Source organism: Salarias fasciatus, chromosome 23 (assembly GCF_902148845.1).
Source record: "Salarias fasciatus chromosome 23, fSalaFa1.1, whole genome shotgun sequence".
Lineage (NCBI taxonomy): Eukaryota > Metazoa > Chordata > Actinopteri > Blenniiformes > Blenniidae > Salarias > Salarias fasciatus.
In genome coordinates, this window is record NC_043766.1 from 10,081,789 (window position 1) to 10,224,369 (window position 142,581).

The window sequence follows — 142,581 nt, forward strand, 5'->3', positions numbered from 1 at the left end:
GACGACGTGTATGAATTCATTGATGAGTAAGTATAAACTCTGAGCCACCGCTATCAGGCCGCTACAGTGCACTTGTTTAAGAAGCTGTGTGTGGCTGCATGAAGTAGACTGACTACTATAGCGCTGCAGAAGATAAAACCACTGCAACAATCTCTACTATAAATCCTGTAAAAAAGCAAAAGGACAGGGACTCGAGAGGTAGCCGTGCTTATGCTACAGTGTTTGTTATGTTGAGGCAAAAAATATTTAACTTACGTTAATATCAAACACAATGAAACAGCGTTTATGTTTTTGTCATTTCTTTTGATGCGTTCCATCAAAGTGACCTGTGGAAGTGAACCATGTTGCAGTTTAAGAAGCAAACAAGCAAGAAGGGAAGCGACTACTGGAGCAGGAAAAGAATGAGAAGTTGGAGCTTAAAAAACGACAGAATGAACTTCGAAAGAATTTTCAGGTAGAGTAGAACTGATGGGAACAAAGTCTTTATTCCTTCAGCTTCAAGTTAGTCTATCTATCTATCTATCTATCTATCTATCTATCATCTATCTTCTATCTATCTACCTATCCGTCCATCATGAATTTCCTTTTTTCCTGTATCATATGGGTGATTTTTATGCAGATTTGCACAGCTTCATTTCCGTCTGTAGTGCAGGGCGAAGTTCAGGTCCTTCACACAGCCAGAGTTCGGCATGACTGGCACGGTGGAGGAAACTGGACCTGAGTGTGAAACAAGGAGAAATGTGGAGATCATCCGGGTGGAGTAACACCCCGGGAGGCAAATGGCTGGCTCGCTCTCTGACTGGGAACTGTGAGTTTCCTTTAGAAGAACTTGGAAATCTGAGCGCGTCTTTCTAATCTCTCTTCTAGATTTGTTACCTGCTTCAAGTGGTAAGGGAAAGAAAAAGCAAGAAACTAGCTTATGGGATGTTTTGGTAGCGGTTTGCAGTCTTTCAGAAATGCTGTTTTGCTTGATTGCAGACGAAGATGACGTAATCCAATATGCAGCAGCAGCACCACGTGCATGCATGCGGTGCTGCAAAGAGTTTCTGGCTGTCTTCTGCTTCCTTAGTTTCAAATGGCTGTGAGTGTTGAAAAAAATGAACGGCCTGGATTTGGTATAATGGCTGGCTCCTCAAAACATATAAATGAACCTATTTTCAGGTATACCTGAATAATTCTTGATGTGCTTTGCTTTTTTTTTTTTGTTATAGTTGCTACATAACTGTAAAGAACATATTCTGGATTTGTTTGAAATAAGTCTGTAAGAAAAAGGATTCATTATGTTTGCACAGGAGATGCCTACGACTACTTCTTCATCTTCAATAATGTTTGATGAACAGCTCTCAAACACATATATAGAATCACAAAGAAAGAAAGAAATACTTTTTTAAAAAACAAAAATGCATACTGTGTGTGTTTATTTAGTGGCCCTGGAATCATATGTAAAATTAATCTCTTGTTGACAGATAGTACATGTACTTGATGTAACAGTTGTGTTTTAATAGTCTGATTAGAGAACTGATCAAACGTTTGATTAATGAGATTATGAAAAAGTTGTGATTGAAAGAAACGGCAACTCAGTGTTATATCTGTGAATGAAACTCCAGTCTTTTGAACAGTGCATCACTTCTGCCATGTGTGTCTTCGTTTCTACATGTCATTAATGAAGGCTGCCATCCATCAAGAATTAATCTATGCAAACTGAATGTACTGCCGGACACACCGGGGACTGGTCTCCACCACATCACTAACCAAGAGATAATAACTCACACACTGATTCAGAGATACAGGCCATTTAAAGTCAGTAATCGACTGAGCATCGTGTCTTTAGCGTGTCTTTGGATTGTCAGAGGAGTAAATTCACTGAAAGTCACAAAATATTCAATCTCTGTATTCTTTTATTTTCATTACTTGATTGTATACATATTATAAATGTAAAGGTTCTCGGTGAAGTTAAACAACAAGTGCACACAATATATAACAAGTAAATCTCTGTAAATGTAAATATGTAAAGCAAGTGCTACATCTGTGACTGGTAAACTCAGAAATGTACAAAATCATTTGCTGGGAAAGTGTTAAAATACAATTATGTGGTTTTATTAATCTTTGTGTACAGCATGATGATGTGTTGACACTGTAAAAACCCAGTGACTGATGTCCTCGTTGTGCTTTTGTTGCAGATGGATACATCAGCAACACGTGTGTGGATGTTGACTATGAGGCCATTAAGCGTAATTTGCTGAAGCCAAAAAGAGTCGATACATATCCTTTACCTCCGCCACCTCCAGATCCCCCGAAACAGTTTAAGCTGGAGTCTAACAGAGACAGGTACAGACCAGAAGATTATATTATTCTGTGCTGGGCATAAAGACTGAGTTATCTTTCTTCTGACGGTGTTTAAATCTATTAGTTTAATCTGGTGCTGTGTGCATCGTTTTGATGAACCTACCTTTTCTGTTGCATCTACCTCTGTTACAGCTGACAAAACTTCTGTGTCTCTCTTTTTTTTTTTTTTAGCAGCTCAATTGTAGATGATGGTAAGTCGCTCCTTATGCACAAGTATTAGAGGCAGAATCGTTGAAAATAAATCAGTTTTGATAAGACTTTGTGATAAAGGTCAAAATAGAAGATATTACTGTAATATAATGGCAACATAAAGAGGTCCGACTCCTGAGACACAGGAACTGAAGAAAATTCAGTTACAATAAAGTAAAAAGTGTGTGTGCATATGTCCATGCTTGTGTGTGTGTGTGTGTGTGTGTGTGTGGTGTGTTAAAGTATACATTCTCCACACCACTTGTCAATTTTTTGACAGCCATCAAAAAGCAGCTTACCGTAATGACAAGTTGTGAATTGTTACTCCAAACATTGGTGAATGTGAAGACTTTTTGATGTTATTCATATTTAATTTTCTTAAACACTTCAATGAAATGTTGGTTTTAAATTCGCAGTATTTTGAATTTGTATGCACTTCCCTCCGAACCCTGAATGATGACTGCTTTAAACCTTTTGTCTCGATGGATGTTTAGGACTTGATATACCAGATTGACTCAGTATCAATGAAAGTTGTATTTGTTCTTAGACAACTATGATGACGTTCAGCCGACACCTGATGAGTTACCTCTACCGCAACCACCACCAAAATCAGGTAACTTTTCCTCTTCTGATTCTGTGAAATACATTGAGAAACTGTGTTGGTGTGAGAACAGCGATGCTGGCTCCAAGAGTATCAAAGGTGTTGGATCTCTCATGGTTCTATGAACTCCGTGAAACAGCGTAAAAAAAAATACAAAGGTATATATTTATATCTCATTGAGTAACAACCCCCCCAAAATATTTTCCAGCATAGATCCCAAAGTGGAAAAAGGGCTTAAAAAGAAGTTTAAGGTAAACCGTCTTCACGTTTCACACCGACATTTATTTGTCAATAAGTAGTAGTGTGATCTAGAAAATTGATTAGAGAGTGTTTTTTTTTTTCAATCCCTTTGAATACAAACGATAAAGACGCATCGTCTCTTTATGGGAACATCTCTGACAACACTGAATACTATGATGATTGTTATATTCCGCTGGAAGGGGCCGCTCACGGTGCTAGCACACCATGATGGTCGACCCAACCTGTGTCATTAAGAAACCAGGAGGGAAGGACTTGCATGTCACTCGGGGGGAAATAGTGGAAATCATCCAGCTCACCGACGACAAGAAGGTTTTTAGTCGCAACGCCCTCAGGAAAATGTACGGAAGCACTTTTCTTTAATGGCATAATAAATTGCACATAATGACAGTGTGTGTGTGCGTGTGTCTATCCCTAGTGTACAGGTATAGACACAACATACAAAATGAATATGATATATAAATAAAGCTGTGGGTGGTTTTAAGTTAATGTATTAGAAATTAATGAAGTTGTGAGTTATAATTTAGTGCTTGTCTCTGTTTTGCCTCCCCTCTCACAGATGGTTATGTGCTCCGATCCTATCTCCTTTCAATGTGAGTGAATCCTCCTAAATTAATATGAGACTTGCAAATAGTTAGATTCACACTGCAGTTACATGATTTTCTTTGTGAATGATATATTATTTCTCAGGGTACACTGCTGTTATTATTTTGGGGTTTATTTGTTAGGATACAGTTAGCAGATATTTAATTATTCAATGTTCATATCCTCTGCCATTTTGGGTCCCTGACCTCCACTGACACTCCTAGCGTCACTTTGGGATAGATTAAATGTAGAAATGTAATTTACCCAAGAGAATCGTTGAAGTAAACTTTCTTTCTTTGCAGGGAAGGAGACATTTATGATGATGTTGATGCACTTGGTGAGTTTTAAAGTGCTCTTTATTGAAATCCACACAAAATGTAATTTAATCCAAAACCATCATGTTTTTCTTTTCCCAAAGTTCATTTTGTTTGACTTTAATGTTTTGGTTTTTGTGTTTCAGATGTTTACGACAATGATCCTACATACTGATGTTGAGATAATTCACATGCTTACAGAGAAAGAAGAAACGCTGTACAAAGAAACCTAACTGAAGCTATGTAGGACCACAGCTAAACTGAAAAACGATTCACAAAAATTTTACGAAATCAAGAAATGATAGAGGTTCTATACATTTGAATGCTGTTCAAACTGGATATTCACTCCCAGCTGTCAAACTAAGTTGCAGAAAAACTCAAACTAAATGCAGTCAAACTGACATTGATAGAAGGTATCACACCTTACATGTCACTTCATTCCACTTCAGACACTCACTCACACACACACACACACACACACACACACACACACACACACACACACACCACACACACACACAGCAGAGATAAAGTAAGATCCTGTGCTAGAAATAACAGACATATCATCACTGCTATTAATACTGAACTGCTTGTATAGGAATAAATAAATACACTATTGCAATTGCATTTTATATTTCACAGGCCCTGAGATAATTTGGCATAAAGTAAATATTTTTCTGTCCTGAGTCATCTTCCCATTTTTTTTTTAATGAAAGCCTTTGTCAGATTTGTTTAAGTTTGTGAAATGTTTTAAAACTGATTAAATGTTGTATGAAAATAAACTGGACCACATAAGCTGTGTTGAATCTCCTTCTCAGTTGATGTATGCTGATGACTGCAGGGATAAAGCAACGGTGCTGGAGGTGGATGTTTTGGTTGTTGTTCTGATATGAACACAATAAACTGGGAAGTGAAACTTTATGAGCGCTGTAAATACAAGTCATAGTATTGGCTAAAAAAAAGAAACAACTTCAAAAGAGCTGTAAAACAAGAATAATCATTGTTTTAAAGCACTTAATCAGTTATATGAGATATTTTGACTTCAGTATTGTGTTTAGACTTTACGTTCATTTAAACAAACAGGAAAGGTCATACTGCTCGGCATTGGAGGAGGATAAGGCAAGTCACAAACTCTGACCTGAAAACAACAGGTATTATTTTTCTGGTGGCTGTTGTCTTTGGGAAAAATTAGAGAAGGTTTGAGCTCTGATTGCCTTATTCTCAGTCAGCTGACACTTGTTGTATCCTTTGCAATCTCAAATAGACCTTCAAAGCCTAATTCCTCATCTTTGGCTCTGCCCCACAATAATACGTAAACATCTTGTTAATGAGGTTTCTCCAAAATGCTGGACTATGCTCACAAAGAGTTGTTTGTTGATAATAAAATGTCCAACAAATGAATGCTGGTGCAGCATTCTATCTAATCTGCATGCAAAGTTCAAATACTGCTCAGAAAATCCATTAAAAAAAAACCCGTTTTCTTCATTGTCAAAATATGGTCAAACAGTAAAGGCAGCAGCACAGCGCAGCAGCAGCAGTGTTCCTGCACCAGGGCAGCGGTAATAACAGTACCAGCCTGTAGGGGGCAGCAGGGCTCTATTTCTGCATCAGGGCAGCGGCATTGGTCGAGCAGAGGAAGGTCTTCTTCCTGTTTTAAAGTCCAGCTGGGTGCTGAACATTTTCAGCCTGGGAATGTTTCTCTCACGTTATTGAGGTTTATCCAGTCCGGATCAGACATGCAGCAGTCTGTGGAGGCTCTGTCCGCCTGCTGGAGTCCTACAGAGGCAGAGACAAAGTTGTGAGTATTAATGAGCTGCAGCAGTAGTCATCAATGCTGCAAACCAGACTGGGTATGTTGTAGTTCAGCTCAAGTTTTACCACCAGCTGCTTTTGAAGGTTCACTGCTGGACAAGAAAACAAACCGCGACCATCTCAATTTGTTCATCATAATCACCACTTATTTAAATAAATCCATTCGACACAGTGACAGGATGGCCTTTTCTGTGTCTTTGTTTGCTTTTTGTGATTATTGGACGCTTTTTTTTCCCCCACTCTGCAGTTCTTACATAAATACAGTACCTTGATAACCACGTTATACGCTTGATAATTGTCTCTGTGAAAAATGATGGTGACCAGCTTTTTCTTTGCACATAATTATGTGGAATAATGAAATTATTAAAACCTTTTGTAGAAACTCTATGGCATATTTTGGTAATATTTTTCAAAAAGATTTTTAATGTGAATTGATAGCCTTTACCTTTATGCAAACTCTGTTACCACCTCTAGCCTTATTATTTGGTTTTAAAAACAATAAATATGGAGATTTCTTTAAAAACAAAAACTCATATTTTCAGGTAGTATTAGACAATCGTCCTTTTTTATTTATTTTATTTTATTTTTTTTTAAGATATTTGACCTCACCTTGAATATCATTTGGTGTGGCATAATTCTGGAATCAGTTCAATACATGCTGCTACAACACTGCATGTGCAGACTAGGATTTTGTGTCAAAAGATACAAGGAACAATGCTGTTTCAAATGATGTGATTACACTTAAAAACACATCAACTATGTTGAGTCCCTAAAACCACTCCAGTTTGAGGAGTTCATTGTTTATTTCGATGTAATTTTCTTTGCAGATCAGGACGATCTGTTATGGCTCTCAGCTGGTTGGAGGAGCTCTCTCCAGGGGGGCAGAATTGAACAGTTCGTCATCCCAGCAGTTTGGAAAAAGTCTGCTGCTGTTTTCTGCTCAGCTCAGCCACTGCCGGACGGTGCTAAGACTGTTTGACGATCTCTCCATGCTGGCCTACTCTCACAGCTACGGGCTTGGATCTGGGGTGATATACAAAGAAACAATTCACTTCTCAAATCTGATCATTCTTAATAAATCAGCAAGAGGAGGATGGATGAACTCCCATCTCACTGGGAAAGTGAAACTTGAGAGATAATTAAGAACCATGATTAAACAGCACCAGATTACACATGAGCTCGGATTACCATTGACACTGGTGCAATGATTGATCTTTATTCAAGATCACTTTTCATTCAGACTGATACAATGTAAAGTGCTGCACAGAAGACTAACAAGGGATGATTAGAGAAAACTGATTTGGACACACAAAAACAAGAATGAAAAAAATGCTTTACACAGTGATTATTGTAGTTCCTGTAACTTATCAGATGTTATGCACCCATAAGAGCAAAGTGTATATAATTAAATCAATATAGAAAACATAATCACATGACTGATTTTCTAACAAGTTACGTATAAACAAAGCCATGAATTCAAGTAACTTCAGTCAGGTATGATAACTGATAGAAAAATTATTCTTTTTCATAGTGTTATGATGTTATGTGAACTACAGTGATTAATTCTGTTATTATTGCTGCTAATTTTCAAAAGGAGGAGGATGCAGGTGTTCGCTGGATATCAGTACTGAGCAATGTGGCGGACCAGCTCTACTACCCCTGTGAACACATTGCCTGGGCTGCAGACGCGGAGCTCATCCGTGTGAAGTCTGATAAATGGTGGCTGTTCAGCACCGTACTGTGGGGAACTTCGCTGATGCTGGGTATCCTCAGGTATCTGTCCTTATTTTGCCAAAATAAATCTAATTAATGGACCACTTGCAGTTACTTGCAGTTATGAATAAGGAGCATTTAAGTTCTTGCCTGAATTCTGTACATACTCACTGTGGTTGATATAAATATATCGTTGGAAACCTAACAATGAATGTATATCTACAATTTGTTACTTTCATGTGTCAAAGCCTGTTGTTCCAAAAAGTTCTATTTATGGCCAGATGCTTGCTGATGAGTGAATCTGTAATGATTTAATTTTCATGCAACAGTAAAGAAGAAGGTTTTGTTGGTCACATGTACAACTGATAAACAGTGAAAATACTCACTAGCAGCTTTTGTCAAGCACATGCAAAAGTCATCAGCTTTATTTTCAGCATTATTTCCCCCTAAAAACTACAGAATCAACATGTTTCAGAACTGCATTTTATCAGACTTTGGTCTCAGTTACAATTTCTTGATCTGTTCTCAAAGATATTAGCCTCTATTCAGAGATATTGACCCTTACTAGTTTTCTTTAAATATACAAGCAGAAAACAACCTCCAAGACCTTAAGCATTTTTGCCTTCATTTGTAAAGTGCTAAGTTTTACATCTTTAATTACAACAGTGGCTTGTAATACATTACGTGATTTTTTTGCTTCAGATCACTCAGAGTTCTGCTGCTGCTGAAGAAGAAGTTGAGGAAAAGCAAGAGGGACGGACAGTATAGCAGGTATTTTGTTTCCTTCAGTTTTTGGGTCCAGGGGAGTTGATGTAGGACAATTACAGTAAATTGTCAAAAATGCCACTTCCTCATTGTGCCTTGTGCTTTTTTTCTGCAGCCGCTCTCAGCTCCACAGACAGATGCAGTTGGAGATCCTCTCTATCTTCAGTGGGATGGCTGACCTTAGCAATGCGATCCACTGGATGCCGCCTGGCTTTCTGTGGGCTGGACGTTTTCCCAGCTGGCTGGTGGGACTGCTGGGTACCATCTCCTCTCTGATTGGTTTGATCCAGATGAATGTCACTAGCACTGGAGGGGATTCATCACAGTGAGGATGAAAAGTGATTCTTTGATGAGTGCTGAATGAATGAGGGATACTAGAAAAGATTCAGAGTAGATCTTTGATTCCATCAGGTAGACTTTAGACACTAATTACAATTATGACGCATCTTGGACATTAAAACTATTTGGCCCTTTTGCTGCATTGTAAATGATTTAGTTAATATGTTTGCAGTAATTTGCATCTGAAAATGTATTTTTTTTTTTTTTTTGTATATTTCAATATTTTAGTGATCAGACGGTGGGAGTTAAAAAAAATACTGCAACATTCATTGGTCAAGTTTTCTGCTGTTCAGTTTTCTCTATGTGTTTGTATATGCTGATCAACATGTTTATACAATAAAGAAGTATCCAAAATCTAAAGTTCATATCCCCTTGACCAATAAAAGCCCTGATAACTCAGTAAGATGATGGGTTTGCAGGAAAGGGAGGCATAAAAGTCAGAAAGAAGCATTTAAACACACAGATTGAAGTAACATGGTGCACAAAGTAACATTTAAGAGGTTTTTTTTAACCCTTTTGGGAGGGTTTGGAATCTAATATTTTGAAAAGAAACAATGTCACATCAGGAATTGACAATTATATGCTAGAATTACAGAAAAATTGTGTTATGAAAAACACTTCTTTCAGAGTCCATGATGAATTCATTCAGTTCAAAAAGCTGTGAATTTACTGTCATTCCTTATTATGATTGTTCAGACTGCCTAAAGTATGTAACATCTGTACTCAGTAGCAGTCAGTTTATTTATCCTCAAGTCACTGAATTTTAAGCAGGTTAAATTGGTTGCGGTTTGATTTTTTTTTCATTTAATTTGTAAAAATCTGTTCTAATGGTCAAACTACACAGAAACTGGCTGATGTTTTTTTCAATTGTGAAATCATTTTAAAATTCAAATATTGTCATTAAAGGTTTTGATTTGCAGCTCTCTTGTGGAATATCTTGCAAAACGTAATTGCTATTAAACCGGATATAAACCGATTTTAGTCTAGGCATTAAATTATCTACATCATATTGTAATCTCACATTATTGATAAGTCTTGTTGGAAAAGGTTTAGGACTGCAGTTACCAAATGTTTTCAATTGTTGATTAATCTGAGTTGTTACCTGAAGCTCAGGATACAGTCTGATTCAATATGTCCACAAAGTCCCAAATAAAGAAAAAATAAATTTTAAATAAAAGAAAAAACATCTAAACAAATGTGTGTAAAATTTTAACCTTTATAAAACTACTCCTCTTCTTCATCAAACGGTCGATGTTTGATTGAGGGGGACTAGACAATGTACAGCTCAATCAAATAACGATGTTGGATTGATCGGACTAGAACGCGGTATCACGGTAGCGTCGACGTATGCAAGTGTTGCTTTCAGGTTTAAAGAGCAGGTCGTAATTTTTTTTTTCCCTGAGCACAAAAACGTCAAAAGCACAATTATAAGAATGTATATCTGTTGAAATGTCCTGTTTCTGCAAAGAAATCTATTGTTTCTCCATCTTGATTATTAATAACTTATTGGAAATAACTTGCTTTGAACCTTTGTTAGTTTCAGTGTGTTTAAAGTTAGAACGTACGTGGTCCCGTGAACGCAGCACAGACAGAGTCAACCGATAAATAAAATCTGTCAGTCGACCTCAGCCGGAGCTGCAACAACAATGAGAGACAAACTGCGAACGACAGCATTTATCTTAGGATGGCGTGAAAGTATCACATCCAGTAGTTTTGGTGTCGTTAGTATGACAGAAAAAACAAGACCAAACTCCTGGAATAGGTTCAGATTCCGCACCACGTCGACTCTTGAGTCGTGGCAGCCGCTGAAGTCTCAGTCCCGGACACAAAGACTCCCAGAAACATCTGAAACATCAGGTGAGAGCTCCTCTCCTCTCTCTTTAAACACGAGTTTTACACCCCACATTCATTGTACACTTTCCAGTGTGTAAGTTTCACCTGACTAGCTGTGACTATTAGTAGCTTTAAGCTACAGGACTGCTAACTCAACACTGTGCTCATTTTAGTTCGCTGTGTAATAAATGTTCCATTTTATTTCTTTTCTCTGACGCATTTCCCTGCTTTTCCTCTGCCGTGAGCTCTGTGGCTGAAAATACAACATGCAAAGTTCATCGACATGCATGTTGTGTATGTTTACACTGCCTTCTGTGTGTGTTTCTTGAATAGCGAGCAGTGCACTGTGTTTATACATCGAAATATAACGTTAAAAACAAAAAAAAGATTAGGTGAAACTTAAAAGTTTAGAGAAAGATATATATTCTTAGGAGAAAAAAACCCTTCAAAAAACAGCAAATTTTAATCAGTAGTAGTCATCAGTTATAAAGGAGCATCCAAAAATAATTGAAATTAATAAACAATCTGGTCTTCCTCTGGATCAAAAATTGCACAACTGGTTTCGGTTTGATGCTCAGGCAACACTTGGCATGTAGTGCCTGTTGACCAGGCCACACTGAGGTGATGGATAAGACGTCAATCAACCTTCAAAACTGCATTATGGACGCTGTGTGTCTCGATGACGAAGATGTTAATAGACTTTTGAAGCTTGTTACACTCTGAATATTGTAAATGCCGTTCATGTACTTTGAGCTTTAGTCCTTTTTTTGTTATCTTGACTGTAATTAGGCAACAGGGTCAAGAGGCTTGCAGATCCATCCTCAGATAGTACTGTTATATATACAGTATGTTCCCGACATGTTCTGCTAACAGTAAATGCAGTAATGTCATTTTCTTCTGATGGGCTTTCTTGCAGAATGGACTCAGACTGCCGCTCTATTGATCAGTCGGCCACTGCTCGCACAGACTCTGTTCTGACTGACTCAATCTCTGTGAATGGAGCCTCAGCGGCAGAAATAACCACTCTGACGGCAGCTGCTCCGCCAGGTTCAGAAGGAGAGGATCTGGATTCCTACAACCTGATTGAACCTCCCCCATTAGAATGGAGATCAGACTCCTCCAGTGAGGCAACAGATGAGCTGGATGAGTCCACCCTGCCCATCTCAGCTGACAGTTTGGACAAGACTAATATAGATGAGTCCATTTTACTGCCTTTGGATGTGACAAACAGTTTAGCTCCACTTGACATGAGCCAGCAGTCGCTTGCTGAAAATATTACAAATCCAGTTGACAGTATTCTGGTGGAGCTGGAAGATGAATGTGGAGAACTTAAGGAAGAGGAGGAAGTGAGAGGTGAAGGCTTGGAGGGCACAGCAGGGGAAGAGCCAACTTTTAGGGGCACTGAGAGCAGGGTCAGTGAAGAGGTGGAGCGCATCAATAGAATTTCAAGTGATGAAGACCACAGCCGCATTCAGAGCCTCCTCACCCAGCTCCAGCTCATGGGAGAAGAGCCTCATCCCAGTCATTACACACCTCATCACCACTCTGACCAGACTGAGGAGGGTGCACAAGCACCGTTCCTGTCAACCAACAATAGTAATGAAACCACAGGACTGCTATTCTCTGAAGCCCACCAGAGGGATATGCTGGGCATGCTGCAGTGCACAGAGATTGGCGCAACACCCCTTCCCAGCTCTCTGCCCAATTCAGGAGCAGTGGATGCAGTGGTGTCTGTTTCTTACAGTCAGGAGGACGCTCAGAGGTTTTGGGGGCATTATGGGAATGGTCAACACCAGCGCCGCAGGGACGACTCTCTCACTTCACTGCCTGATGATGAGTATCCTGAACCAGTGTGGATGAAAATGGGGGAGGAGCCTCCAGATGAAGAGGCTGCTGCAGAGAGCGAGCAGGTTGGTACTTTTATTTGGAAAAAAAAACTTGAAATGTTTTGTTGTGTCTTCTACGTTTGTTTCTATTCCTGATGTAACAGATTGCTTTTTTTATTTCCCTCCTATGATGTATGTTTAAAATGTCCCACTATGTCACTTTATTACCAGCTTATTTAATTCTTGAATCTACATAAAGTCAAATGGTAAAAATCACTTGTATTCATGTATTGAAAGTAGTTACTTAATAATGCTAGATATTTTTTGTTTTTGTGAGGCTACAACCAGCAAGGATCTATCATGAAAATATCACCACATTGGCTGAATATCTATTTTTCCATTACCAACTTGTTTAATCAATCACTTTGATTTTCATGTTGTCATTGTAGAGTGCTGATGACTGTCCTTCATATAAAAATGGTGAGTCATTTCAAGGCCCTTCTGCTAATACGTGATCTGTCAAATATGCTGATCCCTAGTTTTTTTAATACATGTTCATGTGATGCATTTTAGTGCCTGGCCCTTGTGACCCCGAAGACCTGCTGGATGGAGTGATATTTGGTGCAAAGTACCTGGGCTCCACTCAGATCAAATCAGATAGAAATCCATCAACAAATGCACGTATGGCTCAGGCTCAGGAAGCTGTGGATCGGATAAAGGTGAAATATAATCAGAAATCTACTAAATATACTCATAAACACACATTTTGCAAGTAAATCTTTTTTATGTATCGCAATTGACGTGAACAAGCACTTTCTTTGGCAAGTATCAGTGTGAAATCAAGATTATCAGGACAATGTCAGCTGGTGCGGATTTCAGTATTGAATTAAAGATACAGATTGTATAACATATCTTTCTCTAACAGTTTCTCTAAGAATTTTTTTCTTTCAATCATTGTTGACTTGAAGATATATGTTGAAGTGCTGAATCTGACTACACAGTGTTTCATTTAGGCTCCAGAGGGAGAGTCCCAGCCAATGACAGAGGTGGATTTATTCATCTCTACTCAGCGAATCAAAGTGCTCACTGCTGACACACAGGTACGTTAAGTTCATAAATCAACATCCCGCTGCATGTGTAAGACACACTTTTATTTACACTGTAATCCTTCAGCATTATGTTCTCCTAAAAGTTAAATGACCTAAATGTTCATTTAAAAATTCTACAGCATTGTGCATTTAATAGAAGCCATGTAAATACAAAAATACAGGCCCAGACATCATCATTTTTAAACCACACAGGTGCATGCCAAAATATGTTAATATCTTTTGGAAATTTCATTGTTTTGTCTGTATTGAAAAAAAAATCATAGCATGAAAACTAAAAGATTAGTTATTTCTAAATTATATTTCTGAAAATTCTGACCCTTGAAAAACATTATACAGTACATATATGTATAAGTATATTTATATATATAATTGCACTTGTCCCTGTCTTGTTGCTTCTTGCTTTGAGGATGCCCCATTGCCTTTCTAAAGCCTTTTGTGTCTCAAGCATTTCAACATCCAGATTTTTCTTCTTTTGACAATATCTGGGATGTGAGAGGAGCAGTTTCTGGAGATCTGGGGAGAGGAATGATGTCTGATTCTTATGTGATGCTGGATTTCAAGTGCTTCACAATCCCAGGTTTTCTGTGTCACAGTGCTCCAAATGTTTTCTGTTGGTTTAAGGGTTGGATGGAGACAAAGTTTTTGCTGTTGTGAAGGATGCTGTCTGTGGTTCAGCACTGACTTGATGATTTAAGCCTTAACTTCCCTCAAGGGATGGTATCCTTATTTTTAGAAGCGGTTTTTCACAAACTGGAGGATGTCTGCTCGTCTTCAAATCTGTGAGGTTGTGCTTCTCTAAGAGGTTCCTTTTGTACTCAGTCATGTACCTGTTTCCAATCAACCAGACTACTCTCACATCAAATGCTCCTCCTGTGTTTACCTTTCCAGCCTTTTGTTGCCCCTGTCCAAACATGTCTGAAAGGTGTTGCTGTTATAAAATTCAGAATCATTCAAAATTACTCCTCTATGTGTTCACAATTAATTCCTCAACCTGCACAGCTTCATGAATTAAAAAGGTCGGAGAGTAAACTTTAGAAAAGGGTGGGGCATGGCTTGTTGTGTTCTTTTAGATTACCCCATCTTACTCCAGCATGTTTCAAGTCTCTGCAGGGTTCACACCATTCCGTCAAATGTTAACCCCCTTCGTGTCCTGTTGTCTCTCAGGAAGCCATGATGGATCATGCTCTGCAGATGATCTCTTACATCGCTGACATTGATGACATTGTGGTTCTGATGGCTCGAAGAAAACGCAAAGGGCAAGATGGTGACCCGGCATCGAATTCCTCTCAGAAGAAGTGTGTAATGATCTGCCATGTCTTCTCCTCAGAGGATGTAAGTCAGTCAGTCACTTTTATGTAGCTTCAACTGTTTACACAAGAAATTGCATTTATTAATGAAAAATATTGGCATTGTCTGTACTTTTGCTTTTTGTGGAGTTTTCTTTTCATGACTACAAAGAAAAATCTTAAAGTATAGTCACGATCGAATTAAATGTCAGTGTATTTGACAGCTGACTCAACAGAAGGTCAGCATAGATATTCATTCTGGACTGCTCCAGCCAGTCTTCTTGCTGCATTGGTTGATCCTGATAATCAGTTGTGTTATGTGTTTTATTAATTTGATTCTTATTTGCAATGCACTAATTACGTTTCATCATCATCCATGATTTAGAGTCACAGTCTGAAAAGTAACATTATGTTGTGAATGACTGAGTGCAATAGAAACACACAATGGGTGCTGCACGTAAAGATGCACCATCAAACGAAAAAGTTCACATAAGGTAGAAATGCTTAGTTGCTTTATACCTCTGCAATTTTGCAGGTTTGTGAAAACCTGTGAAAGAAATGTCAGAGCTGCAGATATCTATAAGATGAGTGATCTTAAAATAAACCATGCTTGATGGATGAAAGAGTCTCTCCTTATCATTGACATTAGGAAGTCATGAGGCTGTGCAACTTTCAGTCGTCATCTTTGTGCAATGACACATCAGTAATTTCCCCTAAAATGACAAGAAACAGAGGAAGTGCAACATTCTCTAAATAATTTAGATGTGAGTATGCATTTCCTTTTTGATTAAAGCTATTCTGTCTGGTGGTCATTTTAAACCATCAGCTGTAACTGTAGTCACACAAAGATTTAATCAGTGTGTGCGACCTTGTTTAGTTTTATTATTATTATGATTGTTATTGAAATCATTTATGAACAACAGTGTACACAAGTTCATTGTTCAGTATTATTGGGTTCATTGCTCTGCGCGGTGTTCTAACCAATGTGCTCCTTTCTACTGGGCAACAGTTTCAGCCTCAGCTTGGCCTGGTTTTATTCTCTGAGACAGCCAGTGAGTTCTCCTGAATGTAAAAGTGGTCTGGCTGTTGTCCCAGTTTCGCTGAATAGGAGGAAGAAGAGTTTCTTTTAGCAACTAATTAGCTGTGGGAGGCAGAAGGCCATGAAGCCCGTGGTTCCCTAGATGAAGACATCTAATATAAGAGTTTTGTTCTTGATAAGTCAGTGAAATTTTGTTTGTTTTTAAGTGACTAGTGAGAGTGAATATGCCTAATATTCAATACAATGGCAGTGTTTAAAAAGAAAAGAAACTTGGAGAGTGAAAGACATTTTTCAGTGTCTGGAGTGACACATTTATATGCCGTACTGTTGTCATTTTTGCAAATAAGCCCATTTGCTTCTATTTGTTCGTAAGAAAATTAAGTTTACAAAAGTGTAGGAGGAGCATTTATTTAACAAATGGCTTCACCATTCAAATTTAAAATCTTCTTGTAGGGATTATTCTGGAATTCTAGTGGCAGAACCCGAGTGACATTTGTTTCTCCAACCAGGCTCAGGTCATAGCTCAAGCTATCGGGCAGGCTTTCGGGGTGGCGTACCAGCAGTTTCTTCCAGCCAACGCATCAAGGCCAGTGATCTGAGGCCGGGCGAGTACAGTGACTACCTGGAAAACCAAGAGCTGTACAACGGAGACCTGGCCCACTTCTCTGACTCTCAGAACATTCGGGATGTAAGTGATTGTGTCTATGGTGATAGGTTTTCTTAAGCCTATGAAATACAGATGACAGACAAGTGTAAAAGAAAAAGCATATCGAGAAAATGATTTTAATAATCTTGAAATATTCTTAATATCAGAAGTCAGGTCCATAAATATATGTTAAAAACATTGTGTCCAGTGTCTGGTATCAGGCATGAGATGAACTTTGGCACCAGTATCTAGGACAGGGGGTCGAACGTAGAGCCTGTGGGCCAAAACCTGCCCACAAGAGGACACTTCCAGCTGTTCCTCGTGTATCCACAGGGGGGTCGCACTATTTCATTAGGAACATATCATGGCATGGTTGCATAATCCTGTAGTGGTCAACATGTAGTATCCCTGGTTACTGGTTAACATTCCAAAAACATGTATTTGAATTTTATGGATGTCCTAAATTGCATCTGTCTGCCTTTATTCTCTTTACCTGTTGGTTCTACCATGAATTGATATAGTATAGACAAAAGATAAGCAGAACTGGACAATGTGATACAATTTACAAATGCCCCTAGACACATCGCAAAAGAGGCATTAAAGTGCCTTGAGTTACAGATGTCGGCCCCACCTCACATGCAGAGTAGCTGAGTGATGCAGCAGTGAACGCTGGTTGCCCTACTACTATAGGTGAATGACCTTCGCTGCTGGAGGCGTTGTTCATTGGCATTGCAAAGCAGCGTCAATATTAACCAAATACCATGATGATGAGTTTATGAAAACATGCAAACTAAAGGCTGCAGGAGTTTTGTTTTTCATGACACAGCGCTAGGCCATTGCCTGCAGTCTGAAAAGAAACTGTATATCTGGTATGATTCACTGCAATTTATTTCCCTTATGTTTTTTTTTTTTTGTTTTTTTTTTTGCATTGTTTTGGTTGTGGATTAGTATGCTATAATTTCACAATTTCAGTCATAGTGAGATTAAATCGAGTCCCAGGATTAATGTGCCAACGCACTTAATTTTTGACACCCCTAAGAAAAAAATGTAAATATCAACTGTTTGTTTTAGTAATAACTTACGAAACACACCAAACTGAAAATTTACATTTAATAGTGTGAGGATTTATCACTGCAGTTGGTGATGTTTGTAGTGAAAGTAATGGGAGACTGCCTGCTGGTGTTCTTGATTCAGATTGCCCTCACCAAGGCTTCTGGAGAGATCCTGGGACTCGCGGTGGTGGAGTCGGGCTGGGGCCCATTCTGCCCACAGTTGTTGTGGCCAACCTGCTTCACGGAGGTCCGGCCGAGCGCTGTGGAGAGCTCAGCATCGGCGACCGCATTATGTCCATCAATGGAACCAGTCTGGTGGGTCTGCCCATCACCGCCTGCCAGAACATCATCAGAGTAGTTTGAGACAAGAGAAAATGGGCACTAACTTTGTGTTGGGGTAGTAATAATCATAACATTAACAGTTCGAAAATAGCATAACAGTCATTAAGCTTTCAGAAACAGAATTACATTCATGTGAAGTTCTTAGACTCTTCATTGTGAACTCACTCACCTTTTCACGGCCGCTCCATGCTTGAAGTAATTCACTAGGTGGCGCTGTGGCTCCATGCAATACTTTTTTCAGAGTGGATCAGGATGCTTACATTCAGGGACACTAATAATTCTGTCCGTTTACAATACTGCTCATCAGTATTTCACTTATTTTTTTCTCTTTTACACTTGAGGAATATATTTGTGTTTAGTGGCTGACAGCCAGTTTGGTTTTATATGAATTGAGAACAAATGTAGAACTTTTACCTTTCCTTTTTCTTAATCATTTAATTTGTTTTTGTTTGAATAGTTAATGTGTGATGTAAGAAACGAGGAATAATTTATTGATCCTTTGGGGAAATTACTTTAAGACTCATTTCCCCTGTTTGTGTCATATGAGCCAGGATGGAAATGGCTGCCAGGGCGGAGCCCCTGTCTTACCTTTTGGTGTCAGCTTGGTGTACTATTTATTCACACACACACACCACACACACACACACACACACACACACACACACACACACACACACACACACACACACACACAGACCCATTCTTGCCCATAAGTAAGAAATCAAATTATTTGGGAAGTAATAAAGAATTCTGAAAATTGATATACTTGGGGATTGTTAATTTAAAACAAAACAAAAACCAAACACTAACCGATGCTTGATAAATCATGTTTTTACTTTTTCACTCAGGATCTGAAAAACCAAAAGTATGTGAAGCTCAGCATTGTCCACTGTCCTCCTGTCACCATGGCAATCATTAGGAGGCCTGATCCCAAGTTTCAGCTCGGCTTCAGTGTGGAGGATGGAATTGTAGTCTTCATTCTCTACTTGTCCCTCTAAGTTCAGTATTCCGATTCTTTCAGTATGATCAAAACCTGTATTGTGTTGAGATAAGAGAGTCCAGTGAACTCAGTCAGCTTTCCATTTTTTCATGAGAAAGAAAATGCAAGTTTTTGATTGGAGTCAAACGGAATGAACCTTTAGCAACATATTGGGGTTTTTTGTTTTTAAATCAAAATGTTGAATCGAGTTTCTTCTGTTTCAGATCTGCAGTCTAATGCGAGGAGGACTAGCAGAGAGAGGAGGTATTCGTGTTGGGGCACCGAATCATTGAGATTAACGGGCAAAGTGTTTGTTGCTAACGCCACATGACAAGATCATCCAGAGCTTGACAAACGCTATCGGGGAGGTGAGAAGTGATGAAAGATTAATATTTAAGTATATTAACAAAAATTGAGCTTTTGTTTTTTCAATCTTGTGAATATAGTATTTTACTGTAGATTAAAACTATATTTCTCTCCTTCTCAACAGATTCACTTGAAGACAATGCCAGCATCAACATATCGACTCCTAACAGGGCAAGAGCAGCCAGTGTTTCTTTGACCACTGTCGTCTTCAAAACGTCAAAAATACTGCAGTGTTCAAGCCACCTGAGCGGAAAATATTATGCAAATGATCTTACAGCACAGAACAAGCTGTTTGTCACAACACTGAATACCACAAGCTACACTAGTTATATATTTACAAGATTGAATGAATTTTATTATGAAAGATTTAAAATGACAGGGATGAAAGATAGCTCTTCATTTATATTTATAAGATATTGGATATTCATGTAATAGTTGAGATGCTATACATGCAAGTGCTTCATGTTTTCCACTTCACTAACTCAGTGATGAACAGCATCATTATATTCTCTTCATGGCTCTGCTAGCCTGTTGCGTGATGCCAGTATGCCAGAGGTAAATATACTTGAGGGGGTTTGTTATTAACTCAGGACAAAGGGTCTGTGTGTTTCATTGTGACGTACTTTCAGTTTGTCACGCACTCATCAACAAGTGTCTGCTAAAAACTTCAGAGAGGGCTCGGCAATGTAGTGTTCTGGTTCCTTCATTACAACGCTTCACTCACTGTGCCTGACATGAAGCTGATATCATGCACAATTTTTAAGCCTTATTTGATAGAGAGATGCTTATATTTTTATGGATTTGCTGTTTTTCATCTACATTAAAATTTCAGAAGATGTCTTGATGTTATTTATTGAGACTCAGTGGTTGCTGTGTGTTTCAAAACATGCTTTTGTACCATTGATTTTGAAAAATGACATGCTGTTATTCTGCTGATTTAGAAATAAGATTTGATAAGTTCCCTCATGAGAATTATGAACTTCTTATGTAATGTATATGATATTCCAGTGTTATCTTAAGTTACAGGTTGAATTGCAAAGTTTGTACTAATAAATATTTTTTTCGACGTGAATTTAAGATTATAGTCATTATTATCTATGCTGTGACTTATTACTTCCTTATCATTGGCTGGCAAATCAGCTGTTCTGAACTTACTAAACAGAACACGACAACCATAAGCGTCTTGACCGGCTTCTATAGCTCCGCCTCCAGTTCATTTCTCAGCCAATCGACTTGGTGAGTGGGCGGGACTTACTCTGCTTACACTTGCCGACTGAAGCCTGGTGAGTCAATGTCAAAGCTATCTGCCGCGGGTCCTGTCTGAAGAGCCCGGAGGGAGTTTTTAATCAACTTTGTCACAGAAAGGTAATCATTAACAGCGACTTCACACTAAGGAGCTCATTACTAATGCCTTTGTTGTGTTTGGAGTCAGCCCGTTTCGGGTCGATAACAGTCTGTCTGTGTAGGATGCTAATTTAAGGAAGCTAGCGTAAACTCCCTTTTCAGTTATGTTTACCTTCGTTTATTTTCTACCTGGTCAATGATGGTCGTTTATCAATAGCCACGCTGCAAGGACACCAATATTATTCTCATTGTTATCGCTTGTTTGTTCCTTAGTGAGTTGTTAAGTTTGCTTTCTTGTGAAGCGTCGTACGTTTAAGTGAATGCGCTATTCTTATATCATGTATCAGAGCATCTATGGGCTGTATTAGTCAATAGAAGATGGAACAGTTTGCTCCTTTGATTGGCAAGGATGGGGCAATGCAACAGGAACCTGCTAATGTGTTGTTGTAGCGGCCAAACAGGAAATGGAGCCACATCACGGTATTTATTGGTCAAAATAGAGACTGAAGCTGCACTGCATCAGCAGAGCCTTTGTAGTGTCAGCATGTAAATGCAGAACTCTGGCAGATTTGCAAAAGAATTAGCCTGAGCAATAAATTCGTGGCTTACACTATCTCCTTCAGCTTCACATTATTTACTACATGAAGCACGGCCAGAGCAAAAGTGAATGTCTCGGAGAGAACAGGTAAGCTGTTTGGATCAGGAGGATTTCAGGATAATGCAGGGGATTGTCAGAGTTGAGCAGATCACAATGGTCACAACAGACCAGCCTATTCTGACAACTCTGCGGTCAAAGCCTGCTGGGAATATCACAGAGCAAGAGGTGACTTTTGTTACACAGTTTACCATAAAAAGAATAGAAACAGAAACAATATGTTGTATGAAAGAATTTGCACACAATAGTAATGTCACAGCTTAATTCACTCCTTATATTGTGCACTGTATTTGAATGGTGCACAGCCCTCAGTCATAAGAAAAAATGGTTTTTACTAATTTTGGCAAACTTTTGCTTGCTGTATATGTGTATACATTTACTATGTGACATAACAACAAAGGGGCAGACAAGAAACAATTACTGTGAAAATAACATAACCCCAGCTGTGTTATGAGTAAGAATTTCCTACTTTGTGGTTATGTTGTTGCATTGCTAAGTTGTTGCTGTTGGTTTTTGTTTGTTTCTTTTTTAATGTCACCACATTTGTTTTGCAAGATTCCGTCATGGTCAGGTAGCTGCTGGAAGCAATGGGGTTTATCAGACAGCTCATCCTCCTGCTCTGGAAAAACATCACATACCGCAGGAGGAACAAGGTAGAACACTTCTCTCCCTCTTAAACAAAAAACACCTTATATCTGAATTTTCTGAACAGAAATCGACATATGCACTATAAGAAACTCAGTTTGATTAATCTTTTGATAAATCTAAAAACTTTGACCTACTCCTCCCATTAAAAACTTTGTTCCTCAAGAAACTATGGTAGCGCTAAGCTGAGAGCATAAATACTTACAAATGCAAACAACTATGACATGAGGCACAGCTTTCATATAAGATCATGTTTTATTGGATGTAGCAGTGTGCACCCACATGAAGTTTTCATGCAGCAATAGTTGTGTGATCTGCTCACAGATCACTGAAGCTTTCACATCAGTGTTGGGTTTTGGTTTTTCCCATGCAGATCCAGCTTATCATCGACTCCTCTGGCCACTCTTCCTCTTTGTCATCCTCATCTCTGTTCGTCATTCACACCCACCATATAAACAGAGCCAATGTGAGTGATCTTTTATTTGTACTCTGCAGTTACACACACACACAGTGTCTTTCAGGTCTGAAAAATGGGTCTTTGCCAGCCACCTAAAGAGGATTAACTCTTTCTCAGTGTCTCTTTTCCACGCATGCACATTGGTTTTTCTGAACTGCTGCTGACCTTGTCTAATAAGTCTTGCTCCGGCTAAAGGTGATATAACATGTCTGCATAAGAAAACATAACATGGAAAGATGTAACACAACATCAGAAAGTTGTCATTCATGTTTTTACTGCAGTAATAGCTGAGATTTCCGATAATACGGTGTTTCATGTTGTTGTTTTGTCTTTTTTTTTAATTAATCTTTGTGGTAACTTCCACAAAGTACAAACTGTTTTTAAAACACATTGTTATTATATAATAACTGCTCGGACATTGTTTTTCAGGTCACTCAAACAGTATTTTCTTTGTTTCATATCTCAGGCTAATCCCTTCTTACTTGAACTTTTTTTGTTTTCTCCTCTTCTACTTGTAGGTCATTTTCCAAACAAAGCCTTGCCATCTGCAGGTACGTTGCCCTGGATTCAAGGCATTATCTGCAACATCAACAACCCTGCTTCCACAACCCGACTCCAGGGAGACACCCGGCCAAGCTGGCAACTTGACAACTCCATGTAAGTGGATTATAAGCAGATTAAGAGTCAACTATAGAAGTGGTGGAGTAGATGCAGGGGTCCTACCCTAACCCTCCTTAAAAGCACAAAAAATCTGTGTTCAGAGTAGATTTTTAATGTGAAAAATGCATACTTAATTTTCAGCACGCTTCCATTTGCCTTTGGTTTGATTACAGTTCTGTTGATTTAATCAAGAAAGCTGCAGTTTTGCACCATGTATTGAAGTGCAGCCATAAAATGTGGTGTATCTTATAATGTAGAACTCCATTAACTGATGCAGCCACTTTTGGTATCTTCACATGTTTGCTGACCAACAGATGAAGCCAGTTTATGCAGTGTTTCATCAAGATGTTATAATACCGTAAGACTCACTGCACCATAATGAGCTGAGGAATTTATAGGCTATAGAATGGAATCTTACACTTTTAAGATTTTTGTGAGGCAAGCAACACTGTTGTGAGGACTGTGCTTTTGTTTTGATCTTTTTCCGCTGAGATGTATATGTTAACCATATATTCAACGCTGTTTTTTTATTCGAAGATGTTTCTGTACAGCTGCTCGCCTTCATGCATGAGTTATCACATAAGTTGTTGCAATTGTACTGTAGGCTTGACCAGATTTATATTTTTAGGTTGAATGCCTAAAAAGCAATTCATTTTTTGCACAAATTGAATATATTTAAAAATCACATTCAATGTGGTAAACAATGTCATGATTTTTAAAAGAATCAAATTCATGTGCGTTCGTTATTTGTAAATTGTGATAATGTTAAGTTCAAGACGGAGAGGAGCTAAATAGTAAAGCTCTCTGATAACCAGTTGATCAACAAACCCATTCTCACCATCCACAAGCAGCGGAAAGAGTTTTGTCTGCTTGGTATTGGGCCTCACTGTTTGTGGTAGAGTGATGAGCTGATCCATCCAGGAGAGACTCGGTGTAGAGCTGCTGTTCGTCCACACTGCGGGGAGCTCATTTAAATGCTTTTTCATCGCAGTATGATGCCTCCCCGTTCATGAAGTGGGAAAGCAGGTTGATATATTAACCTTGCAAACAGGAATGTTGTGTTTGTGTCTTGACCCCTCTCTTTCCTCCTTTCTTAGACTGTCGCGTCTGTTTGTGGATGCTCAGACCATCTTGTCCTACAGTGGAAACCGGAGTTTCTCTGGCTTTCAGGAGCTGATGGAAAGTGTTCAGAAACTGGGAGAAAGAAGTGGAGGCTGGCCAAGTACTGAAGCTTATTTAATTTTTTTTCTTTTTTTTTTTTGGGGGGGGGGGGGTGTCAGTCTATATACTGTTATAAAATGACAATTAAATATTGCTAAAGAAATGTGTTTGAATGCCACATCATCCAATTGCGGATCAGTCAATACTATTAGTAAAAAAAGCTATTAGTTTTCATTGAATAGTTTGTAATGAATGAGTCTAATAGGTGGGGCAAGTGAAACACAGAATGAACATAAGTCAAAGATGTCTTCAAGCTTGCTTCCCAAGATAAAAGGTGAATAATTCATAGGAAGAAATTCGATCCATGGCTCGTGTGGTTTAGATGAGGTCGATTGTGTGATGGAGGACAGAAAGTCAACAGTATTTGATTCAAATGATAAAACATAAGGAAGAAGGGTTCAGTTTGTTCTGTGAATGGACTTTTCTCAGAAAGTTAGATTTACGCCAAAATATTTTATAAATGCTGATTCTCAAACAACTGAAAATGTTTTTATTCTTCAACTTTTTTTTTCCTTTAAATAATAATTTGCTCAGATGTACAAACAAAGAAATGCCCAGTAAATCAACATGAACTCCTTGTGGGCTTTTAACAAAAGAAGAACATAAAAAAATCATGCGAATTTGACTCATTTGGGCAGAATTACCCAAAAACGGTAACAAACAGAAGGCGATCTTTACAAATATGCTATAAAAAGCTGCTGGTTGATGAGATGAACATGCATTTAAGCTGCTGTGTACACTGGACGCAGTGTTTGAGTTTCCTCTTGCTCCTGTGCAGATAGAGTTACACCACTGCTCCAGCAAACAATACAGTGAATGGAAGCTGGTTTTCACTCTTTATTTTGTTTGATGAATTCCACATGATCATGTACTGCCTATAAATATCCCAGTTCTTTTTATGCTGAAGAAAACATTAAAGTGTGCTCGATGATTTAGAAGATATTGTTTTGGAGGGAAATAAATAACAGTATTATTCTCACAGGAGTTTTGTGAAATAAAATGCAGTCTTAAGGTGCTTAGAAACATGTAAATAAATATTTATTTATGATTTGTTTGTTACTCTGGTGTGAATAGATAAGATTATGAAGTGGTGTCATAAATCCTATAACTTTTGCTCATGTCACATTTTACAAGTTTATTACCGTTCTATTGTTTGTCAAATGCATCATAACTAAATTCAGGTGCATCATAACTAAATTCATGAATTCAGGGCTTTTAACAAAAGAGAATGTAAAAATCATGCGAATTTGACAAAAAAAAAAAAAAAAACAGCTTCCATTCACTGTATTTGACATGGTAGAAACTGTCCAATCTCCATATCACTTAGAACCAGCATGAAATATAAAAGATCTCCTTTATTTATCCCAGAATAAAGACATTAAAGTGTAAACAGCCGCATGGTGAGAGATGATAATGAGCAGTTTTAAGAGGAGAGCATGCCCGTTAGAAAGGCACAAAATTCAAGCAATAGAGGAAATAATAAAAACTGTCAAAATTGTTACACACACTCATACAATAATGGTGTGTGTGTGTGTGTGTGTGGTGTGTGTGTGTGTGGTGTGTGTGTGTGTGTGTGTGTGTGTGTGTGTGTGTGTGTGTGTGTGTGTGTGTGTGTGTGTGTGTGTGACGTCATCATTGTTTCCCTAAATTATTCTCCATTTTCAGTTAACCCAAATAAAGCAGCACTTTAGAGAAGCTAGAGTGCCACCGACCAGACAGAAGTCAGACTCACTGGTTTTGAATAATGATTTTATAAATCAAAGTAACCATCTGGCTCTGAGTTGAGTGCAGTTTAATTTGATCAGTTTTGAATTGTTGCAGATTATTTGCAACAGAAGAAAGAACTGTTACAATAGTGTGGTGACCCCTGGCATCCAAATATCACAAAGCCTGATATTTGTATATTTGGTAACAAGATAATATATATATTTTCTTCAAACTTCAAAAGTATCGACTTTTGACTTTGGTGTGTTTTTCTTTGCACTGAAGTTAATATTTGAGTGTCTGCTTCAGATCTGCCGGTGAGAGAGTGTCTGAGAGCCAACGAGACGTTCTCCACCTTCCTCCTGACGAACAGCAGCTTGTCACCTGAGACTGTGGACCAGCTGTTGAGGGCACGGCTTAGTTTTCAGGTGCGTTCACCAGCTTTTTTCCTCACTTATGAAATTGATTTATTTGTGTAGAGCAAAAGTTGTAAAAGCCTTGTAGACAAGTGTTTTTTGATTACATGTCAACCTGAGATGCAAAACTATTCAGCTTTGAAATAAGGTTAAGATGATGGAATTTATGTAGTATGGAAATTATAACATAGTATTTCTACTGTACTGATTGAATAGTTGGAAATTTCAATAAGATTTTTCTGTAATGATTTAATTAATTCTATGAAATACGGTTGGAAATCATAAAAGGGAAAACACTTTTTAAATATGAAGTAAATGACAGTATATAGAAACCTAATCTTCCTGATGTCCTCATGGCATCGCTCTGGAGGTGAAATATTATTCTTCTGATCTCCTGTTTCTGTTATGTATTATTGTCTCACAGGCTGCCTTAATTTTGTGTTGTCCAGCTTTCTCTGACTGACTTCAGAGCAGCTGAAGGACTTGGTGGTAATGCGAGTCTGCTGAGACAGTGGCGGACGGTGGAGGAAGGAGAAGCTGCCATGAACAACCTCCAGACTCAGCTGTGCGACCAGCCTGCTGATATTTTGCAAGAGGCAGATGCGCCTCTTTCTGTCTCAACTCGACTGTCTAATTCCTCACGGTAGACTCCACTTTACAGAAAATCTGTGTTTTGCAAAGAAACATTATCACTATGTTGACTATTGCTAAATTAATTGAATTCACTAATGATTATTTTTTTTATTTTTTTTTTTTTTTAGCTTTTAGTTGTTTACAAATATTTACTTGACGTTGTACTTCAATGATAGTACTATGTGTTGTGGAGTGCCTTTTATGCTTGTTCAAACTCTATGTGTTGTTTTACACAGTACATTGCATTTATCCCTCACAGCAGAAATAACACGGCCTCGTAATTTCTGCATGTATCCCGCAGAGAGAAGCGTCTGATGGTCAACGCTGCGAGACCTCAGGTCCATCAGTCTGGCCGTCACGTCCGTTTCTCAGTGAGCTCGCTGTCCTCATGGATGATGTGAGAACACAATTTATCTGTTACCTTTCCATGTCTCTGCATTTCAGAAATAACAGACAAACACCTGTGAAAAAAAAAAAAAAATCTATATTAGCTGCTTTGTGGACTTCAGATCTTTAACATTATTTTAAAACCTTGTGGGTTTTGTATTATTTAAAGCTTTGTGTGATTTAATGATTTTCACCAGCCTTTTTCCTCATTCTGTCTTCCTCCAGTTCTCCTCCCTCTCCAGTTTTTCCGAGATGAGTGCAGCTCTTCGACTTCTGTCTCCAGAGAATCGCACAGCATTCCCCAGAGAGAGTTTCAGAGCTTTCTCACGAATCATGTGTGGTCACCCAGAGATTGGAGGCGAACGCATCCCCTCCCTAAACTGGTATGAAGGACAATGACATCAAGTCTTTCTTGGGCAAAAAAACGGCACTGAGGACCTGGACCTGAACGGCGACAACAACACAAGTAAGAGGCTCTGTGAAATGGAGTTCATCTTTGGTTTTGTCACAGGATCTAAATAAATGCAGACCATATTTAGTTGTTTAGGCCTTTTTTGACACCTTAGTTTCACATTTTCCTCAAATAATATCTCAGAGTAAAAGTAGCAAAAGTTTGAGAAATTAAGACATAGACAAAGATAAGGGACAGAGAGATAAAACTACACGAGTGTTACAGAAGACGGATTAGTGTGGCGAGGATACACAAGATAAAACATTACAGTTTGAATGGTGGCCTGCAGCCACTCATCCACACACCAACGAGTAAACAGGAGCAGGGGGTACATACCAGATAAATGAAGTAGCTCTACAGCTGAGTGGCTCGTCTCCCTCTGGTGGTCTCCACCAGTTCGTGTAGAAGCAGCCACCACCACACATGTAGGAAACCAGCACAGCAGAACCAGTCGGTCCAGGAGCCAGCCTGAGCCACACTGGCCCTGATCCACAAAGTACAGCAGGCCCAGTAGGCCTGGTTGAAACGTGCCTGCCACTTCTTAATCGCTGTTTTTTATTTGTTTTTTCCTTCCCTTCTCTGTGTTAACAAGGGAAACAGAGCTGATTTATTAGGAAGTGTTGTTTTGGTTAAGGTTACCTACTGTATCTCACCTGATAAGAAAGAGCCATGGGGATTGAAACATCTGGAAGCTCCCAGCAAGTGAGAGGGTGTTATGTTTAACCAGTTTGACTCCCTGTGTGACATGTATATATTAGTCTGAGGTGTTTTTTTTTTGTGTGTGTATTTAAGGCAAATTGTAGATAGTAAAGAATAAGCACAATAAGTAAAGAAACTTGTCTCTTGAAGGCTGAAACCAAAGCTGCTTTGTATTTCCCAGCTGTTGGCATTGATAGGAAGGATTGGCAGATTTTTTAAAGAAGAAAAATCCACATACTCATGTTTCTTGCATATGTTTCACCATTACAAAGGTAAACAAATTGTGTTACTACTGTATTTATTTATTCCTTTTTTAATGCAAGGATCTCCATTAGTCTCACAAAGCAGAGACGAATATTGAAAAAGATTTATTGCAGGTTAAAAAGCCAACATTGTCAGTTTAAGGACAATAAATCGGTCACCTCAGTGTCTCAAAGAATGGAACATTGCTGTGCACACTGGTAGCAACTCATCTGCTTGGCTGCTTCTTTTCTCTTTGCAGCTCCATTCTGTAAAAACTTGATCCAGGGTCTGGAATCCAACCCTCTGTCTCGCATTGTGTGGCGAGGAATCAAACCGCTATTCATCGGAAAACTGCTCTACACACCAGACACTCCTGCAGTGCAGCAAGTCATGAAAGAGGTACAGTAAACAACAGTCAGACCCTCAGGATTTGACCTGTTATATGAAGTGAAGGTTTTGTATTTCAGGATTTCTTTAAATCCACAATTGAAAGCAGGGGGGATTTATTCAACCTCTGTTAGGTGGTGATATGTAACACGTGTAATATTATATCTTTCCCTGGGAAGCTTGCGTGTGAGATTTTTCTCAATAAACAGAAAAATTAATTGTGTGTCACCTCTTGTAGCATTTCCTGCAGACATCAGTGACTATGCAGGCATTTAAATACTCTATCCATTTCAAGTACAACAGCCTCATCTTATATTTTAACTTTATTTACCTTTACCTTAGCGTCATGTACCGTATTTTTATGTGAACACGCAGCTAAGCTAAACCCTCTTTGATGAGCTCCAGCTAATTCTGATGATTATTAGTTTAGTGAAGGCAGAACATAACACTGGATCAAATTTGGGTTTACACATATAAGTGCACATACACTTGTAAGTGGATTTATACATTGCACCCATGGTTGGGCCTTGATACCTTTCAGAGGAATCGGTGGAGAATTTTGGAGCGTGACAAGTTTTAGACTTTGCTCTTGCACTTGTTGAATAACCCATCAGTTTGTGCTGATGTTAAGTCATTTCTTTTGAAGGTGAACAAGACTTTTGAAGACCTGCAGATTATCCTGGAACTGAATAATGCCTGGGTTGAAGTTGGGCCACGTATCAAGAGCTTCATGGAAACCAGCGTGGAGATTCAGCTGCTGCAGGTGTGACCCAGTGAGCGCGCTCAGTGAGCCGTGATGCTGGCAATCCATCTCTTTATTTACAGTATTTTTTGTGTGAACCAGGATTTGCTGAAGCGTCCAGAGATTGCAGTGTTGGTCAACTTGCGTTTGGAAAATACCCCTTGGACAGCCTCACGCATTGCTCGTTTCCTGTCAACACCCTCTCCTGACACTCCGAGGAAGCCTGGAGCCCCTCCGACCTGGCTGGACATCTACAATGACCTCAATCACACAATCACCACTTTGGCACAAATCACTGAGGTTATCGTCTTCTGATGTTCTTTTTTAATCCAGGCGCTTCTCTTAATATTCAAGAAAGTTCATTCCTGTAGTTTGAATACATGCGGCAGCATCGGTATTTTACTTTGAAATTCCCCCCAAATACTTTTGAAGTTGTGCATCGAAAAAAAATGTTACAAGTAGATTTATTGTTTTTACTGCTGACAAACTTACTGATTTTTGCTGTGTAGTTTTCTGACTGTGCGGCGTTTTCCTTGCCTTTAACTGTTTTTACCATTTCTCGCCTGTAGTGCTTTTCCCTGAATAAACTAGAAGGACTGGAGTCTGAGGGTCATCTGGTGAACAGAGCCCTGGAGCTGTTGGAGGACCGGCAGTTCTGGGCTGGTGTGGTTTTCCTGCTGCCCAACACAACCATGCCTCAGCTGCCTCCCCACGTCATTTACAAGATCCGAATGGACATTGACGACGTGACCAGAACCAACAAGATCAAGGACAGGTACTGACGATTATCCAAATGTCTTCTGATGTCTTTTGATCTTTGAACAAAACCTTTAATGTAACATGATGATAATAATAATTTAACCTTATCGTATCAATATTCTGAATCAGTTTTGAAGATCTGTCTTGCTGCTGTGGAGAGATTCAGTTTTCAGCTCCTACATTTTTTTCTTCTTCAGGTTTTGGGACCCCGGTCCAGCTGCTGACCCATTCAATGATATGCGCTACATTTGGGGGGGCTTCGTCTATGTTCAGGACCTTGTGGAGAAAGCTGTGACCCGCATGTTAACTGGAGTTCAGCAGACTACTGGCATCTACATCCAACAAATTCCCTACCCATGTTATGTGGACGATGTGTGAGTAACGCATAACCTGCAGTAAACTAAATCCTCAAGAGTATCAGAATGATCAGACTGTGTTACACACATAAATTAATGAGTACACTTCATGAAGGTGAACATTGAGATTTCCACTATCTTAACTGTATCAAGTGAAATTACCACAATTAACCAGTGAAGATGGTGAAATTGAACCTCTGTCGGCCAGATAACTGTTAATGACAGTTACAGTTTACTAGAACTCATCAGTGAGAATTAAAAAACATTTGATGAACAATTGCAAAAGAAAAGTATTTTTCTCGATTTCAACAACTGTCTTGTTTGATTCAAGCCATCCGCTGCATCTTCATTCTGCCTAAATGCCACTTACCTCTCTGACAGTTTTCTTCGAGTGCTGAACCGCTCCCTGCCGCTCTTCATGACGCTGGCCTGGATCTATTCGGTGGCCATGATCATCAAGGGTGTGGTGTACGAGAAGGAGGCGAGGTTGAAGGAAACCATGAGGATCATGGGTCTGGGAACGGGAACACTTTGGTTCAGCTGGTTCATCAGCAGCATCGTTCCTTTTCTGATCTCTGCAGCACTTCTGATTGCTCTGCTCAAGGCAAGACAGCAAGCCTCTGATACCACGATGGCAGGAATACTCAAAACATAATAGAACAATTTCATAGTAACAAATGTTATGTATTTGATAGGTTTATTTTGTCCTGTGATCCTCTGCTTGATGTTGTCTCCTTTCCACTGACGCTCTGCCCCTGTTTTGTCCAGTGGGGAGACATCTTGCCGTACAGCGACCCAGCTGTTGTCTTCTTCTTTCTCACTGCCTTCGCCACTGCCACAATCATGCAGTGTTTCCTCATCAGCACCTTCTTCTCAAAGGCAAATTTGGCGGCCGCCTGTGGCGGGCTCATCTACTTCAGCCTCTACTTGCCCTATGTCCTGTGTGTGGCCTGGAGAGACCACCTCAACAGCACACACCGGGTCTTTGCTGTAAGTCAATCAATCAGAAACCAATCAAAATGTTACAAAGTGCATACTGCTATGTGTCCAGTCCTAGAAAAAGGCTGTAATCTGTTGGTACCAGTAATCACTTAACACTTTCAACTGTTCACCTTGCTGATTTGGTTGAGGTTCGAGCTCCAGAAATATTGTTTTTGTTGACAAACTCTCACACTGATCTAAAAATAACAAAAACAGCTGCTGAAGGCTGAGCACAGGAGAGAATAGACGAGCAGCACCTGATTTAATGCTGTAGCTCCATGATGGCCATTCATTTCAGGAAGATGCTGCACTTGGAAAATATTGAATCATCCATCTTCTTTACTGCCTTGTCAAACTTAGCATTAGAGGAACCTTGAGGCAGTCTGACTGTTATTGAAGGCAGGATACACCCTGAACAGGTCAACCAGTCCATCACATGGCAAATTCTGAGAGAAAGCCCATCGAACACCCTTTGTGACTGAAAAAAATACAAAAACAGAAAGAAAGCCCACAGACAAACACTTCCATTACACACCAAAGAACCCTAAACACAACCAGGACTCAGACTGGAGATGTTTTCATGACACAAGAGAAGTTATCACTAAAATCTAAGCTACCAGGAAACAACATTTCAACACAGAGTCAGAATGTTTGAGAAATGCTCAGAGAATATGCAGCCGCTGTGAAATGTCTTTTTCAAGTTTGTTCCACTAAGTGATTATTCAAACACCAATTCAGAACCGCAACCTGCTCCCAGTGGATGAATGGGTGAACGTGACTAACAGTGTTCAGCTCTTTGGAGGGTTTTAATCAGTGGAAAAGTGCAATGTAAGTGAAATCCGTTTATAATGTCCTTGTCGGCTTCTTCCAGAGTTTCCTCTCTCCTGTGGCCTTTGGCTTCGGCTGTGAGTATTTCTCTCAGTATGAGGAGCAAGGTGTGGGCATCCAGTGGTACAACCTGCGATCCAGCCCCATGGAAGGAGACACGTACAACTTCACTACCTCCATAGTCATGCTTTACGCAGACGCCTGCATCTATGCCATCGCAGCCTGGTACATCGAAGCAGTGTTCCCAGGTATGAAGACAGTCGCTTTGTCTCAGCTGGACACAGCAAAGGTAGAAAGAGCAAATCGATTCAAGAGCTAAAAAATAATAGCTTTATCATTTTCATTTTGTGTCAGAACATTTTATGAACTGTCAGGGAGGACAAGACAAATTAATAAAACAGTTACAGTTTAAAATCTGTGTCTACAACATGTGTCTTAGGTTATTATAAAGGTTGAAATGTCTTTGACTGCAGATGTGATATTGTTAGTTTTTTTTCTGTTTTTGTTTTGTTGTTGCTGATCAACCTCTGCACATTCTAAAGTGATTTGCGAAGCACTGTAGTCACTCTGTCAGATCAGTGAAAACAGGCTTAGCACATTTCTCAACCATCTTAAAAACAGAATATAGAGAAACGGGAAAAAAAATATTGAATCAAAATTCTGTTGTGTTCTTTAGATGCTCTAAGTTTACATCCGCTGATTATGTGAGATTGTTTTTAGGTTATTGGGTTTTTGTTTTGTTTTCTTTTTTTTTCCTTGTAGGTGAGTATGGGATCCCCAGGCCCTGGTACTTCATCTTTCAGGTCAACTACTGGGGTGGAGTTCCTCTTGAAGCAGGCATGCCAATCCCACCCGCACCTACAGAGCAGGATGACGGTTTGTGACGCTGCTGTTTTCTCTCTGAGTTACACTATTTTTTTGTTGCATTCCCTTAAAAGCAGTTAGTTAGGTCTTGTTTGAAAAAGAAAGCTGCGTGGGTGATATGTAGTTGTTTTATTGGACAGAGTTAATCTGCCAGGCGGTAAATTTGGCGGCTTGCGGGTTTACGCAGCCGTCTGCCTCTTCTGCTGTACTGTTCATTCGAGCTGAAAGACAGCACTGTTTTGTAAACTTAAAACCATTAAGTGCCAATTAGGCTAATGAGCTGAGGCTATAAACTCATTAATTTAAAGGTTTGAGAAAGCAAGGAGACTGAAGTTCAACTGGAGCAACAGTCCAGACTTCACATGGTGCTTTTAGCTGTGATGGGCTCATCAAGCCAGAGGCCCGATACACACAATCTATGTTTTTTTTTTTTTTTCCCTGTTGTTTTTCACAATTTCTGATTTCTGTTCATTTATCACTCTTTGTACCACATAGTTTCTGAGAAGTGTTTTCCAAACGCATTTGAGTCTAATGAGTGTGCCGTGGTCAACCTCTACTGAAGTCTGTTAAGAGCATTTAACTAACTGATCTCTAAGGTAACATAAAAATAGATATCTGTCAGATTGTTTTCTTACTTTGTGCAGTTCCAGCAATTCCTGGAAGCATCTTCACTTTTACATTTCTCACTAGCCGGCCAATCGTCTTTTTTTTTCTTCTTTTTTACTGCCAATAGGTGGAAAAATATCAATTTATTTTAAAATTTGAATTTAAATAAAAACATTTTTTAATATTTAAAAGTGACATCAAGTTCTTAGCTGTTGTCATTTTTTCATGAACCATTCTGTATTTTAATAATTAACTTACTTTTGATTTTTTTCAGATTAGATAATTGACCGTGTCAATTGTGTGTTGATGCCTCTAAATAGATCACATCGAACCAGAGCCCAGCAATTTGATCCTGGGCGTGAGCATCCGAAATCTGGTGAAAATCTACAAGAAGGGGGCAAAGCTGGCCGTCAACCATCTCAACCTGAAGTTCTACGAGGGACAGATCACGTCTTTTCTTGGACACAACGGAGCTGGAAAAACTACCACCATGTAAGAGCCTGGAGAGTATCTCTAATGGCAACTGGTGTTTCATTTCCTTTTATGTGCCAGTTCAGTTTTATGTTTACAGTTAAAGATTTTTTTTTTCACTGTAATATGGTTGAATAGTAAATTTAAAATTACGTCAGCACTCTTGAAATTGCAGACACACTTTTGTGAGGCTCAAACCCTGACTTTGAGTGTGTCCGATGTGTGTCAGATCTGTCCTGACAGGCCTCTTCCCACCCACCTCCGGTACTGTGTACATCAAGGGGATGGACATCCGTCATGACATGGACATCATCCGAAGGACGCTGGGAGTGTGTCCCCAGCACAATGTCCTGTTTGACATGTAATTCTCATCTAAATCCAGCAACAATGTTTCTTGTCTTCACTTACTCGTTTCACCCGTTTTTTGTTTTGTTTTTTCTATAATCAAATTTGGTACACAAATCAAATGCACACAAAATCAAATAAAGACAGATAAATTATGTCATTATCTGCTAACTAGCCTGAAGTTTGGCATGTCTATTCAAAATGTGAATACTTTAAATTGAGTGAAGAGCGTTACGTTGCAGATATTCAAAATGGAATCTACAAAATATAGAATAACACTGGAAAATGCAATGAAACAAAAATATTGACATTTTGTCTTTATTCTCCTCAGTCTGACTGTGGAGGAGCATGTGTGGTTCTATGGATGTCTGAAGGGTCTGTCTGAGGAAGAGGTTAATGAAGAACTGGACACTCTGCTGGAGGATGTTGGCCTCCTGCACAAGCGTCATGAACAGACCAAAAACCTCTCTGGTAAAGACAATAGTTTGACTTCAGTGCATGAAAAGGTTGAAAAAAAAATGAAAGTTTGATGTGACACATGTGTTGAAACTCCATCTGTGTTTGACTGTTAGGAGGGATGCAGAGGAAGCTGTCTGTGGCAATAGCATTTGTTGGAGGTTCAAAGGTGGTTGTCCTGGATGAACCCACCGCTGGCGTTGACCCCTATTCACGCAGAGGAATCTGGGACCTACTGCTTAAATACCGCAAAGGTATAGTACAAGGGAAACAGCATCTTACTGTAGCTTCTGAGCCAGAGGGATAGGAGATAAACACATTTTTTAAAGCTTGTAAAGTCATTATTCCATGTGACAAGACGCAAGAGGATTGCTTTATGTTATTAAAAAAAAAAGAAAAAGAACGAAAACAAATTGTGACCTTTCTTAACTTTCCTTGCACTGAAATGTACAGGAGTGGACTGAAGCAAGTGCAGACAAAACACGTAATTATTCCCAACTGGTGCAAAAGTTAGTTGTTCTTTACTTCTTGGAGATGCTCTTTTAAAACTGGCTGGGTCACTGTTTTTACTCTTGGCTGTAGTTATAACTAAAGCGTGTCCTGCTCCAAACGCTCAACATGTGGACAGGGAGCGATGTGGAGATTGAGCTTTTCAGCTGAGAACGATCTACACTACCAGCTGAGCCGCAGCCTGTTGATTTCATTCTCCACTTATTTATTTTCTCCAAGATTTTGTCTCACAAATCAAGATGAAAAATTCAAGCATGCAAAAAGCCCAGATTTTGAACACAGGCTTGTTGCTGCTGCTGAGAATGAATGTAACTCTCTAGTGACCCCGTCAGAGGCCTGTCCCACATTTAGAACCCCCACCACTGAACTGAAAATGAAGTAACGACAGAGGAAACTAATAATTTAATAGGTTGTCCATATTGTGTTGTACTTGTGGGGCGTTCCTCCTTCAGACCGGACCATCATCCTCTCCACCCACTACATGGATGAAGCAGAGCTGTTGGGTGACCGCATCGCGATCATCTCTCAGGGAAAGCTCTGCTGCTGCGGTTCTCCGCTCTTCCTGAAGTCCAAGCTGGGCTCTGGCTACTACCTCACTGTGGTGAAGAGGGAAGGTCTGGAGACTGGCACTCCCAGCAATTCCAGTATCTGCACCAGTACCAGCGTCAGCACCAACAAGCTTCCTCCTCTCGTCAAGGTCTGCTCTTTTCACGTTCTTAACAATTTAGCACCCTTTCATTGCATTGGTTTGTTGAAATACTTTATGAGAATGGACAAGATCAAGCTTAACAGATTTGTGCTTTTATTTTTTAAGAGCTTTCCTTGTCTTGATATGTACTGAAGGTTAATAAAATAAGATGTGTGTTTCAGGACAGTGAGTCATCCTTGAGTGAAGACACTGGGCTGGGCAGTGAGGAAAGCAGCTCGAGTGAGTATTTAACTGCAGTCTTACCTCCCCACTGACGAGGTCAATGAAGTTTGGGATGCTTTTGCTCTTTTAGCCAGACCCACTCAGACTCATCTCTGTCTTCTTGACAGACCTGGCAGCTTTGATGTCCATGGCTCAGCACTACATGCCAGGAGCAAAGCTAGTGGAAGAGTCCAGACGTGAGGCGATGATCAACCTTCCCCAGACAGCCGCCAAGGACAGCAGCCTCGCTGTCTTCCTGTCAGAATTGGATCAGAAGCTGGGCGAGCTGGGCGTCAGTAGCTATGGCCTTTCAGATAGTACACTGGAGGAGGTGAGATACACTTTCATTTAGCGATGATTCTCTATACAGCCAAAAAGTATAATCAGTGTTTATATGTGACTGATACAGCACAAAGTCCCTCTCAAAAATAGTCAAAGACAGTTGACACACCCACGTCAGGTCTGTTAAAATGTTTAAAAACCAATCACCTTCATTGAGTGACAGAGCTACTTCGCCAGTGAAGTGTACAAAACTCATCAAATGAAAAGAAAGGCAGGGATCATACCTGTCAGTGTGAAGATCTACCCAGAACATGTATCACCTCTGGATGAGAACTTTAGCTTTCTCTGGCTGTTTAAAATCATAAAGTATTTACACAGAGCCTTGGTATTGAATTCATAGTGAGAAAAAACAATGTGTTATCAGTGAAAGAGCAACACTGATTTGCTTTATGAAGCATTACGCAGTTAACTTCAATACACCAGAATAGAAGTAACAGTAAAAACTGTTTGTGCTCTGAGAATTTTTTTTCTTTTTTTTTTTTTCAAATGAGTATCTTGTTGCACTGGCAAAAAAAATTCAATCATTTATCACAGCTCTCCTGTTTGACTACAGATCTTTCTGCGAGTGGCAGAGGAAAAGCCTGCGGACGCTGAACCAGAGCTGCAGGCCGAATCCAACCACAGTCAGCCGTCAGAAGGGCAGACAGCTGAGAATCCTGCTGAAGAGGAAGGTGAGGCAGGTGAGTACTCTCACTCTGCATTCTGTGTATTCATCACACTTTATGCACATGGTTGGCCTTCTGCTTCATGTTCCTTTTTGACGATTTGTTTCTATAATGCTGCCAGGAAAGAAAAGGCTTCGTAAACAAGGTACCTCCAGCTCACCTCTTCCTGGAACTCATCTTTAGAAACAAAGTGAAATTGTTATTTTCCCCCAATAGAAACATGTTTACATAATTTTATAGATTTAAAGTGGTTTAACTTAAACTTTGTTAAACTGACATAAATTGAAATAAATATCAGAAGGTATAGAGCAGAGTCTTCATCATGCTGTGGTGTTGATATCTTTCTGTCTCTGTCTCTGTCTCTGTCGGTCCATTAATCCTCAACCTCATGTAAAAAAATCACACAGTATATCTTTCTGCTTACAGAGCCTCTGGAGACAGACCTGCTGAGCGGAGATGGCCGAGGTGGAGTTCCTCTGACCGGCTGGTGGTTGACGTGGCAGCAGCTCAGAGCTCTCTTCATCAAACGTTGGCTTTATGCTCGGAGGAGCCGCAGAGGACTCTTCGCCCAGGTTAGATTTCTCTGTTCGAAAGCTGTCTGTCTGCAGAGCTTCATGGACTCTTCAATGCTCATTGACTTATTACCAACGTAACATTAGGATGAAGCATTTTATTCATGCTGATGCTTGGTTTGTGCTTCAGATTGTTCTGCCTGCTATGTTCGTGCTTATCGCGCTGCTCTTCAGCCTCATCGTTCCTCCCTTTGGGAAGTATCCTGCCTTGGAGCTGCAGCCTTGGATGTATGGAGAGCAGTACACCTTCTTCAGGTCAGTCTGCGTACTATTTTTTTTTTTCCACAAGTGCTTTTTTTTATCTGTTTCAGCCCGGTATGCTCTAATTTTCTGTGGTCTGGTACTAAAAGTACAGGCTCTCATCTCGGGTTTTCACATTCATAGCAATGATGCTCCTGGGAACCCAGCCATGGAGAACCTGCTGGAGGCTCTGCTGGATCAGCCAGGTTTTGGGACCAAGTGCATGGAAAGAGAGGAGGACAACAGCACGTATGAGATCCTTCAAACACACTTTGCCTCAGAAAATGCTAAAAACACTGAAAAACAACACTTCAGGAATTAAACCCTTACATTCCTTTCATGATTTGGTGTGCACACTTATCATAGCCATAACTCCTCAATCTTTTGTCACAAGTCCTGTCAGCAGTGTTATGGTTTTTGGTTGAATTTCAATGTCTTTGGCATGTTGACATGCTGGCTGTGTACATCAGACCCTGAGGCAATGTGTTTCCTGTGTGCAGGGGTTCTCAGTGTGAAGCTGAGCGTGGTGGGCTCTTCATGAGGCCTCAGGTCCCCTACTCCACCTGGCAGATGTTCAGCAGAGGAAACTGGAGCAGAAGCAGCCCTTCACCTGACTGTGAGTGCAGCACCGAGGATGTCCGCCGGATGCTCCCTGAGTGTCCGGTGGGAGCTGGTGGGCTTCCTCCGCCACAGGTGGGTGTGACGAGAGACCAGGACTGATTTACTGCGTGTGCAATATTAAGTATTCGGTATTAATAGTCACTGCTGCACTATATGCAGCTTAAAAATTTATCTGAATGCAATGAATGTCTGAAATGAAATGAAGAATTTTTAACAGTTACATGAGTTGTTGTTTTTTCCAGCAGATTTTTGCACTCAGTCAGAACCATGATTTATTATAAGATTTTTTTTCCATATATTTGATTTTGTTATCTTTCAGATGAAAAGAGCAACTGGAGACATCCTCCAGAATTTGACAAATTATAATATCTCTGACTATCTGGTGAAGACCTACTCTCAAATCCTCAAGAAAAGGTACCTCATTAAGTCCGCCAAATCACGAATGCCCTGTTTGTGATTTTGTTCTCTCGTCTTTTTGTCTTAAATTAATTTATTTTCTTGCAATTTTTTTACAAAATAGGTTTAATGCATTATGTTACTGTCAATAATTATTCTCTGTCTGTTTCTCACTTTTCCGATTAGCTCTTGTCATCATTACTTGAAGCCTAACTTTATTTTTTCATTGTTTTTATTTTCCCAGCCTGAAAACCAAGAAATGGGTGAATGAATTCAGGTGAGGAGCTCATTTTCTATTTGAAAGGAAAATATCAGCTATCGCTCATTGTTGTCTGGATTTGTTAAAGTCATTCATTTATGTGACGCAGATATGGAGGCTTCTCCATCGGTGGCAGCGCCACTCAGACCGTATCCCAAGTCCACCACATGCAGGACTCAGTTATGGCAATCAGGACTCGATACCAGGTCCCACAGGTACAATTAATTCTTTCGATTTTTTTTATAAATTAATGCTTTATTAAGTCCTTCTGTACTTAACAGTTTTCTCCCCATCTCAGAACTCGTCAGTGGACCATCTGCTGAACCGACTTCCACAGTTTCTCAGTGGATTGAACAGTCAAAACAATGTTAAGGTGAATATTTGAATGATTGTTTGTCTTCTCCTTGTTAAAGCCTCCTGTGATACATCTTTTCTGAGGTACATTTTTTTCCCACAGGTTTGACTTGTTCACAGCTTTTACATGATGCATTTTCATTGGCTACTTATTTGAGTTTCTTTCATTAAGACCAGATTTTAAGTCCAGATTTTTCCAGCTGTGTAAGCGTAGTTTCTCACTCTGCTGTTCTCAGGTTTGGTACAACAATAAAGGGTGGCACGCCATGGTGTCGTTTGTTAATGTGATGAACAACGGCCTCCTGAGAGCGAGTCTGCCTCCAGGACCAGAGAGGAGAAGATATGGCATCACTGCCTACAATCATCCGCTCAACCTCACCAAGGAGCAGCTCACCGAAATGGCCATGTTAGTGTACTGCTGTGAACAGTCCAACCTCAACCTGTTGATTTTCATTTTCCACAAAACTCTGAATTTTCCAGTTTGGCTCACAGTGAAATATATATTTTTACCGTACATGGTTTGTATAAATGTATATGTTCTGTTCCCTGTTTGATCTTTCAGGATGACTACATCAGTGGATGTTCTGGTTTCTATCTGCGTGATCTTTGCGATGTCCTTTGTGCCGGCCAGTTTTGTGCTTTTTCTGATTGAGGAGCGCGTCAGTAAAGCCAAACACCTGCAGTTTGTCAGCGGGGTCAAACCGATCCTCTACTGGCTCGCCAACTTTGTCTGGGACATGGTGAGTACTCAAGAGAAAGGAGAGGAAATATTTCCTCATTATTTTTTCACTATTTGCAATAAAAAACTCGTTCTTTGGTTCTTTTTTTTATTGTTTCAGTTGAACTACACAGTCCCAGCCACCATGGTGGTGCTGATCTTCATCAGTTTTCAGCAACAGTCGTACGTCTCCGAGACCAACCTGCCCGCTCTTGTTCTCCTCCTCCTGCTTTATGGGTACTTTTAACGAGATTTTTCAGACTGCTGTCACGCCGTTATTGTCTTTTATCATATGTCACATGTAACTCTGATCTGCACTGCTCAGTCTCTTCAATACACCTGCAGAAGAGTGTGATTTAGCACAATGACATTATCATATTATGTTGTGTTTTTTCAGTGGAGTTGATGAACTATATCATATTTGGAGGTGATATTTATATTCTGTTCCCTGGTCATTAATGTTAATGGTTTGACCAAAATATGAGAAACACTTCTGACTACACTGCAGTCACCTGAACACTAAAATGGGCAAAAACTGAGCATTGTTACCTAATGACAACAGAATATCTAATAAAGTGTCCAGTAAGGTCTCTTCACTATCAGTGATGAGTGAGAATAATGTGAGTGTATTTTATGAGCTCATGAACATGACTCTTGGTCTTTCTGTTTTTTATTCCAAAGTAATCTTGTAAAAGTTTGGGAAAAGGTGAAATCATTTAGACTTTCTCTGTTTCTTTGTGAACAAAACGTTTTCTATCCTTCATGTCAGGTGGTAACTCTTCTGAACGGCCTCATTATCATTTCCAGGTGGTCCATAACCCCTATGATGTACCCAGCATCATTTGTTTTCACCGTTCCGAGCACAGCCTATGTGGTGCTGACCTCCATCAACCTCTTCATTGGAATCAATGGCAGCATTGCCACCTTCGTCCTGGAGCTGTTTGTTGATGAGGTACGAATTTTACCACATGGCACCAACTGTATGATTGAAATCCCTTCTTTTCTTTCATAAAGCCAGACTAAAGGCTCAGATATATGCTAACATGATTAAATATACTATCAAAGCAATGAAAAATTGTTACCAGTTAACTACTTAATTATGAGTTATTTTCTTTGCAGCATCTCAACGAAGTGAACAGGATCCTGAAGAAGGTGTTCTTGATTTTCCCTCATTTCTGCCTCGGACGAGGACTCATTGATATGGCGAAGAACCAGGCGATGGCAGACGCCTTCCAAAGATTAGGTATGTGTTTGTTCAGGATGTGAACTTTACTTAGAGCAGGTAAAGAACTTTTAGACTTTCTGTCCACGCAAAGGTGACACATGTACCAAGCATTAAAATTCTCTTTACAAAAATTATTGAAGTATGTTTGGATGTTTCTGCAGGTACCAAACAGACGCTGGACCCTCTTCAGTGGGATTTTGTAGGAAAGAACCTGTTTGCAATGGCTGCTGAAGGACTTGTTTTCTTCATCTTCACTATACTTCTGCAGTACAAGTTCTTTATACGTTTCAGGTAGAAAATAGTGCTTTCTTTTCCTGGTTTTCCTCCCCGAGGTGTTCTGGAGAACAGATGAATAATGTTAGGGTGTGTTGTCTCTTTATCCAGGCCATGGAATGAACCTGAGATTCCTCCTCTTGGACCAGAGGATGAAGACGTGGCCAGGGAGCGAGAGAGAGTCAAAAGTGGCAAAGCGCAGTCGGACATCCTCTCTATGATCGACCTGAGCAAGGTACAGCCAGGACACAAACAAAAAATGCTAAAACAAGAGCTTCTCATGTGATTGTCTACCTCTATGATCCATCATTGTTTAATCTGTGCAGTCATCTCATCCCATCGTTTTCTGTATAACTACGAATACACAGTATATCTTTTTAAATCCTGTTTCTCACACAACTGTGTATTTATCTTAGAGTGTATTCACATCTGGACTGGAAAGTATAACATAAACCATCACAAAAGCACAAATTTTATTTTATTTTGAAAGGGCTTGGCAGGGCACTTCCTGGGTCTGTTTATGAATGCATCATAATACTGTGTTTTATTACATGTAACAGTTGAATCTGATGTAATCGGCTCAGAGGTTTGCAACAGCAAGGCAACAATTATGTAATCCATTTTATTTTAAAGCCATGCAACGAACACACACACCCTCTCACTCCTAATAAATTCTTCTGTTGTTGGTCAGGTTTATAAGGCAGGCAAAAAGCCAGCAGTGGACCGTCTCTGCCTAGGGATTCCCCGCAGTGAGGTGAGACGCAGACGACTGCTGCCCTTCTGGTTATGGCAGCCTAGTGAACAGAGGTCGCCTGTTTTTTTTGGTTTGTAATCAAAGCTCAGCGTGTTTCAGAGGTGTTTATCATTTACAGCTATAATCTTATCTGAACTAATTGCTGTAGTCCTCTCAGTCCATATGAGATTTTGCAAAGATTGTTTTATAACTTTAATACTTCTGTTAATTATTATAAAAAACTCCTGTTCAATCATTATGATGATTGTGTTGCTTTTTTTCCTCTTGAAGTCACAGTCATATCTTTTAATACTTTTACAAGTTCTTCAGTGGTAACACTGAAAATGTTTATTTCAGCAGAGTGTGTCAGTCCATGCTTTTTTTGTTATTTGTTAACCCTAAGTAAGTTACCATCATGTAATTATAAAAGCCAGCAGGCGCTGTTATGAGATAAGGGGCTCTGAATTCGTTCCTCCCTTGGTGAATTTGTAGCACCATAGAACAGCTAAGGTAGAAAAATGGAGCAATAATGACACAGAGCAGTTACGTCAAAAAAAAAACTAAAGAAGCAGATTATTAAAGTGATGAGAAGTGTTGCAGGTGTGATGTTTTGTTTCTAACCTCCAGTGTTTCGGCCTTCTCGGGGTGAACGGAGCAGGGAAAACATCGACATTTCGCATGCTGACTGGAGACACCACTATCACACATGGAGAAGCCTTTCTCAACCACTACAGGTACTCAACCTCTCCACAGCTGCAGTCACATCAGGTTCAGCTTACTTAAACTGATGCTGAACATTTTCATTCTGTCAGCCACTGTGTAACCAAGTCGTGACACAAACTATAGAATAACGTTGTTTCAATAAAGGTAATTGAAAGATCAAAAGTTTTCTTCAGCAGAGGAGGTTTTATGTTGTTTTTTGCATCTTCTATGACTCATTTACAAAGTCTTTGGCATCAATGGATTTGTGATCATTTCTTGCCAGCGTGCCACGAGAGATGGAGCGTGTCCACCAGCTGATGGGCTACTGTCCACAGTTTGATGCCATCAGCGACCTGCTGACGGGTCGGGAGCATCTGGAGCTGTATGCCCGCCTGCGCGGCGTGCCAGAAGAATCTGTTCGCAAGGTAACCAAACGTAAAAGAAGAGTCCGGACTACTGACCTGATGGGCTAGTGCTTTTACTATTGGAACCAAGTTCATGTCTAATATTAACTGCACATTAAACACATACACTCCTCCACGTTTACACACAATCAGAATGACACTTACTGTGCTTCAGCAGCATCCAGGACAATGTCACATTAAACTGGATTGTATTATTTTTGTTATTTTTTTGAATATTAATGCCTTTGTGCTTTGTTTTATGTTTATTTTCTGTTATATAACTTGCTTATGTCTGTGGTTTACGTCACTTCTGGCTGCAATGGCATCTTATTCTGTCTTATTCTGTGGATATTTATATTGTTAATGTGACAAATGGAAACGCCACTGGATGGTATGTTGCCCTTCTCTGCTGGGCAAAACCTGTTCTGGCACTACAAGGCGCTCCGCCCATCAGGGTTCATATGCCGCAGCTGACAAACCAAATTTTAAAAATTAATTAAAGAAATAAAAATACCATAAAAGATTACTTGAAGACTTGAGGAGCAGATGGAATCCTTCAGAAATAAATAAAGGCCTGATATTTGGTATCGCAATTTTTCAGCCTTTGCAATATAAATTTTAAGGATTATACACTGAAGAAAAACATTAATTTTTTGTTTTTTTTGCTCCCATTTTTCATGAGCTGAAGTCAAAGGTCAAAAACTTTTTCCTGTAAACATGTGCCTGTCTAAATCTGTGTTAGTGAGCACTTCTCTGCCGAGATAATCGTCCACTTCACAGGTGTGATTGATCAAGATGCTGATTAAAAAGCAGGATTATTGCTCAGGTGTGTCTCAGTCTGGCCACTATACAAGGACACCCTAAAGTGCGCAGTTTCATCACACAGCGCAATGCCACAGATGTTGCAAGATTTGAGGGAGCCTGCAATTCTCATGCTGACTTCAGGAAAGTCCACCTGAATGTTCATTTCTCCACCTGTTCTCGTTTGTTCCTGTTCAAACGAGAGAGAGCGTGTACCTCTGATACAGTGTTGTGTTTTATGTTTACGTATGCAGGTTGCACAGTGGGGGGTGAAGAAACTGGGCCTTACCCAATATGCAGAGCAGGAGGCTGGAGGCTACAGTGGTGGCAACAAAAGGAAGCTGTCCACGGCCATCTCCCTCATCGGGGCCCCGCCGGTTATTTTCCTGGTGAGAAACATGGACACTGAACAGCCGACAAACAGACGCTGAGATTCTCAACACTGAAGCTGAGCATTTAGACAATAATTACAGTAATATTCCCTATTATATATAGACTGAAGTGTTTGTTCGTATGATTATTTGTTTTTATCTTATCGTCAGGATGAACCCACCACTGGGATGGATCCAAAAGCCAAGAGGTTTTTGTGGAACTGCATCCTCAGTGTCACCAAAGAGGGGAGGGCCGTGGTTCTCACCTCCCACAGGTCAGAGGAGGCAAACGCTAAACTCCATGTTAGGCTAATTAAAATCTGTCACCTCTGTATTTTCAGGTGAACGTTTCCTTGTGTGAACTGTGTGAAAAGCTATAAAACCACTAATGAGCTGTATCCTGTGTCTGTGTGTTCAGTATGGAGGAATGTGAGGCTCTCTGCACCAGGATGGCCATCATGGTCAACGGCAGGTTTCAGTGTCTCGGATCTGTGCAGCACCTGAAAAATCGGTAACCGCGCATACACACACACTGCACTGTTGGCGTCATGTCTGTGTTTTCTGTCTCAGCACTGTCTTGTTTGTCAGTGCAGATAATGACCGGTGATATACTGTGTGCATTGCAAACAAAAGAAATGTAATGTTTTACGTGTTGTAGATAATAATACCATAAGTTATCTGTATTGTTGTGAAATTGCAATGTCATTCTGATGCAACTGAGTTCATAAAGAGAAACGAAAAGGATTAATCAAAATTCTAAATACCACATCAGCTTTGTCCATCTTTTTATGTACCAACATCTTCTGTCTTTCAGGTTTGGTGACGGATACACCATCATCCTCCGGCTGGCAGACACTAAAATCGACCCAGAGTCGTGTCCGGTCAGCCTCTACATGAAGACGTCGTTTCCCAGCATCGACCTGAAGGAGCAGCACCAGAACGTGCTGCAGTACCAGCTGCCCTCACATGCCTGCTGTCTGGCTCGCATTTTTGACCTGCTGGCCAACAACTACGAGGAGCTGGGCATCGTCGACTTCTCCGTCTCGCAGACCACCCTGGACCAGGTGACCCGGCTCGTGATGAGACAACCGATTGGTTGCACCTTTTGAAATTGAAATTATAAAATCTCTTTCAGTGGAAAAAAAAAAAATAAAACTGTGACACTAAAGTTGGATTATATTTTTAGGTGTTTGTCAACTTTGCAAAAGAGCAGACCGATGACGACCATCTTACAGACGTGGTCGTCGGCAACGGGACAGCACAGGCCAACACAGCGTCCCAAATTACTCCTCCAGTCATCCACCCGCACCCACCAGTCACTCCTCCTCAGCTGGCCAGGAGTCCGCAGCTGCCCCGGAAATCGCCTGAAACAAGCAAAGCAGGTAAATCCAAGAAGGCCAAAGCTAACAAAGAAAAAAGCAACAGCATGGCAATGAGCAGACTGCCACAGCCTGAAGAAACATCCCAGGAGGCGCCGGAGACGAGCCGCAGGGCCAGCACCGAGTCCAGCAGCAGCGCCGGCGGTGTTCAGGCAGGGACCAGCCGACCTCGCAGGTCCAAACAGAGAGCCGACAGCTCCAGCAAAGATCCCTCTGCGCTGTTTATAGTCGGCAACAGCTCGCAGGACAGCGCACTGTGAAGCAGACCAAAAACTGACAGAAGCTTTATATCACTCGCTGAGTGCTCCATTCCAGTCTGCCGGGAGGTGAACAATGAAAACACGCTGACTCGAGTATTCAGATTATTCTCAGAAGAAAGAACCAAAAGTCTGTCCTGTTAACAGCTTTGGTGCCTTGTTCACACATCTTCTCCCTTGTCTGTAACCCCTCCAGCTGATACTCACCGTGTCTTTTCTTTACTCTGTCGTTTTATAAAGTGGTTTATTTATTCAGAATCAGTGGTTTTCAGAGTCTCGTGCATGTCTCACCTCGGGGCCACAGTAGTTTGGGAGGATGTCTGGTTCAAAGCATGATTTTGTTTTGCTTTTTAATCATTTGGTAAAGATTCCCCAAAAAAATGAAAATACAAAGACTCAACAGATACTTCAAATTCTAAACCATCTTGTTATGGATTCCAAGAGTTGTTATCAACTATATCACATTATGTGAAAAACTTAAGGAGTATAATTGCCAGTAGTTGTGAGACAGTGTTACAGTTTGAACCCTCCTGTCCTGAATGATTGTCATCTATGTAGCAGCAGTGGGCAGCATTTCTCAGGACTCCATCTTTGGACCTCCAACAGTCTTGCTTTATGTTGCTGAATGCACTTTAAAAATCAAAAAATAAAATGCTGCAAAACCAACCGTCGGTCATGTTACATGTAATTAATAAGATGGTTTTATAGAAGGTAAAGTATTTTAAGCACTGTTTCACAACCCTTTCAGTATCTTGTTATTATGAAAGGTTTTGCTTGTACTGCAGGGTCATTGTTTATCTCCTAAATGTTTTAAAATGTTTAATGTGATGCTGTTTTGTAAATACCCATGTTATATTCTCTTTTTCTGTCAGTTTTTTAATCCTTTTTGTTTCTGGTTTGCTGTTGGCTAGCATTCAAACAGACTGTTACATATAAGGGTCAAACCCACGTGCATGTTTTTTGCTATGTGATATTTAAATCACTTTTTTAGTATTTATTTCTGTCATACCCAGGATTCAGATGCTTCCTGCATAGTCAGTGAGAGTCATAGAATCTTTTTTCAATCATGACGCATGTAAACCATTGAAAATGTCCATCCAGACACACAAGTATATACTCCATTTAAATACAATATGCCAAACACTCCTGGTTCATATATTTAAAAAAAAATGAAATTATGAAAGATTAGGCAGTCAAAGAGATTAAAGTTTTTTTTTTTTTTTAACTGTTTATTTATTTGTGTTCAACTTTGAGACAAAGACACGACAGACAGCTGAATGTCCGGAGCAGGCTGCTCCTGCTCTGTCAAACACTGTGTATTTATCATTTATAATGTTGTTATTATCACTGCTGTAGATATGGAAAAAAACCCAGAAGGCATGTCAGGATTTCACTCCAAAACTGCTTTTAAATGGTCAAATGTGTTGGAAGTGGTGTTGACACAGCACCGTAATTCTGCTGTTCGCTGGTTTGCATATACCACTCGCCAAAGGCAAAAACGAATGGAACAATGAAAAACAGTCCCGCGTTATCAGATAAAGTTGATCGTGTTGTTTTGGAATGAGTTTCTCAACGGCTGAATGTACAATTCTACTTGAATATTATTTTATCTATGCATCCACTGTGCAATATCCAGAAAATATGCTAATGTAGAAAAAATGTATAATTGTGAATGTTCTGTCCTGAAAGAAAATATAAATATATGATTTCCAGTGCTCTTTTTAAAACACTGACTGTTGTGGGGTTTTTTCTCATTAGTCACTGGAACACGCTGGACAACATTGTGTTTTTCTTAGTCATGCTAAGGATGAGTGCGGGTTTGGTAACAAAGAAAAGTGAAGGGAGATTCGACTCTCTGTCTGTGTGGCGGCTGTCCTTTGATGCTCGTGCTCCTTCTCTGTGAAGGAAACAACAAACACACAGGGAAAAAAAACAAGTTTGGTGAATTGTTTCTTTACATTAGCAGCAAAAGCTTTACAAAAGCAGCAATAACATTGCTGCAATTTTCATATGTTTATTTCTGAATCACTTCCTGCATGACTGTTGTTGTACAAAACACATTCAGGAGAAAACAAACGTAGAACTTTTCACCAGTTTCTCAAACATACATGCTGAAGCTTCCATTCTGCCGCCCGGCTCTGGTCTCACTCCAGCTCCATCCACAGACGGTCTGATGATCAGACGAGACTTCATCATCGCCTCTGCTCCTCCTCCTCCTCTCCAGTTTCTCTGTGACTGTCTGTAGCAAGGCATTAAGGCTGGACACCGAGATGTCAGGGAGATGAAACTCTGCCGATTTCTGCACAGACAGGATCAGAATTTGAGCAAAATGTGTTGTTTTGTAATTCAACATCACTTGTCATATAAATACAAATAAGTGATTCAAACTCACTATAGATTAGATAAGGGTTACTCACTGAGCACATTAGGCCTATGGTAGAAAATCAGCTGTTTCATTCCGTTAAATTCAGATTCATTTACATCGTGCCGATAGCATGACAAGTATTCCTATGAACACTTCTGCACCCAAACAAGTGTAGAGAAATACCTAATAAAATCTAACATAACATCCTCACATGTGCAAGAAAACTCTTTTTTATGAAGAAAATATTTTTTAGTACCTCTGTGACACAGCTGCTGGACCTCAGGACCTGCTGCAGCATTTAAAGAAAGAACAACAGGAAATGTTGCGAGATCGATGAGTTCCTTGAGCCCTGGTTTTCAACACACTGCGGTCTTAATGTGCTGAATAAGTAAAGCAGCCCTTTATTTGTTCAAAACAAGGTGTTTTAACCCTTTCTGTCAACATGTGGCATTCACTGGGATGGGTCAGGTTTGAACTGGACTCACCTCTTTAAAGAGCGGAGGGTGGTTCATCCAGGACCTGCTGACTGGTCTCTGGCCCCAGGCCAGTCCATCACCGGCACACTGTTGTGTTGTTGTTGTTGTTGTTATAAAGTTTGTAGCGCTGCTTGTTGCCTGCTGATTTAAGCAGATGGGAGGCAGAGAAGTGTGGTTAAACTTCTGGCGGTCACTCCTCTCAGGGGCTGGTTGTGGTCGGCTTAAAGGCGGCAACAGTGACTGCCTTGCTTTGGTTGCTCTCTTCAACTGTCTAGAAGGATTTTTCTTTTCCAGTGATTTGTTGATTGACGGGTTCCTGCTGCTCGTTCGTGGTTTTGTTTGGATCCTGCAGCAGTCACCTTCATCTTTCTCCTCCTGTTCTTCCTCTTCCAGAGGCTCCTCAGCTGAAGCCAGAATGGGCATTAGATTGACACAGATTCTCATTTTGTTTGCTGATGTCTCACATAATGCCACAGGCTTGTCCGAGGTCGACCCATTGTTGGTCTCTTCAGTGATCCGCTTTAACTTCACCGGTCTTGTCCTGGGAACTGATTTCTTGACTTGACACACGATCAGGGGACAAACACCAGGTTCAAGTTTTTCTAATTTTACTGTTCCCATCTCTTCTTCTTTCCCCATTGAGAAACACAAACAAAAAACTAAACATTTCTCTGAAAGATATATCCACAAGAAAACAATGGCGTCTCTCAGATCTGTCAGGCTGAACTGTTTCCTCTTCAGCTGCAGTGAGAAAAGCTCAGAACAATTAAACTACCCTTCTATTAAACCTGCTGTTATGGTTACATGCACACAAACTGAAATCCTGCCGAAAGAATGGGGAAACTCAAAGCAGGAATAAAGCTTAAGCTGCAACCACCTCAACATTTAAGTCAGAGGAAACAAACATTATATCACGAATATCTGAGCTCTCTCAAAAATCCCCGCACCTGAAGCAGACCAGCAAGAAATAGCTGGACTTCAAATCAAGCTTGATAATATCTGTGTATGAAAGAGTATAGGTGCCTTTATTAGAGGAAGGTGAACAGAATTCTATTTATTTCTTTAACTTGGAAAAACATAACTCTGCAAGTAATACAATCAACAAACTGAAAATTAATGAAATGATCACAGATGATCATGAGTTCTTGTTAGTGTTCCTCTTTTTATGAAAATTTATATTCTTCAAATCAATGTGACAATTCTACTGATGCCTTTTTAAAGTCTTTGACTGTTAATCCCATCTCTGAGTTGGAACAGCAAATTTGTGATAGGTCCCTTACTATACAGGAAATCTCAGAAGCTATCTTGCATCTCAAAAATATTAAATCTTCAGGGGTTGATGACCTTTCTGAATTTCACAAAATCTTTTTCCCAAGTTTTCGCCCTGTTTCTGTTAGAAGTATTTTCTGAAAGTATTTAAAAAGGAACTCTTCGCCCTACTTTAACTCAGGGTCTAACTATTCTAATTCCAAAGCCAAACAAAGAGCCATTATTATGGGCCCAGTCCTCTCCTGTCCAGGACGGACTCTGTCCTCACCCATAGTGCGCTCCAGTTAACCCTACACGAGATAAAGTGTTATAGAAGGTGGAGGGTTCAAAGAATTATTTTCTCTCTATTCAAAAAGAATGCTTATATGAGATCTGGAAAATGCAGTAACTTTTTAACTTCTGCTAATCAAACAGTGAATAATTTTCTCTGCTGGGGGAAAATATCAGTAAATCTGATTCTGATGGAATCAGTACCCAGAACCCGGAGCCTCACCAGGCTCTATTGAGAGGCATAGCATGCAGTTTGTTTTGTATTCGTTGGTGCACAGGGAAGTTCTATGTCAGTTTATCAGTTAAATTCTTAACAACTGGTTTGGCTCATCTGAACTGAGTGCTGCAGTTTGAAATGCCTTGCCTTGATCAATACCATGCACTGTTTAGGTTGCTGCACTTCTGCTCTGTCGCACTGTGACCTCTGTTATTGTTGTTGGTGGTGGAGATAAATTTGATGTTGCCCATTACCTGTAAAGTTGTGTTAGTACAGTTATGCACAATTGAGAGATATTTTCTGTCAGTTAATAGGATTTCTCTAATTGGCTGTTCATATTTCTTGGATATTTCTCACCTGGAGCCTGTTGAACAAAACCAAGGTAGGGATTAAGCTGGGAAATCTTGGTTATCCTGGATGAATGAATCCTACTTTTGTGCAATAAGCCCCTGATCTTATTTTGAAACACTGATGCCAGTTTAAATGTTAAAGTGCCCTATGCATGTCAGTCTATTACAGTGTGCATTGTTAAGCATTTAAAAATGCAATATATTGATTTCTTCAGTATGTTGTTGTAATTTATTTATCTGTTACCATAATTCTCCACATTGTCCGGCCCTTTATTTTTCCTCAGTCTCATGAACTGGCCCCCACGCTAAATTGATTGACCATCCCTGTTTTAGAGTCTGAGTGGCCTGCAGGCCCAGTTCATGGCTCTGCAGAACATCCTGCAGGAGGAGCAGGGGCAGCAGACGACCATTGAGTCTATGCAGAAACACCTGAACCAGGACCTGGACCAGAACTTCTTGAGCATGCACTCAGCTGGCACAGACATACTGTATGCAGAGCCTCCAGGAGACCATCAGCAGAGGAGAACCAGGCCTCGGGGCGGGCCGGGCCGGGCCGGGCCGACCTACTCTCCTCCACCTTCCTGGTGCTGGCCTCCTCTCTGCACATGAACTCCTAGCACCGTTTGCAGGTTGTGAAGGAGAGGAGCGAACACTGTTCCAACATCAGAGGCAGGGCTGCTCCGACGTCCCATCCAGTGGAGCTCCGTGGCATTTGAGGAGGCTGAGAGCCAGGTCAAGGAGCACCAGTCCAGGATGGAGGAGGTCTCCACAGGAAGTCAGTCTGCAGCAGAGCATGGAGGACCTGAGTTGGAGGGAGGAGGAGGTGCAGCAGACAATGAGGGAGGCGCTGCAACAGACACATGAGGAGCAGAGCATGGTGGAGCTGCTGGAAGCCAGTCACAGGCTTGTCCTGCAGAGTGGGTCTTTGTGGTAAAATTTGGTGTATTTTTAATTTTGTGTGATCTGACATAATTTAAATGTCTGTTTTTGTTTTGTCACTTTGCTTTTCTTCTAATGAAAATTTTGTTTTATCATTTATTTATTAATTAACTGATTTATTTACTTACGTATTTGTTTGTTCGTTCATTAGTTTGTCTTGTTGTCAACCGTTTGGTCTTCGTTTTTCCGGACGGAGTGAGCGCTCGCGCCGTTCCTCGGATCTCTGTGCGGGTTCCTCCCACGGCGGAGCTCGCTTCTCGCTTCATAATCTCAACGAATCAGCCACTGCTTTAAACCTTCACTTTTTTTTGTGCCAAGTCTGTTTATTTTAGCATCGCCAGAAGCGCTATTTTTCGGAGGCTTCTGTTCATTTTGGGGTTTTTTTTTTCCTGAATAAGATGGTCGTTTTGACGGACAACAATGAAGAGCAGGATTATATGTGAGTGGACTTTACGAGTCTCTAATATTACCCCTGCTAGTTAGCTTTAGCCAGAAATACTACTCAGATTAAGGTAAATCTAATATTGGTTTCAGGATTTGTAGCCATTTTTAGGTCAGACTAAATCTCGCAGACTGTCTGCTAATTGAAGAAGCTCCACAATATCCCAGCTGCTGGTGTGTTTACTGAGAAATGCGAGGCTTGATCCGGCTTTTAAATATGTCCTTGTTAGCCTGTAGCGGCTAGCCCATTAGCTGACCTGTTTATGTAGTTCTAGCTACACAAGCATTTTAATTTAGACGTTTATTTTGTTCTCACCATCAATTATCTGGTGAAGAGTAACAATTTTTCTCATGAATTTGCTCCTTCGTGGAATGTTTAAAGATTGTGTGGTATTTCAGTCAGGTGGATATCTAATTGAAATCGATGTAAACTGCTAAAACTTACAAGTTTGTTTTGATTTGCAAAATAATGAGGTTAGAGCCTCGGTCAGATGTAGCGTATATTATGCGGTGATTAACCTGCTCAAGTCGGAGCTAAAAATATCTCGAGCTGGCAGCCGGAGGCAGAGAGCCAGTAGAGGAGGTCTGTCCTCCCACAACACATTGACCTACATGTGAAGATGCTGCTCGGCTCCATCTGAAACACACCGTGGGGACGACACACACACACACACACACGACCCTGCACACTCTGCGCGAGGATTTAATCTCCGTCTCATTCAACTGTCCAGTATTCAGTTTGTGATTGATCGTATCCACTGCTAATGTCGTGCATAAGGTGTTTATACATATCCATCCAATAATCTGCATAGGTTATTGGTGAGAATATATTGTTTGTTCTTGGCCGGGCCTTTCTGTGTGGAGTTGGCATGTTCACTCTGAGCTTATGTACTCCAGTTTCCTCCCAGACTCCCCAAAAAACAGGCATTTGTGGTTGATTGTCATTGTGAATGTACCCTGCCTGGACCCGGCCAGCTGGGTCCTGCTGCCCCAGCGTGGACAAAGCAGTGTAGCAGATGCACGGATTGATGGACAGCAAACCGCATTTCCTCTGCTTTTAGATTTACATTTGGAGTAGATCAGGGAGTATTCAGCTGCATGTCCGATTGTCATCATCGTGCTTCACAAGAAGTTTTATTTCATTTGAAAGATCAAATTAGTGATTGCTTAAATAAGAAAAAAGTCAGCAGATTGATCAACAATGCAGATTATTTTTTTAAATGTTGCCATATTTCATACTTTGTGGTGCTAAGGCATCTATTGTCAACACAGTTAAGGAAATAACTGAAAACCCACTGGACTAATCTACACATCAAAAGTAGATGCCCTGAATGACATGCTGATATGGTAGTTTAAGTTGTTGCCTCACAGCAGGAAGGCATAGGCTAGATTCTGAAGCTCGGCCTCTCTGTGTGGAGTTTGCATGATCTCCCTATGTCTGCCTGGGTCATATCTGAGTAATGTGCTTATATAACATTTGACATTTCCAGTCCTCTCACATCTTGTCTAGTAGCATGTTTAAAAAAAAAAGCTGGTCTGATGGATGGTTGGATTTTCTCAGTCGGAGTTTCGAATTTTTTTGCAGTTGGATGAAATGGGCGTCTGTCTGAAAGAAAGTGCTGCAATAACATAAATAGTGTTTTGCTTTGCAGAATTGACATTGAAGTAGAGTGAAGATCTTGCTGAGCGCTGGAGTGTGTTCTGTCCTCATCTCTAGACCAGTCATCACAATGCCTGAAAACAAAACAATACGTCATAGAAGGGATGTTTACAGCTTTAAGTGCTAATAATTCTGTGTGTAATTGCTGCACATTGTTTTCATTTACATTTTCCATACTACTAATGATTTTGGGGCCGCACGGTGGCGCGGTGGTTAGCGCTCTTGCCTCACAGCAAGAAGGTCCTGGGTTCAAATACCGGCCGGGGCTCGGGGCCTTTCTGTGTGGAGTTTGCATGTTCTCCCCGTGTGTGCGTGGGTTCCCTCCGGGTACTCCGGCTTCCTCCCACAGTCCAAAAACATGCATGGTAGGTTAATTGATCACCCTAAATTGCCCCTAGGTATGAATGTGTGAGTGAATGGTTGTTTGTCTATATATGTCAGCCCTGCGACAGACTGGCGAACTGTCCAGGGTGTACCCCGCCTTCGCCCACAGCAGCTGGGATCGGCTCCAGCCACCCGCGACCCCGAAAGGGATAAAGCGGTGGAAAATGAATGAATGAATGAATAATGATTTTGCAATCGGGGTGGTATCAGAAGATCAGAAGTCTGGGGACAAACTGGAAATGTGCCACTCTGACCTACACCCAAGTAGATATTGTGCTATACTGGTTGCATGTAAATAATTCTGGTTTCTTACCAGTTACCATAACAAGTTGTGGACTAGTTGAAATTTCAAATTCATGTAAAATAAGCTACATTTATCAAGTATGAACAGCCTGGCCCATATGCCTCAAACATCGATTGAAATTTTCCTCCTCTTTTGCAGCCTGATCGAGGAGCGTAAGTGCGCCTCACTGCCCAGCTCACCGGCCAAGCGAGTGTCTCCCGCCAAAAAGAAGCAGTTTTATATCAACCAAGCCATCCGTAACTCCGACCTCATTCCCCGGGCTAAAGGCAAAAAGAGCCTCCGCCGACAGGAGAACAGTAAGCTTTCACCCAAACCCACCGTGCCATCTGCCCCAGGCTGTGACTCACAGACATCCAAGTTTATTTACCAGCACCTTAAATTTATTCACCTGTCGCTGCTTTGCTCACATCCTTGCCATCGCTGTCTCTCACCTCCCTTTGAAAATCAGCACGTTTTCTCGCAAACCTTCTTGAGAAGGAAGAGTGCTCCAAAGATGATCTGGAGGTTTGCAGTAACCCGGCCATCCCATCCATCTTCACTGAAGCTTGCACCAATGGGAACTACATAGAGGTAGACATCTGCAGCGCTCGTCAGAGTTACTTTCTTCACTTCAGGGCGAAGACGTGTGCTGTCAATGAGTTATGTTGTCAGAGTTTTCTGGTTTAATGGAGAACTCCTGCTGAAAGAATAACAAGAGTGTTGACCCCCATGGAAACATTGAGAAAAAAATATTCTGCTTATTTTGTTCTGTAATAACATATCACTTGGTGTCATTTGAGCATTTTGAGCTATATTTGTGTTTGTAGATTTGCAGCCTTGTAGTTTGTGTGCAACTTAACAAATTGATGGTCAAATGGGTATTTTAATTTTTTTCCATGTAGTGGCAGGAATAATAAACCACATCACAATGCAGCATGGATGCATTATTCAGCAGTTGGTGGGAGCATCCCACTGAAGAATATTTCAGTGATAAAATATTCAAATGTATTCAGGAGCCACATGCATGGGCCTCCTAAGCTGACTGCTTATTATTTATTGCCGTGTTGTTTCAGCCGTGGAATGACTTCATGAATTGCTCCGGTGAGGAGCAGGAGAGGCTCCTGTCTCTGCTGGAACAGGAAGGTGCCAAGAAGAAAAACGCCAACCAGCTCGTCAAAGACCAGAGGAATGGTTCGTGGACGCGTTTGGTTATCGAGAGTGTTTGTTTAACATGGGCGTGTCAGACTGACTGTCGCGGGTCTCTTTGCAGTAAATCCTGCCTTCAGTGCACAGGACTGCTTCCTGAGAATCGATCGCAGACTGCGAGCGACTCTGAGACGGAAGCAAGTCCCCATTGTGAGTGTCTCACTGTGGTCCCTGAACTGATTCTTTCTCCTAACTGTTGGTTTTTCAGGTTTTGTAAATGCTTTAGTGAAGGTAATCCTGAGTTTTTTCCAGAGTGTGGAATAGTTTTTCCTTCTTTCATTGTTGTGCACCAAACATGGACTTCGGTTGTCTTCTCCGCTCATATTTGAACATAGTATTCAAACTTGCGGTTCAGTGTCTGGTTCAGAAAAAAATGTTAACAGGAAAACAGTGTTGAGGTTGTACTAATGCAGTTAGTGACTTTTCAGTGTGATTTTAAACACTGATGTGATATTGCAAGCGATGTCAAAAAAAAAAAAAGATATGTAAGACAGAGAGTCACATTCTGGTCTTACTAATCTCTCTTACTAATCTCTATAGGTCAAAAAAGGTAGAATATCTGGCAAACTTGAACTATTTTTTCAGTTATTCATTCAGAATCAGGTCAACAATCCTTCCGAGATGTGCTCTTGGTTGCACTCTTCTCGACAGAGTGATTCTTCTGCTGCATCAAACATTGCATGGAAAACTTTATAAAGACCTGACAGCATTGAGGAGCAGCTAGATAGGAGTCACCTCTACTTTCTAGTGAGCTGAATGATACCGCTGAAAACTGGAGCGAAACATGAAAATACTGTTATTGATAATGTGGGATGATATGCGTGTGTGTGTGAGGACACAGTGTGGTGGCGTCTCACAGAGGTAACATACTCAGGGTCTTTTCTAATGAACACCAACAGAAAGATTTGGTTTCTTTGTTTTTCCTTTCAGGGAACGCTTGAAGTCCTGGAGGAAAACCTTTTGAGCTTCTTCAATGATCAACCTCGCTCTGTTTACACGATGAACCTCACCAGCAGGTAGGATCATGTCCTGTGTCCTGTAATCAGGGTATTTTTATGTCCAAAGAGGCACTTGAATTATTATTTTTCTTTTTTTAACTCTTTTTTTATTATTTTTATCCAAGGGTTTTTTTTTTTAATTCATGTTGGTGAGAATTTTGCTTGCAAGTCACAAATTAAAAATGAAATTCCTGATTTGTTTGAAGCTTTGACACCAATAATTTTATAAAAATCCAGTGTGAAATTTATTAATTTATGAAAATTGCAGGTAATTCTTATATTCTGCTTTTCTGAAAAGACTCCATAAAATCCATTAGTAATTACCTACTTTTGATTTTAAAAGCTGGTATTATCAAATGACTATTGGAAATAAGTGATGAACCGACGCTACCGAAACACAAACTGCTGGACTTGTTTCTGCAGCGTCCCAATAACCAGGATGAAGGTGTACTTTGTGTTTTGGTTGCCTCAGATACTAGATGCTAACGTCAGGTTAGCATCACACATTACAGCATCCCTGCATTGCCCTATAATCAGACATGATCACAGGGTGTGTTTTAACAACAGATTTTCCATGATGCACTTCTTTTGACTGTAAAACCGGTACTGAATTTAACTAGCAGCAACTCACGCTGCATAGATGATACAATGGAATAAAGTTAAAGGTCTGACAAATGGCTTTCATCAATGAGCATCTATATCCATTATGTAAAGCTGTGACCCTCGACAGACCTTCAGAGTCACTCTGCTACTCGAATGTCTTTTCTGGATCATCTTCCAAGTCACACCGGTTCCTGAAATAAAACAACCCCTCTGACGCTGGCCCTCAGCTTTCCTGAGCACCGTTTTGTATCTCCAGCTCTCGAGTAATGTGCAGACTGAAACTCCAGAGCGATCGATGCCAATCATGTTTCACCACCTGGAAAGTCGGTTTATATTAAATTACACAATTCACCCACGGAAGTGGAGTCACGCAGCAGCATGACAACAACACTAACATTTTAGAGCAAACAAAAAACAGGATGTGAGTAAATAGATATAGATGGTTTTCATTGTTCTGCCCTGCAGAGGCAAGTTCAAGCTCATTTTCAGTGCAGTTGATTGTAAATGATCGGCTTGAGGTGAGAGGGAAGTCAAGTTTCTGTGGTTTATGTGTTTCACTCAGCTTTGAGAGACTTCTGCTTCATGCCGTCTGCCAGTATATGGACCTCCTCTCTGCAAGTGAGTGCAACTAATACACGTCAGAAACACAGGAATGCTTTTATCTGATACTGATATTGTGTGGATTTATAAAAGTGTAAATGCTGAGAAGTCCAAAGACATTTGTGATATACAACTTTAAAACTTCAGGGAAAAATACCACAAATATTTTGACATAAATTGTTTTCCATATTTTCCATCAAACCAATGAAACCACACAGAACAAGTTCGGTACCCGCGCCGGTGCTAGAGAAGTGAATTGAACATGCTCCAGATGACCGAGAGCGGTGAAGTTCTGTTCTGTTGTTTGTTGGACCCTCAGGCACAGACTACAATGGGTCGCGTCGGACTGAAGTGGTGAACAAACAGGAAGAGTTTCTGCCTCCCGGACTTCTGCTGTCTGCCTACCTGGAGCAGATGAGCTGAGCCCAGCACGTCACGCCGGTTCTCTGGGTTCCCGCACAAGGCTTTCACGCTTTGTGAATTGTACATACTGAGGCATGGTTTGTACGCAGCGTCTGAAATGTCCACCGAGCTCAGCGAACGGAGCTGGAAACATCTCCGGTTTCTGCAGTAAATTTTCCATTGATTATCCCCATAATCACATCACACTTCATAACTGCAAGGTGTCAGAATTAAAGCATGTCCTGAAAGTTGCATGTCAGTGTGCAGTCCTGTTAATACGTTGCAGTTAGCATGCACTGCATTACACACAGACTGGCAAGGTGTAATTCAGACAGTCTAAAAATAACTCGTGTGCAGAGAATAACCCTCGCAAAGTTGGTAAACTGACCTCAACACTCACACCAACCTCGAGACAAATGTCCAGTCTTCCATGTCACTGGGGAAGACCTGAAAACTACAGCCTTTTCTCCATCCAACACTGTTTTCAAACAGCTCTCCAGTCACTTTTGTGTTTTTACACACGGGTGCTGGACGGTGGTTTGACCTTGTGTCTGTAAGCTCAGCTAAATGTACAATTCGTGTTATCACCTCTGCTGAGGAGTTTATGTCTTCAGTAGGATTTGTTTGCCGGTTAGCAACACAAGTCAAAGAGCTATGGATCATGTTGACATTTTTAGTTTGGGGATGGTTAAATTACATTTAATAAGAGGAAGTGTTTGTGATTGTAACATGAGAGCATCATGCAGTAAAGAAAACCCAGAGCTAGAGTACTAGTAGTACTAATAGTTTCATCAAAGCTGGCTCTGCCCACAATTTATATTGGACAGTGTGGTAATGTAAACGGTCACTGAACTTCACTTACAGCTGCACATCATCTTAATGCAGCAACTGCCTTGAATATTGTAGGAAATAATGGGAAATTTACTGTACGAACTCTGAGCTCATCAATTCTGACTGTAAGAAGCTTGAGATGCCGATAAAATTACCAAGTGTTATGGTGCTCCTCTGAAATCACTGCCTGAGCAACTAGTCTATAGGATTTCTCAGTACAAAGAATTGAAGCATGGTCATTAGTGAGCAGTCTTTATGCAGACACTCAGTGTAAGCATAGGTCTATCTTTTTTTTCTCTTTTTTTTTTTAATTGTTGCTTGGGATGCAATTTTTTTCTTTTACAGTTACTCGTTTTATGTAAAAGATCCTTCAAAGTGAATTTAGGTCTGTTTTTGAATTGGTACATCTGTTTCTGCTGGCTTAGTCTGTGCCTGATGGACCAACACCTTCTTTACAACGCACACGTCTCAGTCATCGCTGGAGAAGCGATGGACTGAAAACTAAACAGTGACACAACCAGTTTAAAGGGGACTTATTTTCCTGTTCTGTATTTTCAGATTTATCTGTAGTGGTGGTTGATTTGGTGTTCATGTGGCCAAAATGTCCAATTATGAAGACAAACTGCAAAGTTGAAGCTTATCTGTGACACTTATGGAGCTTTTTTTTTTTTTTTTTTTTTTTTTTTTAGATTTGTTCATTTTATGGTCATCAACTTTTCCATATTTCAGTGTCCATCAACACAATGAGGATAGTATCAGTTACAGGGATAAAAGATCAGCTAATGATGTGTTTATTGTAAGCTGTGGTAAACGTCCAACTAGTGAGAGAGAAATCATTTTTCACACTGTCAGAATTTAATTTCTCAGTGGGACGTTTTCATGCAGATCGAGCATTTATTTTGTTCTGCGCCATTTGATGCATATTACAGTAAAAACTGTTCAAATAATTTCCCAGCTACAAATTATGCATGTCATTAAAGTATAAGTGAAGGGAATACACAACATTAACTTGCCAGCAAGGTTTTCATCCTTGTGTTGGCTCGCGATTGTCATTTTTACCTGCAGGTTATGTCTTCGCAGGGACTACAGAAATGCCAGTCTAATTGATTTGTTGGATATGAAAAACACAAAAGGAACTAAATAGGTCTCATTTAAGTGTATCCACCTGACCAGCTGTTGATGCCTCGCGTATAAGTCTGTGTTTCTACATCAGATCAAAATGCTTCCTGGTCACCGTCGGAGCATCTTCTCACAGCAGTGCTTAGGACGCCCTGTGTGGAGGAGGCTGGTGTAGAGCTGTTGTTACGGCACAGTAGTTTAGATACGATGTTGATGGTTCACCAGTTTTCGGTGAATATACAAAGATAAGGAACTCTTTAGATGCATTTAAGGATTTTTCCTCTTCTGGTTTCAACTATGTGTTTTATAATGGCATGAAAATAACCACATTTAAGGTTTAAGAATAACCTCAGTTTTCTCTCTCAGGTTGTTTAATCTTAAATGTTCACATACACGGTTCTGGATAAGGACCTCTGCCTTCTCAACTACAGTTTCTCACTTTGCTCTGTACATTTACGTCTACATTTGTATTGCCTGGATTTTGGAATCATGTGTATCCAGGTTATTTAATGTAAAGAAAATTGCCATCAGCTGTTTTTTCCACTGTCATTAGCAGTGTAACCAACCTTGATCTGTTGGTGCATTTTAACAACAACCAAAGTTTGTGAGTGGGTTACGTGAAAATCCAACTTCTCAGGCTTTTAAAATGTCACTCTGAATGTCATGTAGTCAGTTCCTGTGTACTGTACGCTCTGTTGAGTTTGTTTGAATTCTGTTGGCTCAACACACTGCAGGGTGCTGCCGACGTCTTAATACCTTGATGTAGTTGTGCTGTAAATATCAAATTCAATTGATTTGTGCCAATGTTTGGATTAAAAATGCCTAAACAGTCTAAGAGCTTTATACAGTTATCTAAAGTGGGTGTGTGTGTGTGTGTGCGTATGTGTGTATATATAATATGTTCATATTTATAATTATCACTGCAGCTGTTGAAGATATTTTCTCACTTTACTGTAAACTTTTTTTTCTTCTAAATGCCGAAAGCCATGTCTGAGAACACAACTTTAATAAATTTTACATAGCCTACCACGTCTTCTCCTCTTCGTTTTTGTGACGTGAATTTGGAAATCTAATTGAATTTCATTTACAGCTGGTACAGCATTTCTCTGCAGACATCCAAAGATCTTAATCTGCTGTGGAACTACAGTCTGCCCTGCCTCAGCACTGACCAGTCCAGTTTGTGGTCCAGGTTGACACGCAGGTATTTATAGGTAGTGACCGCCTCCATACATTCACCATCAATCAGGACTGGTAGATGGTCTGACTTTCGCCTGCCAAGGTCAAGTTTGGCAGGCGAGTTTGTTTCTCGAGACCTTCGTATGAATGGTGTTGAAAGTACCCGAGAAATGGAAAAAGCATTAGCCTTGCATACTCCCCAGTACAGTCGATAAAAGACAGGGTCTGGTGGGGCATGTACAGAAGTCCATCCTCCACCCCCATGCCCTCTCGGTAGGTCAACTCTAAGGGACCCAATGCCCTCTGCAATTGTGGCCCCAGAAGCCGGAGAAGGAGCCTCTTGAGGGTCTTCATAATCACAGTGAGAGCCACTGGCCTGTAGTCCGTGACCCCAAGCGGCCTCCCAACCTTAGGAACTGGCACAATGCAGGATGTCTTCCATTGGCTTGGCACCCTCCCCGTCTGGAGACTCCGGTTGAAGAGTCTTGGCAGAGGCTCCGAGAGCCCCGCAGCACACTCCTTCAGGAGCTTCGGGGGTTTTCCATCAGGACCTGAAGACTTTCCGGGGCGCACTACTCGGCTCCGTCCTCACCTCATCCACATGGAAGACATCCCTGAGGGGAACCAACCCCAGCAGCAGCGATGGAACAGCTGCTGGGTGGAGCAGCCGCTGGGTGGAGCAGCGGAGGAGGTGAATTTATCTTTTACTTCAACACATCAAGTCTTCAACACATGTTGAGATGAAATATGGACTGGCAGAGTGCAAAGAATGATATTCTAAATTCACCTAATAGAGTATAAAAATTTGTTGTGTCAATTTTTTTTTAATTAATCACAAAATCTGACCACAATAAATCAGGATTAGTTGCATAATTCGTGAACTTCTAATTCTCATAAATGTTTTAACTCCAGTGGAGCATGCACTTTAATTGGAAAAAGTTTCACATTGAACAACACTCAAATGAGGAATTCTAACCTCAAGGGAAGGCAATAATTAACTAAATAATTTAATTAACTAAGTTGTAAGTTTTCTCCCCAATTTCTTTTCTTTGAGTCAATTACCAATCCCAATCCTAACTCTGTGATTAATTGCCATTAAAAGAATTAATCTTTTGACAGCTCTACATTGATTCATTTCGATTAAAACTGACAACCTGAATCAAAATGTATATTCTTCATTCACCCTCTGAATTATAAAGTTGTAAAGTACACTAACATTTTTTTTTATTTTTTTGTTTGCAGCTATACCTGTGTTACACAGCCTTAGTGCTACAAACAAGCTTTAGAGAGAAATAAGTGGACACATTTTGATGGAGTAGAAAAACAAAAGTTTCGTGACATCGTTCAGCAATTTGTGCTGTTTATGAAATTCATAAACACAGCAATGACATTAGTGCCGGAACTGAGCAGTGAATTCAACCGCATCATGTTTTCACCATGGGACCAGGAGGGATACACCGACTTAGCATTTTCTGCTCAAAGCTGATAATTTAGAGGTGAAAAATGGGAAAGCATAAAGCTATAGGTAGTTTGACAAAGGTCAAATTATGAAGGCTTATTAACCCTGTCAGTTCTTGTTCCCTGTTCCTGGTTTGCAGTGAATCTGTTTGAAGTGGCATAAGGTAACAAAAGCTGTGAACCAATAACAGTTATGGGCGGCTGAGGCTCATTGATGCTCGTGGCCCTATGGAGTCGCTGTAGATACTGCCATTGATCTATTGACCCAATGAAAATAGGTCAAGATACATGAGGGACCAAGACTCACACTGCACAATATGTTCACACACATTCATAGTATATTTACTGAGATAAGCAGTTCTGATCAAAATAGGAGCAATGCACTTATAAAGGTGAGAAAAGCTAAATAAAAATTAAGAACGTGTCAGTTTTTTAATGACTTCACAGAAGATGAAGAAGAACATACCAAACCATGACAAAATAAAGTGTCTGCATTTTTCTGTAAAAAAAGAAAAAAAAGAAAAAAAAAGAAGTATTTACTGTATGAAGTGAAATATCCTTAAGGTTCAGCATTCCTGTGAAAAACTAAATTAGATGTTTAACTAGTTTTTCTGAGAACTGCTGCATTGGACCCAGAAAGAAAAATCTTCTGTGAATCACTTCACATTCTCTGGTTATCCTAAGACCAGTCTTTTTTTTTTTTTTTTTTTGACAAACTGTATCCTCTTCAGCACATCTTTCTTTTTTATCGTCAAATTAATAATAATTAAAGAATATATGTTTCAACTGATCATCAGTTCATAATCTGTGTTATTTTGTGAAGATTATAAAGTGTGATCGAGGTCTCGTCCTGGAAAGACCATATTTTGGATCTTTCCCGTTTCATCACTCGTGGCGCCACAGTTCCTGGAAGGTGAAGGATCCGCCGCTAGATGGCGACATCAGACAAATAAAAGCAAACCACACCTTATCAGACTGAAAATGACTGAATAGATGTTGGAAATTATCCTTTTGTTTGTTTGTGCTAAATATTTTAGCCTTATCACACTGGGACTGTTCGTTTTAACACATTGCATTTACTTTAAAAAGGCCTGATAAGGAACTACAGGAAAACAACATCATGTGAATGCAGAGAACCATGTGGTCGACTTTCCATTTACAAATAATGTATCATTGAAGATGTTTATATTGTTTATGTTCACATGTATTATAGTGACAAAATTCAACACCGCAAATAGGATATAGGTGATACTTTAAAGATTTGCACACAAACAAGCAATCGTAAAAGAGGATATTTTATATGACAAAATCAACATCATGCAATCAGAAATGTACACACCTGATGATCACCAACATGAAACCAATCAGTAAAACTAGTGTTAAAACTGATCTGGAGCTCGGCTTAATGACTTCCTTCAGTTTACATTCGTGTCACTTTATCATTGACATGACAGAGAAATAATAACTAGACTGAAACTGTTTATTGCACACGGTGACCAAAACTGTGATGCTTTTATATTAAATACTGAATGGGAACATAGCACTTTACATAAGAATGAAAATGTTGGAAAAGCATTTCGTGTTTTATTTTAAGGCAAATAAATGAATAATTTTTATCTTTGGCTACTCCTATTCTGAAAAAGTGCAACTTGGCAAGTTTTGATGCAAGACGCCCTTCATGTTGCAACAGGGAATCAACCCAGGAGAGCAGCACTTTGCAGCAGTTTACTGCATTATCATTATAGAGAGTGTTCTGTTTCAGCTGCCTTCCAGTGTTTCCACAAATTGTACTCCAGACAGCCCTCCGAGCAGTCATGGATGAAGAGCCTTGCACAGGGAGCAAATGTTGATCTTAACTCACAAAAGTTGTATCTTTAACCTTTCAGCCTCTGCTGCCCATTTTTATATAAAAGCAGAAATGCATGTAGAAGTGACATATCTCTGCACTGCCCTTGAGCAGTCAAAGCTTTACATTTCATCCAGTTGCTTGATTCTTCCTTACAGTGAGGCCATGTATTGCCCACTGTTCCAACATCTTCTATTTTAATTGCAGTGTTTATTATGGCTGCATCATTGCAGGCATAAATGTGATTATCTCCTGTGTTGGCTCCTCCCTGCCAGGAGTTCTGAAATGCATCAGTCATCTTTAATTATTTTGGTATCAAGTGTTAAATTATAGCTATCACCACCACCCTGGTCTATTTGATTTTAATTTCATCTGTCACTGTGTCGAGGGCAACGAGCACACTTCTGCCACAGATCCTGTTTCATTTGATGAGGCACATGGAAGCTCAGTTTTCTGTTTTAAATATCTCAGGCTCTTTACATTAGTTAACAGCTGCAACAAGCTACCAAACAGTCAGCACTCACAAGTGTTTTTTTTTTTTTTTTTTTTTGCAAGGTTAAAATCATGTGTGCAGGATGCCTCTGGTGGGTTTGGATAACTGAGGAAGTTAAGGACAACTCAAAGATTAGAATATATTTATTATTATTATTATTATTATTATTATTATTATTATTATTATTATTTCTTCAAAACAAAATATGGGATTTCGATTTTGTTGTTTGTCTGTGTGGTTTATCATTACTTTCTTTTTCTGCATTGCAGACTTGATGCCTAAACACTTGAATTTGGAACAAGAAATGATTTAAATGCATATTTTAGTTTTACGTTACAACCGTTATTATAGCAGTGGGATTTTTTAAAAAAAATTTGTGATTGTATTAATACAATATCTGCTCAAGAAATGCATTTACTTGTAAGATATTTTAGCTTAAAACTAATAAAAACAAAGTTTTCAGTAGTAGTAATTTGAACATGAAGCACCTGAAATGGGATGAAGAAAAATGGTGAAACAGCTTCTTTGAAGTTATCTATTATAATAGTTTCTCAGCTTTTTCCAAATGCAGTCATCCATTCCCGCCTCTGTTATCACAGTGTCTCGTGTTCACTGTTAACAATCAGTTTATCTCAGGCTAACTCGTTCTTTCACTCATGGGCAAAGTTCCAGATAAATTCTGAATGTGGGTCTATTCACAAATGCCTGTCGAGCATGGTTGTGAAAGAAATAGAAAATGAATCATATTTGACAAATTTGCCAGTATAAGACAAAATGTATGTAGTTTAACACCAAACAAACTGTCACAAAATGTTGGTAAACTATATATACATTTCACTGTAAATTATATAAATAATATTTGCAGTGACAAGTATAAAAAGGAAGCTTTCCTCACTAAACTTAGTGTGATTCTGAAGTTTAAATTGAAAATGTGATTCAAATTTCATAGAGTTCATGGACCAGTGTGACAGTGCTTGTGAAGATACATCCTGTCTTGTTGGAAACAACCACCTTTTGGTGCAAAACAATCTAATTTGTTTTCTGCTTTTCTAGTTATGCTAGATGTAAGGGTTACTTTTGTATATTGTTTAAGTTTTGTTCTCAAGGATGTCAGAAAATACCAGAGAAACAGAACTGAAAGGAGGAGTTTCTTAAGAAACAAGTTACGGTAAATCTAATGATGAAGATCCATTTAATGGAGCCATGTGTGTCATTTCCGATTATTTTGTGGTCAGGTTTTGATTCTGAAGTGTGTGTTTTCTTGAAACACGTTCTTGAGCTCATTGTGGGTTTTCATGGTGACTCATAGATTGGTCAAATTTTGCACATTTGTGTGCAAATTAATTTTGTGCTATTTCCTACAAAACAGCCCAACATGAGCTGTCTTTCTACTTATTGCTAATTCTCTCCATTCTGGTCACTCTCAGTTCACCCTCCTCAGCTCTGTCACAGTTCAGTCTTGTGTCTTTTGGCCAATGCCATTATTTCTCAATAATCTGTTCAACCCTGCCTGTACTCTCTTGTTAAAATCTCTTTCAAAACTGATCTTGCTTTAGATGCTCCAAAGTTCTGCATGCCCAGTCTTTTCACTACTTCTGTCCTCTATCTCAATATAAATTACTATGCCACTCACATTACTATTGTGTATCACCACAGCAAACAACTAAGGGTTTGAAGCTGAAACTTGGTGTAATCTACTTATAGGGTATTACAGTAATTTATTGTTGTAAACACATGTCACCTATGTTTAAAGCATTTTTTTGTGCTAAAAGATAAACTTACTGGGTAAAAAAATGTAGCTCAATTTGAATATTAACTACAACTGTGTGCATCTCAAACCGTTTTAATCACTTCATGATGTTCTCTTGAGGAGTCAGGGAACAAGGGAATAGTAGGAAACTGATGCTGACATATATAAAGCAATCAAAGACATATAATCCCCACCAACCTTTTTCTTTTTCTTAATTTTTTTTTGACATTTTTTAATGAACTGGTTGTTGTTGTTTTGTTTTTTTTTTAAATGAACTGCTGTGTTCTAGCTCTGGCTATACAACTCACACTAAATCAAATGGAAAATCAATATATGTTGGTCAGCAATTTTTCCTCAAAGCAAGAAGGTTGTGGGTTCAAATCTAGGCCAGTTATTTATTCTGTGTGAAGTTTGCATGGTCTCTTGTATGTATGTTTTCACTGGAAACCCTCATAATCCTAAAAGACACTAAATGATGGTGATAAATAGTCCACAGGTATGAATGTGAACATGTGGACTGGTGACCTGTCCAAGATATGACCCTGAACCGGACAATACGACATAAAAGACAGTGAGGTGAAGTGGGAATACACAATAATGCAGGTGGCATCTTGCTTCTTACTTGCAGCTTACAGCCTAAAAATGAAATGTTTGGACTCAGAAGCATCCTCCACGGGCAGCCTGTCCCACTCCCGGCCCACTTTATAGTTCACACCCTCGCACTTACCGACATCTCCCCGCTGCTGCTGGGGGTGGGGGCGTACAGGGGGCCGGCCCTGCTGATTCAGAGGTTAGGAATTTGCATCTGATCGCTGTTTGTCAACCAATGATGTGAGCGTGCAGGCTGGAGAGCGTCTCCACGCCTCCCTCCCTCTCGCTCGGCCCGTGTGTCTGTGTCGGCTCTCTCAAAACTCCGACAACACGATCACACGCGATAGCATATTGCGTGGATATCATGCAGTCACATGAAGCCGCTTCATTTCTAACCGATAAACACACCGACCACCTCTGCTCCGGCTCGGCTTCCTGCGGTCTCCTCCGCGCGTGAACGGGAGAAAAAAGGCGATCGGTCGGGATTCAGTGACGAGGAAAACAGTAATGTCTCTTCCGGCTCCAAAGAGTGTGAAAAGCAAACGGAAGCCGATGTGGTGAGTTTATATTTCTCTCCATTTACCCGGTTGCTTCTCCCATACGTGTATAGTGATTCGTTGTGTGTATTAATTTGTTCTCATGTCCGTGCTTCATTCTATATCCTCCCCTCCTGTTTGACTGGTCTTTTTTTTAATCGTTTTGACATCAGCAGATCGCCTGATCAATAACCTCCTAATGTAAAGATAACGGGTGGAACAAATGCGTACGACCAGCGAATTGGGTCTCTGTTTAAAAAAAAAAATCTGACGTAAGATTCGATTTGTGATGTTTTTATTTGAAATTAGCTCCTCCGCTGAGGTAGAAAGAGCAGTAATTGGCCCATTATGAGTTGGCACGGTGCCTGCTTCATGTCAGCTGGTAACCGTTAAACTACCTACGGCTAATGACTGAAATCTGACCGTTAACTTTGAATTTATGTCACAAATAAAGTCACAACTGCAATGACAGAGATGTGACTGAGCGGCGGTTTGTATTTCAGCTCAGTTATTTTACGGTAGCGTGATGAACCAGTGACTCCGAAACCAGTGTGTGCTCCTCATGGTTTCTTCAACAAGAAGAAGAGAAACTGAAGCGTTGTGACAGTCTGCGTCGCGTCCTGTATATAATAAAAAAAAAGAACTCACGGCTTTCCGGTGTCATTAAACATCCACACTTTATGACAGCGTAATGCATGAAAGTCGGGGCATGTGACTACATATTCAGCTGGACACGATGAGAAAAGTTTGGCCTGCCAAAATGTCACGCTGGAGGTCACAGCAGAGCTAAACGTAACTTTATGAATGAATGTAAGTGCTGGTAGTCTTTTAAGCACATACATGGCAAAAGGAACAGATTGAGAGCAGCACTCTGTCAAACTATGCTGATTTACTCATAAATAGTGGAATATATTAAAAAGCAACAACTCAATATCAGTTTTTTTTTTATTTTAAAGCTTTCAGTGTCTCATTGGTGAAATCCCTTTTAATGGTTGGTGTCTGCCAAGAACAAAGCACATCTTAGGTGATGTAGGTGGACAAAAGAGTCAGTCAGCATCTTTTGGTGTCTAGGAGCCTCACAAGTCAAGTCAAAACATTCACGAGACATGTCCAGCATGTCTGGAGAGTGATTAGACACAATGAACCGCCTTCAGTAGTATTACAGCAGGCTGGTGGGAAAATCCACAGCTCAAAAGACACCTGTATTCTTCTATATGATGTCAACACACATTATTAAAAGCTCCCGTGAATTTTTAATCTGAGAAGATGCTCAATGGAAGCTTTTGGTGTATTTTGGCAAGAGAGTATCTTTGGTTGTGTGAAACTGATAAACCTGGCAGCCACAACCAAAACTGACTAGCATTTGGTTTGTGGTTAGTGTTAAAGTTTCTCACCAAGTACTGAGAGTGGGGGAGAACAGACACAGGATGCAGGTTTTCTGCTAAAGCCACGTATATGGCTTTGTCTCAATAACCTGAAACATATACGTTCCACAAACAATTCATAGTGTGGTCTTTACTGAAAGCTCTCATTGAGGCCCCGCCTGATTGTCATTTAAAATTATTTTTAAAAATCTTGTCAGGATGACAGACTCATATAGAAATAAATATACATGTTATTTCTCTTACAAAATGTGGATTTTTACAGAAACTTGTATTGCAGTTCATTCTTTAGTTCTTCTAAGATGGCAGGAATCCACTTATGAAATGTTCCTTGAATGATGAAAGTTTATATTACCAGAAGTAGTCTGACATATTTGTGGTTTGCAGTAGTGTCACAAATTGATGTGGACAGGAGATTTTGAAACCTGAAATGAGGAATTTGAACAAATAGAGGTAAGACAGAGACCAATGCAATCTTTTTTTCTACCAACAGAAACAAAGCAGCTGGAATACCCTGAATTGCCAAGTGTTTCCTTCCCTTTCAAAATGCACAAATGCTCTTTTGAAGTTGTGGTTGACAGAAAAAGTGTGAAACGCTTCACTGCAGTTCTTGTCCAAACCTACGGAGTGATTTCTTCTGGGCCCTTTTTACATCTGCTCCCCACCATGTTCCAGTCACTTTAATTAAAAGAAAAAAATAGTAATCTGTTTGATCCAATATGATATATTGTATCCTTTAACTGGGGCACTGCCTCACTGCATCAGAGTTTCAAGTGCAAGGAAAATACTGCTGCAACAAGTGAATGGGGGTGGGATGGGGTGTAGAGGGCATTTACGTTGTGATTGGCCCACTGTGGATTAGAAACGTATGGCCAGGCGATCAAGGTCTCTGTTTGCTCTTGCGTTATATAGACCAGTCCTAATAAGTGCACTCAATGTGAAATATTGTTTACATCAAAGACACTTATGTTTCTCTTGATTTGAAGAAAAACCCCTGTTATTGTGTCTTCTTAGGAACTTCTGTCATAGAAGGGGACACGTAGAAATTTAATACAAAGAGCAAATATGTTAATGTACAAGGCTGAAATTATAATTTCTGATATTGTAGGATTCTGATATTTAAATATCCCATTGTTGCATTATTTATGCAATCTAGAGTTCAGGAAAAAGAACAGTTGGAGTTTACCATATATTAATGTTTTGGACAGTTTGAATAAAACCTTGTTGATCAAATCAAAATTTATTTATAAAGCATCTTTCATGTTACAGTAAAAACAACTAAAAGTGCTTTACAGCAATTTAAATAAGGATCAATGTACAAAACAAGTAAAACAATATAATGTAATTATAGACTTAAACTAATATTGTGGTACTATTCATACTATTTGTAACAATGATGTTCTACTTGTGTAATTGTGTCCTCTGTGCATCGGCTGAACACCATTGCAAAGTTGATAGAAGAGCTAACTCTGGGTTACTACTACTAAAGTCCTGGAATATTTCCTGTTTTCATATTATAGTTCAAACACTACCACTTATTTTTAAGAGTTTGTTTTCTGAATCAAATATTAATAACAGAGTTTTTTTTTTTTTTTTACTATTTTGTGCTGTTGTTAAAAGTATTGCATTTTGTCATTTTCAGTATTGATGGTTTAGCTGAGAAGTAAGGGAATATTGGACATAGTGCTGCACCTTCTCTCAAATAAACATTTTCCATAAAAACAAGACACAAAAATCATGTTTAAAATAAAAATATCCTGCATATAGACTTTTAATGGAGTGCAACACATTTCATGAAAGGCACCTAAAACCTCCAGGAAAAGCATTATCTTTGTTTTCCTAACATTATCAGGTTCATAACTATGAAGCAAATGCACAAGAACTTTAAAGATATAGAATCTCAAATTTTTGCATGTTCTGACAATTTCAAAAAAAAAAAAAACTTCTGTAAACATAGACAAGATAATAAATTGACTTTTACTTACTGATATTCTCTTTTGTTTGAGTGTCTGACTGTTTTCAAACCAACAAGAAACTCCCATCATATCAACGTATGGGTGATAATAATAATAATAATAGTGATATTATTATTATTGTTATTGTTATTGTTATTATTGCTATTATTATTATTAAATCAAGGGATATCTGTGATGAGGCCCAGCAAGTATTGATGTTTACTTATCTTTAACGTACAGCCTTATCTGGAATTTTAAAACATTTTTCCCTAGTTTGGTATTTTTTATGCTTGCTGCTTCCCCTTACAGTTCTCTCATTTTGAAAATTTACTTCTGTATCATGTGTTTCCTCACAGCTTTGGTCCTTGTTACGGTTTTTAAATTTCTTTTTTATTTTTTGGGTCTTGTTAGTACAGTGAACTCTTGGTTTACCTTGGCGTTATTGTGTCTTCTTCACTTGACTTCAATTGATATTCGTGCCTTCTGGCTTCTTCTCCCAATGATTGTTTGGTACAGTCTGTATTCAACCTTACTTGCGTTATTCAGTGACTCAGGTGTACTCTGTGTTCATCCTGTACAGACCCAAAGGTGTGCCTATTTTTGAACTGCTTGCTTTTATTTTTTTTAGATCCACGCCTTCCAGTTGTTCTTCAGGACGCTTACTGTACATATTAAGATATGCACTGCAACATGTTGCAATTCATGAGTAGAAGTCTGCATAGTTTCCTGTCATCACAGGTGCGTGATCTCAGGGTATGAGAAGATTATTTGAAAGCAGCAGGATTAATATGCAAATTGCATGTTGAGTTTTGCTTCAAGGCATCATGGCTGAGTGAGTATCTTTCTCTGGCAGTTGGCCACTGAACTGGTTCGTGGCTGTGAGTTAATGACAAACATGTACCAACAAGACAGACAGGTCTGTCTTCTGTTTGTTTTCTTACAATAAAACTGTAATTTTTTTTCAAGGCTGTATGGACAGTTTTTTTTGTTTTTTTTTTATGATGACATTTTAAATCTCCCTTAAAAGTCTGAGGGTGTGGGCTTCTGTTCAGTACATTGTGCTACTGGAATGTTTCAGTAATAATCCACCTGTAAATATGAGCGTGTATTGTCTCACATTGAATATGAGCACTGTCTGCACACCACAAGCTTTCCTGCCAATAAAGAAGTGGGAGGCAGCGTGGCTTGGCTGGCTTTCAGCTGTTCCTGTGCCAAAAGCTACTTTTCTGGAGGCTCTGTACGACACGTGGGGCTTTAGTTCTGTTATCCAGCCAAAAATGGCTGGAAAAAAAATCTCACAAGTCACTTCATTCCTTGGGTAGGAGCCCTGCTGGGGGAATCCCAGCGCAGCTCGCAGTGACGCAGACAAAATGAAGGGTTTGAGGTATTGGGATGCCCTGCAGTTCCTGAGCCGGGCGGCTGGGACAGTTGCTGGCTTTGTGTACTCAGTCAATGACTGACACTGACTTGAGTGCCAGCCAGTATGAGCTCCTGTAGTTCTTGTCTGCCTGGATACCAACACACAGCTGCAACATGCTGACACGTCTGTCAAACCCAAAGCATTTGTGTTTTATATTTGTGTCAGCTGGCACTTGCAGCCCACTAATCATAGACCAATTTATTCAGATCTGTATGCTTCTTGAACAGATTAGAAAGTTTTTATCAGGCACATCGAATGCACTAAAAACTTAAATCCATTTCAGATATAGAGTTGACGTTTTTTGTTATAATCATTTCCACGTATAAAGTAGCGTAACTGTCTAAGATTTCAGTTCATGGATTGCCGACAGGCAGACAAAAGACTTTATTGTTACAGATCACAATGCAATGACGTGACAGCACAGTCACCATATAAACCAACAAGTTAATCCAGTTTTCATGCCATTCAATGAAAAATGCAACCCCCCCCTTTGCTCCCCCACTCATGCACTAAACCAGTAATCATCAGGCCAGTAGTCTAGAGTTACAATAGCAGTGCTCTACACTCTGCGAGCTGCAACATGCTGCATGTCTTCTGAATTTCACATTTTCATGGAAAAGTCAGTTTCAGTGCAGCAGGCTGACATTTTTTGCTTGCTCCACATTAACCATAAAAACAACACCTAGATGTGTGAGCTTCACTTATTCTTATCTATGTTTCTGTTGAAACAGAAAAGAAAAGTATAGGTTAAACCTAATAGGAGTTTGTGAAGAGATAACTTATCCTTCTTTTGTTTCCTGATCAAATTAAAGGAAAAAAAAACACAGATAGCACTATAGTAGAAATGTAACCTAAGCACCTAAATACATTTAAACACGAGAAAAAGCTGATGTTGTCTTTTGATCTATCAATGACAGACTAACTCTAAGACCAAATCAGTTTAAGTGGCAGCCATAAGAAAGACCTGTGCTTCCACCAGAGCTGTCATCACATGGGATTTATGTTTGCTCCCATAATACTACAGTCTCCATGTGAAACTGTAGGTTGGGTTGTAACATGGCAAGGTCAATATCCACCAGCAGCAGACGTAATCGCTAGAAAACATTTCAGCTGAATCAGCAGACAGTTTTTCTGTTTAACTTGTGAGGCAATTTTTTCTGAAGTTAGACAAAATTTGCAGCCGCAGTGCTTTCTGCGCTACTTTCTTTAGAACTGCTCTGTGTATAAAGACATACAGGCTACCTTTAGCAAACATGTATATGTGCATTTTAACAAGCACAGGAACATATTGTCCCACCCATGCTCTTTGACCCTCGGTGGCTTGAGAGCAAATATTTAAAAAAGAGTGTTTTTCTCATTGAAAGAAAAAAAAATATAAGAAAGAAAAACTGGGCTATACATTCACTGTGACTTGAGATTTTTTTCAAATATTGAAATGTTGTTTTCCTTTGCACTAGTTGTTTGCTGTTGTTTCGTTTCATTGCACACATTAGAGCGAGAAACCACCTTCCTTTAACTTGTGTGATTCACAAAGCCTCAGAAAGAATATTTATGTATTTAATGTGGGCAACATTGCTTGCCAGTTATGTTACTCTCTGTGCAAAAATACTTTTTATATTCATTAGAACCAAAAAAGAAGTATTCTGATTCAGTGTTCAGTGTAGTTACAGTGAAACTCAATGCCTTGCTCACTATAAAGCTGCTGCTTGATAGATGGCCACAGATTTCACTGCTGATAAGTAGATCACTGGATTATTTTTGCTATATGCCCACTTAATTTATGGCATAGCTGGAGCTAATCAGATTTGGCTTGCTGCATTGCTTCGGCTTGCTGGAAGAGGTCAGTGGAAAATGCGTGACCAGCCTGTGCGACACTTCCTCAATGATCTTGTTGTTGGTGTAGTGGGGCTCAATGGAGCCTGTGTTATTGCCTTACGAGGTAATACTGCAAGGAATGTGAGAGAGGGATGCATAATCAAGAGCAGCACCACTGACCGACTTTTTGCTTTTATGCTGTTTTCTTTTTATTAACTATCAAAATGATATTGCTACATTAAAATGAGTTAAAAACATGGGTCCATTCTGATTAATCTCAACTTCTATGTTGTTAAAAGTAACTGAAGCACTATCTCAGACCTAACAATTGCATTAATGTCTATTTTAATAGGCAAGTAAGCTAAGCCCTAAGAGGAAATGTAAGTAAATTTGCAGCTTTGTTTCTACTACTACTATATTATTGATGTATTTTCAGCAACTTTGTAGTTTGTATCATATTGTTGACTGGTTTGATTTAATTTAGATCAGCTTTTACTGTTCAATTTTGCAAGTCTGAGATCAATGCTTTTGCAATACAAAGATCTCAAAGAGGCTCAAAGAAGCAGATTGTTTCATTCAGTGTTGAAGAAGTTAGAAGCTGCATAGGTATTTTTCTTCTCAAATTTTGGCACTATAGAAAGAATGATATTTGCATGTCAAACTATTTAAATTTTCTCCTTTTATTTGAACACATTCATCATTTGTAAATATTTGTTAATCAACTTCCACTTGAAAAAAGGTGGGTGGAGTTATATATCTTTCACTGAAGCATACAATACATACATCCTCATGTCTTTATGCAACAGCCACTGTTGGCAAAGTTTATAAGAACTAAAAGCATTTCAAAGGAAAAAAGTTCACGTATGGCCAGTGGGCAGTTTACTGTGAGTTTGCTAATAGTGTGCAGCCCCGTGTGGTTTTGTTGGCAACTGTGTTATGACGCAAATGTTTGAGCCAACTAACAATTAGGTATGGTTGACGTTCATTAGTTATTCATTATGATATGAAATCATCAGGCTTTTAAAAACACAGTGGGTTTTTTCAGGAGTTTCTGGTCAAAAAACAACTGCATATTTACATTCATCCAAGAATGAACATGTCAATAATGTCAATACAAACAATGTTTTAACACTAACCTTGCAGTACAGGACACACTGGTCATACAACACAGTATGACAGTACTGATGCACCATATTGTGATAAAATGTGACGTATTTCAGTCCACTGCTCTCTGTTCATTGATGCCAGTTATCTTTAGTGTGGTGTGCACATCATATTTAGTCTTTTATTTAAAAAAGATGTGTTGGTGGTATTAATATGATACCTAATTTGGTAAAGAAGGAACAGCAACTGAAATGTTCCAAGGTCAATGATTACATGAGAGTATCATCCACTGAAATGTTTGTGTCATAGAAAACAGTAGCAAAAAAGTGGATAATTATTATTCTGAGTATAACCTTTAGTCCAGCAGGTAATGCCTAGTTTTAGATCTCCCTAAGAGCTGATCCAACTCATCTGAAACCATGACTTCATTCGACTAATGATGGTTTGTTCTTTCAGTAACTGAAACTAAATACAAAATTTTATTTAGGAGAATATTTTCATAGAGGAATATTAGCACTGAAATTGTCCCATGAGATCAGACATATCCATCAAGTAAAAATCAGTGGCCTATTGTTGCTTGATGCTCTCTGAGAACTACATATTTTGGCTCTCATTGTATCAGTATTTTTTCAAGACCCATGTGTTGACATGCTCCTAGTTTTTTGTTAGTTGTTTATGGGCTCTTGATACAAAACTCACGAAGATGAATTACCTCAGAATCAGTGTGCAAAATTTTAAAGGATTAAATGGCTTGCATTTGCTGTTCACCGTCAGTCTAAAGTATAAAACTACATGTATCAGAGGTACAGTGGGTCTCTTTATCTTGTTGGAATTAGACCCTCTACTCTCATTCTTATCACCTTGTCTTGTTTGTTCAGACCTTGCAATCTTCCGCCTCTCAAATATGGGTTAAAAAAAATACGATTAACACATTAGCTCTCTGTGTCTCCACTTTATCTTTCATTCAGCTAACTGCTGAAATTTATGTGCCACACAAGATTTCTACCATCTATCCCAGCTGGTGGTTTTTCTTTGGCCAATTAAGGTGTTCAATGAGCTCTCAAGGTCTTGAAGATTGTGTCACATTTTGATGGACTAGCTTGTTATGTCAAATCAGCACTGTGTGGCAGTTTCTTCCTCCTAGTGTAGAAAAGTCCTAAATGATAGCTGACATTTTGCCTCTTTACACAGAAACAGATAAGAAGCAGCAATCTGTGGAAGATGAACTTGGCTCTTGTATCGACATAGAAAGTAGCAGTTAGAGTTTCTGTCAAAGAAGAACATTTAAGTTTTGCATAGAAATTGGGGAAGTTTGCACTTGATGCACTATTGTGTTGGAACCTGTACAGAAGCCATCGAAACAATCGCATAATTGTCCACTGTGAAGCACCAGACAATTACAGTTGAGGCCACAATAAATAACTATTATTAACTTTGGTTATTGTGCTTCAGTAAGAACGAATCAATGTTTTTCAGCACAGCCATGTTTTTGCTAGACATTGCCACTAGATTAGAGTTAAGCGCATCAGTAATTACATAAAAGGGCTGCATGATCCAGAAGGGTTCTGTTAACCTCTGTACTTGGGAGTGAAATAGGTTGCTTTATTATTTGAAACTAGTCTCCCCATTTTAACTCATCTTACACACCCCAGATTCTGTCATAAAACACAAATTAGGGTCCTTAAGTACATATGTAAGTGACAGAGAGAATAGAAGTTAATGTGAGCCAAAGACAACATGCCTTCAAATAAAGCCCGTCCTTTTTGTCCTCATCGGGAAGAAAATATCAGATACTCAGATATGGGAAGATAAACTTTCACCAGAAATTAGCTTTCCGTGTATTTCAAAAATCATGACAGACATTACTTGAAACCATTGCCTGCTGATACTAACCTAGTCATAGAATTTGTGACCATACAGTCATTTGTGCTTAAAGCAGAATTTCTAATGGCTTTCTGTCGCTGGTGTGAAGTAATTGTGTTGGAGACCCCTGCTCTAAATCCTACTGTTAATCAGTAACTAGTTTTATGTTTATCATAAATCCATAAGTTCTGTTGCTTGATCAGTATAGAAGACTGGTGATATATGTACCACTGAGAATTCAGGTCTGAAGAAACAGAAGAAAAAAACAGATTCTTGCAAAATGGTAGTGGTGGAACAGTGCGATTTTTGTTGGCAGAGGATCATTAATTTAGAAAAACAGGCAGCATGACTTACACAAAGTATATCTACACAAGACTGACAGAAATGCTGTGGGGTGCTGATAGGTTGCATGTAGTGAATATGTTTACACTGACTGTTAATCTACATTTAGCACTAGTTGGAAAATATTGATGGAGATACTGTAATACACGGTATCACTAGACACAACCATATGTTCCGGTTATTGTGTGACACAGAGCTGCAATGTCGAAAGGTTTTGTGGACATAAAATACAGCTCTCATGTTTGGGAAGTGGGAAGAACATGTGTACTTACGCAATGGCATTTGCACCATCTCACATGTAAGAAATTTGTGATCAGCAACAGCATAAAGCATAGAAACCACTTCTGCTTCCTTGTGCACAAGAAGTATCAACTGAAGGGCCGATCACTTCTGTGTTTCAAATTACACGTGTGACTCATGTAGAGGGAGACATGGTGTCAAAGACATTGTTGTTCTTGGCACAAACATGGGAGGAACACTACTGTACGACTACTTGAAATGTTGAGTAATGAGTACTGTAAGTTATACAGTCTGCATACAGTGCATGAGTTGTTCAATTTTGAATTTGCTCATGTTTATTAAATCAAAATTATCCAAGTTAATGTCAGTCTTTTTTGGTTTCTTTCCTGTAGAAGCTCACTGATACTGTTTGTAGTGAAACATAGACAGACAAGTTGTGACGTTCCAACTAGATCCAGTTTGGTATGATGCCTTAATTCTGCTTTTACTGCTGCTATTCTCCATTTGACAACTATGGGTGTTCACTTGTGCCTCTATTGCCTGTGAAGAATGTCATGAATCAATATTGAATATCTGTCGGCTGCCTCACTGCATCTGCTCCGTCAGTTGTCACTTCCTTCACCCTCTTAGGAAACACAAGTTTCGCAGCTCTTGTTTCCTTGCGCAACATTGCACTAACATATAATTTCATAGCATGGAAGTTTTTTTTTTTTCTCTGTTGGTTCTTGCTTGATGGTGTTGAGCTGATAAACCTTCTGGTCGATGTGCTATGTTTTATCAGACACTTTTGCACCTTTTAACAGATCAGATGTGGCGCGCTTTATATTGTGTCTATATATGTGTATGTGTGTGTGTGTGTGTGTGTGTAATTCTTGCATAAAATGAAGTGAGTTTTTCCCCATATTTCTACAATAAGGAAAGAACCCATTTCAATTTTTGTATTCTGATAACATAAACAATTTCTCACACATTTGTAAATATAACTTGATGTTTTTGACGAGTCAGTTTTCCACAATGTTACACAAGCTGTTATTTTCAATGTGGATCTCTTGTTGAATTACTGGCTAATTGAAATACACTTCTCTTTGTTGGAACATGTGCTTACAGAGCAATGGTGATAATGTGGACTTTTGTGGGTGCCGTCTGTTATCTCATTATGTATTCACAAATATGGAAACATTAAGTATGGAAAATTGTGAATCCTATGAATGGAAAAAAATCTTCATTGGAAATTCAGTTGTCAGCACAACAGGCCTTCAGCCTAATGCTGTTTATCCTTCTCATACCTTGGACATAGACACACATAATTATTGCTGTACTTGTGAAAGTGTAGTCTACATTTTCTGTGGGATTATAGTGAGCTTCAGTGGAAAAACAACTTCTGATCTTTCAAGAATAAGTACATGTAATATAACAGAGGTATGCTTGGGTCAAAGATAACTTTTTGAAGTGACATTTACGACAGAACAGCAGAACTGAACGTTTCGTGATTAGTAAAATATTCTCTAAGATCTGCTGATACAATAATTTCAAAATTGTGTTTCATTGGAGGGAATTTAGGGGGGGGGTGTTCCTACATTTGCTCTAATAAGGTGTTACAACACAGCTGTGGTGTTGCAATATAATCTGACAGTGCATCACAATTCGTAGGTTTTATATGAAACCTTTATGTTACATTACGCTTCCTGAAATATTAGTCACTACATAGTGACTGGCTGGTGGCATTTGACGCTGGTACAGGTTAAAGAGCACAATCCAAAATGTCAAGTTTCCCCAAAGTGAAAGAATGAGGCAGGTGTTGGAAACACAAGTTTGTCTCTTCATGTATTACTCAGCATAACTGAATGAGTAGTGGTGTACAGTCACTCCTGCCTCACAGCATGACTCGCTCTTCAGCACATTCAGCACCTGCACTAACATTTAATTTCCCAACATGCTGGTTATTTGTGGTGCAACTCTTATCAGTGTCAGTACTCAGAGTTTTTTTTTCCTCAGGTGAATGTAGAGGGAGACAATGCAATTGTTGTGTTTTAACAGTTTACAAAATAAGACCAGTATTACAGATTACTTCTCTACTCAGAGCATAAACTGCTCTGCATACATGAGCATACATCAGAACAGATGCAACAGTATTACAGATGCAACAATTCTCCTCTGCAGTTCATAAATGTTAATAAAGAATGTTATGAAATAGAAAATACAGTGGTCAAATCTGAGCAAAGACACCCAAAATATTAACCCTGTATTTTGAGTAAATTTTTATGTGACAGCGTGCCGGTTCTCATTTGAGCACGTGCACAGAAATTGATCTTGATCTGAAGCCAACCAGGTGAAGAAAGTGACGGCTCTTCCTGTAATTCACTTCCTCCTTTAGTTGAGGTTAAAACATTTTGTTCCTTGCCGACTACTGGTTGTTTTTGCATGATTGAGCCTCTGGGTTTTAAAAAAAAATGGCTTTGACTGTGAGGTTATTCATTGACATGGTGATTAAAGTTTGCGTTTTTGTATGGGAAATTTATCATTTTGCTCACAGCCATATTTTCATCGACCTTGATTTGAATTGACAGAATCGCTCTACAGTCATAGCTGGAGAGTTCGGGTTCCCTGCAACTCAGTCAAGTGGTTAATAGTTATGAACCTAAAAGTGACTAATCAAGTTCCCTTAACAATGTTCTATACTTATTTAAAATAGTTTGCACCTCATGCAGTAAGTTTGATACTCACACTATAAAAAAGGTAATTTTATTGAATGAGATGCGAACTTCAATTTGTTATAACTTCAGTTTACACACACACACACACACACACACACAAATTCAGCTCAACAGAAATAATGATTGGCTTTGCTTTACAATAGATAACCACATCAATAAATTTTGAGGGGAAGTTGCAGTTTAATATTGTGGTGATTTGCGTTACCAGACACAGAGATAGCAGCAGCCTAAACCGTTTCTCTCCCCCCCCCCCCCCCCCCCCCCCCTCTCTTTCAGGTCATTGTAGCTTGTCAGTGAAGTCCTGTGCTCCCACCTTCATTTCCTCTGCTTGTACTGGACACAAGACCACTCATTTCAACTCTTCTACAAATTTTGGTTTCTCCATTTAATCTGCAAGAAAAAAAATCGAAAGAAAGAAAGAGAGGCTTCAGACCCAAGACCTGCAACTCACCTTTGGCCACAAGTTTTAGAACTCCAGAAACTACTCTTCCTTTTTTAACTTTTTAAGGAACCACAATTCCACATAATCCAAGTCTCCACATCATCAGTTATTTAGCTTTTTCATCACCAGCACAGTTGGCGTCAGTGCACCTCGGAAAAAGGATCAGTTCTTATTCCACCAACTGATCTCCAACTGGTGCTCCTTTACCAGGGAAGGAAGGGGTGAACATTTTGCCTCTTTCCCTTGAGATGAAGCTGCAGGCTGTCATGGAGAACCTGCACAGGCAGCAAAGGGCCAAGCTGCTGATGGAGCAGCAGCTGCAGCAGCAGGCTGCTGCTCAGCACACTCAGGTTCGTACAGGCACAGGGGATGATCCAATGGGGAGCCCGGCACCTGAGACGGAACAGGCCCAGATGGCCGCTCTGGCGGCCATGCGTGCTGCTGCTGCTGGGCTACAGAGAGTGTCAGACAGCCCGATGTCCGAACGCAGCAGCTGTGGCGAACAGGAAGGGGATGATGATAATGATGAAGGCGAAGATCAATACAAGGACATGATGGGGTCAGATGAAGAAGAGCAAATGTAAGTACAGAAGGGGAAATTCTACTTAAGTGTCTGTTTTAAAAGCAATATAACCTCACTAAAATGTTATCGTTTCCAATACATAGCAAACAGAAGTGGGATGAGGAAGACTTTGAAGGTGAAATGGAAGAAGACTTTGATGATGACCTGGCAGAAGAAGGTGGTCTGCCGACAGGCCATGATGCAGTTGCCCCAGGAAAAGGCATTCTTCTGCTGCCTCATCGCCAGCTCCACCCTCATTCCCAGCTGCTGAAGGTCCGTCCCGGTTCTGAGCAGGAGCCACGAATAGCCATAATGCCTCCCCATGCCACACACAGCCATCTGGGTGGACAGGACCATGGAGAATGGACCTATGAGGAACAGTTCAGACAGGTAGGATAATATCGCATGTCTCCTTATCTCTTCCCAAGGATTTCGTCTATATTATGGAGGTTTTCTTGATTGAGTGTATATGAATGGATGAATGATGTAGGAAAATTCTGTTTTTTAAGCTCTGAACTGCTGTTAGTCTCGGCCACCCCAAACTAACTAATTTTATGCTTTCCACAGTCTAGAACCATGGCAACCTAATTCCTAAAGTAACCTGAAGACAGCTGGAATAATAACACTAAGGAGTTACTTAGATCTAAGATGTTGGACGCTGCCCAACAAACCACATCTGGTCTTCACACCCACTGTGTCAAAAAGTAAAAGGCACTTTCTCAGCAGCACATGATGTAATCTGACCAGGGTGGGAAATTAACACGAAACACCGGCCTAATGATGGTAAAGCCCAAGATTCAGTTCACCTGTGCTACCGCACACTTGTATTCTATTCCAAGCTTTTTAAATCATTTTTCATGCAACAATGTAATATGTGATATTGAATATTTGCTAAAAATCTAACGTACGAGTCAAGAAATCAAACATTTTCTTTAAATAAGATTGGGAGGGAAGAGAAGTAAAATTTAGGCAAGCAGGGAGGGGCTGGTTGGATTTTGGCACTTACAATAGATTTATCACGCTTGTGTTTACTGTAAACGTGCTTGTAGACTGTATTATATGAGGGAGGGCACAGTTGGGTAAGACGGGCAGTTTACACGAAGAGATTTAAGTCTGTCAACAGCTAAGTTTAGATGGAGGGCTGCTGTCATTAAAAATACAAACGAAGAGAAGAACTAATCATAGCTGACATCTGCAGATGCATTTTGTTGCATTTGTGCCACTCAAAGAGAGTTCATCTGGTCTTCTCTAAAATTAAAAAGAGGAACAGCTGTAATTTTCTGTCATATTTTTCTTTTCTCTATTTTTTTTTTAAATAAGTGCATTGAAACACATTTTGTTAACAATCAGTGGAATTACAAGTCAGAAAAAGGCTTATGTGAAGAGGGCACCCAATTGATAGTCACCGAAAATGTGGAATTTTAGAAGCTCTGTCAGTATTTTGGTCACTTATGTGTATAGTAAATGTAAAGCTGGGAAGTTGGCTGGAATTTATCAGTACTTGAAAAAAACTTTTTTTGTCCTAATAGAAGCAGGCAAATGTGCCTCCACTTCTTTGCTGTGTAATAACTCCGGCCTATTTTACTGGGATTAAAGTATGGCATTCCCCAAGCCACCATTTTATTCCGCAGCTTATGACATAATGGAAGCCACTATTGAAATGCAAACAGACTCCTGGCCTGCCATATTATTTCAAACCACATGTTTAACAGTGTGAGAAGCCACTTGTTTTGTCTGAGCTGAGATCACTAAGCTTTCAATATAAAAAGAGTCTTCTGGAAATCTCCTAGCCATTTTTTACTGACGCCTCAGGTATGTTAGAAGTGCCACATTGTGCCCACCCTTAGATATGCTTAATTTTTTAGCCTAACTATAGTTTCTGTAATTTAGAGCCAAATTTTCCTAATTACAGAGTGTATGAAAGTTAACTTTACGAAAACCTATACTTTGTTCTCTAAATACTCAACCCCTCCCTTTTTAAAGCTTTGTGCAAATTACTTGAATTGATACTCTAGCTTGGTGGTCGACACATTTAAGATAATAATTGCTGTCCATATTGGTTTTTTCACGACGTATCAGTCAACAGAAGATCAGGCATGCTTGCATTTAATACCACTGACAGTTACACAACCAAGACAACCCCTATCTTTTAAGATAGTGCTACCCAACCTATTGTTGATTAAAACCTTAGTCACGCCTAAACAACATGAAGCTGATTGTAGAAGCAGAAAGGAGGCAAAGACAAAGGGACAACAGCAACGATAGTGATATCTGTTGCTGAGGTGGCGTCATGGCCCTCAACATCTTTAATGCTTGTATTTTAGAATATTGTAACTGTAATTGTGCTCTGGTGTGAATACACTGTTGGAAAAAAAGGCATCTATGGCCTGTAGGACAGTTTATTCCATGAAAATTATAATGTTATACTATTCAAAGTAATTTAATTCTGACTCAGTTGGTTTATGGTGGGAGACTTTATTTAACATAGCCTAACATATTACTTTTTGCATATGGAGAATTGTGAAATTCACATGAGTGCAATAGAACACTGGTGGCATTGGTTTTAGAACACTTGTTTCCTTGCTTGACAAGGATTTTAGAAATGTGCAGTACATTTTTTTTTTATCACAATGTATGTATTTGTGTTGATCTGAACACTGGATAAGTATTCACCACATAGCCAGCCATTAGTGGCATGCTTACTTGTTACAAATTCATTGGACAAAAATACATAGTTCCCTTTAGTTTGCAAAGATATTTTGTTCTTTACCATTGTACACAGTAAGTGATCAGTTCTTCCTAGGATAGATGCATAAGTCCTTGCTTATCAGTGTTACTGAATTATGAAATGTTTGTGCTTTGGGATGCCATTGCTGCGATATCTTCACATGAGGACTCAACTGTCAACTTGTAATTATGTAGCTTGATCCTTAAATTCAATATTCAATTAGGTCTGTCTGTCAGATAATTTCAAAATCAAAAGCATTCTATTTTTGAAAAACCTTTTCATTTGTGTTCACAGGAAGCAATTGATCTTAATGGTTCTCATTTTGATTAGGATTGTAGGCTTTGAAAAATTCCAATTACATCTGTGAGGGTGTTTGATTGTGATCAGGTTGTTGGAAGGCAGTGGGTGGGGAGGAAGGGGTTAAGACTGCTCAGTTTATTTTTGGCAGGTGGGTGGAGGCTGTTGGAATGTGCCTGATGGAGGGCGATAATGTGGCCACTAGGAACGTCAGATCCTCAGCAGAAACCTTGCATGCCTCTATCAGTCTGGAGCAGTCAGACATCTTCCAAACTGAAAACTGTCCATTTGTTATTTACGTTAAAGTTGCATGTGTTGTAGCGCACATATGATGTCTCAGAATGGCATTGGAGGCAAACTATTTCTCTTATAGGAAAATAGATGGTCTCCACTTATGTACGGAACAAGTAACTGCAAACTCTGTTAACATAAACAAGCTGATATAGGTTGTAGTGATTAAATTGCAAATATTGCACAATTTGTAGAACTTTAGAATTTTATAGCACAATTGTATGAACTGCACTGCTTGTAACATAACATTTTTATTGGGAAATAAGTCAGCGTAATCAAGCACTATACCTCACTCTTTGGAAAAATTGAAGAAACATGGACACAAAGTCAAAACCCAACCTGCATTCCTGGTGGATCACCCAGTCATCTTCGTCCTCTCTCCTCACTCTCAGTGAAAAGGTCAGACTAAATCGAGCCAAGAGGAGCTGTCTTGTCAGATGTCTGATTACACTGTGGTTATAAGTAAATTAATCAAAATATTCACAACTTTCTATTAGCAGTGCTGTCTGTGCGAGGCAGAGCACAGCTGGATTAAATAAATAGTAAGCAGTCATGAAGATATTAAATTATGCCAGAGTTTCAATAACACTTTGTCAGTGAAACTGTTTTTTTTTTTTTTTTTTGTGTCTGGTTGAGCTATTTCAGTGATACCAATGCCTTACTCCTCCATACTTGAGCCCCCAGCCTGGAGATACATATATCCATATCAGTATCACACGAGCAGTTCATTTTTATTTCCAGGAAATGTTGGCACCCCTATAAACTTATTAGAAACCCAATGCCAATAAGATAGCAGGCATCTGGTCCCATCTGCCTCCAGGAAAATTCAAACACGGTGTCTACATATTGCAGTCGAGTAAAAAAAAAAACAAAAAAAGAACAGCAGGTGGCTAGAGTATCAACATTTAACCTTAATTTATATAGTTTTTTCATTTTTATTAAGTTATCCAGCAGTATTAAACACCAGCTACAAATCATGTGTATTTTAATAACAACTGTCGTGATATTACTCAGGTCCTTGAGCTATTAGCTTAATTTTTTTTTTACTGTATGTGTACAAGATAAAATCATTTTACAAAACATGAATGTTTTCCTATATTCATTGTGGTGTATTGATGGTTTGTTTTTTTTAACTCTGTGTTGTCTTAAATTTGCAAGAATCTGTACAGTCTTCTGCACACTGTAGTGCCATATATTTAAGGGCTTTGAAGTTTGTACAAATTAACTAAGCTTCACCATGCAAATGAGTGGTTATTGTGGATTTAAAACTAATTTGCTGGATTTGAAGTGTCAACACACATCCAGTTGCACAGAGATATGGGATAATGTAAGGATAGTTTACTGTTGTGGATGTTATTGTCAGAAAAGTTTTGAATTACAACTGATGTGTTTTCTTCAGAAAACTTTTCAGTAAAACTGACCTTTATGCCAAAGTAATCAAGTGGAATTTGTAGCAAGCTGCTTATATATATTACTCTGTCTAATAAGACCCCTGAAGTTGTATGCCTTTATTTACCTGCATGGTATATGAATGAACTGTGCCCACACTAGTTCCTGCGCTCAAACTTGAAGAACACAAATTGGTCCCTATTCCACCCCTTTCTCTTTATTTTATTTATTTATTGAGCATTTATTTATTCTGCCTTTGACAGATATTGAATGCTTCTACACTGACAAAACATATGTTTAATCCTTCTAGTGTCCTTGTTGTGTCGTCTGCTCTATGCTGTGGTAAACATAACCAAAACCAAGCACATTGGCCCTTTTATATAAACAATATCATCCTCAGGCTAGAAATTATCCAGAGGCCATGCAGAGTCTTTGAAGTCTCCTCTCTTGTGTGTCTGTCAGGTTTAAACACCAGCAGCTGGGCAGATGGAACCCAGATGGACAGTAAAGTAGGGATGTCTTTAAAAATTCATGGCACTCACCATGATCAGGGTGAATGGAGGGGAGTTTGCATTAAACATTAAATTGCTCAGACACACACACACACACACACACACACACACACACACACACACACACACACACACACACACACACACACACACACACACACACACACTAGGAGTGGGGGGAGGGCCTGTTAGTGACTACAGGAAGTGTAGCTCAAATGTGAGCCAATTGGGAGTGACACTTATTGGGATTGCCCATCAGGTTTGTGCTGATACAGCTGTCTGATAAGTACTCATTGAGTTTTATTCCTCTGTAGCATGGCCTTTTTGATCTGCACTGTAACATTGTACAAATGTTTTTAAGCCATAGCTTTCTTGTGAATTGCAGAGACTTAGATGATAAAAGGAAGTAGTCAGAAAAAAAAACATCATATTAGCATTTACTTTCACTGTAACCTATTATTAATAGAAAAAAAAAATAAAACTAAAATATACTGACACCTAAATGTTTTTGGGTTAAAAGGCAGTGTATTGCCATTGGCCTCATTACAGTTAATAAATAACTGATGAACTATTTGATCAATATTTTACACACTATCAAGTTTTTCTTTACTCTTTTTACTTTGATTTAGCTTATTATTTAGGAGTTCATTAGCTCCTGAACAGCAAAGTCTTTGAAATTAAAACTGCAACATTGCAAATACAAGGCTTTCTTTGCACACTCTTCATCCCTCCAGACTCATCATAACGCTGATGTTCAGGAATTGAATAAATTAGCACGCACCATTTTTCTTAATTCATTATTTGCAAAAAGCATCTGTGTTCAGTGATCTTTTTTTTGTTGTTGTTTTTTGTTTAACAAATCTTCAACCTGAGACTTATGGACTCTGTTGGTGCCATTAAAACAAAAGATAAAAAAGCAGAGGTACCAGGGGAAGAAATCTGAAAGTCTTTGGGTTGAAAAGAGGCAGAGGAGGGGGAAGATTAGGAGAAAGGATAGGTGTGACTGAGGGAACAGGAAAAACTCAGTCAGTTGGCTTTGAGCTTTGAACCATTGCCAAGTAGAGCGTGTAGTAAATGCTCATTTTGACTGTGAAACACTGCAGAGTGTTTGAATCATGTCCAACTCGTAGCGTGCTGCATGGAGCTGATGTCAGAAACTGTACAGCCATGGGGATTCTGGAAATTGGCAGCCACTCAATATAGAGGAGGAGAGGGGGGTTGGCGCAGGAATGTAAACAAAGATTGTGTAAAGGCTGAGGCTTGCTTTTTCATCCTGTTTTTTCTTCTGCTGTTGTATTTTTTCCAACAATAGAAAATTAAAAATGGCGAGTTTCAAGATTACTAGTGATCATACCTTCAATGTGACATTAAGCTGTAAAATAGAATGTCAAATTAATTAGCAATTATTTTAAGCCAGAGAAATACTTAAAAAAGAGAAACAAAGATCCATCTCATTATCTGCTTTGTCATCGTTATGTCTGAATCTTACTCTTGATCCCTCCCTTAATTATTTCCGGAGTAAATATATAGGCCCTGTTTTGCCTCATTCCCTATTTTTCCTTCTATAGCAAACTCTTTATGGTAGCCTTGTGTATCAGTCCAAGAGCTGAAATAGATATGCACTGAATGGTGTGAATTGTCAGAAAACAAAGCCTTAAGTGACATCTTTTCATACAAGAACACAGTTGTTGGCATTCATTCAAACAAAAGCAATGCATTTTGCATTTTAGCCTTAAGCGCCTTCTGAAAAGGTTGTGTGTTGAAAGCTCTCATTCTTGGAAAAATCAATTACGAAACGGGTTGAACATTGATAAAGATATTTAGCCACACATTTTCAAGGTCTGAGTTGCTCTTTGTCTGGGTGTGAAACAATTCTAGTCTGGAAAATAGAGCTGCATGTTTTTGAAATGTGAATGTAATAGTCTGCGTGGTCAATATGTCAGACATGGTGCAAAGGCTTTGTTAGTGCTCTGAACCATAATCGTCACCTTCGGCCCTTGTGACAACATTCTCAATGTCCTGTCTTGTCTGTGCAATATTAGCAAACATTTTTAATAATGTGGACTTAAAATAAGTCTCCATTTACACCATAGATACAAATTGCTGCACTTAATTAACGTTTGACACCTGCATGACCTGCTAATAAACCTTTTGTCTCTGCATGTATTTTGTCACGACAATGCAAGAAAACTATGATTGGTAACAATGACACCGCTAGATTTCGAGAGTTTAGGTAATGCAGAATCCAAATAGAAATTTAAAGTTATATCCCCTGTGTTATTTGTGTTTTTTACTGCATCTGAGGGGGGAGTGATGGCAACAGATGAAGAGCTAAAACTCAAGACAGAGGACAGCTGCTGTAAAACTAATATAAAGTTCTCTGTGTCCTCCTGACTGTTTAGAGTTAAGAGAAAGCACATAGTAGAATGTTAGATTCTCATCTTTTATGTCTGGGATGAACAAATATGAAAATTACATTGCTCCACTTTGGTGACGCTTTGGTCAATAAGCACAGTAACACCAATTGACAAAACCACCCTCCAAACAGATGCAAACACATACATTTTCAGTGTAAGCAATTTTATTCTTTTTATTCAGAATGTTGATTTACTCAGGTTATTTCATCCAGAGCAACATCTCATTTTCAAGGGAGACCTATAATATAAACACATATTTACAAGACGGCAACACATATGAATAGAATAAATGAAGGGAGGGGGGGGGGGGGGGGGCAAATGCAATGAAACTTTGTGGAAAGGTGGGTCTTGGGCTAACTTTGAATCCATTAAATTTTGATGATGATCACTGGATCCAGGATCCAGGACAGTGGATCACTGTCTGGATCCAGGAATTTTTTAAAGGGTTCTTTATCATTGAGAGATAGGGCAGTCTTTCACATAGTTGGGCAGGCCCGCCGACAGGGGCGTGCGGCATGGCGGAGGTCTGCGCTCTCTGAGTGCCAGATTCTAGTTTTATCTATAGACTGAGTAGATACTATGCACTATGCAGAGGAAACATTCAGTTTGATGAAGCTTGAACTGCAGCCCATTCACATAGTGATCAGACAGCTCTTTTTTTCCATGGGGCTGATATGTCTTTAAACTCATTGCCCTGCACATCAATCATTCTGAAGGACAGGCGCGGGAATTCAGCCATGTGTTTTCCCCAGTTCACAGTCAGGTTCTCCATACTGAAGATCTGTAACATAGCCAAACACACTTTTTTGTCGTTAGGCCGGACGAAGCACCTTGCCTTATTAGGCTTATATAGGCTAAAGGCCATTTCAGACCTCCCTCTGAAGCTATAGCCACTGCCCTGTCTTTGCCTTCATCTCTCTGCTATCAGGCACAGTGTTTATCATAACATCTGCTGTGGTGCTCAATAAATATCTTCACATTCCACATAGACTCTTACGAGATGATCGTACACATCTTGTATTGGGTCTGTAAGAAACTAGCATCAACAGTATTTACTGACCAAATGGCAATAGTGCGTGTGGTATCACTTATTAAGCTTCTATCTTTCAACACAACACATTATGGTCTTAAATTACTGCTACACTTTTTTTGCTTGGCCCAGTTTGGGCGTCCATCATTAAGATGCTACTCATTAACATTGCAGCTCCAACAAATTGCTTGCAGCACATTAGTCCCAGGAAAGCTGCCTGGTATTTCTGAATCTTATCCAAAGTTCCTTCCTTGGCAGCTGCCCTGATGGGGGGGTCAGGAATGGTGTGCATGTAATTGAGGAATAGTGCTCATTCTGGTATCACTTGGCTTCATCAACTGGTTTTCTCTTTTTCTCACGTCAGAACCAGATACTGTACATACAGTTATTACCGAACAGAAGCTGGGCATAAAAACAGCCCTGCAAACTGAGATTCACTTGCAATCTCTCACTCCATTAGGACACCGTGTCCGAAAGGATCATTGGACTTCTGGCACGTCATTAAAATCTCAGAGGTGTTTTCCATCACTCAGAATAAAATACAGACTTAGATGTACAGGAAACATTCTATATTAGTCCCCTGGAGCTAAATATATTTCACAAGTCAAAGTCACTATGGAATCTTATCAACCAAAACCAGTGCTGGTCTTGAATTTTCTCTCTTATTATAGAATCTACTGAAATTAAAATGCTCAAAAAGCTAAAAATCCTGAAAAATTTATGATCACGGTATTATAAAGGAATCACTTTTATTTGATGCGCAGGTGGCACAATCACATTTGCACTGTCTTTCGTTCTTCTTTTCACTTGCCTATTACTGTACTATTGTGAACAAATATGACTGTTGCAGATAAAGGAACGTTTGTTACACTTCAACAGGAAGATATTAAGTTAGGCTATTGACCTCTCATCCCCAATCAATGGAGCTGAATTGACAAGGCTGGCTGGTCAGTCAGGATTATGATGCCTTTTATCCAACCTGTCAATAAAACACTGTCCAGGGCATCAGCAGTGCGATGGCTCTGTTGTTACTGACGTGTGCTTGTGGGGGATGAGAACGATCTGTGTCGGAGAAAGAGAATTTTCCATTAATAAAATGTCTGTTTACGGAGATATTTATGTCACACTGCTGTTTAGATCTATCACCTGCCTACATTAAGCTGTTTTCCACATATGTGTAAGATATATAGGAAGGCAATTTATTATCAGACTACATTACTGATATGAACCTTATTTCCATTGCATCTATGCTGTTTATAAGTCTATCAGTCTTAAGGAAAATGAACTATCCAGTCTGTCTTTTGCCTCCTGCAGAATTTAAGAAACTTCTGCTTTTACCCTTTTGCACAGGCATGTCACACAGGAGTCACTAAACAGATTCTCCTGGGTATTTTTTGAAAATATGTTGTTGTTTCACCTTTTAAATTTTATGCACATATTGTCCTGTGTGTGTGTGTGTGTGTGTGTGTGTGTGTGTGTGTGTGTGTGTGTGTGTGTGTGTGTGTGTGTGTGTGTGCTTAGCCTCCTGTAAATGAAGCATAACCTCTGTTGCTTTAAGTCTAAGGTGGGTGTGTACATAAAAAACATGATGGCAGTCTTACCTGCTTTGTTGCATTCTCTTCAGTTTTCAAGTACTCTGTACAGATTCTTCATCTGAGTTTCATCCTTGTATTACTGCTAGAGATCTGAAAACACAAGTGCGCACACACACACCTTTTCTCTTAATTACTTAGTAGTTAGATAATTTAAAATGTTTGGCAACATGTTCATGGAATTGAAACTAAAGGCTACACCTTTTAATTGGTTTGTCTGTTTATTAAAGTGCCATTCACCACATAATGAATTGAAGTTCATTTTGGTTCCATTTTAGTTTCTGGCTTATCCCTTTATAAAGTTACAGACACCTCTGTGTTTCAGTCATGGCTGAATAAGTCAGTATTGTTGCTGGCCTTCAAAAGTTATCTGTTGTTTTTCACATGAGGTTCCACTTCTCCAGCTCCATCTCAGCAAACTGTCAGCTGGAAATTAACTCATAGTTATCCAGAGAAAACAAATATGACAATGACTCACTGCCTTCACTTCATCTTCTTTACAGCAGTGGCCTGGTGTGCCAGGATGATATTCAGTGGAATCTTTTCTCTGTTAGCTGATGTGTTGAAAATACAATAATCACACAAGTGCTTTGGATGTAAAGGTTTAGAAAGCCTTCATTACAAAAAATAAAGACCTGAATTGGAAGATACGCCCGCTCAGAGAAATTCTTTATGTGCACAGAGGAAGCTTTGTATCATACCCAGGCCACACTTGCAGGGTCTTACAGCTGATGTGCAACTACAAAAGATACCCAAAGTTAGCATTGATTTCAGTTGGCAGATGATTTTTGTTCAGTGTGGTCAACAAAAATAACAAGATAAACATGGGGTAGCATAACAAACAGAAGCAACGTATTGGCTCAAATTGTACTATTAGATCTGAGTTTAAGCTTCAGTTTTCCTGAAACCAAAAGCACAGAGATTTGTCTCAATTCTTTCCTCTTGCATGTGTGATCCTACTGGCATTCATCCATTTTCTGAGCTGCTTCATCCTTTTCAGGGTTGCGGGGGGCGACTTTGGGCGAGGGCAACCATTCACCATTCACATTCACAACAGTGTAACAGTCCCATACAGATATGAGATGAATGATTTTTTCTCCCCTCCTCCAGTCCAGAGAGAATGGTATCTTATCTAGGACTTTCCCAGTGCTTGAGGAACACCCAAAACACAATTGATCTATTGGGCCCAGTTTGGGATTCATTTCCATGCACAAACACTTGGACATGTCAACGGGGGCGATTGGGGGTGAAGCCTTCGTGAGAGATGAGGGCTCCACTAACCGAGCCTCAGCCGACTCCATTATGATCATGAGAAACGGTTCCTTCAGCATTACTTTAAAGTGCATTTAATATGATTATAAACTCAACTTCTGTGGCTGCTGCCGGAGCTCTCCAGCTGACGGGAGAGCTCCGGCTCTCCGCTCCCGGGCGGAGACGCGCTCTGTGCCGGCCCCGGAGCGCGCGGGGACCCGCCGCACGGCTCCTGGAGCCCTCTCCTCAGCGAGAGGTCCCGTTTCTCTGCTGCCCAGCGGAGGCGCGTTGGCCACAGGGCTGACACGCCCCCAGCGTTTCACAGCAGAGAGAAGTGCTTGTTTTTCCATGATTTTGAGACCTTATTTTATATACTTAGTAATTTTTTTAATCATTCAAATTTGGCTCAGTGGTTAATGACACATGTTTATGCAGTGTGACAAACTCATAACAAATTTATTTCTGCTTTACATGGACTTTAAGTTATTTGAATTTTGATTTCCTGTTTTGCAGATGTGGCTGCTGTATTAAAGCTACATGTTTTCCATTTGCATCATGAGTTTAACAATGGGAAAATTCACAACGGTGCAGAATTGTTTTGGAATATTTTGAATAAAAAACTTAGAGTAAGCATGATGTCTTTGAAAAAAACATAAATAACATTGATTAGCTGTTTCTTATTGTATAATTGTATGAATTGTTTAAAGGTTTTTCAATGGGATAAATTGCCATCCATAGTGTGAAAGCATGTAAAAATATGTGTGCATGTGTCTGTCTACCAGACCTCAAGGTTATCAAGGTGATTGACAAGTGTAAAGCAACATGCACATGACACTCTAGCCCTCTCTCAGTTTTAGTTTTCAATAGCAAAGCCCCTATTATGTGCTATGTGACACTTCTGTACCAGCCCTACTGACAGCCATTTGCATTAACTGTGGAGTGACCCAACCCCCCTTTCACATACGAGCACTTAAACTGTCCACAGTTAGCTATCGCCATCACCACACTATTACAATTGCGCGGGTTGCTCTTTGGTTACTGATTGTTGTATTAAGCACTGTTTTTTGTGTTAGGCCTTTTTATATTATATTCTCGGACATTTTGTCACAATCCAGGGTGAGAAACTATCAGACTACCAGCAAAAACTCAACCTTTCTTCATTCAAGGTTGTCAAGCAGCTGACATTAATTGGGCAATTTTTCATATGGTCCCACTTCTTAGCAAAGTCTCGGGTGTCATTCTTTGGTATGATATGGAACAAAATCCAAACAAATCTTGGATTTGTAAAGATGTCTTTTCAAAAGGCTTTAAAAAACAAACAAACAAAAAAAAAAAAAAAACGCTTAAAATCTTGAACTTCATGAACTTTTAAAATGAACTATTTACCAGTCAGGTCTGTTGTTTTAATGGTGTCGTTTTTTGTGTTCCAGAGGATTTGGCTTATGGGCGTGAACCCTGCTTTACCAGTTGTCCCAGTTTCTAGTCATTTATCTAGTTTCTTATTGTTTATCTGAGTAGCAGAGCTTTAATCCAGGAGGGGCCCCTGCCCCAACACAGACACTATAGTCATGAAAAGTATATAAGCCTAAAACAACCGCACCCACCTCAGCCTGATAAAGCTTTTATGCATGTGTGTGTGTGGGTGGGTGGGTGGTAGTTGCAGTGGGGGAGTTGCAATGTACACAAAGGCTACATACATAAAAATCAGAGAGTGAAGGAGGCAATGACAATGAAACTGAAGCTGATCGAAGTTGACAAACAAAAAAAGACAGTACAACGGCATAAAAGACAGGGTAATATATACAGAAGCAGAGGACGAAGAGGAGAATGTATAGAAGAGCATATATATGACTCATCTAAATGGCACTGGTCTTGCCGGTCAGACAGGATCCTCATTGGTTGCTTTCAATCAGGTGTCCCACTCAGAATGCAGCAGTTACTCAGGACTGAAGCCTGCAAGCCCACAACTGTTTCCAGTCATTTCTCAGCTTAATAGAGCTCCATTTCCAGCCTCGGTCCACTCTGCAGATTGACATGCTTAAAATTATATGTGTCATAAAAGGGTTTGTTGACTTCTGCAACTCCTAAGAAAATCAAATTTAATGAGAGCTTAGGGTATTATAAAAGACTGACAGATTTTTTTTTGTTTGTTTGTTTGATTGATTTCCAAAAAGTGCCCCAATTGAAAGGAGTACAATAGAATAAAAATACATTATTATTAGTCCCAGGGGTTATTCTTAAGATGACTTTGTTTTATCATGGCATCACATCATTATAGATCCAGTAGAAATGTGATTTCAATTTATGCATGCAGCATTGGTGAGCTGACTTAACATGACTCAGAACACAATCATTGTTTAGATATAGCAGAATGCCTATCACCTATACTTTGATGTTATAAAGGATCATAAAAAAACATTTTTTTTCAATAGGGTCCTTTGTATTCATTAGATGTTTGCTAATTACGCGATGTTATGTAAAAGGAAATCATATCAGTATTCAACACCAATTTTGTGAAATAGTGTCTGCATATTGGACTTCACATAAACACAATTGAAGGCTCTACAAAACTGATAAGCTGTGTTTGTATCACAGCAGTTGAAATATTTTTGTCAAGGCATGTCTGAAATAATGTTGCTTTCACAAATAAACAGAAATGTATTTTCTACTTGAAAAGAAAATTGAAATAATCGAAACGCTTTGTAATGCTGGTGTAAAATCAATTATGAGATTTTTGTTTCCTGTTTCTGAAATTCTCGCATCAGGCTTTAAAAAGTGAAAATAATGTTGAAAATGGTTGCATCACAAGAAAGTAGCCCCAAGAATTTATTCGCATTCTCATTGATACCAAGCAACGATGTAGCCGTTCTGTTGTGAATAGACAACACTGTGTCTGATCACAAACGGATATGCATTACAGAACCCATGCTTCTTGCATGTAAACACAGTTCGCACCGCTGTCAGTTCTTCAGTCTGCAGGGAAACAATAAATTTCATCAACATACCATCTTTCAACAACCACGTAAGACAGTGGTTGGACTACTTTGATGTTGCTGTGAGTAAACTGTCGTCAGCTTTAATAAGCAATAGTAATTCCTTAATACTTGGTTTACAGAAGCCTGCTGTGTCATCACAGCTTAAGGACTCGTAAGGAGTGATCCTACCACCTCACTAGGGAAATATGCATTGGTGTGATTTAGACCAAAAGAGCAAGAGAGAGCAAATAAAGCAACATGGGCAGGGGGGATGGGCACTGGATAGGGGGTAATTTCTAAGATTTATGGCGCGGCACTTCACGAAATGCATGCATCCTGTAATTAAAACTCCCCCTTGCCTCTAGCAGGCGTGTACATTAGCTGGCATCCCCCACCGCAACATCCACCTTCACCCCCCTCAACCCAGCAGCCCCCACCCCTCTGCCTCTCACCCCCACCCACGAGATAATAAGATCTTACAGAAGCTTGGAGTCACTAATGAGGGCTGAATGCCACATTGAGGGACAGTCTGTTAGTGGTAAGAGGCCACTACTAAGGCCATGACATGACAAACCTTTCATTTTAATTTTCTCTGCAATGGTGCCTAACTAAACCTTAGAAATCAGAAGATTGACCTGTGGTCTCAACCTCTTTTCTTCACAGCAATTTCCTGATATTGTAGATTTGGAAGGCATGAACACTAAATTGAAAATAAGTAGGAGTAGATTGTCTCTGACCACGTATCAGACACACCTTACAGAATATATTAAAATTAAATTATATATCACTTGCCTTTTCTATTTGGTACATAGCAAGTTTTAAAATGTGTATACAACATCTCACACTATTTTATGAGCAAGTCAGTGTTTGTCAAGTTGTACCCTGGGTGATTTGCGGTCCTGTTCTGAAAAACCAACAATGAAACTCACACGCATGAATTACTTGCTCCTTTTGTGATGTGTTTTTGTTTGTTTCCTTTTGTGTTTCAGTACACAGTGAGATAGCAGTGTCAATATGATGATTCACTGTGAAATGTGAATGATGTCAACTGTGGTGTGCAGCTCAAGGGCTGGTAGTGGCTTGGTTGCTCACTGTGGGTTGTTGTATTGACTGTGCAGTAACTGTACTCTGCTTGGTTTGTATTTTCTGTGGTTTTGTTTTGATGCACTCAGATGTATTCTCTGAGATCTACGATATGGAGTTGTGGTGCCAAAGACACTGACACTTAACCCCTAGTTGATCCTAATGCTCTGCAAACACCTTGCATGAGAATCATCGTCATTGTTGTGTGGGGTTGTGTGTGAGGTTGATTTAGCATTTATTCAAATACTTGATGTAAGCTCTTCCATCGTCCACAAGTACTGAAGATTGTTTAATGCTTACTGACATGTTAGTGTAAATATTGGCATTAAGCATCGAACAAATGCATAGACACACCTCTAATAAGATGTTTTAGTATCACACTAGGCTGGATTAAATTGCTCAGACATACACACCCACACACACACACACACACACACACACACACACACACACACACACACAAGCTCAATGGCCGCAGTGTACTCCCCCGAGTAGGCGCCTCACTTTTACTGCTAACTTTCACTGAACTTTCCGGAGCCCGGGGCCCCGCCAGCAGCTGGAGCCACATCAGGTTCTCATCAAGCAACACTGCTCTGCAGCATTTCTCTATTTTTTTTTTCTTTTTATGATGAAAAGGTGGCCAGTCTTTCATGACAACTGTCCATGTCATCAAGTAGAAATTTGCATGTTTTTGTTTTTGTTTATTTTGTTCAGACAGTGCCGGTTATTTTAGCAATAGTGTGAGCAACAGCTAGCAGTGAGGCGATTTTCTAAATGCTACAGTGCTCTGAAAAAGTATTTGTCCCTTTACTAAATTGTTATTTTTGGGTGTATTTCCCCCACGTAAATGTTTCAGACCATCAAACACATTAAAACATTAGACAAAGATTATCAAAGTGAACACAAAATGCAGCTGTTAAATGGTGGTGTTAATGTTTCAGTGGAAAAAGGTTATTCAAACCTACCTGGCCTTATTTGAAAAAGTAATTGCCCCCCCCTTATTAAATCATGAATTAACTGTAAATAATCACATATTTTGTAAAACTGAGTTCAATTTCAGTGACGACACCCAAGTCTGATTAACTCCAGACCTGTTAAAACAAGAAATCTCTTAAATAGAACCTGTCTGACAAAATTATGTCGGCCAGATCTCAAAAAGCTGCAACAAAATGCCACTATCCAAAGAAATCGAAGAAGGGATGATAAATGAATTAATTGACATCTATCTGGAAAGGATTATAAAGCCATTTAAACCTTCAGGACTCCAGTGACCCACGTGAGAGCCGTTATCCACAAATGGAGAAAACATGGAGAAAACGACTCATCCTGGAGGTTACAAAGGAAGCCAGGATAACATCTAAAGAACTGCAGGGCCTCTTTTGCCTCACTTAACTTCAGTGTTCATGACTCAACAATAATAAAGACGCTTTGCAAAAATGGAACCCATGGCAAAACTCTCAGGCAAAAACCACTGTTGACCAAATTAAACATAAAAACTTTCCTTGCTTTTACAAAGAAACACCTGAAAGATCTCGAAGGCTTTGGGAGAATATTTTATGGTCTGATGAGATGAAAGGCATGTGTAAAAGTGACACAGAATTTCAGAAAATGATCATGCCAACTGCCAAACATGGTGGTGACATTGTGATGGTCTGGGGCTGCTTTGCTGCTCCCAGTAAATCCTGAAGGAGGACGTTTGGTCCTCTGTGACCTCAAGTTGAAGATCACTTGGGTTCTGCAGCAGGACAATAATCCAAAACACACCGGCAAGTCCACCTCTGAATGGCTTAAAAATAATGTCTGGACTTGAACCAAATGAAATGCTGTGACATGAACTTAAAAATGCTCAAAAATCCTCCAGTGTTGCTGAATTATAACAATTCTGCAAAGAAGAGTGGGCCAAAATATCTCCATGAAAGACTCATTGCCGGTTATAGAAAACCCTTGATTTGAGGTGGTGCTACTAAGGGTGGCTCAACCAGTTATTAGGTTTAGGGCGCAATTACTTTTTCATGCAGGGCTGTTGGAGTCCGGGACCTTTACAGTTCCACCGGTTCCCCCCAGTTCTTTAATTCTTTACTTGGTATAAAAATGCCGAACCACTGACTTGATATTTATTAACATTTATTCCATAATAGTCAAAGGTAAATGGTCAGTGTTGGTCATTCACGATTCACAAACTTACATGACAGTCAGTTTGATTACAGTTTTCTTCTGGGCTGGGCCTGCAACGACAAATAGGTTGGACTTTCACTCGAAGTTGGACAGTTTTGTTATTTGATGTCAGCTGCCAACCGGACAATAATAATAATAATGATAATAATAATAATAATTGTTATTGTTGTTGTTATTGTTGTTGTTATAACATAATGTAACACATATTTTGTTCCTGGGTGCAAAGTGTATTTTCCTCACTTCTAGACTTGGATAAGTCAAAGATGTGGTCATGATGATGTTCAGACTCGTGAGGTGTTTAAGGGTTAACAAAACCAATCGCCACAAACCCCAAGTACTGAATTTGCGTGAAGAGACATTATTAGAATTTTAGAGGCGTCACAGTTTCGCCTTGCACCAGAGCGTGCCAGAGTCAGAAGAGGCTTGCATGTTCTATTCCACACCAAATAATGTGGAAAATAGGAAAATCAAAAGTTTCATCGCCCGAGTCACCTTAAAAGCAAAGTTTAAAGGGCATAACTAGTGTTTTCCTCTGGTTTTTAGCACAAGCACCCAGGAAGAAACACCTTCAACCCAGGAACAGAGAGAATTTGAAATTTTGTTACATAGTGTAATCTTTCTCCTTCAGGCCCAAGTAGCTTTGAACAGGGTTTTTTTCCTTAATAAAGTCATAATTTAAAAACTGAATTTTATGTTTACTTGAGCTGTCATTGACTGGTATTTACATATGTGTGATGATCTTAAAGATTAAAATTGGGGAGACGTGTGCTCACGTTGATTTTGTGATGGTGAAACACCTTGAAGTGAGTGTTCTGATGTTGTGTGTCAGTGTTGTTTCTTGTCTGGTAGACATCTGCTTTAGTGTAATCTTGTTCACTCCTCTGTCTCTCTTCAGCTGTATGAACTGGATGGAGACCCAAAGAGAAAAGAGTTCTTGGATGACCTCTTCAGCTTCATGCAAAAAAGAGGTATGTAACTCTTCATGTGTGGCTGCTTTCAAATCCCTAAACACTGCTTCAGTATATCAGATGTACTGAAACTCAATAAAGCACACCCTATCCTTTCAAATTATTATCTTCTTGTTTTGTATCTCCTGGCTTTATCCAATGTCAAGTGTCATAGGCAGCTCTTAGATGGATAGAGGGAGGATGATCGCCAACCCCCATCTCTCTCTGCCATATGACACAACACCATCTACTCACCTTTCACTTAGGCGGGTGGGGTCTTTATTCATTTCGGAGATGATTGCTTTATGGTCACACAGTCCCTCATCGTTCCCAGGCTATAACTAGAAGGGACATGTTGTATCACTGCCTGAGGATGGATTGGTTTACCATCCCATCTTGACACTTGTCCACATGGCGCTTCATCACTTTTCCAATATTACACGCTCACTCAGTACTTGATCTCCTTTCTCCTGATCTCCACAGCTGCACTGAGGAAATTGTAAATTGTTTATATTTGTTTACACTGAGTACACAAAAACTAAATGGTCATATGTGAGTGTTGTTCCTTTCATTGGTTAGCTGTTGAAAAGATCAGATTAGTAAGTTGGAGACTGATATGGGGAACAACAGATGTGTGTTTACAACTGAAAAGCCAGTACTAAATGTTTACAGTGTCTGACCTACTGGGTGGGTCTGTCATGTTTACTCTGAGAATCTCACAGTGCCATCTATAGGCCATGTCGCCAAGTGAGGGAATTTGCTCCTTCACATGCGAGTCAAGGATTCATTACGATGTTTAATGCAGACCAGATAATTGTTTTCAGGATTGCATATTAGTACAACAAATAAACAGTTTTAATGTTCAGTTTGTTTTGGTTGAGTCGCTGGCACGCTTAATTTTAAGTGTGCTATTATTTTGCATTGTTGTTGGAAACTAATCCAAAATTGTGGCAAACAAGTGTTGTTTGTCAGTCAATCAGCTGCTTTTACATTTTCTATACTTTAAATACAACAGCATTGCTGAGACTCCGATATTAAAATTAAAGGCTTTTGTAGGCTTTTGTTCAGTCACAATCTAATTGTGATTGTTTGGTCCCACTTATTGTGTCTTTGGTGATTTTTTTTTTTTTTTTTTTTTTTTGAGGGTGCATTTAAAGTATGTCTAAATCAGATCGTTGCAGCAATAAACTTTTGTTTCCATATTAAATAAGGAGCAGTCAGTGTGCAGCTGCCTCATCTTGAACCCTTCTGACACAGGTCACACGGTTACCTTGTGCTTGAACTTTATGCTTGAAAGCATCTCATGCAGATGCACTTAAAACCATTCAAAATTGCTGTTTTTGCTCTGCTGTAATCCTGCTTATATTACTCATAAGCTTGAGCCATTACACTGAAATTTGTCATCAAAGCGTCATCTGTATTTTGATGTGCTCAAGTGCTATCTGACAGCAGTATGACCCTTCAAAAGGGCTTTTATTGCCAAGGATAAATGGCTTGTAGATAAATGCCTTCTTTCTTGGTTGCAAAACATGGTTCAAGAGCTTTTCCCTTGCAACTGATTAATTTAAAAATGTCCATCCTTCAGTGATTCTCTGTAGTCCAGTTTGTTTTAGAATTCAGAATTCAGCCACATCTGTGAGCATTGGTAAAATCAGTTGACTTCTTTTGAACCACATGGGCAGACCCTGCTGTGTGTGTTTACTGAAAGTTGCGAGGATAAAGACATTTTATTCCGTCATGTGGCCACTTGATGATAATGAAGCTGCTGAAGAAAAGCTATTATGCTTTGAAGTAACCGATGATGGAATTTTCTATCTCTTGACATTTTCCCTTCGGCTGTTGCAGGAACCCCAGTGAATCGTATTCCCATCATGGCCAAACAGGTTCTGGACCTGTACATGCTCTACAGGCTGGTGACAGAAAAGGGCGGCCTTGTGGAGGTCATCAACAAGAAACTGTGGCGAGAGATCACCAAGGGACTCAACCTGCCTACCTCAATCACCAGTGCAGCCTTCACCCTCCGCACACAGTCAGTGTTTACTGATGGAGTGCTAACTCTGAATTATGTGATATTGATTTACAAATTAGCTTTTGTGTTTTCAGCAACTTCCAGTTGTAGGCTTAGGTTATCTCATTACATTAGGATCTCGTCTTACAGGACGAAGTTTACATTTTGTGTACATTATCAGCAAACATCAGCACAAACACTCAGACTCATACCTGTGTTGATTTATTTATTTTTATCAAATTGTTTTTATTTCAGATACATGAAGTATTTGTACCCATATGAATGTGACAAGAGGGGTCTCAGCAACCCCAACGAGCTTCAAGCAGCCATTGACAGTAATCGACGGGAGGGCCGACGACAGAGTTTTGGCAGCTCCCTCTTCACCTACTCCCCCAATGGGACGCCAACCATGCTGTCATCTCCCAAGCTCCCCAGTTCCACCGTAGGCCTGACAGTGGGCACTAACGGGGCCTCGCTGACCCCAATCCAGAAGATCAAGAAAGGTGAGATTTGTTTATTTTGTTCTGCACTCATTCCCAAAGATAAATTCAGTGGGGCTTGCTTTCCCTCACTGGGAACCATAGTTTTTTTTTGTTTTGTTTTTTCTTCACAGAAAAAGTTCAGTTGAAAAAGATTTGATTTAAAACATTGTCTGAAATGACCCCTGAAAAGATGTAATGTACTGAAATAACATACTTAACCACCATTTTTGCTCTATCCTCAACATACATGAATGTGACAGCAGCCGCTTGTCAAACACAACAACAAACACATCTTCTTTTTTTTTATTATTTGAGGTTACTAATGTAAACTGCAATAACAATGAATTACTTTATCAATAGAAAAATAAACTTTGTGTAGTTTATTCTAGAGAGAATGTCTTGTACATTCAATCTGAACTGGTAAATCCATTTTTTAAAACTTTCCATAAAACTACTTTGATTGTCATCTATGTTGTGAAATGTACGGTACATTCCGATTAGAATCCATGCTTTCAATCGGACATCACTTTCCCTCTGTCTTTGCTGTCTGCCCAGAAGAGGAGGGAGGCCAGCCGCTACCAGGGGTTGGTGTGGCCCGTTTGCCAGCTGGAGCCCTGGCTGGTCACTCTGTGGCTGCTGTGCAGGCGGCAGCAGCCCAGGCAGCGATGGCAGCACAGGTGGCAGCTCTGGAGCAGCTGAGGGACAAATTGGAGGCCGGCGAGCCACCAGAGAAGAAGATGGCTCTGCCAGCAGAGGAGCACCACCGACTGCTGCAGAGAGCTTTGCAGCACAACCTCCTGGCCATGACTGCTCAGATACCAATGAACATCCGCATTAGCAACCAAGGTACGGTAGAAACTATGGACTTTCTCATGCGATCAGCTTACAGAAGAGAACTGAAACAACCAAGCACACATGCTTTTCATGGTTTCACATCAAATTAAATGACATCTGCCTCAATCAATGAGGAAATTCCTCCGCTGTCATAGTAACAATTTTCTTTTCAATATCATCTTATCAATATTTCCACAAAAAAGTAATTTCCAAGTCTGTTTTCACTATCAAATAAAACCAAATCACAAACTTTGTTTGTGAAATGTATTCAAAGAACTTTTTGTATTTCTTTTCAAAGTGATTCATTTAATACTTTTCAATTTTTTTTTTCTTTTTTAATCAGAGTGACTAGGTGAAGCAGATAGGAACCAGGCCAATCGATTAAGTAAAAACCAATATATCCAAGCAAGCATCTGTTTGAATGTTAAAATAAAACCTGTAAGATGAATGACATTCCTTAAAAGTAATATGTAAACTGGTAATAGAGGGAACAGCCAGCTCTGCACCTGATTCTAGGCGGTGTGATCTTCCGTCTACACACTTTCCCTCTTCATGACAGTTGCATTTCAATGCATTCTTGTACTCTTGCCACAAACCACAGCACCACCATTGAGGAAGTAACCCATTGCAGGCCTATAAGTTGACCTGTTTAGCTTTTAGACACAGCAGGCACGCATACATATAGCTCATGTGCACATGTCTAGGTGGGGATTCCCCTCTGTCAGTAAATACTTTGAACTTATAACCGTATTTGTCTTGGTTATGTTCTGTGTGATTAACCATGCAAACGGTTTCCCAGTATGTGATAACATAGGTAGTTTCACAGCAACGTGCAGTCGGACTTTTTTTTTCCCCCAGGTAGTTTCTTCTTCTGTAAGAATCTGTGTACATTTCCTGTTGTTAGAATTTGTACTGAAAAGAAAAACAAGAAAATAAAATGATAACGGTTTTCTCCCTTGCAGATGGAAGGCAAGACTCGGCTCTGAACCTTACCACCAACGGCACAAGCAGCATTAGTATGTCAGTGGAGCTCAATGGAGTACTGTACACTGGTGAGTTTGACTGTACTGTCTGCAGAGCAGCACTATGTCCATTTTTAAAATCGTTAGGTTCACTTCTTGTTGATGTTCAAATGGAATCTGAACATTCAGCATCAGTTAAAAAAAACGAAAAAAAAAATGGATGACGTGATAACACTGGGGACCTCCTCTTTTTCAAATAGTGAAAAACAAGGAAGTAAGAACAAAAATCAGCTCATAAATATTTAGACCAAGGAGGAAAGTGAATACTTGTGAAATTATGCTGTAGCTGTGCAGCACTGGTGGCAAAAACAAATGCGTCAATGAACTGAACAGGTAATTTACATTCCTACACTCACTTGTTCTTTTTTTTTCTTGATATGCTTTCCGGTTCAGGCGTTCTTTTTGCTCAGGCAGCTGCAGGGACAGCGACATCTGGTACGTCTACGTCGTCCGTCGCCAACAAGGTCGTCAGCAGTCGCGTTGCTCCACCGCAGCAGCAGCAGCAGCAGCAACAGCAGCAACAGCAGCAGCAGCAAAACACACCTACCTCAACCTCCAGCAACCCATTGTCTTAACAAACCCCCAGCCTTTCCACTCTGCTTTTTTTTAATACCACGCTACGTAAAGCCAAAAAGCAACCTCATTTTCTACTTCACCTATGCCAAAAAGAGAAGAACCATCAACAGTACAGAAAGACACAAACTGTAACTCAGTTCACTTGAAGTACACTATCTCAGGTTATCTCTCACAAACTCATCTCTTTTGTTCTTCATCGCCAAAAACAATTTTGACAAAAAAAAAAAAAAAAAAATCCAAACTGAGAGCCAGTATATGCTAAGCAAATACATATGCACAACCTGTGAATTATTTATTTCTACATAAATGTACAGATTGTCAAAGAACAAAAGAGATGCTAATAACTAGGAAGGGTAATGCATTGTTTACACACTCAAACACAGCTACTGACTGACAATAATTTTTGTTATCCTCTAGGGGAGAGTTTTTCTTTTTTTTTTTTCTTTTTTTTTGTTATTTTAGCTTTTAATTGTCATTATCATTATTGTTATTCTCTTTATTGTGTTTTATCATTTAAATCTTTAACAATCCTCTCACTGCAGAAAAAATATCTATATATTTAGAATTCTATTAAAAAAATGAATATGAATATCCTCTATTTTTAATCAGAAAAGCTTTAAAGGTATTTGTTGTTTCTTCAGGGCATATAATAATGTACCGCTGTGACCTCATTTTGTGTAAAACCTTATAACCTTTTGGATATGTAGAAGAACAAACCCAGTGCAAACTGGTGCTCTGGTTGTATATTGAGACAGACATCATATCAAAGCCACAGATTCTTCTGTGATATGCACATCGGAGCAATCCGCGAGGATCCCTTTTATCACTTCTTAATGCATTTGGTCCATTATTGATCGAGACCAGGCGCCTGGTGGTAGCTAATCACCGTGCCGTGCAGCTTTTGCAGTTGTTCTCCCTGGGACAGCTGGCTCAATTTCATGCTAAATTTGACTCCTGTTTGTTGACACATGGCCAGTTCAACACATATCCGTTTGAGTCTTGTAGGACGTCGGCCAAGCGGGGTGTTTAAATGTCTGTTTGTAGGTGTAAGGCCAGTTGTGTAGGTGGGAACATAAACTGAAATGTTTCTTTGTCCGCACTTCTACAAACTAGACTGGGATGCCCACGGCAGCTGATTCCATCCCTGTTCAGGCTTTGTTGGAGTAACACAAGCTTTCATGACTGTTCTAAAGTGTCTTGTTGTTTTTTACAGTATCCCAGTCTTCTGTCACACTTGAGAGAGCAACACTTCGACGTCTTTCTCTGTAGAAAGATCTCTTTTGTCATATTTTTTATCTGGACCTTCTTGTAGAGCAATTGTCTTAAAGTCAGACGCATGCATGTATTTGTAGATGAAAATCCTTCAGTTAGAAATGAAGTGATTCCCTGTCTTAATTTCATGAGTTGAGCGTTCACTAAATCTTTATGATTGTGACAATCAGTTGTCAGGAAATGCTTGACTTCGGCTTGACTTCAGGAGAAACTGGACAGGTACTTCATCTCACATCTGACTGTTTTTTGTTTTGTTTTGTAATATAGATTAGTAACGCTTTAACGTTCTGTGTCGGCTTTGTGTTTTGCATGACTTAGTGCTTCTTCTGATCTAAGTGCTTCTTATCCTTGCTGTGATGTGGTCTCCTTGAGAGAGAACTTTGGCACATCTCAAGGATATAACAGAGAATGTCTCGTGATTCTCCAACTGCTGCTGCTGAATTAGAGTTCTTGAGAGCAAGAGCTGAGAGGTAATCGTAGTGGTGACTGTGCTTTTGCTTGTGTTTTCATGTCTCTACGAACATACATCTGCCATGGAAGAATCACCATGTCACTTCATAAGTATCATACATCTACATTTTTAATCAATCATTCAGCTTTTTGACCGTTTGTTACCTGTCTGGACTGTTAATGATTGTTACTCACCCCCACAGACCCCAAGCAAAGCAGCCTCATTCCTACTGACGCTGGGAAGTAAATCAGGCTTTGTGTGTGGGTTCTGTTCTGAGGCCTTAACACAATGCGAGATGATCAGAGAGCGAGCAGTACCTCCGTCTAATCACTTGATGTTGTAGTTGGATAACAAGAGCTGCAGCTGTGGCTTTGACTCTGGACTGGCTGCTTAGCGGGAAATCACCACCAAGCAGGATTACTATTGCAGCAACACTTCATCATCCGTAGGGTTAAAACTCTCTTACAGTGGAGAAAGCTGAGCTCAGTTTCTGTATTAATGGTTACAGATACATCATTATCTCTGGAAATGGGAAACGGCTCCGCAGACTCAATAACAGCGTGTGCAGCCATGAAAAGGCAGTTCATGTTTAGTCAGTTAGCTATGGATCTCAGAAAGGAACAATCAACCAGCCTCTTATTTATTGTACAGAAAAGAAAGGTTTTATTTAGATTTTTATTCAGATGATTTTCTGGCACTAAAAACAGGCTCTTACCGGTCGATGTGTGTCTCAACACAGACCTCTGTGATGTTGGAAGAAAGGCTCAGTCTGAACCTTCAGCTCAACCACATCCGTAAACAAAAATTATTTAAAAAGCATTTACTCTTCTTGGACAATCGAAAAGGGAAAAGGTGTCAGATATGTGCTGCTTTTCATTATTGGTCACAGACTGACTTAGAAAGTTTAAAGAATTGTTTTTGTTATTCTTTTAAAATATAATTTTATGGTAGTATAACCCCCCCATACATCACATATATGTAATGGAATCCAGAAATACACAATCTGAAAATGAATGTTCATTTTTTTCCAGTTTTACTTGGGATCAATTTTTCCCCATCTTTATCGTACAAATTATTATATCGTCAATATAAACCAAGCTCTGTTGCTAAGATCTCTAGCCATCAAGAGTTTTTTTTTTAGGATAATATTAACAATTCAATCATTTAGGTAAATCATTTTGAACTGAACAAGTCACCAAAGCGCAGGTTGATTTCAAATTGTTTTTCTGCTGTTTTTTTTTTTTTTTTCCCCCAAATTGTTTTTTAAATTGCAAGCTGTTGTGAAACAGTTTTGTTAGTGTGATTAATTAGCTTTGGCCCGGCACATTTTCATTGCATCGTGGAGCCACGTTGTCTCTACAGAAGTCATAACTATAGATGCTTCTCACAAATGCATATCCTGTTAAAGCCCAACAATAACTAAAACCCAAAGAACAGAAGATTCTCTTCAAAGTCTCCAATGTTTCAAGGCTGCCTTTCAGAGTGTTTTTCTTCTTGTTGAAACTCTGTAAGTTGGTCGTGTTTATTATGATAACAACGGCGGTTGGTGCTCACATGCCAGTCATGGTTTAGAGACAATCCAGTATTCCTCTTTATGCTTTCCAATGAGTAGCAAGTGTCATCGGCTGGCCATCAAAAAGAGATACTGTTGCTGAAAGCAAAGGTTTGAGGGGGGCAGGGCTGCTGAAGGAAGCGAAATTGCATCGATCCTGGTCAAAAGGATCAACATTGCTTTTTTAGATTTGACCCTGTGACCTTTCACCCTCCCCCCCAAGGTACTATTCAAGCACCTGCCCCCAGCAGATCCATGTTTATCTTATATCTATTGACAGCGCCTGTGAAATATTTGCATTTGAACAGTGGAGGTACTGCAGCTCTTTCTCTCTCTGTGCATGGCAGTATATTCAGGGAAGGGTGGCATGTTTTGTAATTGCGAGCTCGTGACAATCAGGAGACAACACAGTATACCTCCAAACACTCTAACATCCCATCACTCACAATCAAGCCCTGTTTCTACCTCAACCACTAAAGCTTTGGCAGATTTCTTCTCATCAGCCGCTAAAGAGAATCCTGTCAAAAACTGTGTTCATGCAAGCAAATCAAATTAAAAAAAAAAATGATGCTGGTTCAAGAAGAGAGTAAAGTGAACTCAGACAATCAGATTTAATCTAGAAATGCGGTTCTTACTTTTTGTCAGAGACTATTTTGGCCATGAAATAGTCAGAGAATTCCATGGCCTTTGTGGTAAGAGCTCAAGCCCATTGGAAGGTTTGGTTATAACGCACAATCAGCAGAGTTTATTCTAGAAGTAACAGAAGATTATGAAATCTATATGGTTTGGAGAAAAAAAATATATTATGAGCATTTTTATTTCCTCCTGTGTTTTCACAATATTGCTATTCTTGGTTGTAAAAGCCAAATAATCTCTATGTAACTACTGGATACTAACTCTGTTTCAAAATCTAGCTCACAATCTTTGAAGAGGAAACAAATATTTCAGCCTTTGTGTTTCCTGCATCTCTTTTAGTTGGAGTTGAATAGGATCTGGGCTGTACGGTGGCATGGTTAGCGCTCTCGCCCAATAGTGAGAAACTCTGGTTCAAATCCAGGCTGGACCTTTCTGTGCAGAGTTTGCATGTTCTCTTCGTGTATGTGGGTGTCCTCCCCTAACAACAAAACAAAAACATGCGTGTGTGTGTGTGTGTGCGGCGCGCGTGCGTGTGTGCATTTGCCCTGTGATGGATGTCCAGGGTTATACCACCCTCACTCGCAGTCGGCTGGGATTGAATCCAGTGACCTGAAGTGGTGGATGGATGGATGGATGGATGAATAGGATCTTGTGCATCAGCTGACTTCTGATAGTTTGGCACACAGTACAGCTGTGAAGAGTGTATTTATCTCCATGCTCTACCACAGAGTGTGAAACCTGCTCAGGCGGCAGCAGACATGACTTCAGAAGTCAAACGTATTGAGCCTGCAGTAGCTTTTCACTGTCATTTTATGCAACGCTTGCTCACTTTTGCATCACTTCTGTGTCATAATGCAGTCAAAAGCTTGAAATGTTTTCAGCCAGCTCCTCTGTGGCTGTTGTACAGATGAGAACAATGACTTAAGGCAGATGAAATGCATTTTATTCTAATTACATATCAAATCAATCCCTGAGTCTTTTATTGATTAGCTTTCTAAAATCATAACATTTAAACATTTTAATCATATATACATCTATATATATGTATATAATTATTGCTGCTTTTACTCCTACCAGAGCTGTAGATAATGTACTCAGCCCAGAGCATCTTGCATTTAAAGTGATCCCGTCCTCACTTGCTGACATTTTGCTGGAACGTTTTACAGACTGAGGTCTAAAACTAATGACTTCACCTACGTCAGGTAGACTGCGGACAGGGAAAATGATGAGGAAAAAAACAAGATGCCTTCTGCTGTGACAGATGTATGATTTAATGTGTATAACTAAGATTCATTGAGTAAATGAAATACAGCTATTTGGGGTTGTGGATTATATCACGTTCATATTGTGCTTCTTTTTTTTCTTTCTTTCTTGAACATGCTGTGGAAAACCCCATCACACACAGATTGCTTCTGCAGCAGGTTAATGATGATGACGATGATGATAATTGTGTGTGAGTGTGAGTATGAGTGTGTGTGAGAGGGAGCTTCTCTTGTCTCTGAATCTCTTCAGAACCGAAACAAGGCTCTTGTTGCTTTCAACTTCTCAGGAAAATCTACCTCTACCTCCAACTTTATACCCAGAGAGTGCTCAAGTTACAGTTCAGCAGAAAAGAGGTCACAAAGGTTCACAATAAACTTCTGCATCCAAGATCACATTTTAAGACAGGTTTTCTTTTATGTCTGTGCACGTGTGTACATAATGTGTGCAGGCGATCTTTGACTCATGGGTTCACTTTCAGCTCTCATGAGAGTCTCTCTGTGTTTCTGATCCTCAGAAAACATTTTTACTGTTTTAGTCTGTTCAGACACCAACAACAGGGAACCTCCAGCTCAACAGCTAAATACTACCAGTACTGCTAAAGGTACTGCTTCTCGTTACCACTGTCAATATAGCAAGTCTATTCTCCAGCTGTTTATTCAGTCTTCTCTATTAATGTCTGCTCAATCCTCCTTTTCTTTTTCTATAAATGATTTTTTTTTTTTTTGTAATAAGTGGGATGTTTATCTGTAACCACAATGACAGTGAAGTGGCGATGGGCAATACAACTATTTCTTTTTTCCTTTTGTTTTTTTTTTTCTTTCTTTTGAAGGGTGAAGAGCTATTCTTGCCTATTTACTCAATATGTGTTTGTGTGAATACTTTCATTTTGAAGCTGAAATTAATAAAATATCAACTTTCTCAAATGTCACTGGAGTTTGGAGTATCGTTTCTTGTCCTGGCTCCGCAGATCACACAGTCTTTCAGTCAATATCACGTTCACCAATATGCGCATCGAGTCGTCTTCCAGGACATATAATTTATGGTCGTGGAGTGTTGAAATTAATCCCTGCAGATTATGGGTAAAAGCTAAGTTCACCCTGGAAAGTTCATCACAACACGCACACACAGAATAATTAAGGACACACATTAGAGTCACTAATTAACCTGAAACGCATGTGCTTGGACTGTGGGAGGAAACCGTACTATAATCTACGAAGAACATTAAAACTCCACACAGAAAAGGACCCAGCCACAGTGGCAGTGGGGACCTTCCCACTGTCAGTTGATCACAACAACCACTACACCACCTCGCCATCCCATATATGCAAATATGTGAGCGAAATGTTTCGCAGTTCAGTCACACGTGAAAACACAGTTTCCGTCACAAGCGACAAAAACAAAGACCTAACACGAGTAGCAATCAAAGCAAGTGTGAAAAATGATAAAGTAAGGGTTTTATGACCACAAAATATTTTTACAAGTAATTTTAAGAGAGTAACTGTCCACAGAAGTACAGACTGAAGAGACTTAATGGTCGTTGGAGCATCTGAAGAAACAAGATGTACATAAAATGACTTCTGCAGCTCAACATGACTCTGGACTGAGGATCTGGTCCACACTGAGGGCCATCCTGAACAATGTCTCCCATATTCTATTTTATTCTATTTTATTCTAAAAACAAAAATAAAGAGATACAAAAGTACCACAAACAGCCACTCAAAACTAAATAGATTGTTCAGAGTCCCACGAGTGTTTGTATTGTTCTATGTTGTTGTGGTGGTTCTATTTTTGTCATCTACTATTTTTCTAATCTCAAATAGATCTAATTTCGATCACTGGGAGTCTGGAGAATAATTAGTAGAGATTAGAACTTTGCCTCATACTCAGAGGCTCATGGACAAGCCAGGTACTTCTGTGAGGACCCGGTTCCCCATGTGCATGTATCAGGCCTCTGGTTTCCCCCTACAGTCCAAAACATGCACGTGAGCTTAATGACGGACCGACCTTTGACCTCTGTTTTCTGTGATACCCTTCAGCATCCCATGATCCTTAACCGGAAAAAGCAGTACAGAGAATGGACTGGTAAGTCTTCAGAGGTTTAGCTTGGTACTGAGAGATCCTGGCTGTTTAGTCTGCTCCAAGTGTGAATAACTTTTATTATTTAGTTTCACTGTTTGTTAAATATTGACATCTAGTGTACAACAGAGGAAGTAACAGCTGGACTCAACTGATGCATCAGTTCAGCAGTTTCCTTTATCGATATCATTGAAGCTATTTTATTTGTAACACATACATATCTTTTCTTACTTATCTATGTTATTATTATTATTATTATTATTATTATTATTATTATTATTATTATTATTATTATTATTATTATTCAGTGTGAGCACTTCTCCAGAATGAGAGTATACAGGCAGATGATGTGATAACACTCACAGGTCTACTGGGTGTTTATACTTCAACCATAAATAAATGCTTGCTTTGTGTCCTCTACCTCTGATGGTCAGAGGCTCCAGTAGCTGCTGTCTGAAACATTTTATCAACGGCTGCTGAATTAGTTGCCCCGACCCAAATAGAGCACACACGCCATATGACAGATTATGATGATTGTGGGTTCATGAGGTTTCTGATCACACAATTACTCAAGCGGTTGGTTCAAAAGGTCCACAGGCTCACATGGAAACTTCATTGAAATGTGTCATCCTCAGCATGTGGAATGGGAGACACACACTTGGCAGCGTGTTTATGTTAGGGTCGTGTTCTGGTGGTGGCTATCTCTGTCAGCGAAACACAAATCTTAACTGTGACTAGTCTTTAAAAAAAATATATTGCAGTCTTCATTGGATCAAGCTACTGTGAACAGATTTATGAACAACTGTGTTCAGCAGTTTGCGAATGTGAATTATTATTGTGATTGTGAATGAATGGAGAGGAAAAGTCAGTATGTTAAAAACTGTCTCAGCTTCAGCTCAAATTAAAAATCGTTCACTACCCAAAAACTCGGCCTCCTATTCTACTTTGAGAAATGCTTGGAGCCACCGAAAAGCCACAACTTTGAGAATGAAATGTTCTTAAGCTTGATGGCTTTATGCTATGATGTAGCATTTCTCCACATTTTTCTATCTTAACTTTAAAGCTGCATTAAGGAGATTGCACGTTTTATGCAAAACAGCGCCCCCTGCAGGCCTTGGGCGTAATGCAACTTTGTGAAGAGGGGAACTCCTTCCTCGCTCTTTTAGTAGCGCTTGAGTAAGATTTAAAGGTGCTGTAGGCAGGATTCCGCATCTCCGCCACCTTGCTTAGGGTTACCTAAGCAAGATGGTGATTTGACCCATCTAAGATGGCGATTTGAAACCCAGCACAACCAATCCTGTCCTGTTTTCTCTGACATCACTCCCTTACGCAAGTTAAGCCCCTCCCACAAGAACGTGCGACGAACGCCCCTCGACCAATCACGGTTAGAGCCTCATGGGCTCTTCTGATTGGTCAAAGATACCTGGAGCTGTCGAGATTCCTTTTCAGCTCAGAACAGAGACAGATGGAAACGCTGCGCCCTCGCGGTAGTGCAATTATGCTACACTCCTAAAGGATTATCAATGGGTACTCTAACATTTAATCCAAAGAAAACACAGAAAAATTAGCATTGACTAGCAAAATCCTGCCTACAGCACCTTTAAGTTTCTTTTACCTGGTGGAGTCTGTGCTGGAGCTGTGGCAGTGCTAGAAGCCAGTCTTTTCTTACTTTCTGGAAGATCCTGCTCAGTTGTTGCTCACTAAGCATCTGGCGGAGTAATGGCGGGCAAAAAGAAACCTAACTAAGTCAGGCCAGCCGGAGCGCGCATTACATTATTCCTCTCAAATTCTCCCCAAAAAAATGCTGGTGCCGGACCGGCACTGCAGCTTTCAAGTGACAATTTAGTGCTGTTAGAGGTACTTGTAATGAATATGTCAGGGCACATTGTACACATCATTAAAAATGTGTAACATATTTATGGTGGAAAATAAGTATTTTTGAAGCTGAAAAGCTCCTTAATGCACCTTTAAATGTCGTTTTATATTTTACTGGGAAACCATTTTAGAATAAATATTTCCAGTTAGTTACTGTAAATTCTCGCATTGCAGCATTAATTTCTCAGTGCCACCCTGAGCCAAAATGCCACTAATTTTACAAACATTACAGGTGAAAGAAAGTAGACCTGCAGACTCGCCTAATGCTCAAGTTGACAGTGTAGAGATTATAAGTTATATATACCGTATCCACTGTGCTGCTTCATGTTTAGTCGACTTGTCACTGTGGTCTTTGTTTAATTTTCAGCTCAGGAACAAGTGTCACTGTCCATCTTGGTGTATCCTCATTTCATAGATAACACTGACACTCTCAATACAATGCAATAAATTCGGATTTCAAAATCAGTTTTAACTTTTGATGAAGATTTTCATGGTGCTATCTTCCTCCCTTTTTCTTTAGACTATTACTAAATTCATCCTTGTCAAAAAGCATACCTGCTGTTTTATCCTAAAAAGTTCTCTGGCGCCCCCCAGTGGAGACCACTGCCTTCTGCTTTAATCAATTGGCTTAGAACAGAATCTGTGCGCTCGCTTCTCAAACTTCTCAACATTCGGTTTCCCATCATGTTTTCTGTAATTTCTGTACCGTTGTAAATGAATAAGGCAGACTGTCTTCATACGTTTTTAAAACAAAACTACAGTCTTTTCATTTTCATCAGGTGTGATGGACTTTCTTGAAGTCATGTCAGAGATGCACCAGGTGCATGTGAATAAAAAGTTCCCATTGTTCAGTTCTCTTTTGCATTTTAATATCCTCAATGCAAATGATAAAGTTTACCTATCTCTGTGCTACAATGCAAAACATGTAAATGAGAGGTGGTTGCCTCTCTTGATATTTCAGCAGTGGTCTTTGGTCTTTTCCAGGTGCTTGTTTTCACACATGCAAAAACAAGAAGAAGAATATGCTGAGAAGATAGTGGAAATCCCAGACTCGAAAGCAACCCTTTCTGTGTGTTTTGCAGAACATTGTCTCCTCTACTATTTCATAAACTGCATCTGACTGTGGAGACATTATCTGCCTTAAAATGAAAACCACAGACCTGAGTTCCTCTTTCAGTCATTAGCTGTATCAGAAGAACTGTTTGTGTTGTGGGCAAAAGTTGAGGAGATTTTGAAGCACACTTTGATGGGCGCAGTGTTTCAGACCTGACTTTAAAATGTCAGGTGTGTGAAAGTGAGAGTGTGTGATTGTCTGTCTCTCTGTGTGTTTTGGTCCTGTGATGTCCAGGATGTTCACTGAACTCGCCCGTATACCTGAACAGGATATAGTGGTACAGATAGAGGATGTATGTATGTTTCAGTGCTTCACACTTTGTTGTGTTTCTAGCTGTGAATGGTTATCTTGCTGTATAATCTGCCTGCTGTGTTTCCTCCGCTAGTTTGGCTGGTTTTCCCCCGACTGGCTTTTTCAGGGTCAAACTCAGGAGGAACCGATTAAAGGGATGATCGCTTCCACAGACTCCATCCTAAAATTTAATAACTTCCACATTCATTTAATCTTTAATTTGAGTCTGCAGCTTCTTCGTTATTGTAAAATATCCTGACTTGATCACTGTGAAGAAGTGGACAAATCAAACTCTTTATTGATGCTCTATTTGAATTTTCACAGTTTTCCAGCAGGAAACAGACTGTAATAACAGTCTAACTTTCCACCTCCAGTTCAATTTCAAAGATAAAACTCAAATTTTCCATTGAGCAATAATGATTACAGCAGCAGTGGGCAAATTTCCTGAGAGGCATCATTTTGAAATAGTTTTTCCCTCTGTGGACACAACAATATTAACAGCAAAGTAGTCTAATCCTTTAATCCTAGAGACTTTATGTACAATTTCATGAATAAGGGCGGTAAATAAATTCTCAAATGTTCAGACTAAATGAGAAATGCACAAACTTTTCTGCCCGCTGCCTAAAACTCTGGGGGTCAGAGGCCAAAAATGTTGACTTTCTCACTGAGAACATCTTTTTGAAAATGACCTACAGTTGTCGCTTATCAACTTATAGAATTAAATTATTAAAAATTTACAACATCAGCAAAGTTGACCGACAGCTTTGACTTCATTTTATTATGTGCACTTCCCAGAATACAATCCTATGACTCATAGATATATTTAACATCAATTTGAGGATAACCATGAGGGTGCTTGGAAATCTCATTAGTATTTACACAATGGGAAAAAACACACACACACTGTTCTTCACAAACAACGTTGCCTCAGGAGAAACTCTTCTTTTTAACAGAAGTTAAAAATACAAATGTGAAAAGCTCCTTGGTTTCATGAGAAGCTGCACAGCAGTACACACACTCACCCTCTACAGGAGATGAACGGCTCACCGAAGTTTAGTTTGAGTGTAAATGTTTACTGTCCTGTTTAGACAAACTTGTGTTTATAATGAATGTGATTGGTAATGTTGAATTCGGGGGTAAACTGAAAGTAACTGTCTCCTCCTCCTCCTCCTCTCCTGCTGCTGCTCCTCTGGCTTTATTTGCTCCATATGGTGTTTGACATGGTACCCAAGAAGAAGAAGAAAAAAAAAACCTTGTGTGGGCGGAGGAAAAGCCTAGTATTTTGTCCGTCCTGAAATTTGATTCAGAAGTTCAGGATCCTGGAAGACAAAAAGCGAACGGAGGGGGAGGGAAGAAAGGCAGAGAAGGAACGGAGGGTTTTATTTTTTAACTGCGAGAGGAGCGAACTCAACAAAATACTCCAACTTTCACCAAAGTAAGTTCATTTATGATGGAAATCTTTGTAATTCATTAAGATGCACAACCGGGAATTTAATGAATAGACTTAAAGCCACGCTTCACTATGTAATTTAAAGCTATGCTTGAATTGCTGCTTAATGAGGACTTCTGAATGGCTCGTGTGTCTTTTACGCACAGCTTCGCGCGGACTCGGGTGCGTTTCGGTCTCCTTTGATTTATTTATCAATGAATGTGGCATTTCCTGCTGGTAATGCCCTGAAACAGGCAGGAAAAGACTTGACTTGATCCACGGAGGAGGAATTGTGCAAAAGTTTGTGTTTGAGAGAGTTGCTCAGCAGCGGGGGGAAAGTTATTTTTCAGCGGGGAGTAAAAGCACATTGACCCCCCTACGCGCGCCTTTCCTCATCCATGCCAGCTCCGATAACCACAGAGAGTTACTGCCCTCCGACCGAAAAGTCCAGTGGATCCTAATTGCAGTCTGTACAAGGTAAAGCCCGGGTTTATTTGGAGGAAGATTGTAGAGGCGGTGGAGTTTGCATTGTTGCCTCTGGGCTACAGTTGGATATGCGCCAATTACATCCACAAGAAAACGCTCCAAATCCACTCTGCAGATGTTGAGGTGGTGTCTGAAACTGCCCACAGACAGGCAGCACGACAATGAAGCGCTACTGGTGTCATTTTACTTGCTCGCCAAAGAAAAGAAGAAAAAGAAGAAGACGAAGAAGAAGAAGAAGAAAAGCCTTTCATCAAAAATCGTGCTTTTTTTGCGCATTTTTAGAGCGATGCGGCCACAGGAGGTATGCAACACGTGAAAGGTTACTTTTACTCTAACCATCAATCAGAATCTGAATGAAATCGAGAAAATGCTCGTACAAAGAAACAAGCTTAATACTAAGAGCGTGCATTATGCTGCAGCGCATGCATTGCTTTCTAATCGCAGCGACTCTGCATCACTCTGCATCCGAGAGATTATTACCTGCAGCTGTAATAAAACGGGGGGGGGGGGGGGCAACCACGCCACCTCTGATCTCCGTATCCCTTCAGTTGCATGCGTTTCCAAATCAAAGTCAAGCACCACCGTCACCTCTCAGGAACATAGAGTAAATCAGATGCATTTGTACAGGGGCGTCACGAGGTTTCGAGGACTGGGGGGCTTAGACCTCAGGAGATGCACAGGTTGTGAGCGAACGTAGAGCACGAGCACAAGACTTTACAGCTATCAAAGACTGATAAATGATTCATTATTCTTTCTTTTTTTTAATACAGTACAAAAACAAATATAGGTATGCACACTAAGAGCATGTTTGCAGCATCATTTCTTAAAAAAATAAATTAGCAGCCACATTGTATAAGTAAAAGAAAAATGTATTTCTACATATGGGTAGAAATGCACCAATAAAACAAACTAATTCCTCCCGCTCACCTCTTACCTATGGACCAGTAGAAGCTCTGACATGATTGATATGTATCACGGAAACTGTGATCTTTACCCGTATCACCCACAGCTCCTGCTGTGGCTCGGTGTTTCTAGACAGTGACCATGGAAACATTTAAATCAGTCCTCATCACCAAGTGGTGCTGAGTCTAAACCAGTCTAACTGAGGAGATATCACGACCATTATCTGGAGTTTGGTTTCACTGAGAACAGAGACAGGAGAAAAAGATGTGTGGAGAGTCTCCAGCTGTTGACAAATGAAGCCCTGAAGCCACCGAGTTAAAGCAGGAACCGATTATCAAGAACCCAGAGATCAATCACTAAACAGAGGAGTTTTTTTCAATGAAAGAGTGAGGAATAGATTAGCCAAAAAACAAGAATGGTGAATTTTGGTTGTAACATCAGAAACAGCCCAGACAGCTTCTGATTTAGTGGGTAAGGAGGATCTTTGAATCTATTTCTCATCCGTCACTCCAGAGTAGACAAACTGTGTCATGAGAAACAGGCTCATCCTTCTCACTAATTTAACCTGTTAGTGATGTGACTGAGTTGTGTTTGATAAGATTAGTTACATATATTTACTGGATGACTACAACTTATACGTTTGTCAGTTTTCTGCCAAAGATTCATAGAAGTGACGATAAGTGTTGAACCACTTCAGAAGGGTTTGAGCTGTTTGTTCAATAAACTGGGTGCATCAGGACTGAGTATGTGTTCAAACTGTTTGTAGTAACTCAAAGATGAAAAAAAGAATCTTTAGAACTCCACACTTTATTAACAGCTGCTGCACAGAACATCTCACTGCTCACACTACCTGGTTAACTCTTTAACTTTCTGCAGCCTGCTGTGACTCCAGGACCCCACTGGAACATGTGAGCTGACCTCTGACCTGCCTGACTAGAACATAACATTCACATTACAGCACTGCTCATGTTCTGAAAGCTGCAATAGCTGCAAATTCTAAATGCTTTGAAGTGTAGCTTCAATAAATGTTCACCTGTGTTCAAATTTATAGAAACAGTATTGCCATTACTGAAATTCAATTCAGTTTAATTCATTTCGACTGCAAAAATCTGAAATATTTAGATGTGAACATTCAAAAAATAGATAATTAATTTGGAATTTAGGGTTACAAATGGCAAATCGTGTTTAATTAACATGAGGATTATGAGGAGTCCTTGAAAAATGTTCTCTCCTGTAAGAGGTCCCTGGATCCAAAACATTGAGAACCCTGGTTTATAATGTTAAAACCAGGTTTTTATTTTTCAAACAGCTGTTACTATCAGCACTGATCAATACTTACTTTCTTGAAAAACTTTCTTATATCCATCTTTCATCCATCCTCCACGTTCTTCTCCTCATGCTGTTTTATTCGGCTCTAAAGGCGCTGCAGCCTGCAGGGTCTGACAGCAAGGTCACAGGGAAAACCTGGACTGGAATTACAGCGTTGTGGTCATTCTCTATATAAACAAGTGGAATGTGTTTACTGAAGGGCTTTCTCTGGCTAAGAAGTGAAGATAAACGGACAGATTATTGATCATATATAAGTAAATAATGAACGGTTATGTGATATAAAAAAACACCAAATTATTTAGGGGGTCTTCCGAATAGGCCTAAGAACGCCACTGCGTTTATATCTGAACTCACTCCTGTGGCACTGCTGGCCTCATGCCAAGTATAGTTTTCTTTGAATGGCCTGCTTCCAGAAAGCTGTGGTTCAGTTAGGAGAGGGTTGCCATCCAGTCCTAAGGACAGCGGTTTGATCCCTCATGGCATCATGACCATATGTCACCGAACTCCAAGCATTTAACAGACATCACCTTTGACGGGCTTAAAGAAAGGGATTTTTTTTCCCCCTGCATACTCACTTTCCTAAAAGAGCAAAGAGCAGCAGTCACATATTATCTGCTGTTGGTCCTAAAACATTTTCTCTTTTTATTGTGGCTCCTTTGTAATGATTTTTTGTTTTACTAAAAAATATTCATTTTAAAATCACTGACTTCATTAGAATGATCTTTTTTTTTTAACGTTTCTTTTTTTCTTGCAGTCAAATGCTTTTTCTCCTCTTTTCTTGTTAAATAGCAGGAAAATTTGTTTTCTCAATTCTGTAGTTTGAACTACAATAATGCATGTTCAGACATTCAGACGCCTGCTAAACACCTTTATAAAACACTCTCTCTACTCGTGACCGTGGAGTCAGAAATAAGCTGTCAAAATTTGTGAATTAAAACTACTGTATTAATAGAAGCTGACAATAATCCAAATAGTACAGAAATGCTGAGGCAGGAAGTCCGTCATCGCTCAGCATTAAGGCTGAGAGCAATTTAACACATTCGATGTCTTTTCTTATTTTAAGTTAATCTCCATGGTTGCTAAAGTTGTATTTTTTACTGGAACTCTGCTGGATCTCATATCATATCGTATTGACCAAAAGACATCTGATTTCAGAATTGTCTGAATATGAGGAATTCAAATTTAATTAACAATTCAAAACTCCACAATCTAACTGCCACATTGTTGACTGATTTAATATGTCATTAACCCCATAATATGTAGTGAAACATAAATTTGATTGCCAACAGGCCGCCACGTGTTCTGCTGGAACAGCAGGTTAAGTCTCTTCCTGCGGTGGGAGACCCGCAGTTTGAATCGCAGTTGAGACAGGAAGCGAATCCGTTGTGAAAAGTAGCCAGAAGAGCAGGTTGCATCGACTTTGCTGTCATGACTCCTGTGAATGGGAGCAGCCAAACAGACAATCGTCATCGTCACATGCACACTTACTGTCTGTTGATACTGTGAGAGACAATGTTTTAAAGTTTAGCTAAACAGCTCAAACCTGCTGAGAAAACAATACCTCTGAGGGGAAGATAAACTCTGACATCCTGTCAGTGGCGACTGTGTCCATAGAATAATAATATTAATTTCCTTTGTTCTCGTGAAAAGCTCATTTCCTCTGAAAATGTTGCGCGCTCGACATCAGTCCATGTAAAGTGATGATAAGGTTTTGCTTTCTAAGCATTTCTAGCAGAATAATCTACGCTGTCCTTGTCAATGCAAACAGATATGAGAAAGGACCATGTTGATTTATAACGAGTGTTTAAGGTGGAAAGTAAATGAGGACCAAGGAAAAATTATATGAGTGTACAGCCTGTAAAATGAAGGAAAACACCAAATAAAAACGAAATATAGTTTGTTTAAGCCTCTAATGTCGATTCTATTGGATTTCATTGATGAGAAATCCAGATAATTGTTGTGGTTGCAACAACAGCCTGCAACAACAGTCTCAGAGGCTGATGTTAAAATAAATAGCTGTGACCCCCTTTTATAGAAATTCAACATGGAACTCTGTGAGACGCTTCACGAGGCCATTTTCTCTGTGCGTGTTCCTTGTTTGGTGATTTTTACCGGCTTCGGTCTGGCATTCGTCTGAAACTCTGCCTGCTTTCTCTCAGTTTGTGTGACTATGAGCACCTCGGGGCTTCAGGCCACTGCCCGGCAAAATGCGAAGGAGCTCGACAGCATGAAGGAGTCCATCAGCGATATCATCAACCAGCTGCAGGACATCGACCCGGCCAGGCTCTCCTTCTCCCCTTTCCTGGACCTGGACACTCAGATCTCCTTGGCTCCGGTGTCGGACAGCCCTGAATCCTCGGTGGAGGAGCTGCACTCGTCCTCCCACTCGGTCTCCGGCTCCCAGCGCTCCCTTGAACCGCCACCAATGACGGATCAGCCCAGGAGTGAGTTATTACTGCTGCTTTTTACTGTGGGTCTGTTGGATCTGAGCAAATTAGCAGGGACTGAAGCAGAACTCGAGTTTAGTGCTGGATCCAAAAGTGAGTTCAGACTGAGTCATGACAGACTAAAGCAGAACTACAGCTAATAATCAGTTCACACAGTTTTTAAAATAGGAATTGAGGACTTTTTCTTTTACCTGCAGCAGCTGTGGATGAAATCAACGCCAAGACCATTAGTGTGTACATGTTGTTGGACCCTTTAAATACTTTATACGGCTCTTGGAAGTGGCTTGTGGTGCAGGGGAAGACATATAAAAGCAGTATGGGGTTGGAAAAAAACATTGTTTCGGTGGGAATGAAACACCGGCACAAATATTCCCGGTGACTCCTGGTGTTTAATGGATGTTTTTACAAAGGCCTGCAGCTAAAGGGGGTCTGGATATTTTCACATACTGGACCAAATCCTTTTGTTTGCTCAATTTTAGTCGTTTGAACAATTTCTGCACAAGCTACCCTGATAAATGCAAAATGTTATTCATCAGCTTGTTCTGTTGGATTGCTTTGAATAAATTCAGCATGAAACCTAAAAGGCAGCTCAGCTGGTGCGGCTCTCAGTGAAGTTTAATCAGTCAGGAGTGAACAGGGTATTTCTTGGTGAGTTTTTGCAGCTCAGAGTGAGTGCACTAAGAACTACAGTGTCTTTCTTCTTTTTAATGAAGGCGAAAAAAACCGACAGCAGTCACCAAGCAGTTTTTCTCTATTTGTTGTGAACAAAATGTGAATATGTTTCACCCAAAAGCAGAGGTGTATGTACGCTCTTTTTCAAAGATCAGGCACTTGTAAAGAACAAAAATCTGATATAAGTCGAACCATTGATTGACTCACTGTAAAACTGTACGAGCTCTGAAATATCGTTCATGTATAAAAGGAAAAGATTATGTTTTGAGGAATGTTTCAGACTGACTCTTCAAACTGTTCATTTTTTCAGAAACTGGTAAAGACCTTTTGCAAATTTTTTCTCTTTTGTTAGTTGACTTTGGTTTTAGGGAACTATTACTTTGGGTATTTCCTTTATTTACCTTATTCTGAGTGTGAAATAGGAATATTGGTAAAGCACAAAGATATCTTCACTTTTAAAAGTTGAAAGAGATTAGCTTGGATCGGCTCCAGCCTTCAGCCGCCCCAAATGCATAAAGTATTATGAAAGATGGCCGTTTGGACTGAATAACTTTATGTAAGTCTGTAGAAGATTCACATGTTTGTGATATTCAAACAATACAGAACTTTAAAGCAGTTTTCTAAAAAAGTTCTGCTGCCCTGAATCAGTTTCTTTACTACTTCTTTAAGGCACCAGTGATATCAAATAGGGTAAATTATGTTTTTTTCCTCTTTTCTTTCTTCTAATTCTAAACTTTTCATACATGTTGCAGATTTGAAACGACCCCAGAAAATTAGACCAAATATGCAACTCCGTCAGAAAAGTGTTCCATTACTTTTTTAAAAATATTTTTTACAAAATCTCTGAAATAACACAAAGAAACAGTTATCATGTTTCTGGGAACAAAAGAAATATGTCCATCTGAGTCATTTTAGTGATAAAATGTCGGACATTTTTTACTATTAGGTTGAAATGTCACTAAGAGTATAAACATGTTAGAATCTAAATCTTTTAGGCAAACCTAGGTTTTTCACGTGATTCAAGTTTTTTTTTTAAGTTTTTAATATACTGTTTTTCATACAATGATGCATGCTGTATCGACCCAAAGTGCCATGAGGTTTATCCCACAATGTTTCATCCACATAGATGTGAGATTCAAGATCTAGAGCACAGAGCACAGAGCTGCGCAGGGTGTGAAGAAACATTTCACAAGGTAATAATAGTGAGCGTCTGTTTGAGGCCCTTTAAATCTACTCAGCCTCGCTCTCTCTAATGGGGACGGCCGTGATCATATGCCTCCACTGAGTGGCTCTGATCACTCTGGCAACCAGTCTGGCATTTATAGCAGCTGACTGGTTGATTAAGGAGCCTCCGTCTTAATCCAGCACCAATATGCGGAGGCATCTCTATTGCCTCCCATTTTTAGAGTGTAATAATTCAGACAGCAGGACCTGCAGTGGCACTCGGGAAATTTCTTCAGAAATGTTTCACCTTGCTCATGTATTCACATTCACATTTTGTTTGTGGTGAAACACAACCTCATTAATGCTGTCTCAACTTTTTTGTCACTTGTCACAAACATGACAGATGTCAAAAAGCCTCCTCATCAGAAATAATTCTAAATTCTGATTTGGATACTTTTTATAGCAATTAGTTAAATAGATGTGTAAGAGAGCATGCCTGGTGTTGAAGACCAAGGTTTTCATTTTGGAGATAATGACTGTAAGTTGTTGATGGCTGTCAGTGTCAGGCTGTGCATCGTGTATTGAAGTGTGCTCTGGTTTGAACAGGCTCAGCTCCCGGCCACCAGCAGCTCAGCGTCGCTCTTGCCGAGGGGCCTCGAGCGGATCAAACAGAGGAGGGGGAGCTGGATCATCCCCTTTCCGGTCCGATCGTCACAACGCATCATTTGGACGCCTCCACGGAAAACTGCATCGGCTCTCCAACCCTGGCGTCTGAGGGAGACATTCCCAATGGCACAGACAGGCCGCGCTGGAGTCCAGAATCTACCAACCTGGACTGTACTGTGGACGAGGGCCGGCCCCTGATAGGCCCGCCACAGGAGAGCGTGGAGCTGGCCGTGTGGAGCTTACAGGGGCAGGGACAGACTAGCCAGGCCACAGAGGAGGCTGCGGATCGGGGTCAATGCTGCTGCCTCTGCTGTCAGTGTAAATGCTGTCAGAGCGGCCGAGTGCCGGCGTTCCTCTCGGTGTTGGCCGCTCTTCTGTGCTCGGCTGGGATCTTCTATGCACTCTATTTCTACGTCCCCATCAGACCCCCAGACTGCCCCGACGTGAGCAGCCGCATCGTTTTCACCCTCTGCTGCTGTGTTGTGGCTGCCATCCCCATCCTGCTCGGTAGGCTTCACACACCTGCACAGTGACGTTCAGAAACTGCCAAAAGACCGCCTCAAATGAAAGATAAAGATTAACGGCGGATTTGGTTTGTCTGGCTGCCTCGTCCTGGAATGTTTCAGTGTCTCCTGTCCCCTTTAATTTCACATGCTTTCACCCTCAACGCAACAGATGTCTCCCTGGGCCTCTGGAGAGGAGCATAATTTCCTTCTCCTTTACACAGCTTTAAATGGAAACTACAATAAGTGGCTGGCTGTGTCTCATCTCTCAGGCTGTAGCCTAATTGTTCATTTTAATCACTTCCCAACCTGGGTGACTAGTAGTAACAATACAGGTGGCCAAAACATCCAATATAAATGCAGCGTTGTCAGTGTTCCTTTCTCCGTTTTATCAAGCTGATACCAGTGAGGGATATTTGCATGTGAGCCATTGAGCTGGCAGTTGCTGTATTCAAATGAAGAAAATTGTAAAAACAAAGTGTGCCGTCAGACAGCCTTGCCTGAAATGGAGAGCTGTTTCTGGAAAGATGGCCCAGATTCAAGATACTAACTGATTCACTGCTGTTTTATCCCTCACAGCGATGCTCTTGGGTGCAACATGCCAGTTCTGCTCTGGCTCCTTCAGTCTGCAGGAGCTGCCTCCAAGAAGATGTGCTGTGCAGCAGCACTTTGTCACAGCTTCCTCGCAACAGCTGCTCCTTTACATCCTCAACCTCGTAGTGATGGCTGCTTTACTGCCCCAAGACCAGCTGAAACTGGTCCCCATACTGGTCGCCATGTTTATCATTGGAAGGTGAGATTTAAAATCTGAACCAGAGCAGTTTTTTTTTTTCTTTTCTTTACTTTTTTCATTAAAAATGGCCTTATAAAACCACTCGGAGCTAATGAGATCAAACTGAGCCTGGCCTGGTTTAATAACAGGTCCTTCAGGACCAGAAACACAGATCACAGTGATTCACATGCTGATTTTAGAATGGCACCGTGTGATAGAGGTGATGAAAGGTTATTATCCTAAATGTGAGCTAAATCTTACAAGATAAGACAAAACCAAAAAAAAAAAAAATTGGTAAGAGAACTGATTCAACTTGTATGCACCCTCTGAAACAGCATCAAAGACTAAAAGAAAAACGAAGTGTAAGAAATTTTCCACATATCTTTCACAGCTTCAGTAATTTCTCTCAATTGAATGTTTTCCTATTTTCTCTGCTCTGCCCCAGAAAAAATGTTGGCATTAATTTAGGCCATAGGAATAGAGTCAGTCCTGGCTGACTGCATGTGATGAGCGGGGTACGTCCTGGACACACCATCAGTCAACCGAGAGACAGACAAGTGTTCACTCACATGCCTGGACCGCGAGATTCATCATAGATACAGGGAAAACATGGAAATGGTGCAAAGGAATGCTCAGAATTGACATTAGGCCTTCTTGTTAAAATTTACTATTTTTCTGAACTTTGGTGGTCATATTAACACAGCAGTTGGAGTGTTTTATCTCAATCTGAAGTAACATCTGCGCTGGTGTTTAGTCCACAGACACTTGAAAGAGGCAGAGTCTGGGACTGAAAGCATAAGCTGTAGGAGTAAATAGTACACTTTTGTGTGTTTATGAACTGGCATGTTGAAAATTGAAGGTTGTCTTGAAAATTGAATATAAAATTACTAGTTATTTGTACTTCGTTATCCCATGCTAGTGAGTATTTGTCATGTTTACCATCTTGCTTTGTCCTACCCCTGAAAACGTTTTTAAATCATAGATGAGAAACATCAGGGGCTCAGGGAGAAATAATTGTTTGTTTTAAATGTTGCAGTGATTTGACATTTCTGATGACTGCTGGCATTTCTCTGTCACCATATTTTACTTAGTAAGTGCAAAATTTGTCCTGCCGATGACGACACCGAACCTCACTAAAACTCCATAAACTTCATCCACATGTGAAACGCCCAGTTATTTCAGTCTAAAGCTGCTGACTGACGGACTGACACTGCTGTCTGTGGAGCAAGGCCGCTAACGTGGCTAAAAACAAACTCCACCACTGTCATTACCAAAGCCAGAGAGAAGCTTTGGCAGGGAATTGGAGGGCCACGCAGAGCTTCAAACTCTGGCCCGAGTAAACATGAATGCAGCTAAAACTCAGTGAGAGCATAAATATTTGGCAATTTTATAAATGGACTCTCAGGAAAAGGTACACAAGGACGAGGGATGCTGTGTTATTATATGCATGTGATAATTTGTGGTTAGTGTTTCTGACCAAGTCCTAAATGTTAAGTTCTCTCTCAGTTTTCAGGTCGTGAAAATAATAAAAACTCATTTATTCCAAGCAGGTTTTATCAAGATTTTGGATTTTTGGGAAAGGCAAGTACTTGAAACAATGGTGGCGCTATCATTGTTAGAAAGTAATAATAATATACCGTGTGTGTGTGTGTGTGTGTGTGTGTGTGTGTGTGTGTGTGTGTGTGTGTGTTTAGCTTTACTATGGTGTTAAACAACTCCTGTGGTTGCTGACGTGTCACGCAAAGGTTGACTGGTGTAGGAATAGTATTTGAGCCTTAAAATATTGCTCTGGATGTGAGCAGACTTGTTTGGAGAGACGATTTTCCATGACAGATTGAATTAATGCTTCCTCATGAGACTGAATTTCCTGAAGATAAACCTTGACCTAACGTAAGTGACGGTGCCTTTGCTTGTAATCGTGATCCATCAGAGGAGCTGTCAATGTTTGTTGCAGAGATTTGAACTCCAGCTGATTTCCTGTTTGCTGCTCTTTTTTTGTTTTTAATTCTCCCCAGGCTCGTTTACTGGGCCGGCCTGAACACGTGCAGCTCTTGGCGAGGCTTTGGCTCGGGTCTGACCATCTTCCCGCTCCTCGCCATGGTGGCCCTCAATCTGTTCCTCATGTACATGCGCAATCTGAAAGAGCCACTGCTCTTTGGCTCTCAGGACGTCCTCTATAATCAGGTCACCCCCTCTTCCTGGTCAGTGGACGCATCACAGAGCCCGAGTGACAAACCAGACATCCTAACCACAGACATCCTGGACGCTCAGTGAGGAGGCGAGCTGCGCTTTCTTCTTGAAGAGGAGAAGAACTTTCCAAAAATAGGCCATTCCTGTGGTTGGCAGTTCAGCACGGCTATACACCGCTCTGTGACAGCTTCACTTTGAGTCTCTGCTCCTCCTATACCAAGTCTTTTTATGTGGATTCATGCTTATTATCTGCAATGCAAAAGCTCTGCCTGCCAGTGGCCGAGGGCACCTTTGAACAATGCTGTACTCATAAAACATTTGTCCTTTTAAGCTATTCCAGTGCCTGTATTTAAAGTTCTGGACTCTAAGTACTTAAAAGCTCGGCTATATATAAAGCTGAATTTCATTTGACCTTCAAACACAACTAAAGCAGCTACAGTCATGAAGCTTTATTATTATTTCAAAAGTTTGTACATGATGATGAAGGCAGAATAAAAGCCAGTTGTATAAAAAGAATTGAAACTTCCTTCCATCGGTGGTTTTCCACTGGCCTCTTGCTCTCTGTTTTGCTCCAGCTATTCCTGGAGAAGCAGCACTGTCATTATGTGATAACATGCTTTGCTCTCATTCTCTCCACCCTGCGTCCTTGCTGCCGCTGATGAACTTTCTCGAGTTTGTGACCAGAACATCAGACGATGTTGTCTCACTTGGTTACTCAGTCGACAGACAATAACAAGCTCCCCAGATTGTTAAAATGTGCTGCTGATGGTAATCATCAGGTCAAAGTGAACATATATCTCCTAATATCATAGTCTACTTCCATTTTTAGAATTAATTGAGCAACCACACATTTTTCTTTGAACACATTTTCATAATATGAGAGTACAAGAAGTATTTTTAAGAAAATAGGGCTAGCATTTAATAGTGAAGATGTTCATTCAAGTTAAGTTATTGAGAAAATATATTAAAGATACTTTGAGTATTGCTAATCTTTACCTTTTTTAAATAAAGGGTCACCTCTGTGGTCATAAAGTTTATTAGGAATGAGACTAACCTATTTTATATATAAAAAAAGCAATAGATTATAAAAAAAACTGTACAAAACAGTTACTTTTATTTTAGTTTTCATTCTGAGTCTAATAAATAAACCTGCTCCTTGTGAAAACACACTTCCAAGTGCAATTAAAATGATAGAGCCAGACTTCTGCCTCAGATTGAAAAAAAGGAAATTTTACTGCATTTGCATGATGGATTTCTCAGAGTGAAGACACAGATTTCAGAGTGCATTAAAGTGGATTTTAGCACTCTGTTATGCATTACTGATAGTCAAAATGAACTCATATTCACATTGAAGAGTAAGGGAAACTCGCATTCTTCTGCTTCTTCTGAAATAAAAATCCAGCTATAGGTTACTTTATGATGTTGCTCGGCACTGAAAAAACAAAAACAACATCTGGATCTTTTAAGCATGGATGTTGCTGCAAAGTATGTATTTCATATTAGTAAACAAAAATCAAATATTCTGACTGTTTTTGCCGGAAAAGCTTTAGTATTACGGTAGTCTAGCATTGTTATAGTGAAATATTATTTGCGATTTTTATTCGCATGTCTTAGCTGAAGTCTGAAATTGGCAATGTAATACAAAGGTTTCAATCTTTTGCCACAGTAAAGTGTAAAAAATACAATATCTTTGACACTAACATATATTAGAATGTATCTGTAAATGTATTTATATGGCATCCTTCACATACGAATTGCTAGGTGTCAGTGTGTCACAGAAAATAAGAGAGCAAAAAAACAGACAGAACTGATGGGTAACGTCCTTTACGAGCAAGCAACAAACCATCAGCCATAACAGAAGCAAGTGTATAAAATTGTGTCTTGGGTTGTTTCTTAAAACTGACTAAAGGAGGTGATTCTCTTGTATGAACTTGCAGTTTGCTCCCAGCCACCAGAGTTGCACACAAGACCTGAGAGTGTGGCTTGGCACACATTCAAACAACTATGAAGGTGCAAGGTCGTGTGATGTTTAAAAAATAAATAAAAAAATTAACAACAACAACAACAATAATAATAATAATAATAATAATAATAATAATAATAATAATAATAATAATAATAATAATAATAATAATAATTGCAGGGAAACACAAATGCATGCATCAACTTTTTGAGTTTTCTCACAACCAGCTCTGTTTCTTTTTTAAATAGAATAAGGTCAATATTTCAAGTGTAAAAATATATAATTCACCACCATTTGGACAGTAAAACAAGCGGATCGACGGATTAACATGCTCATAGGAATAAAAGTATTCTAAAATAATCTATCACCTAACCGGCCCGTTTTCACATTAAAATGTAAAGTGGTTTGAAGATAAAAGAAGCTTAAAGAAGTCAAACTCATTAGTGGAGACACAGTCGCTGCTTCTCTGTGATACTTATTTTATGAGCCTGTATTACGCGGCGACGCACGCAGCGCCCTCAGAAGCTCGTGCTCCGACACCACGCAGTGTGACGTCAACACAACTTAAAGATGGCGGCGCTGGTGGGTGAGTGATGTTTTGGTCAAAATTACACGCATTTTTAAAAAAATGTTGCCGCTGTTGTCAGGCTCGAGTTACCTCGAGTTCGTACAGAAACGGGCACAGTAAAGTGCGGCGCTCAGAGAAGAAGTTGCGCAGGGAGCAGATTTGGTAACTTTAAGTGAGTGCGTACACTGACCTTGCTATCTATGTCTGAGTTAGCATAGCAGCTAACCTGGTTAGCTAACACAAACGCCGACTGTCAAAGCACAACCTGACATTATCTTAACAAACTCGATCAAAATACAGAAATATTGAACTATATATGATGTCTTCTCACAGGATGTTATTGTGAGCGTGAGTGAACTCCAACAGATGTGCCCTTATCTGCAGTGCGTGTCATTGCTTCCGATTATCAAACCCAACTCCCAGTTAAAATTATATTTTGATGGTTTTGATTTGTAATCACGGAGACTGTACTGCGAAGAGTACTTCTGCACAACCTTTTAACATCGTTAAAAGCTGCCGCGCATTTCTTCCTTGTTAGGCAAAGAAAATCTCCACGTATTTCTCACCTCGTCTCTTTCCTCATTTCCTAAAACAATGTGGAGATGATCGGTTAGTTCAGGCTGATGTTAGTATTTGGGTTTATGTCTGACGGAAAATCTACCTGCAGATTTAAATAAGAGGTGATTACGAAACTACCGGCTAATGTGTACAGACTTGTATATAACTCTCCACAAGACCGAGACATCAAGTCTGTTTGGCGTTGCAGAGATTGAAGGTGTATTTCTGGGTTTACCCCAGGGGTCTTTTTTTTATGTGCTCAATGTGGTTGTTCATGTTATAAATATAACAACTGATAGTGACATTTGAATGAGATAGTCAACAGTCTAGCATTTTGCTCACGAAGTTTGTAGCTTGTGTTAAAGTGAGGTTTGATTAAGGCTGGATGTAGAGTTTCTCTGTAGCAGCACCATAAAAAAAAGCAGTGGGCAACATTAACATTATTGCACTTAGTAGGATGACAATACATGATCTGCTGAACCAACTCATCTGTTGTGTTATTTCTTGATTAATTAAGCAGTAGTCCAAAAAAGGTTAAAGTTAAGAAGTCCAACTAGAATTCGTTCATTTTAACAATTTCCATGCATTTTTTTTTTTGATAGATTAATTAATCATTGAAATAATCAGTAGTACTGTACATGCAATCCTTACACACTGTTTTAAAAATCTGTGTAATTTGTTTTACAGCACCTCGTCTGGCCCTGTTTGGCTCTTTTTCAACAAGGTAAGAATCCTTATTTCAAAAGTAATATTAAACATACTGGCTTTGCATGCAGAGATTCAGGTGGTCATTGTTAATTAGATTTATTTTGGGTTTTTCCCTTCAATTTTCTTTATTTCTTTTAGATTTTTCCAGTCTGGGTAGTTTTAACTGGAAAAACATGACAAGACCAAAAAAATCTGTGCTCACAAAGGCAGAAACATTTGCAGTTGGTTTGTTTTCGTGACAGCTGAAGCATTTAGTTTCCTTCTGTTCACAGAAACAGAAGTTAATCTTCGAAAAGATCAAATCAAAGAGCAAATTTTGAAGGTTCAGACAAAATCAGAGTCATCTGCCCACCAATCAGACAAAATAAGAATTCAACATAATACTGCAACATTATGTTGCTCTAGAATTATTTTGTCTTATTTGTTCTTATTGTGTCCTTCGCATTAAGATATCCCGTAGTTAGAATAACTGTATTAGTTTTATATAATTTGTTTTTAATAATTCCTTCTCTTTTCTTTTTCTCAAATGTCTTTCTGTCTCACCTGCTGTTCAACAGACCCATTTCAGTTTTTGCCATTCAACATAAAAGTCTGCACAGCAGCACTCGAAGTGAGAATACCACCACAAGGTAGGTTTTCAAGAAGCATGTTGTATTAAACATCCATTAAACAATCAGCAAACGTTACGGCTCTGCTCACCCCTTGTGTTTTCAGTGTGGTGCCAGTCAGAGAGAAAAGCACAGCAGTGGCAGCAGCCAAACCAGCAGCTGTGGCCAGCAGCAAGGGGGAGTATGTTATCACCAAGCTGGATGACCTGGTGAATTGGGCGCGCAGGGTGAGTTGATGTGAGACAGTGGCTCAAAGATGTGAAGGTGTAATTTCTAACAGCAATGTCTGGCGATTTAATATTGAAGTAAAACAAAGTTGTTGGTCTGCGTCTGTTGTGACTCCAGGAGAAGTGTGGCTCTTTGTTGCTAAATTCATCATTTGATCAAAATGTTTCATAATTTATCGATTGCTATGTTCAGCTTTTTTGTGTGAGAGGGCTAAAATGCCCATAGTGCTGTTTTTTTTTTTTTTTCGTAAGTACTTAGTAGGTCAAAATAATCCACCATGAAACCAGGGTATCAATAGAATGTGTAGCATTGTTGAATTTGGTCAAATGTAATTGGCATTTTTCTTTTTGTTAAGTTTAAAGCACTTACTAAAATACTGCATGAGTTGATTTTAAAAAATTCACTGAAATATTTTTTAGTCACAGGATTGGTGTCACCCCTTATGAATTGATAAATCACTATTTTGTGTGTGAAGAAACAGCTGTTTTCGTTTGATCTGGATTTTTTTTTCTGAGGCGTTGAAGTGCAACTTCAGGTGGCGAAGTAGGATCTTGTGACGTTACTAACATTTTGAGCTCAACACACTTGATGGCAAACTCGTATTTCTAAGTGGACTCATTAAAAAAGGGCACCTCTTATACGCTGCGTTATCTGCTGGTCTTTAACTGGTTTAACAATATGACGCACCACTGAAATGCTGCTTCCTACCACTGCATCCTCATATGAAGATGTTATTCTCTGTGTTTTGCTTCTATTGCTTGATCAAAGCCTCACAAGGGTCTGTAGGTTGATTCAGTTAACGTGGGTTGAAGGCCAAGGCTTCACCTGGATAGTTGGCCAGGCCTCACACATTCTCATCAAAGATAAGGCTCCTATTAATACTTCAGTCTTGTCTTTGGGTAGTGGAATGAAGCTGGTACATTTGGAGACAATGTGCAGAAACACACTGAGAACATAAAAAGTCCACACAATCAAGCTATGACTGGGAAATACATGAGTTTTTTTGTTTGTTTGTTTGTTTTGCTGTGCAACAGTGACTTGAACCACTGTTGCTTGTTCTCTGCACCATAACCTGGACCTGTTAGGCTCATTACTTGCCACTGTGTCACTAGATTGTGTTCTCCTGTAGAATTTTTCAGTGAAACGACAGAGTAGAACTAACTCAAAACGAATATAGCAAAACATCCTACCTACTGTTGTAGATCTTCTTATGCTTGCATTCCAGATAACTACAGAGTAAACATGGCTGCACTCCAAATAAAAGATTGTTTGGAAACTAAAAGTGCTCATCATTATATTTGAATTATTGTGTCTGCTCCTCCTCAGAGCTCTCTGTGGCCGATGACTTTTGGCCTGGCGTGCTGTGCCGTGGAGATGATGCACATGGCGGCTCCGCGTTACGACATGGATCGCTTTGGAGTGGTGTTCAGAGCGAGTCCTCGACAGGCCGATGTCATGATTGTGGCAGGAACACTGACCAACAAGATGGCTCCCGCCCTGCGGAAGGTGAGCAGCGGGACAGCAGACAAGTGTCCGCAGTGAGGTTTTAGTGCGGTTCGAGTGGCGACACTTTAGGAGTGCAGCACATTGTCTGAAATAAAGGGAAATGTGTTTTTGTGCACAGCTTGTAGAAACAATGTGTGTTGTTTGTCTAAAGTTCCTGTCTCTGTGAGGGCAGCACTGAGAACAGTATAGCTGTGCAAACGAATGCTGGATTACGACCAGCCTGTTGGTGGATTTGTAGACTGGCACCACGCTGTTCTCCAGCTGAATCTACAGATTAGCTCCTCGTCTGACATTATATAACTGTGACTGAGCTGCTGCTTCTAACCAACAGGTGTATGACCAGATGCCTGAGCCCAGATATGTCATTTCCATGGGAAGGTAAGTTTCCACCTGACCAGATTTAACTCTCAGCTTTTTATTCCAGCCTTTCAAGTCCTCATCAAATCTTTCACCTAAGTCTGAAACGCCCCGTGAACTGAAGAATACTACCCAGGTTCTAATGGCTTTTGGCACAATGTTGCCTTTAAATTCTGATCTGTGGCAAGTAATTGTAAAATTTGTTGTTTAGGGTATTTTGACATCAGTTTTATTCCTTCTTGTTGCTGCGCTGCCTGAAGTTGAGGTTGTTGAGTAACTGCCTCAACGCAATTTGATGCACTACTTTGATGCATATGCATCCTCTCTTAAGGACCGTTTACAATGTTGCACTCAGATATGGGGTTAAAATGGCACATCTAGCATTCAGTTGCAAAATGTGATCATTTTAAAACATTTTAAATTGTGGAGTAGTCAAGTAATAAAAAAGAACAGACGATTTGCTCCTCATTTTTTTCCATATTTGATGGTTTTTCTCTAATGTTCTCACTTGGAGAGTCAACTGTGGCATTTTATAGAAAATTGATTTTGTTTTTTGTTTTCTCATTGTTGTCTGTTTCTTTGCTCAAAAGTTGAGAGAAAAAGAAAAACATAGTTGTTTTAAAGATTGTTTAAAATGTATCCAAAGTGTCCCCTAAAGTAAAAGTGTCCTCCTAACTGTCTTCTTCCAGCTGTGCTAACGGAGGAGGCTACTACCACTACTCCTATGCTGTTGTCAGAGGCTGCGACCGAATTGTCCCAGTGGACATTTATGTTCCAGGTAAGCATTAAATTCCCCGTTATATTAGTGACAATGGAGGCTTGTTGTTTTTAAACGACTGTAGTAAATGTTATGTATGCCTTGCACTTCATAACCACATGAATATGGACAATTTGGATTCTGTTATTGCACTTTAGTGACAATTCAGTAAAATCTTGTCAGCTCCATTGTCCATTTGTGTCAGAAGTTTTTAATAGCAGCTTGATGCTTTTGGAGCACCACATATATTGTGCGCTAAGTCAAGTCCACAAAGAAGCTACTCCGAATAATTGATCTTGTTTGATGTTTGTTCCCACCCGGTTCAACATGTCCATGTTGAAACTGACCGGAACTCCGTCCCACAAATGCAACTCAAAATCAGCCACTTACTGATAATGATGTGAAGGTCTGTTTTCAAGAAGACAGGAATTTCTACATTTCTATATTTTTTCAGAATGCCAGTACATTTTAATTTGAAAATAACTTTTTTAACCATTGAAATCCAGGAGAGCTGAAAAGTTTCGTTTTCTAGTTTGATATCTTTGACAGTCAGTGTTTAACTACATTTCTCCTTTCTATCTATTGTTTTCATGTACATATCGTGTGTTTTATGCCACTGTTTCAGCAGAGTATGCTTTGAAATCCAAAATTCTACTTTAAACCATCAGACTTTTCTCTTCCTAATTTTGTCTTAAAAATAAAGATGCATCTGCAGAAGAGTCTGTGTTCTGTTTTCAGCTAAATTGATGACATTAATGTGAATAGAAGTGTTTTGAAATCTACTGTTTGAGCATTAAAATGTAAACTTCAGAGCAGCAGGACGGTTATTGATGAGACATTTGAAGGAGCTCCAGTCAAATACTGACCATTTGAACTTATTTTTGAAATTGGCCGTAGTCTGTGACATGGCGACAATTCACAAAATTTCACATCAATCCCTGAACCTGACCCGGCTTTCCTCCTCCCCACAAATCAGCGGAAGCTCACTCACCTCTGAATCTTCATCGCCCCAGCTCAGCACCATCTCGCTAAACACAATCTACTCTCTCTAAGGCTGTTTCTGTGACAATAGGTATTTGGGGGTTACAATCACAAGGGAGCAGGTTGTTAGTTTATTCCACGTGTTTTCATACAACGGAAACAAGCCTTCTGATTATGTGAAAGGACTGCAGCTCACACATTTAGTCAAGTATTCTGTTAATCCACATACTTGCGATCATGCTTTGACCTTCCAGTCAACAACATAATGACTGCTGTGAGTTGTGTTCAGAGTGTCCTGATGTCCGGGTTTCCAGGTCAGGCTCATAATTAGGAAAAGAAGCTGCACAATCAGCAATGGCAAAAATACTTGTATTAGCTGCACAAGTCCTATTCAGTTGTATTATCACCAGATGTGGCAGTGATGTTGCAGTAGTTCGTGGAAAAGATCGTTCATTTTGATGACAGTCGATAAGGCAGCCGTAGTAATTAACTGTACATCACTGGCTGGGTCCTTGTGAGTGTTGTGAGCAGTGATACATATGAATAAATCAGCAGTGTCTCTGGTGTGGTGTTTCTGATCAGAGTATTGAATGTCCCCTGTCTGTCCTCAGGATGTCCTCCGACTGCTGAAGCTCTCCTCTACGGAACTTTACAGCTACAGAAGAAAATCAAGCGTGAGAAGAAGCTCAAGATCTGGTATAGAAAATGAATGTGTAATGTGTGTGTGCGTGTATCTACTATGTAAATGATGTTTTTCTTGGAGCGCTGCTCCTCCTCCATGTAGAGCTGCAGGATTTACCTTCATTGTGTAATTTACTCACTGGTGTTTATGTTCACCCAGTGGCAGAGACTCGCTTCTGGTTTTCTGCCTCAGCTTTAGATCAGTTTCAAATGTTCCTGTGAATCAGAAGAAACATTAGTGGCTTATGTCGGACTGTCAACATTTTAAATTAATCTAAAGTAGCCCTATGCAGTATGTTTCTCTTTCATAATCGAACTTTTGGTCAGTTGTAAACAGGGTTGAGTGGCAAACTACAAAATGGTTCATCTTATTTTCAATAAACTGCGCTTACATGAAATCTGTGATTGTGGCATTCCTTGTATGTGTTTCTCTTTTTTCCCTCACATGTGGCGTCATCCACAGTGGTGTTTGAGCCACCAGGTGGCTCCTGTGATCACAGCTCTGACCTTCACTGCTCTCTGTGGACACTCAGCAGTGGTTTGAGGCAAAAGACAGTTTTACTATGAGCTGCTTCAGTCACTGTTTCTTTAAAAAATTCTAAATGTATGAAACAAAAACACGACAGACCCAGAAGCTCAAATTTGGTTTTGTGCACAATCAGGTGTGGTCACTTCAAACAGAATCCACTTTAGCGCTCCCCCTTTAAGTCTCTGACAGATGTTTTAACTGTGAATGGTTGAAATATGTGAGACAGTTTTCCAATACCAGCAGATGTTTTTTTTTTTTTAACTTTGTTTCAAAGTTAGTCTTCATTTTTAAATCCTCAGTAGACACACTGCACCTGTGACCCACAAAACACATGCTTTTGATAAGAAAATTACATATTCGCTGTCGTCTGGCACCTTTAAGAAGTGCCCTGTGATCAAGATTTGTACTCAATAGGTCAGTTTGTTTAAAGAGGTAGAACGCAAACACATTAAGAGGTTGGGTTTTTGTTGTTTCTTTGTGCTCTAATTGCCCCCTTTTTTTTTTTTTGCAGCTTTGTAAAAGTGTTGACAAACTTCCTAAAATAGGGCTCCTGAGTCAGATGTGCCAGCTGCTGCGGTTCCCCACCTGACTCCGTGTGCTGTTGCATCATCCATCCACCTAATGATTATGTACGTTTGCCAGGTGGTTACTTATTCCCACGTGCTCAGATAACATCAGGTGTTATCTAGAACCATACCTTAACACATGCATATGGTGCTCTGTGTTTCAGCAAGCTGTTTAATAGCTGTGCCCTTCACAGATAGTGGCCAAAGTAGTAAAGCATCGATAAGGTTGAATTATGTATGCATTTTGCCTTTTGCAGGTTTTAGGGAGTTAATGTTAAATAATGAAAAATAAGTTAATTGAAGAAGTATAACATATTTCAACAGATTAAAAAAAAGATTAATGTTAAGTAGCTGCGAACCAACCTGTATTGTACCCACAAGCCAAAAAATTCGTATAAGTATGACCGTTTTTCCTAGCTGCTCCCTCATGAGTTGTCAGCAGATCGTGATCTACAGCTCTGACCCAGTACAAGGTTTGACTGATGTCCTCCAGGCACAGCCCTCTGGGATTCTGGGCAATGGGACCTCAGCCTTCAGTCTAAAGCTCTATGTTCTAACTTATAAAATGCCGCTGAAGTTTAAGTCAATACTTTGATCCTAGTATCAGATCCATGACCTGAGGAATATCATTACGTTGTCTTTAATAACGGTTTATGATGTAGGAGCCATATTTTATGTTCACTAAGGAGTTCTTAACACATTTTTACACACATGCTTTAATGTAAATCTTTCTTTTGTCTCGCTTCACTGGATTAAATGATCTAATGTCTTCCTCACATTCCATTTCATCACTGTTTTATTGTCTGGTTAGCGTATGCAGTGTTAATGTGACACTTTATTTTCTGCTGATCATGAGAATAGATGTCTGCGTCTCAGTGTTTCACAGGTTGATGTCTATTTAGAATGATGATACTGGTTGGATCATTTGAGTCTCAGCAAAGTGTGTGTCTTCAATTCTGACTGTTAAAGACTTCTTTTGGGTAAATCTTGTTTTGTATTGATGCATATCAGATTATGCATGTAGCTACGACTAATGAAAAAACTCTTTAAATCAAAACCACACATGAAAGAAAATCAAAGTTGAAAGCACAAACATGCAAACAGAGTTGGATGGAGTTAGTTTATTGGAATATGGCAGTGTATACTAACATACTGAGAGGAGAGAAAAGGCACGTCAGTGTAAAAAAGGTTTCAGCAGTGTTTTGGGAATTACTGTTTAACGATAGTGGGAGTGATCATTTTCTTGAAGGAATAGTATTTGCATTCGCTGGGCGGAGCGATGTCCATGGTGGTGGTGCTGATCTTCTCCTTCTTGAAGCCAGCTTGGAGCAGGTGAGGCACCTGGGTCTCCTGGTAATCATTAACAGAGAGGTGGTCACACAATTTTATCAGTTGCTACGCTCTTGTTAATCATCGATCTCGGAGTGACTGATTAAAGCGTCTGTTCTGTCCCGACGACATCAATCCAGCATTGCAGTCAGAGAGTTCAAACAACATCAGTTTGAATGATTAGCTTGACGATCAATACAGGTCTCTTTTCCTGTTTATGCTGAAAACGTCATTTAGCTGAATTATTTAATGAAAACATGATTTCTCTACAAACCTTATGAAGATACAGTTAAAGTAAAAATTCATCTTTTTGCATTTCACTTTTCTCTGAGCTGAATAACAATTTAATCAGCATACAGAAGAAATGTTGTGTTTTTTGTTGTGTCAGCACATTGTAAAGTGGTAACAAAGTCGACAGCGAAGCATAGTAGCATTTTTTTTTCTTTCGAAAGCATTCTTGAGAGTTCTGCCCTGACTGGATCATAAAGCAACAAACCTCAAACATTTTCTCAATGTTGTCGTATTTGGTCTTGAGCAGCTCGCCCATGAGGTCAGGTTGCAGTAGGTGAGGACGCCGCCAGGGTTTCAGCAGCCTGTGAGCGTGACCCTGCAGAGAGAGAGAGAGAGAGAGAGGAAAAAAAAACACCAGGCCTTCATATCCAGATGTGCACAGTGATGTCTTTGACTGATTTTACAGTATCTCGCCCCTTTTCCCTTCGATTTCAATCACTTCAAGCTCGTTTGTGAAGAGTCAGTGTACTGACCTTGATGAAGTCGAACTGTGGGTGTGCCAAGCTCCTCAGACAGCGGGTATGTGTCATACAAGATACCTGAGAGAACAAGGACGCACCGTCACTTAACGCACATGTTTTTCTTCACCTCTCTATCCCATGCCTGTTTCTTACCATCGAAGTGGTTGTCAGGCAGTGTGGGAACAACCTCCTCCCAGAGGCCCTTCAAAGGGACGACCTGCGACAGCACAAGCATTCATCAATCCA

At 39.8% G+C, this 142,581-nt stretch overlaps 10 protein-coding genes and 1 long non-coding RNA gene across 15 annotated transcripts in view; 10 read left to right on the forward strand and 1 right to left on the reverse strand.

The window, feature by feature from the left end:
• LOC115382278 (proline-rich receptor-like protein kinase PERK2) overlaps positions 1-359 on the forward strand; it is an 8,738-nt gene extending 8,379 nt beyond the window's left edge. For all 3 annotated transcript variants that reach the window (XM_030083979.1, XM_030083981.1, XM_030083980.1), the window contains exons 6-7: positions 1-26; positions 323-359. The exon at positions 1-26 is cut by the window's left edge and continues 9 nt beyond it. In XM_030083979.1, the coding sequence (XP_029939839.1) occupies positions 1-26; positions 323-338 (42 nt within the window). In that variant the 3' untranslated portion in view covers positions 339-359. The remainder of the gene's footprint in view (positions 27-322) is intronic.
• Positions 360-3,574: 3,215 nt separating this feature from the next.
• LOC115382279 (uncharacterized) lies at positions 3,575-5,092 on the forward strand. The gene is made up of 4 exons (XR_003930523.1): positions 3,575-3,735; positions 3,954-3,987; positions 4,282-4,316; positions 4,440-5,092. It is a non-coding gene; the product is annotated as an uncharacterized LOC115382279 (long non-coding RNA).
• A 922-nt stretch (positions 5,093-6,014) lies between these two features.
• pex11g (peroxisomal biogenesis factor 11 gamma) lies at positions 6,015-9,841 on the forward strand. Its single transcript, XM_030083978.1, is given in 6 exon segments — positions 6,015-6,048; positions 6,051-6,091; positions 6,933-7,133; positions 7,700-7,878; positions 8,521-8,589; positions 8,699-9,841. Coding segments are annotated over 6 exon segments (723 nt in total). The 5' UTR covers positions 6,015-6,029; the 3' UTR covers positions 8,913-9,841.
• Positions 9,842-10,527: 686 nt separating this feature from the next.
• Positions 10,528-20,466, forward strand: LOC115382272 (amyloid-beta A4 precursor protein-binding family A member 3). The gene is given in 15 exon segments (XM_030083975.1): positions 10,528-10,779; positions 11,672-12,665; positions 13,031-13,061; positions 13,155-13,300; positions 13,595-13,681; positions 14,855-15,022; positions 16,525-16,603; positions 16,606-16,703; positions 17,856-17,916; positions 17,919-18,067; positions 18,904-19,023; positions 19,259-19,309; positions 19,311-19,346; positions 19,349-19,402; positions 19,525-20,466. Coding segments are annotated over 14 exon segments (2,145 nt in total). The 5' UTR covers positions 10,528-10,779; position 11,672; the 3' UTR covers positions 19,597-20,466.
• A 215-nt stretch (positions 20,467-20,681) lies between these two features.
• Positions 20,682-27,782, forward strand: LOC115382275 (phospholipid-transporting ATPase ABCA1). Its single transcript, XM_075410399.1, is given in 11 exon segments — positions 20,682-20,765; positions 21,955-22,052; positions 22,418-22,430; positions 22,433-22,510; positions 23,020-23,158; positions 24,259-24,383; positions 26,396-26,514; positions 26,952-27,104; positions 27,106-27,145; positions 27,437-27,532; positions 27,748-27,782. Coding segments are annotated over 9 exon segments (747 nt in total). The 5' UTR covers positions 20,682-20,765; positions 21,955-21,986; the 3' UTR covers positions 27,451-27,532; positions 27,748-27,782.
• A 3-nt stretch (positions 27,783-27,785) lies between these two features.
• abca7 (ATP-binding cassette, sub-family A (ABC1), member 7) lies at positions 27,786-47,445 on the forward strand. The gene is made up of 41 exons (XM_030083974.1): positions 27,786-27,988; positions 29,175-29,314; positions 29,949-30,065; positions 30,147-30,344; positions 30,614-30,819; positions 31,001-31,177; positions 31,541-31,763; positions 31,928-32,149; positions 33,012-33,216; positions 33,731-33,844; positions 34,759-34,930; positions 35,139-35,270; positions 35,586-35,725; positions 35,827-35,964; positions 36,673-36,917; positions 37,091-37,148; positions 37,259-37,461; positions 38,026-38,152; positions 38,564-38,709; positions 38,840-38,964; positions 39,094-39,198; positions 39,450-39,642; positions 39,890-39,984; positions 40,211-40,243; positions 40,335-40,440; positions 40,524-40,598; positions 40,816-40,985; positions 41,142-41,319; positions 41,419-41,534; positions 42,105-42,249; positions 42,417-42,540; positions 42,684-42,813; positions 42,907-43,030; positions 43,487-43,549; positions 44,156-44,262; positions 44,514-44,655; positions 45,690-45,824; positions 45,978-46,081; positions 46,225-46,317; positions 46,621-46,870; positions 46,993-47,445. The coding sequence occupies exons 2-41, from the start codon at positions 29,306-29,308 to the stop codon at positions 47,443-47,445; spliced, it is 5,898 nt and encodes a 1,965-aa protein (XP_029939834.1). The 5' UTR covers positions 27,786-27,988; positions 29,175-29,305.
• A 6,174-nt stretch (positions 47,446-53,619) lies between these two features.
• On the forward strand, positions 53,620-62,875 carry r3hdm4 (R3H domain containing 4). Its single transcript, XM_030083977.1, has 8 exons — positions 53,620-53,767; positions 56,256-56,413; positions 56,566-56,687; positions 57,170-57,287; positions 57,367-57,452; positions 58,233-58,318; positions 59,466-59,521; positions 59,823-62,875. The coding sequence occupies exons 1-8, from the start codon at positions 53,727-53,729 to the stop codon at positions 59,924-59,926; spliced, it is 771 nt and encodes a 256-aa protein (XP_029939837.1). The 5' UTR covers positions 53,620-53,726; the 3' UTR covers positions 59,927-62,875.
• A 6,572-nt stretch (positions 62,876-69,447) lies between these two features.
• On the forward strand, positions 69,448-107,437 carry arid3a (AT-rich interactive domain 3A). Of its 2 annotated transcripts, none has more exons than XM_030083374.1 (9): positions 69,448-69,726; positions 82,817-83,562; positions 83,649-83,934; positions 102,180-102,252; positions 104,077-104,260; positions 104,495-104,742; positions 105,277-105,567; positions 106,518-106,607; positions 106,971-107,437. In XM_030083374.1, exons 2-9 carry the CDS (start codon positions 83,231-83,233, stop codon positions 107,150-107,152), a joined length of 1,686 nt encoding a protein of 561 aa, XP_029939234.1. In that variant the 5' UTR covers positions 69,448-69,726; positions 82,817-83,230; the 3' UTR covers positions 107,153-107,437. The 2 variants fall into 2 exon arrangements, with proteins under 2 accessions (XP_029939234.1, XP_029939235.1); XM_030083375.1 differs by having other exon boundaries at positions 105,280-105,567.
• An 11,494-nt stretch (positions 107,438-118,931) lies between these two features.
• On the forward strand, positions 118,932-130,826 carry LOC115381626 (uncharacterized). The gene is made up of 5 exons (XM_030083119.1): positions 118,932-119,118; positions 123,990-124,274; positions 126,720-127,286; positions 127,862-128,075; positions 130,070-130,826. The coding sequence occupies exons 2-5, from the start codon at positions 124,001-124,003 to the stop codon at positions 130,326-130,328; spliced, it is 1,314 nt and encodes a 437-aa protein (XP_029938979.1). The 5' UTR covers positions 118,932-119,118; positions 123,990-124,000; the 3' UTR covers positions 130,329-130,826.
• Positions 130,827-132,777: 1,951 nt separating this feature from the next.
• Positions 132,778-139,557, forward strand: ndufs7 (NADH:ubiquinone oxidoreductase core subunit S7). Of its 2 annotated transcripts, XR_003930503.1 has the most exons (9): positions 132,778-132,793; positions 134,021-134,057; positions 134,599-134,670; positions 134,756-134,876; positions 136,204-136,383; positions 136,715-136,761; positions 137,430-137,518; positions 139,090-139,304; positions 139,341-139,557. XR_003930503.1 is itself a non-coding variant. In XM_030083840.1 (8 exons), exons 1-8 carry the CDS (start codon positions 132,778-132,780, stop codon positions 139,185-139,187), a joined length of 660 nt encoding a protein of 219 aa, XP_029939700.1. In that variant the 3' UTR covers positions 139,188-139,557. The 2 variants fall into 2 exon arrangements, 1 of the variants encoding a protein (XP_029939700.1); XM_030083840.1 differs by having other exon boundaries at positions 139,090-139,557.
• Positions 139,558-141,375: 1,818 nt separating this feature from the next.
• Positions 141,376-142,581, reverse strand: part of gamt (guanidinoacetate N-methyltransferase) — a 3,163-nt gene continuing 1,957 nt past the window's right edge. The window contains 8 exon segments of the mRNA XM_030083099.1: positions 141,376-141,604; positions 142,080-142,126; positions 142,129-142,165; positions 142,167-142,190; positions 142,348-142,364; positions 142,367-142,378; positions 142,381-142,413; positions 142,489-142,552. Coding sequence (XP_029938959.1) covers positions 141,464-141,604; positions 142,080-142,126; positions 142,129-142,165; positions 142,167-142,190; positions 142,348-142,364; positions 142,367-142,378; positions 142,381-142,413; positions 142,489-142,552 — 375 coding nt within the window. The 3' untranslated portion in view covers positions 141,376-141,463.

What these genes read in the sequence shown, in the direction of transcription:
- abca7 (XM_030083974.1), top strand. An exon ending in TTCTGATTGCTCTGCTCAAG is followed by an intron (nt 31,764 to 31,927) that starts GCAAGACAGCAA and finishes TGTTTTGTCCAG; the next exon opens with TGGGGAGACATCTTGCCGTA. An exon ending in CACAATGTCCTGTTTGACAT is followed by an intron (nt 35,271 to 35,585) that starts GTAATTCTCATC and finishes TATTCTCCTCAG; the next exon opens with TCTGACTGTGGAGGAGCATG.
- r3hdm4 (XM_030083977.1), top strand. Translation starts at nt 53,727, where the DNA reads ATGGTCGTTTTGACGGACAACAATGAAGAGCAGGATTATAT. An exon ending in AATGAAGAGCAGGATTATAT is followed by an intron (nt 53,768 to 56,255) that starts GTGAGTGGACTT and finishes CCTCTTTTGCAG; the next exon opens with CCTGATCGAGGAGCGTAAGT. An exon ending in ACGATGAACCTCACCAGCAG is followed by an intron (nt 58,319 to 59,465) that starts GTAGGATCATGT and finishes TGTTTCACTCAG; the next exon opens with CTTTGAGAGACTTCTGCTTC.
- arid3a (XM_030083374.1), top strand. Translation starts at nt 83,231, where the DNA reads ATGAAGCTGCAGGCTGTCATGGAGAACCTGCACAGGCAGCAAAGGGCC. An exon ending in ATGAGGAACAGTTCAGACAG is followed by an intron (nt 83,935 to 102,179) that starts GTAGGATAATAT and finishes GTCTCTCTTCAG; the next exon opens with CTGTATGAACTGGATGGAGA. An exon ending in CAGCTTCATGCAAAAAAGAG is followed by an intron (nt 102,253 to 104,076) that starts GTATGTAACTCT and finishes CGGCTGTTGCAG; the next exon opens with GAACCCCAGTGAATCGTATT.
- LOC115381626 (XM_030083119.1), top strand. Translation starts at nt 124,001, where the DNA reads ATGAGCACCTCGGGGCTTCAGGCCACTGCCCGGCAAAATGCGAAGGAG. An exon ending in AATGACGGATCAGCCCAGGA is followed by an intron (nt 124,275 to 126,719) that starts GTGAGTTATTAC and finishes TGGTTTGAACAG; the next exon opens with GCTCAGCTCCCGGCCACCAG. An exon ending in TGCCATCCCCATCCTGCTCG is followed by an intron (nt 127,287 to 127,861) that starts GTAGGCTTCACA and finishes TATCCCTCACAG; the next exon opens with CGATGCTCTTGGGTGCAACA.
- ndufs7 (XM_030083840.1), top strand. An exon ending in TGGTGAATTGGGCGCGCAGG is followed by an intron (nt 134,877 to 136,203) that starts GTGAGTTGATGT and finishes GCTCCTCCTCAG; the next exon opens with AGCTCTCTGTGGCCGATGAC. An exon ending in AGTGGACATTTATGTTCCAG is followed by an intron (nt 137,519 to 139,089) that starts GTAAGCATTAAA and finishes GTCTGTCCTCAG; the next exon opens with GATGTCCTCCGACTGCTGAA.